Below are 123,082 nucleotides of genomic sequence, written 5' to 3'. Positions count from 1 at the left end.
GTTCGGAGGCGGAGGCGTCGTCGGTGGTGCTCATGCGGCTCTCGCTGGGCGTGGACCCATACATCTGGGAGCAGGCCTTGCGGTAGATGTTTCTCTCCTCGGCAGAGCCTGCAAGGAAAGGAAGGGAGCGGTCAGCCTCCAGTGCCTTGGCACACCTTCTAAGCCCCCCTGCCAAAATGCAGGCCTCCAGCTCACCTCCAGAGCTTTAGGTCTAGTCTGACACACTGCCCACCTGCTGTGCCCCTTTTCTGCCAGCGCACATGGAAGGAAGACCTGCAGGAATGGCGTTGCGGGAAATGGCCTGACTCGGCTGGTGCTTTCTGCTGCACACAGCCACCCTAGTCTAGCTGGGCGGGCGAGTGGGAGACAAATAGCACTGGCCCTTTGAGCAGTTGAAAGCAGTTGACCAATTGACTGGCCCAAAAATAAAAAGCTTGTTCATCCTATTGTGAGAGTATCTAGGTGGCCCCTCTTCTGATGCTTTTAAGATGGACTAGTGGTCTAACTCAGAACAGAGCACCTTCCAGAGCTCCTATATGGGCTGCTTTAGGATGTCCAACGGACACAGGTGAGGGTGGGAGTGATCATCTGGCAGAAGCCCAAGGAGCGCTGGCAGGTTTCCAGCACGTGGAGCTGGGCCAGGAGCCAAGGGCTGGGGCTCCTCATCCCAAGAGAATGTGCACGGAGCGCATTCCAGAGTCCAGGCAGCAGCTGCACCGCGGCAGGGAGGGCGGGTGTGCCTGAGGACGTATGGGGTGCTGTGAATGCAGAGAGGGCCGCACGGAGTCAGACGCAGAGCCCCAGAAGTCGCCTTCTGCAGAGTTAAAGCCCAGCACAGGGCGGTTGGCTCTGCTGGCACCCACAGGGGGCCTCGGGGAGGGGCGTGGGGGGCGCCTCAGGATCCCCAGCTGTTCTCTCCAGTGCCAAGGACCAGCAGCAGCACCTTCTGCGCACACAGCATGTGCTTCCTTCCTTCCCAAATGCTGCTTCCAGCCAGAAATCCTGAGACTGAGGGAAGGCAGGCAGAGCACAGGCAGGAAGGTTTCCATGTGGGACGGGGGAAGAGCCTCTGCCAGCGGGTGTCCCAAACACTCCCTGGCGTTCTGGCGGGGGGAGCAGCCAAGGGTGCAGGTGCCTCTGTGGGCTCTCCCAGCCCCTCATTCTGCCTCCAGCTGTGGCCAACCAAATGCACCTTCCCGGAAGGGCTGAACCCCCGTGTTGTTGCCTGACTATCTGGTACGCAGAAGTCTTCTCCCGCTGAGCATGGAGTCTCCATTTTGCGCCTCCTCGTCATGGCCACTGACAGGCCCCCTCCTCCCTGGGAGTTTCGCCGCCTTTGAGAAAGGATTCTCTTTTCTCTGTTCTAGAAGGGAAAGGGATGGCTGGGGGAGGGCGGTGGGCTGGCAGGAGGCAGACAGACTCCCCTCTCTTCTCTCTCTTGGCAGCTATTCATAATTTTACACACCTGCGGTGCATCTCCTGCTTGTCATTTGCTCCACGGTCAAGAAGTGGGGCCTCCTTCAGACCGGCAGGATCCAGCCCCTCCAGAAAGGTGGTCCTACTGGCCCTGATTGCCTTCTGAATACCAGCTGCTGGGAACCCCAGGGGGGGAGAGGTCAGGGCTCTTGTGCTCAGGTCCTGCTTGGGGGTTTCCCATGGGGCATCTGTTTGGCTGTTTGGACTAGGTGCCCCCCTTTTGGAGGGCTGCTTCATTCCCATATGGAGCAGGGTGTGTGTGTGTGTGTGTGTGTGTGTGTGGACAGACTAGATGTCCTTCAAGGTCCCTTCCAAATTTGTGATTCTGCAATGGAGTTTAAACACTGGCATTGTGATTTTGGTGGTTGTCCTTTTCCTCCCTTTCCTAGTTGATCATCTTTTGGTCTTGCTTTCTAGTACAATGGCAAAGTTTGCATCCTGGGGGGGGTCACAGCTGATGACAAGTTGTCCCACCCTGCATCGATTTGCCCTTATTGATACTCCATTGAACCTGCCATTCTGCCACCCAGTTTGGAGAGACCACCTGTATGCTAATTTGGTGGCCTCTGTGCTGGCCTGGCCAGTGGTGGCTTCTGCCTCTCCCCGCCTAGTGTGTCCCCTGAGATCAGAAATGGGGAAAGGGGGGAAGCCAGCCAGAAGGGGCTGGTCCAGGAGGGAAGGGGACTCACCTTCTGGGTACTTGTAGTTGTTGGTGATGTCCACCCGATAGTTGCTGCCCACGGCTTTGGTGCTGATGTGGCTGCCGATGGACGTCGTGTCGCAATAGACCCTGACTTGCCTCCCGTCGGGATAGATGACCCATCGATTGATATCGGCATTCACCTCGGAGAAGACAAATCCCGTGTCGTAGTTCAGCCGCACGTCTCCTTGCTTGACAGCCAGGACAGAGGCTGGTCCACATTGGTAGATCCCTGGAAGGAAAGCGGGATGCAGCAGCTGCTCTGGAAGGCGACCAGGGTGGGGTGGGGGCAGGAGAGGGCCTTACCTTGGCTTTTCTCCTGGGGGGTTCCGTCTACCACCTGCCACCCGCAGTAGGCATTCCCCAGATCCCTCCGAGTGAACCAGCATTCATTCCAGACATGGTAATCCCTGAAGGGGGGAAGGAACAGAGGAGGAGATAGGAAGCTGCCTCATACAGAGTCAGACCGCTGGCTCATCTAGCTCAGCACTGTCCACACTTCCTGGCAGCAGCTCTCCCGGGTTTCAGGCCAGGTTCTCTCCTGCCCGCCCTGGAGGTGCTGGGGATTGAACTGGCCACCTGCTGCATGTGAGGCAGATGCTTTGGCCCTGCTGAGCTGTGTCCCTTCCCCTGAAGGCGCTGGAGACTCGCCTGAAGAGGAGGCGGCAGGAGGCAGAGCCAGGGCTCTCCCCACACAGTTTCTATACAACACGAACCTCATGCACAGATGGTAAGCCAATGGGCTGAGCTCACAAGGAGGGGGGGGGTGGCAGGGGTGCCAACTTGAATAAAATATGGGGGGGGCAAGTAAGCCCTTCCCCACATTATCACATGAGGCGGTTCGTGGAGACCATTTGAATGGCAATGCCATATGTTCTAGGGTGGCTGAAGGGATCTGGGCCCCTGGGAGTTGGCTCCTCAAAGACGACGCTGCCCCAGAGCCCAGAGGCAGAAAGGCAGGCAGGGAGGTCCTCTCCGGGGGCTTCTGGCCAAATCCGCTCAAACTGGTCAGCAATGGGTCCTCTGGATCCTTTAGGGGGAATATTTCCTGGCTGGTTGGTGATTATTGGTAAACATGATGTTTATTCCCCCTCCCATGTTTTAATATTGCTTTATAATGGAGTCATATTTAGCTATCATAAGGGTCCCCCAAATAGACAAAGAAGCAGGGCAGAGACATGGGGATGAATGAAACCAATGGCTGCTCCTGGCATGATAACGGGTGACCTGGGCTCTGCCCTTGTTGATCTTGGATGAGCGAAGAGGTGCTCCCTGAGCCATAACTGCCTCTGCAAACAGGACGGTGAGCAGCATTGCCCAAGGGGCAGGTGTTTGCCTTGGCTCCCTCCACCTTCCAGCTCTCCTGGGAAAGTGACTCCTTTTCCCCGAAGAGCTGGGGAGGGAGAAATGGCCCCTGGGTCAGAACAGTCCCCGCTCCCCGGATGGGAGCCCAGGCTGAGGAGGGCCACGTTGGGCTTTGCCAGAATCCTGGCCCAAGATCTGGCATTCCTCTGACAGTTCCATTGCCTGTAGGGGGCTGATCCCCAGAGCCAAACACAGACATGAATAGACTCCTAGAAGTGTAGAGTTGGAAGGGATCGTAAGGGTCATCTAGACCAACCCACTCCCCAGCAATGCAGGAATCTCAGCTAAAGCATCTCTGACAGGTGGCTACCCAACCCCTCCTTTAAAACTTCCCATGAAGGTGGTGGAGAATTGAGTTTAAGATTGGAAATGTGAGAAATGGAGAGAAACCCCAGATATCCGTTGTCTGTCTCCAGGGCCTGGCAAGACTGGCCCCCGGTGGGGGGCGCTTTAGTTGAGATTCCTGCATTGCGGAGGGTTGGAACAGATGACCCTCGGGTCCCCTCTCACTCTACAGTTCTGTGATTCCATGAAGGGAATCCTGGGATCGAGCATCCGAAGGGCCCCCGCCGGACAGGCGCATTTACCAAACGGAGTCTTGTCCCCTCTTGATGCTCTTCCCAGAGGGATCGTAGTATTTGTCGATGCTGAAGTTCGTGTCTGCGTCGTGGGCGGAATTGAAGTTGGTGACCAAACGGGTCGGGATGCCCAGGCACCTCAGGACTGCGAAAGAGAGGAGAGAGGGTCCGGTGGGTCCGGGCTCTGCTCGGCACTCCGGACCCCCATTTCTTCCTCCGCTTTGCCGCCAGAAGCCTACCTGTGCCGCCCACCCCGGCGAAGACCCAGCACTGGCCGTACTGGACCGGCCGGAAGTTGTCCTGCGCCCACTTTCTGAGGATGGCCACGCTGCCGTCCCACCGAGAGGGGTTCTCGTGGTGGGCAAACTCCTCGCTCCACTTGCCCTCCAGCACCCCGTTGTCGTTGTCGTTCCCGTTGACCTAAAGCGCCAGGGAGGCGGAAGGGGAAGAGCAGGCGGGTGAGGGGGGCCTGGGAGCTGGGGGGGGGGGGCTTTCAGGCTCCCTGAAGGATCTCACCCCGCCTGGGATCAAGTGGCAGAGGGCTTGCGCTTACCATGGAGCTGATCACCCGGCCCACGTAGCGAGGGTCGCTCCTGCGCGACGTGTCCCCACCTGGGTCCTGGCGATGGTAGAGGCTCAGATCCAGCAGCATCAGGGCCAGGTTGAGCATGTTATCTTGGAACTGCAAGGCAGAAAGGAAGGTCCTCTAAAGCGCCAGGAAGCAGAGGAGCATCCACAGAGAGACAAATACGCGCAGTCACCCAGGGACCGATCAGCATCCAGCCAAGGTGCTCTCCAGTTGGGGCGAGAGGTGGAGAGGGAAACATGGGCCCTCAGATTGGGGCAAGTTAGAACCAGAGGGTCTTCTTACGCACATGAAGATGCAGAAGTACCAGCTGGTTCCAGGGCAAGTGGGGACCCCCAGCGCTCCGCCTCCAGCAGGAGCACCTGCCGCTCCCCTGCTCACTCTCTGTGATACAGATTATCTCAGGCCTCAGCCCAGCATCCTCTGAGCAGAACCATCTCCATGCCATGGGGCACAGATGGAGCTGGCCTCAGTGGCTGCCTCCCTCTTTTCTACCTTCAGCCCCTGACACTGGGAGGGAATACCCGAGAATGCTGACCCCAAGAGAGTCTTGTCTTGTTCTGCTCCTGGTGGTGGCAGGAACCATTCCCTTCCATCATGCAATGCCCTCTCTAGTTTGGGCTACACACGGTCACAGAACATGTGGACAACCTTCAGCATGTGTGAAATTGGCAGCCCAACCTAAAAAGTGCAGGTTCCTGCTAGCTAGCGGGAGAAGGGGCTAAGACTACAGAGCTCTATTGCTGACAGCTAAGGACCAAGACCATAGAAATGCAATTGGTAGAGAGGGCTTTGTGTGATGTCATTTCCCCTCCTCTCCCAGAGAAGAAGGAGCATATAGTACTCCCTGCTCCTCTCTCTCTCTTTCTTTGACCAGCAATGGGTGCAGACCTGCCTCCCTTGCTCCAGCTCAGAAAAGTAAATAGAAGTGACTTGCTTGCATAGTCTTTACTGCTCCTGTTGCTGTGAACCAATGCCTGTCTAAAGTACCGGTAAGTGAATCTTATTATTAAGCTTATCTTCCAAGCTGTTGCCTGGTTCTTTATTAAGCAGGGTAAGAAAGGGGAGCCAGCTTACTTCATAGCTGGACTTGCTCAAAACAAGGTTCTATAGCCTAATTGATTTGATTTATTATAATTCCTATGTTTTTAAATTTTCTGCCACGCATGGGGTGATTTTGCTTAAAAATGGAAAGCGTAATGTTGGTGGTCAACAAAAGAGGTTTAAAGACTCTCTCACTGCAAATCTTTAAAAAATGTAGTATAAACACTGACAACTGGGAAACACTGGCCCATGAGCGCTCCAGTTGGAGAACAGCCTTTACCAAAGGTGTCATGGGCTTTGAAGACACTTGAACTCAGGGCACAAGGGAGAAACATGCTAAGAAGAAGGCACGCTTGGCAAACCATCACCACGATCAACTCCCACCCAGAAACCTACGTCCCCACTGTGGAAGGACATGTGGATCCAGAATTGGCCTCCACAGTCACCTACGGACACACTGTTAAGACCGTGTTCATGGAAGACAATCTTACTTGGCTACTGCCAAAGAAGAAGAATATTTTGAAACCCTGTTCAACCCACACACGTGGGTGCCAAGATGGATAAATTACAATTAATATATCTTCTCCTACCTATTAAGGCCCATCCCACTCGACGGTGACTGTGCAGCCATACAGCAATGGCCTAGGAAGCTGCTCTCCTCAACCTCCCCATGACCCCATTTCCCAGGACTACTTGCCCTGCTTATCCTCCCATGAGTGTTTCCATCGCTCTGAGGATCCAGGCAGAGGAAAATGCTGCCTCCCCTCCCTTACCATCACTTCCTCTCCTGGCCACCTCTCCATCTTAAGGCTACAAGGGCACCGCTGCTGTTCCCCTTGCAGGGGCGGTGGAACCCCAACCCCAGAGATATAGGGCCACAGCCCCATAGCCCAGAGATATAGGGCCAGCAGCAGAGCTGGTGCTTTGAAGGCCAGGAGCAAGACCTTAACACTGACCTGCCCGTAGTACCATCCTCGCGCTTCGATATAGTTGGCGTTTCCCACGAAGATGATCCCATTTTCGTTCAGAACGTATTCTTGCCTCTCGCTTTCATCTGCCATGTAGACAAGGTCTCCTGTTGGGCGGAGGCAAGAGGTTGGCGGTGGGTGCTTCATGCAAAGCTGGATTGGACTTTGAACAACCAAATGGCAAGGGGTAAATGCCCCCCTCAAATGTCTTTGGGGGCCTCCAGCTTTGCTCTAAAATTAGAACTTGATCATATAAATCAGTTTCCCTCTGGTGCTTGCTGGGTAACAGTTGCTTGGAAAATAATTATTTTGCTGAAAAGAACATCCTTGCAAATGTAAGTTTATGAAAGAGCTGGATTGCAAGAGAGGAGATTCCAGAAAAAACATTAAGAAGAACTTTCTGGGGGTAAGAGCTATTCAAGAGTGGAACAGACTCCTTGGGAAGGTGGGAGTCGGATGCTCTGACTGTGCTCCTGCATTGCAGAGGGTTGGACCAGTAGACCCTTGCGGTCTGTTCCAACAATACAGTTTTATTATTTTGTGGTTCTTGCATAGACACTGCAGACCATGGCTGTGACCCTGAAGGTCAGAGACCCTCCCCAGGGGATGGGGACACTCGTCTTGACAACTGAGAGGGAGAGCTTTCCAGCTGCTTGGGCAGTGAGAGGGGAGCCCCCTCCCTGCCATGTCCCTGCCCCACAAGGAGCTTTTTTGCTGAGCCCCATCATTGCTCCTGCCTCCTTGGGCCAAAAGAAGGAGCTGCCCTGGAGCTTCCCAAGCCGGCCGTTTTGCAGCAAGGGATTTCCTAGCCCTTGGCTCCCTTCCAAGAAAAACCTGGCATCCTCTGGGGTCTCCCAGCCTGGCGTGGGCAAGTTCCAGGGCCCTCCAAGGGCCCCCCCAGCATCTGTCCTAGGAGGGGAGGGCTGTCAGCTAGGCCTTGCAAAGCCAGTGGGACCATGTTACCCCCTTCCCTATCCTTTGGGGGTGGGGTAGTGCAACCACTAGGCTGCTTGGTGGGGGGGCCTTGAAAGGGCCCATGGAAATGGGGGGGCTCCCCTGTGCAGCTGCTGCCGTAGCAAAGGGCTCTGGCTGCTGCTTGCTCTGCTGACGCATGGAAGGGGCAAGTCAGGACTCGGTCGGACGCAGCAGCAGTCAGATCTGCAGGTGCTTCTGGGAGGCTCACTGGGCCAACGTTCTTCTGGGCAAAGAGGGATCTGGCCTCCTTCCCAGCTGTGCTGGATCTTGCCCTTCTTCTTTCAGCCACGTTCCCATTTTTAGCTAGTCCTGAGTGCTGAGTTTCCACCGCCCAGCTGGATGATGGATGAGCAGCCCAGAGGCCCTGGGTGATGCAACCAGAAGAACAGGAGGAGAGTCCCTGGGAGGCAGGGAGGGAGGGAGGGAGAGGGGAGGCCTCCTCCTCCTCCTGCTGCTGCTGTTGTGAAGCACACTTGGCCCCATGTGCTGCGGGGGGGGGGGGCTCTGTCTCCAGGACCACCATTACAAACTCTTGCAGGCAGCATCAGCCCTTCCATCACCAGCCGGTCAGTAGAGCATTGCTGTGCCCCAGTCGGGCTTCTGGGTCAGGCATCTCATTGCCCAGATGCCAACATCTGGGGTGGGGAGGAGGTCTGTGCAAGGCTTCTGCTTTGAGCTACAAATAAGCCCAAAGCCCCCTACAATCCTCTGAGTCTATGATTGGATTCCCTGCCTGCTCGCTTGGGAAGCTGTCCTAAGGGACGAGTCCTAAACCGCAGAGCTGTGTTGCGGAAGGGAGTCACGTGGCACCAACTGCATTGTCTGCCTGTCAACCCTCAGCAGAAACACCCCTGTGGGGCAGAGGCCCATCCCAAGGGCGGCAGCAGGGCCTGCGCAGGCAGGCAGGAGGAGCATCTTACCTTGGCACCAAGGGTTAAAGAGCAGGACAAACTGCCCCAGGAAGCGGGCATAGGCCTGGTTGCCACACATCATCTGCAGGCTCAGCTTGTAGCGGCCGATGGCAGCGGTGGGGGGGCTGGCCAGGGTGAAGTTGGCGCAGTTGCCATTGATGGAGCTGAGCATGGCACTCCAGGACCCTCCAGTCAGGGCGCTGGAGACGGGGAAGACGGCCCGGGTGTGCTGGGACTCCGAAGGGGCTCTCCCTGCCAGAGGGAACAGAGGCAAAGGCAAGGCTGTCATTGGAGGCGACTCATACCTGTGAGAGGCTACCCAAGCGGCAACGTTCTCCCTGAAGGGTTTGGTCAGCATGAAGATCCAGCCAGCTGGCCACCTTATTCCAACCTCTGGACGCAGGCACTGCACAGACCTCGAACCCTAGGGGGACAGGAGTGTTGGTGCATGTGTGCGCCCGCACTGGACCCGGTCTCTTCCGCGCCACAGAACAGCACCTGTGGTGGTGGTGCCATCTTGGCTTCCCACCAGAGAGAACGCTGTGGAGGGCATAACGTTGCACAGGGCAAGTCTTTGGCAGCACCTTAAAGATGGACAAGCTTCTTGTGGGAGAGAGATGTTTGCATGCAGGAGTAGGATGGTGGGAAAGGGAAACCCCGCGGTCAAAAAGGTCTTGGCAGGCAAGAGGCCCAGGAGATCTGCCGCTTCCATGTGCAGAGGCCAAAGGTGCGCAAGGACCGAAGGGGAGCAGAGGTGCCATCCCGAAGGCGCCTTTTTGTCCTGCAGCCAGAGATCAGGCCAAGAGGTGCCCATGCGAGTGATGCCAGCTGGCCATGAAGGAGGACGGGGGGAAACAGTGGGGGGGGCAGCCTTACCTGTCTCTACAACGAAAGCAAAGTTGTCCCCGGACTGAAGGGGTCTATTGAAGTAGACGGTCAGCAAGAAGCCCTGCCCCCGGCGTACAGCCAGCTCCGAGGAGGCAAAGCGGCTGGTGTGGTGGGCTGGGCCATTGGCCGGGATTTGCCAGCTCAGCTGTGTTGGTGTCAGATCTGTGGAACAGCATAAGGTGAGTCTGGAAGGGGCCTGCCTGGGCCAGTGGAGCCTGGCCTGACTCTGCTCTCCTCCAGCCAGCCAGACGCAGCTGCTGCTCGTCCACCTTCACGTCTCCAAGCCTTCTCCTAAGCAGACTCTGCTTCTTGGGTGGCCGCGACAGGGTGCAATATCCATGCTGACCAGAGCAGCTATCGTCATTTTATTTAGTAACACACCTACATCCCATTCTCCAGGTAAGTTTCTTCAACCCACCTTACAATATCCAATTAAATCAATGTCACAAAATATGAAAACTACAACAGAAAAGGAAAAGGGGAGAGGGCAGCATCAAATGAAAAGTCAAGATTGTGTGTGAAAGTAATGAGGGAGGGGCGGGATGTATAACATCAATCAGTCATCACAGATTAGGAAGCAGCATGGGCGTGGGCACCAGCCAGGGAAGGAGCTGCATGTCTCCCGACAGGGACATCAAAGAGGAAGAGGCCTTGCCTTCATTAGACACACAAGGTGATTTGCAACAAGGACAAAACACCCTGACGGCGGGCAGCCCTTGCCACCCAAGTGCAGAGGAGCTCAGCAGAGCTGAGGGACTCCCTTTCCAAGGCAGCTCCCTGCAGTCCTCCTCAGGCACATCCTGACCACCCAGCCGAGGGGCTGGAGGGGGCTGCTGCTCCTGCGTCCTTGGGATTTCCAGCACCACCACCACCAGGACAGCACAGGGTAGAAGTCAGTGCCAAGACTGAGTCTCCATGCCCCAGTCCGGAGAGAGCCTTCTAGAGTTGCCCATAATCCAGCTGGGGCTTTGGGGATGGAGCGGGAAGCAGCTGCTTCCGGGGTTTTTGCTCTCTAGACTTGGCAAATCTGAACCTGAAGGATGAAGTGAGAAGGATGAGTCACCATTAAAGGGAGGGAGGGAGGGAAGGAGGGAGGGAGGGAGGGAGATCAAAGAGTCAGTTGCTCCCATTGTGGTGAGAGCAGGAAATGCTCTCAGGTGTTCCAGGCATTAAATGCCAGGCAGGCAGAACCTGCCCTAACATTGGGGATACGTGGCTGTTGGGTCTTCAGGTGCCACTTGCTGCACAGTTCTTTCACAGGGGTTAATGCCAATGGCGGGGGGTGCTGGGTACTCAGTTTTGCAGTTCCCACCTGGGTTAGACCAGATCAGGACAAAGATCGAAGCGGCAGGCGCACGTACACACACACACACACCACCCCATGACTGTTTGGTTAAGGAGCCTCAAGGAGGGTTGTAGTGGGAGGCCAACCAGAGCAGGACTCTGAGGGGTTTGGAAGGGCTACCTGCTGATGGGCTTTTGGTGGAGGATTGTTGCAAACCGCTCAGATGCTATTTATGAAGCGCAGTATATTAATATTTTCTACTCATAAATACATGAAGTGGAGAGATGGAAGAAGAGGCTGGTGCAGGAACTCCAGGATGCTCAGGAATGCGCTGCATCCGTCCACTCAGAGCAGATTGCCACCTTGAGAGGAAGAGCCATCACTTGGGACCTTCAAGGCCCTCTTGCACCCTGAGGGTAAAGCTGCTGGGGAAGAGGAGCACCCCTTTTCTCCTGGCACCCAGAAACTCACCATCTCTCCCTTGGAAGGCCCCAGGCAGCTGGGCTGGACCCCTTGGATGTGGGAGACAGCAAATGCACAGTTGCCTTGTGTTCTTCTGAGGACTCCAGTCTCAGCAGAGCAACAAGCCAAAGGCCACCAAAGAGAAAGCTCCCTCCCTCCCTAGCAAGGACCACAGCATGGAGGCTGCAGGGCAGAGAGCAGAGAGCAGGGCTGGCCGGGGCAGGTGCCACCATCCCAAACTCACCTCCCATCCTTGAGTCTTGTCTTCTTCAGCACGGCCAGGAGCTCCTACTGCACATTCCTCGCCGCTCTCCTGCTGTCCACTGAGCCAGGTGTGATGTGAGGATGTTTCCGCTGATCCCTAAAAACCACCCAGGTGCAATTAGCCAGTTCCTATAATCGGTGGCAGCGCAAGGGCAATTTTCCTCTCCAGTGGGAGGAGAAGGCATCCTTGTTTACTCAGAGGAAGTGCATTCACTTGCTTGCGCAGGGATGACATGCAGGACTTCCTACATGGAATTCCAAGGTGAGGAGTCACCCCCAGAGGCGAGGAAACAGGTGGGAAGGGAGAGAAACTGCAGGAGGAAGAGAGAGCCTCTCTGCCCACACCCTTCCATTAGGCAGAGCCCTGCGTCTCCCAGCCGCCTCCCATTTCCCAATGGGGTTCCTGCCTGTGTGCGGACATCCCTTTGGCCTCCTGCCCTTCCCCCAGGAAGCTGGCATGGCCCCATTTGCTCCTCACAAGGTAACTGTGCTTCCAGCATTGCAGGGGGTTGGACTAGACGACCCTTTGGGTCTCTCGCCAATCTACAGTTCTGCTCCAAGAGCCTCTTGAGGCAGCTTCAGCTGAGAGGGAGGGAAGGAGGGGCTGCTAGGCTGCGTTGGCAGTAGCCTTGCTTGACCAGAGAGAGACCGAAAGCCGCCAAGTGAGTTCCATGGCTGAGAAGGGGCTGACCATCCCCAGGGACTCTTGCAGAAACCCACCGCTGGTTCCCTTGGGCCTCTTGCACAATGCCCCATTGGCATCGACGTTCTCCCCTCCCCATTTTTGTTTCTCCTGGTGGTGGTACCTCACAACAGTGGAGGAGCCTTTCCTTCTCCTCAGATGAGCTTTACTGAGGTTTCTAGAAATTGTGTTTTGGCTGAGGAAAGTGAAGTACCTTTTGCCAGTGGAGTATTGATCTTCTCTGAAGGTCTCCAGGGGCCCTTGGTTGCTTTGCATCAAGAATGTCTTCCAGGCTTGGAATTCAAAAAGACTCAGTTAGGAAGATGTGAGACAAGAGCAACAGTCATCTTCTGGAGGGAAGATGTGGCTACGTCACCTCTCAGCAAGGCTTGTCTAACGGGTGACATGGCCATGGCCAACCTGGGGTCATACCTTCTCCCACCCCACTGGGTGCCCCAAGGGGTGCTGAGCTCCCCCCTTCTCTATCTGCTGGGGACCTTCTTGGGGTCCTTCCTGAGTGCCTTCCATCCTCTCAGGTCCTCTCCATCACTGGTTGTCCAACCAGACATCCCTTTTCCCTCATCTCTCAACAGATCTCTCACACCTTCCTTTGTCCTCTCAGGCTGACGCCTCCCCACCAGCAGGACCTGGAGCAACCTCCACACTGCAGAGCCATAGAAGACAAGGAGCTGCGCAGCCCCCCTGCCCCACAGACGCACCAGGGGAGCTTCACCTCCCCTACCCCATTTCACCTGAGAGCCTGAAAGAGCCCTGTGGCTGGATCTGGCCAAAGGCTCACTCCCACAATGCCCATCAGCCTGTTGGGCGTGAGGTGCCCCTGGGCCACCTCTCTCAGTCTGGCTTCCTCTGGGGGCAGCGGCTGCTTCCTACCGTGGCACCTACTCCTTGTGCTGCTGCTGCTGCGATGCCTTGGGAACCACCTGCCACTGCCTCCTCTTGCTGCTCAGGCAGTCTCAGGCGGTGGCGTTGCCTCGGTCGTGCTCCACTCACTCCACCCCTTCATTACAAGCCACGGCGCTGGGTGTTTGATCCCCGCTTCCTCCCAGCTCTGGGCTCCTGCAAACTACCTGCTCTGAGCCTTTTGCCTGCTCAAGAACTTGACCTCCACACCTTCACTGCTGGCAGCCATGCTTGTCCCAGCCCAGAATTCCCAGCCCAGGAATTCTCCCCGCTGTGTGCAGATCTGTATCTGCCTGGCTTGACTTTCCAGTTTGGAGATTCATCTGCTGAACTGCAACTTTGTCCTTGTTTGCTTCCTGGATTCTTCACCGGGAATCATCACAAGCCCAGCCTGAACTCCATGATGGCTTCTGGAAGTCTGCCACAGGGCTGGAGTTGAGCAATGCTGTTGCCACTTCCCCGCCCAACTTAATGGTCCTGATGTTGCTCAATGTCCTACTCAGGAGGAAGTAGCCTGCTCCAAAGCCGCCTTTGTGAATCACAGAATGCTGGGAAGATGTCTAAGGCTGTTGCTCTGCTTAATTTCCCCTCAGCATCCTCCTCCAGCCCAGCTGAGCACTTCCAGCTCCCTTCCTCTTCTTTGGAAGGCTTCTGCACCACCTGCAGTTACAGGGATCCGCCTTCTCCCCACCTTGCGCCCCTGCAGTGGGCAGATGCCTGACATGGTTGCCTTACTCTTCTCCTGCTGCTGCAAGTTCAGAGCATGTTCAGAGCAGGTACAGAGGGGATGTACAGCAAGCACACAGGTCCACAACAACACCCTCTTCCATTCGGAGCCTTATATCCAAAAAATCAGCTTTATACTACTACTGCTACTACTACTACTGTGTATCTGAAGAAGTGTGCATGCACACGAAAGCTCATACCAAGAACTAACTTAGTTGGTCTTTAAGGTGCTACTGGAAGGAATTTTTTTTGTTTTGACTATGGCAGACCACCACGGCTACCTATCTGGTACTAAAGACCCTGATGTTGTGAAAGATGGAGGGCACAAGGAGAAGGGAGCGACAGAGGACGAGATGGTGGGACAGTGTTCTCGAAGCTACAGACATGAGTTTGACCAAACTGTGGGAGGCAGTGGAAGACAGGAGGGCCTGGCGTGCTCTGGTCCAGGGGGTCACAAAGAGTCAGACATGACTGAAAGAGTAAACAACAACAACTACTACCACTACTACTAGTTATTTTTATTATTTTTATTTCATACCCAACCTTTCCCCCCTGCCAAGGACTTAAGGCTGCTTACAGATAAAATAAGAACAGCTAAAAATATAGGGGAAATCGTTTTTTTAAATAAGCATTAATAAAATTTTGTACACACACTCACATAACAAAAGATAATTACAATAAAAACAGCACGGTGCCAACCCGTTCATTAAAAGCAGTCTGTTCCCCAGAGCCTGTCGAAATGAGAAGCTCTCCACCTGCTGGTGGAAGAGCAACAAGAAGGGAGCCAGCCTGACTTCTCTAGGCGGGGAGTTCCAAAGTTGCCTCTCTTCCAAGCTAAGCAGATTTGTTTTCCCAAAGCTGCTGGTTTCAGCCATGTTTGTTGCAACTGCAAACTCTTGTTTTACTGTAACTTAGAAGTGTTTTCCTGTACGTAAACTTTTTTGTCTATCTTACTAAAAAAGCTGTGTGGTTTATTCTCTGCAATGGAAGGTCAGAAGACCACAAATAAAAGTGGTAAAAGGTATGATTGCCTTGTTTCTAAGCTTTATTAAGTGTTTTACTCTGTTACAGAGTCTTCACAGCCTCTTTACTTTTGCATTTTAGCCTGCAGATTCAACCCTCGATCCATCTCCCACAACCATCACTGAGAAAGCCCCCTCCCCCCCCCAGGGTGCCTGTGAAGGTGGCAGGACCAAGAGAAGGGCTGTTTTATGTGACGGGATATGACACTTCTGATAGCTTGCACCTAAACTGTGCAGGGCTTTTTATCTTATAGCCCTTTGAAAAGAGAAAAGAGATCTTTCATTAGTTGAAAATTGGATCTTATTTGTTTACCAGAAGCACGTATTAGGGAAAACAATATAAAATATTTGTTTCAAAAAAATTTAGCTGAGGAAATTGTCTGCAGAACTGAAGAAAAAAATGGGGTTATTCTACATGTCCATAGACATTCCAATTTTGCCCAAAACTGATGAGCAAGGTAGATATGTTTTTTTAAATATAATTTTTATTAACAAACCAATCAGATCACATTAATTCCAAATTACAAAACCAAATTTTTAAATTTTTGTTGGGGGTACCCATGCTTCGAGCTCCGAAAGGGATCCAAACATCTCTCTTGCTGCTGCTTTGATCTTCACAGTTCTGTCCAATCTTCTCTCTATTATTTTCTTCATCTTCTTGCTGTTATCATATATTCCTTTCTTTGTGACCTCTGATAGTCTCCACAAGCGGGTTAAAAACAAACGTTGTTATATCCTGTGTGGATTGTCCGTTCCTCCAAGAGCCATATTCAAACAGACAGAAGCCATTTCAACACTTTGATACAAAGCATTCTTAAAGTCTGCCCATTAATCCTCGCAAGCCTGTCACTCTCTCCTCAAACTTCTTAGGGGGTTCTGCCAGGTCAAACTCACATTCCGATATAATAACAAAGCCGTGGTCTCCTCCCCCTCGATCATAAATCCAGCCACCAGGCCTGCTTCCTAACAAGTCTCTTTTTATAGCTGCATCATTCCAAAGGCCTTTCATTCCTTTCCAAATATTTCACAAGCCATGTCTTTGATTCATTTCCACACAGTTCTTAATCATTCCTCTTATATTCAGTAATTGCAACGATTCTTCCTGGGGGGGGGGGAGTTAGGTAATCACATAAGATTAAAAAAAAAGACCCCCCCCTCATTCTGTCCCGTTCCAAAGCAAGGTAGATATGTTGGGGTGGAAGTTAGCATCCAAGGGAATAAAACTGGTTTGAGGCATTTATGCCCCAAATGAAGACAAATCCGTATTTTATGAATGATTTATGGAAAAGTTGGTGGGTTTTTCATATGAAAGTTGGTGTGTTATGGGAGATTGGAATGGAGTGGTCTGCACAATACAGGCTAGAGCTTCAGAGAAAAATATTTAAACTTCCTAGGGTAAGGTATCTAAACATTTTTTTAAAAAAATGATGGATAATTTGGAACTTGTTGATATCTGGCGAGATAAAATGGAGATGTAAAGCAATTTACATATTTCAGCAAAAGACACAGATCTTTCTCAAGAACAGACATGATATGGTGGACAGACACCGGTTACTTGGGTGCATAAAGCTGACATATAGTTAAAAAGGGAAATCCCGGGGTGCAGGCTGACTCTGCTGCCCAGCTCCTTGGGGTGCCACTCTGCCACTCCCCATGGGTCCCTCCAGTCAGTAAAGAAGGAATTTCCAGCCAAGTTTAAAAACCAAAACTGCGCCAGTAGACCCAATCTTTAGTGTTGCCTCAAGGTTCAAACACACAAAGGGTAGGAATCCCAAACATGGGTTGCATGTGTTCCCTCGTAGCCGAGTAAGATTGTCTTCCATGAACACAGTCTGAACAGTTAGTCCGTAAGTGACTATGGAGGCCAATTATGGATCCACACATCCTTCCACAGTGGGGACATTGGTTTCCGGGTGGGAGTTCATCATGGTGTGGATTTGCCAAGCGTGCCTTCCTCTTAGTGTGCTTCTCCCTTGTGTCCCGAGTTTGAGTGTCTCCAAAGCCCATGACACCTTTGGTAAAGGCTGTTCTCCAATTGGAGTGCTCACAGGCCAATGTTTCCCAGTTGTTGGTGTTTATACTACTTTTTAAAGATTTACCTTGAAAGAGTCTTTAAACTTCTTTTGTTCACCACCAGCATTACGTTTTCCATTCTTAAATTTGGAATAGAGTAGTTGCTTTGGAAGACGATAATCAGGCATCCGCACAACTTGACCAGTCCAACGAAGTTGATGTTAAAGAATCATTGTTGATTTTTCCTTCTTCCAGTATGCTGGTATTAGTTTGCCTGTCTTCCCAAGTGATGTGTAAATTTTTTGGGAGACACTGTTGATGGAATCTTTCAAAAAGTTGGAGATGGCGTTTATAAGTGGTCCATGTTTCACAAGCATACAGTAAGGTTCTAGTACAATAGCTTTGTAAACAAGCATTTTGGTTTCCCTGCGAATGTCCTGGTCCTCGAACACTCTGCATTTCAATCAGGAGAAAGTTGCACTTTCAGGCGATGCTGGATTTCGGCATCAATGCTGGCCCTTGTGGAAAGATAACTGCCCAGGTAAGAGAAGTGATTGACACTTTCCACCACTGAGGTCGCTTTGTGGTGGTGCAGAGGGATTGTTTTGTGCTTGTTGGTGCAGCACTTTGTTTTTTTGGATGTTGGGCGATAGGCCAAGTGTCAGAGCTGCCCGAGGTCCCAGCTCACAAAGGACCAACGCCAGTTCGTTACTATTTATAAAAGTCTTTATTGAAGTTCAGTTTCGCTTTCAAAGCCGCGGTGCGCAGCTCTATGTCTCAAACTCTAGACCGCTGAAGCTTCGTCTGAATCTCCTCCCCCCAGACACCAGTTTAAGACTCTAGCCTTGCTCCACCTCTTCCTTTGCTCTTTTCTCCTCTGGGCCCGCCTGTCCGCTGGGGTCTCACCCCTTCTAGACTCTTCTGACGCTGAGTCCCCTGAGTCTCCCCCCTCCCTCCGGCAGGCTTTAGGACCTGGTTCCCAATCCAGGTTTCCTGCTGTGCCGCGCGCCTGTACATTTGAACTTGGCGCGCGCGCCCAGCCGGCCACCTTCCTCCTGACCGTTACACTGCTCCTGTCACTGCTTCCCCCTTCGGGGAGGCTAGCTGAACCTGACTTCCCCTTTGTTTCCTCACTCTGCGATGGAGGCGTGGCCAGCCCTGACTCATCTTCTCTCCCTGCTGGAGGAGAAGCTGGCCCTGATACATGTGACTCTTCCCCCTCACTACACTCTGGTGGAGGAGCTGGTCATGATCTCCCGCTGCTGCTTTGGGAGTCCCTGCTGGCCCCTTGCTTCTGGTGTGTCCCCCCTGGGACCCCCCCTGCCCTGGCCATCGGCGCCCCCCTCTGGGAGTCTTCTGATTCGCTGGAGAGGCTCATGGAATCTCTCGGGCCACTTTCATACTCCCCTACGCTGCCCTCAGATTCTTCCCCTTCGCTCTCCATTTCCTCTCTCCCCTGTGCCTCTGCTCCTGAGCCCCTGACACCAAGCTTCTTGTAAGCTTCTGCGAATACATTTAGGATGGTTTGGTAGTCATCCTCTGAGTGTACACACATTACGTTGAACAAAAATTAGAATTAGAATAAAAGAGGAAGCTTTGGGGTTTGTTGCATTTGTGCAAACAGTGTAGGGGAACGCTCAGGCTCATCATCCTGACTCGAGGCCATGGTACCACTTCTGGGGTGTCACAATCCCCCCCCCTCCGGCTTTAACATTACCAAAGACTTTCTCAATCATAATCCATTTATTATGACTTTCAACAGGAAAAAAAAGTTTGTGTAGAGACTTATTACAACAAGAAAAGGTTGTACAAGACTGCAAACAGAAGTTAAAATATTTATTGGAGAATAATTTTATCTGCATCATAGAGATGCAAACAGTTTGGGATTCAATTAAGCTTTCATAAGAGGCTATTTCATACAACATACAGTTGAAATCAAAATTATTCAACTCTCTTTGCAAATCAGGTTTATTATCAAAAATTACAGACTTTCGGCTGTTTGCAATGAGCAAATCAAACAAAAGCAATTGAAATAGCTCAACACAATGGATGCTTCAAGTGGTTTCCCACCAATTCATCTGAAATTGCAACTTATACTGGCTTCTCCAGTCTCACTATCATTCAACCCCCTGAATAGAATCCCTCACAACAGCACAAATACAACTGGTGTTGATTAGTTGCACCAGGTGTGCTTGAGCTGGAACACCTGAGATACCTGAACTGGCTAGGGGCTTGCTGAGTATCAAATGTGGCTGCATAGTGAAATATCACTATGTCAAGAGAATACAAGAATGCAAGAGAATAGATCATCCCCCTTCCCATACAAGAAGATACCGAAGGCACTGAATGGGAGCTTGAGTTGAGAGTCTTGCATCGCAGGGGGTTGGACTAGATCAGCCTGGGGGAATCCCTTCCAACTCTATAATTCTATGATTCTAATTAGAAAAAGATTATGGAACTTTATTTCAATACATGATTGCAGCTGTGAGACTTTTATGCGCAGAAAGATGGGAAGATTCATCATTACCTACCATGGAGGAATGGTTGTTAAAATTATTGGATTTAGCTGAGATGGTGAAGTAGACATGTTTAATCAGAGAAAAATATTGTCAATATTTACTCAGGATTGGACATTCCTTATAGACTTTTTGCATTAAAAAGAAAGTGACCTTATAATATAATATTGAGGATTGAAAGTGATATTGGTGGAATTCTGGGAATTATTTTGGAATGGATTCTTTGAACAATTTTCTATATATAGCTGACAGACAAAGAATCAGAAATTATCATTTTCTTTACTTTATTTCTTTTCTTTTTTGTTTGTGCTTTTGTTTAGATTAGTTTTTTTATCTTTTAGGTTGAACTTTGAATTCATTTTCAGACTTTAATAACATCTATTTTTTAAAAAAGAAAAACTTGTTGCATTGAATTGCCCTTGCCTCTTTCCTCCCCATTCCCATCCAGGGCACTCCTACTTCATTTCCGAAGCTGCATCCATGCGCTGTTTGCCACAAGCTGTATCAATTCTGTAGGTTCCTGGCAAATCCTGCTCTTTGATGCATTTTCTCTCAAACCAGTTTCAGTCCACTTAGGAAACTGGATGAGGAGCAAGTGGTGACGTGAACAGCAGTGGCGCAGGCAAAGATGGAAGGGGATGGGGGGATCCAAAAGGGTCATGTGCTTCATTGGATAAAGACATCCCCACCACACCCCCTCTCTGCTGCAAACAACTGCTCTGTGCTTCAGTGTAGCCAGGAGGAGGGATGACCTCACTGCATGCCAAGCTGTTATTGTGAACATCCTCTCAGTTTGGAAAGTTCCTCACAGTCTTTGTTTCAACCACCCTAAGCAAGCTGTGGGAAATTGTAGTAAAGCTTATTAGTGCTCGTTAATGCATGAAATGGTTAAGACCACAGAATTGTATTCCTAGACTCATCTAGCTCACTCCCCTCACCTGGAAGGAAGTTTCCTCCTTTCTTCAGTCTCTTTCGTCATGAAAACTCACTGAGATAGAATGGGCCAAAGCCTGCTCACTGCTAGCTCAGACCATGTGCTTAGAGCTATTTCGCTATATTTTGTCACCCAAGATTTCTGCTGCATCTCCCACAGGGCATGTTTTCAGAAAGACTGGTCCAGCGCACCACTAGTGAAATGCTCAGTTTATCTAACATTCAACCACAAAGGGGTTCCAGCCTAAACACCCTTTCCACATTTGCAGTCCTGTCCCATCTCCTGTCTTCATTGTACTCCTATGAAATACAGCTTGGACTCAGAAACCCCTCCAGGAGAAAGCGGAATGAGGAATAACCTCTGCTTTCTGGCCTCACCAGGCATCTTGGAAAGCAGGGAGCCAGAGAGCAAGAAAATAAACTGGAAGGGGAGCATGAAGCTCAAACCACATTTGGGGCGCCTGCAAATTACAGGGACAGGCAGGTGTTTTGCCTTAGGCAACCTCGGTCTTGCACAGATCAATTCCATTAAGGATGGTAATTTGCAGCATAAGTAGTTTATGTATGAACCAGAACCACAACAAGGAGCATTGAGAAACTCTCATGCCAAGGGTTATCCCTCTGCAGCTTCTGTTTTCAGGGTTCTGTTATTCTCCTTCATTCTGCAATTTTTCTGGGGAAACTTAACTTTACTGCCAGCTTCCCAATGGGAGAAGTTTTGTCTTTTTTCTGCTTTTGGTCCTACTTTGGTGTTACCCTCTGGACTGCCAATCCCAGCGTCATAACTGCAGGTGAGGGGGAGGCAGGTGCCCCAGTGAGGATTTTTTTTTTAACATCACGAGAGCTGGAAGGCAAATCCTCAGAGATGCCCTTCCCCCAAAGCCATTGGGCCTCATTGAGAGGAAAGGGGAGAGGAGCTAACAAGGATTAGTCTTGGACGTCTTCCTTCTTGCACAGTCCCTGGGTTGGGGCTCGCCTCAGTGGGCTTGGGGCATTTCACCCCTGGCCTTTATTCCTCTGCAGGCAAAGGCAGAGGTGAGAGTCTTGGACTGGGGCAGTGGGACGCAGATCCATTGGGGCTCAGAGTGCCACAGAGGGGGTGGGGATGAGCCACCACGCATCTTTCCTTGGGGAGCTGCCCTGATGGAGGCCAGCACAGCCAAGGGGATCCAGTGGCGCTTCCCTGGCTGGGCCACCCACAGAGCAAATCTCCTTGCCACACCTGCCCAAGGCGGCTCATTGGGAAACTGCTGAACATGCAGGGGGCCAGCAGGACGCCTGCGGAGCCTGAGCAAGAAAGAGAACCCCACTGTAGCCTGCCTGGCCCAGCTGCGGATGGGGAACAGAACAGGGTGTGCTGGGGCACAGGTCTGCTTGCCTCAGCTGAAAAAGGGTGGGCGATTAGCAGCCAAACAAAACAAAAGCCTATTCTTGCTAGTTAGCATGAGAAGGGGCTAAGATCGCAGAGCAGTGCTGCTGACGGGCAGAGACTCAGACCATAGAAATACAATTAGTTAGAGAGGGCTCTCTCTGAGGCTTAGAATAAAAATTGCCAGTAGCACCTTAGAGGCCAACTAAGTTTGTTCTGGGTAGAAGTTTTTGTGTGCATGTACAAACTTAGTTGGTCACTAAGGTGCTACTGGACAATTTTTTAATTTATTTTGACTGCGTCAGACCAACACGACTACCTACCTGAATCTGAGGGTTAGGGTTAGGTTGGCAGTCTAACCTAAAAAGTGCAAGTTCTTGCTAGCTAGCAGGAGAAGGGGCTAAGACTACAGCTGACTGCTAAGGACCAAGACCATCAAAATGCAATTGGTAGAGAGGACTCTGTGTGATGTCATTTCCCCTCCTCTCCTGGGGGCCTCCTGGTACTTCCTGCTCCTCTCTCTCCCTTTGGCCAGCCAAGAGGGCAGACGTTCCCTTTGCCTCCTCCACTGCAGGCAGATGCCAGAAACTGGTTGTACAGCCAAGCTCGGCTCCCAAACACCTCCGTTTTGGAACATTTTGGCTCCCGAACACCGAAAACCCAGTATTCCGGTATTTGAACAATTTTTGGAAGCCGAACAGCTTCTGTGGAGTTTTTTTTTCTTTTATCTCCATTGACTTTGCTGGCCACCCTTTGATCCTTGATTGTTGAACGTTTCGGAAGTCAAACTGTCTTCCGGAATGGATTACGTTCGACAACCGAGGTTTGACTGTACTGGAAAGGTAAATATTGTTGGGGGATTGATCATTTGTTTTACAGACAACTGAGTGAGTTTCTGTTCTGTATGTGATGCAACTTTCAGATGCTGGCCAGAAAAACCAGAATGGTTACACTGCTGCAATATAAGAATGAGATCATTGTCAGCTTGCAGCATCTGGAAAAATAGCCTTGAAAAACTGTGCTTTTTATTATTTTATTATTTATTGAGTTTATATACCGCCCTATACCTGGAGTTTCTCCTTAGACTACTGCTGTGTGCCATAGTATGCTAAGTGAGATGTTCCACTGTTGGGACCAGCAGCCATAAATGGACTTTCTGTATATATTTCAACAATTACGCTTAATACGGGCAATAAAGAGCTTATTGCTTGGACTGCTCTTGCGTCTTGAGCTGTTTATCCATCAGGGCAAATCCGCTTGCAAAAGCTGCATGTTTACAACTCAGCTGGAAGTGTGCTGGGCGATTGGTTTAAGGCAGGAGTTTGAAGGCCATAAAATCTCAGAGGTATTTTGCCTGCATAATTTTTACTCCTGCCATTGCTGTGAACCAATGCATGATAATAAGTAAATTATATTTTAAACTTACTTCCCAGGTTGTTGCCTTTGTTAATCAGGGTAAGAAAGGGAGAGTCCGTTGAGTTGATAGCTGGACTTGCTCAAAACAAGGTTTCATAGCCTAATCCCTGTGCTTTTAATGTTGCAGCCAAGGATGGGACCCCCCCTTTGGTGTCCTCTGCTCTGGGCTGTTATTGGGGGTCCAAGGATTACACACACATGAAGGAGATGGATGGTTGGTGAAGGAATTGGCCGCTACGGCTTCAACCATGACGGTCCCTGGCAGGGCTTCGCTGCCCCACAGGGGACTTTCCTTGTCAGGTTCCAGCGCCCCCTTCCTGCATAGAGGCTGGAATCCCCCCCCCCCGAGTCCTGTTGATCGCATGGGGTCTGCTTTTCATCTCCTGTTTCTGCCGCTGGGTCGGCAGGCCGTGGTGTCCCAAGAGTCAAAATGTCATAGAATCAGAGAGCCACAGAGTTGGGAGAGACCAAAGAGGTTAAGGTCTCACAGCTAATGTGTCGGGTTTTGGGGGGTTCTCAAAGGCACGCACCAGCCAGAAGAAGAGGACGAGACACAGTGGAGATATAAGAAGAAAACTTGTATTAAAATGCACATGAAAACAATGGGGTGAGGCCCTGCTGTGCTCAGGCTCCCCATTCCACCGTTTGGCTGCCACATGGCTAGTCATGCTCAGGCAGAGACATTAATGGGCTCAAAGGCTTTGATGTCTTGAAATTTGTCACAGGAGAAATTAACCAGCAGCTGCTTCGTCCCACTCTTGCTGGGCTTGACCTCGAACTCGAGGCGGGTGCTCTGCTTGGCCTGCAGGGGTGGTGCGCTGCAAACAAGGAGCAAAAGGAGCCAGTCAGCTGATGCTCAGGAGGAGCTGTGGGCCTGGCATGGGGCTGCCTGGCCCTCCTCTGCCCTTCAGGACTCCAGGGCTAGCTCCAGCAGCAGCCGCCGCCAAGCCAGAGGCTCTCCCAGGCCCTGCCCACCAGGCGGGGTCTCCCTCTCGCTGCTGGGTTCCCATGCGCAGGCCAGGCTGCGGCTTCATTTGCTTTTCACTACTAATTACTGTAGATCAAGCACAATAACTCTGAGTTGGGGGGGGGAGCAGTGGCAGAAGCAGGTGCTTCCCCTGCAGAAGGACCCACGGCTGGGGGGGCAGCTGCCAAAGGGACCAGAGCAGGGGGGTTGGGGCTAACGGGGTCCAGGTTGGACATGCCATGATCATTCAGGTGGCCCAGAAGGTACAGCCTGATGTGCAGCCAGTGGGGGGACTCTGAGCCTGGAGAAACGATGGATGGCAGCCCTAGGCTGAGCATGATGGACCCACTCGGGGGGCGGGCAGTGGGTGCTGAGCAGTCTCCCATTACCCCTCACCTCCCTCTCAGACCACCCTAGGAAGAGCAGCTCTGGACGCCCCCTCCCTCGCCCCATCACCTTGTGGCAGTGGGTATTGGGGGGGGCGTATGCCTGGGAATTTATCCTTCTTCTGATTTGAGGGTCAAACTAAATGTTCCCCAGTTAAGCAGTTCAGGCTGAAGGTAGCCATGAGCTCCCACATCCACGCCAGCCAGGTGAGGAGCCAGCCTGGGCCCAGCTTAGCACACAAGTGGCTTGTGGGACCTTCAGTTTGGAGCACGGGTCCCTCTCCCCACAAAATACTTCCACATCCCATCAAAGCTTGCTCATTAGGAAGCAGGGACCCAGTGTCCCAATTCCTCTCTAGAAGGGTCCTCCTTGAAGTCTTTCTTCTAAGATCACTTTTCTTCCTCAGAGTAGTTTGTCCCCACTGGCTGCCCAGTCTCCTCCTGACTTGGGATGTGCCAAAGAAACAGCAGCCCAGCTCTGCCTTTGCCAGTTCCTGGCTGGAGTGTTGAAAGGCAGTGGGGACACCCAGCCCCACACAGCTGCCACCAGGTGGGGTGAGTGACAGCACCAGTGCTAAGCACTGGCTGGGGCGGTTGGCAAGCCGGGGGGGGGGGTACAAATGAGCAGTTTGAGCAGTGGGGTGCTGGGGGCAAAGATTTCTAAAGGGTGGCTGAAACTCATGTCTGCAGCAGAGGCTGCCTGTGCACAGCGCTCTCTCTCTCTCTCTCTCTCTCTCTCTCTCTCTCTCTCTCTCTCTCACACACACACACACACACACACACACTCGCGATTCCCTGAAGCAATTTCTCAACTATTAAATGACATCTCTGAGGCAAAAGGGGCCCCAGCCTCTGTCACTGACAATTCCTGGTACATGTAGAAAAGTTGCCTTGGAAGGTGATAGAAAAGTGGGCTGTGACTCTTTTGGGTAGTGAGCAAAGGAAGCCCCACATGGCCAAGAAGACACAGGAGTCCCTTCTGGGCACCCCTTTCCAGACCGCCCGCCCCCCCCCCGGAGACTGGAGCCCCGACTTTGCCTGCTCTGGAAGTGCAGCTGAGGAACTGGGAGGTGGGAGCACCACAAGGGAGCACCCCAGCAGCCACCCCCAGTCCTGGGGAGGGGACACGGCACCCCGCCTGTCTGGATGTCCCAGGCACTTACTCCAGCTTGAGCTTCTCTGCCAGCAAGTCACTGCCCTCTGCCTGCAGCACACAGTCCTTCACTTCTTCATTGAGAGGGTTGGTGAAGACCACCTCCACCTTCAGCGGCTGGTCCACTTTCGCCTGTCCCAGCACCTGCCCAGAGAAAAGCCCCCATTGAGTAGGAGGGCCACTCCCCTGGCCTCCCAGGGGGCAGGCCAGGGGGCACAGCCAGGAGGGCACAGGCCTCCAAAAGCATGCCTGGGAGGGCCATGCACCGCCCAGCAAGCAGAGAGAGAAACTTGAGAGGCAATTCTGTGGGCATCAAGGCAGGGAGGCACTCAGGAGCCTCTCCTGGGCACAGAGGCAGGTGAGGAAGACTTACTTTCAAGGTGACGGAGGGGTTGCTCAGCGTGATGTCTCCTTCCACCACGGCTTCGGTTCCCTCTGAGAGTTGGCACAAGGCTGTGGCTCGAATCATGTTGTCTGGCGTCAGGTGTTGCTGGTACTCAGCGTATGCGATCTTGAGAGGAAACTTTTTCTCTGAAAGTGACAAGTAACCAAAGGGCCTTCCATGAGATGTGGGTCACGCAAGCCGGCAGGGGCAGACTTTGGTCTTCCATAGTTCAGCAGCACCCATGGAAGACCTAATTTGGCACCCTATCTCATGCACAAGCACTGCATCATAGTTGCCACACCTTGTGGCTCAGCGGCCGGTGCAGAGGAACCTCTTGCGGTGCTCAAAATCCCCCTCGGGTGCCAGGAAGAACCCCAAAACGTTGCCCTTTCTTCAGGGGAAGGTGAGTCCCATAGCCCTTGGTGGAGAACAGTCAGGGGCTGCCAAGGCAGGAACTTGGCTAGCTGGGGGCAGATATGGGGAGCAATGATCCCCCTCTTCCATGTCCCTTGCCCCCCAACATTGCCCATGGATGCAAAAAGAGGAGCCCCCCATCTCTTGGGGTAGAGCAAGTGGAAAAAGGGGCAGGCCAGGCACAGAGGTCAGCACACACCAGCAGTGGGAGTTCTTTGTACCCTAAGATCTGAGGAGGTTGCTGGAACTCGCCATCCCCCACCCCAGCAAGCCAAGAGGGAGACCTATGGGAGGTGCCTCTGCCACCACCCCCACCTGAGTGGGGCTTCTCCAGAAGGCCCGACTGTGGCTTGTGGGCAAAGAAGGAGGAAGAGGGGGCATTGGAGGCTGCCCCCTTGCTGTGGGGAGCCCACAAAAGGCTTACCTTCTTGCGGGCCCAGAGTCACTGCGAGAGAGTCCTTCCAGACTTCATGGATGGGCTTCCCATTGTAGACGATGGACCAGGCGGTCATCTTGGCTGTCAGGCTCCTGGCCTCGGAGGCAAGGTTCTTCAGGGTGAAGACCAAGTCAACATCCTGACCAACCTTTGGCTCAGGGCTCTTGGACTTCAGAGTCCCTGAGAGATTTGGGTTCACAGCTTCCGGACCCTTGGCAGATATGGCATTGAACGTGTTCAGGTTCAGCTTCTCACTGGCCTTTTTGAAGACGGCTCTTTCCTTCTCTGAGCCTGGAAGAGAAACAGCAGGTGGCAAAGCCCAGCAGGGCTGTTAGGCCCCAGTGCAGGAGCCATAGGGACCAGCAGTTGCATGAAGGGCACTTTCCCTCTCCTTCCCCAGGCCAGGGGCTCTTGGGGCCTCAGCCTCGCAGCCATCCTAGCAGTGCAAGGCCTGGTGGCACAGGAGGGCTGGGGTCCTGAGGGCTGGCAGGCAGACCATGGGGCTCTTTGCTCAGGCCTGGCTTGGATGTGGCGCATGGACTGAAAATCTTTGCCTGCCCTCCCTCCCACTCATTGGTGGGCAATGCCATGCATGTTCCGCCCTCCCTGCCCTGGCCAATCTGCTGACAGGGCGCCCAAAGTAGCTTCTGGGAAATGCTCTGAGAAACACCTGAGCCTCCATGGGTGTAGCCAACGGGCAGCAGGGGAGCATCTCCCACCCCCCCCATCAAGTAAATCCATAAAAATATTTAACTGAGGTTCTGCCCCCAACAAAAATACTGGCTCCACCCATGTGAGCCTCCCTCTGCTTTGCTCTCCTGATGGGCCAGTCTTGTCCTCACAACTTCGGTAATTATTTCCTTGGCAATAATCCAGATCCCTCAACATTTCCAGTTTCTGTCTCAATTTGCATGCCTTACCTTCTGGGTATTTATAATTGTTGGTGACATCTTGGCGGGCATAGCTGCCCACAGCCTTGGTGCTTGTGTTCTGGCCAATTGTCTTGGTCTCAGAGTAGACCTTTGTTTTCTTTCCCGTGTCCGTGTCATACGTCCAGGTGACGCGGTCGGCATTGACCTCCGCATAGACAAACGGGCAATCGTAGTTCAGGTCGACATCTCCTTCCTTGATGGCCATCAGCGAAGCTGGACCGCACTGGAAGATGCCTGCAGGAAGGAAAGGGAGGGAGAACCAGTGGGCATTCTGTGCCTCAAGGCCACATGGGAGGGGGCAAACAAAACCCCAGCTAGCAGATACATTTAAAACAAAATGAAAAGCATACAAAATAAACTTTCATAGCAAAGACCCACTAAGTCAGCTGGGAAAGCCCGTCAGAACAAAAATGTCTTCAACTGCTTCCAGAAAGTGCAGATCACGGCTGCCTGTCATATCTCAACAGGGATGCTGCTCCACAGAAGAAGGGCAGCCACACTCAAAGCCCTCTTCTTTACAGGTCAGTTGCTTTTGGTGAGAGCCATTGTCTTCGTGGGCATTGTGAGTTTGGGAGGGAGAGAAGGGGCAGAGAGAGAGGCAGGGGAGATTTTTTTTAACTTGCAGGAGAAACCTCCTGCCAGCTGCAGCCACCTACTGGGCAGCCAGTGCCAGATTTACATAGCTTGGGCCCCCGAAAAAACATTTAAAGGAAAAAAACAACCTGGATGTACATTTCCAAAATATAAGATAAAAAACAAATAAAATAAAACCTACATACAGCAACAGTGTTGTGTGTTGTGTATGGACCTATTAAAATTAATCAATTTTATGTATATTGGTAATTCAAAATTATTTTTATGTGAATGGACAATTTGTTGTTGACAAAGGATAGCTGGGTATATAAAGGGCCCCATTCCCTTCTGTAACTTAGGGCCTCATCAAACCTAAATCCGGCCCTGTGGGCAGCAAAGGGATAAGATGGTCTCTCTTGCAAGGAACTTGGTCCCAAGCTGTATAGGGACCATATATGTAAGTACCAAGGCCTTGAACTTATAGCAGAATGGCAGCTGCTGCAAATTCCAAATGTTGCTGCTGGTTGGTCCCTACAATCAGCCTTGACGTTCTGCCCTCCACAAAATCTTTCCTTTCAAAAAATACATATTATTGTACACGGCACTCCAGCAGGTTTCATAATATGATGGGCAAAAGGTCCCCCTGCTGAAATTGCTTTAAAAATTAATTCCATTTTTCATTCATTTTCCTTCTGTCATTGACTGCTCCCACAAATCCCCCACCAGGATGACATTGCAGCAAAAGGTTTTGTTCACCCCTTTGCCAGGCTCCCTAAAGTCGATACATGTAAAACAAAACTATCAACATTTAATAGTGAATGAACAAAATTATATTTAAAAAGAGAATAGCTGGTGGGAAACCTTGAGAATCACTGTTCCTATAGCATTGACTCTTCCAGAAACACTGGGGGAAGAAAAATTGTGACTCCCCCCCTTTTTAGACAACAAAGGTAAGCTTCCCTAAAACGAGAGCCCCTGGACCTCTTTGTCTGAACTTTGGCAGGTTTCTTAGCCAAGGGCGGCTCCCAGTCTCAGGTTCCCAGTTGCCCACATAAGACTGGGAGAGGCAAGGGGGCTTCTCCCCACCTGCCCCAAATGCCAACGGCAGCCCCTGAGGAGGGACCACTGCCCTTCACAGAGACATCCTCCTCTCAGGAGGGGATGCCTCTTATTCCAATTCTGCCACAAAATAAACAAGCAACCTTCTTTTGCTGCCGTGAGAAAAATAGCCCTTAAAGGTCTTGTGGGATGTGCAACATTCCTTGTAATGCTAGAGTGGACATGCAAGGGAATGTTTGGTCCAGCCAGTTGAAACTTCCTGTTCCTCCTGGCCTGGAGCATCCTTCTTCTTGCATGAGACCAGAGGTGGGCATGACCTCACCTGTCCAGGTAACAAAAGGACGAGTCATGCAGCACTCCCTCCCTTTTTTTCTTTCTCCTTTTGTCTGCTTCCAGCTAGGACTGTTCTGTTGGTTTTCAGCCAACAGCAGCACAGGGATATGGGGTAAATCCACATGTTGCTATTTGTAACTTTAAGTCTTTAAGCCTTCAGGACTGATACTGTGCACTGCCTGAAAGTGAGTAAACTTACTTTTTGTTGACTATGAAGAGGATTGTGGTATCTTTATTCTTTTAAGAGGGATTTAAAAGGGGATCTTACCAGGAACATACTCACTCTGAGGCAGATTGAATTGCATAATAGTAAGAGGTTCTAACGAGCCTGCAACCAGTTTCTGCTGTGCAAGAGAAGGGGAACGTAACTCTGCTACATAAGGAACTTGCTAGCGCATGTTAAGAAGATTATTAATAAAACATATATCCTCTCCTGCCACCCTGAACATTCCCACAGGTCCCTTGGATGAAACTCCCCTGGACGAATCCACATGAAGCTTGGCAGGCTTTGGATTCCACGCTGGAGGAGATCCTTTGCCTGCAAATGTCATCCACCTCTGCAAAAATGCAGGTGGGGAATTATTGCTGATTTTAGATTTCCCATTATAGTCAAGGGGTAGGGGACAGAGCTTGGGATTTAGCAGATCAGAATTGGTCCCAAATAGTGAATTGAACTGGAACAACACAGAGCCTTTGGGTCGCTTCCAGTTCTTTGATTCTGCTGCCCGCCACTTAGCCCCTCGCCAAACCTGGGCATTTCTGCCATGGGGAACAGTGTGGCAAGAAGGCAAAGCACAAATCAGCCCCCCCCCCCCCAGTTCTCACCTGTGCTCCTCTCCTGGGGAGTTGCATCCAGAATTTGCCACCCATTGAACTGGGAGCCAAGGTCCGGCCGGACAAACCAACCTTCATTCCAGACATGGAAGTTCCTGGGCCAGAGAATAAACAAGCCTGATGTGAAGGTTTGCAGTGAGATGAGGGCAGATTGTGGCTCCCACCACGGCAACTTCCTCCTGCCAAGGGAGGCAAGGAAAGGACCAAGAGATCCCTTTCACCCACCCACCCACCCACCCAGGGCCCTGCCTCTCTGTGCAGAAATGCAACTGATGCTGGTGAGGTGGGGGAAGAGTCAGGCTGCGTTACCAGACACTGTCGGAGGCAATGTTCAGGGGGTTCCCAGAGCTGTCATAGTACTCATCCACAGTCAGGCTTCTGTCGGTGTCGTGGGCAGAATTGAAATTGGAGATCATGCGTGCTGCAATTCCCAGGCATCGGAGGACTGAGAGGGAATGAGAGAGAGAATATGAACTTTGTGAGGCTGTTCCTCAGGGCCAGAGGCAATGGCTGCAGAATACTCTTGATAGAAACATCAACTTCTCAGGCAGGTGCTCTTGGCTCTGGGGCCTGTGAGCACTCCTTGGGAGATGTTGCCATTGACCCTGTGGGCTGGCGCAAGAGCAAGCATGGAAAGGGGAGCAGTCACTGGAAGGAAGTAGAGCAGTGGCTGCCATTCCCACTCAGGAGTCTCCTGTGACGAGGACTGGTCTAAGGTGCTGGGTGCGAGAGGCAGGGGCAAAGTTGAAACTTCATCACAAGATAGATGGCTGCCTCAGGCCCCATTGCCCTCTTTGTCAGGGCCAGCACTTTTTCTGCCTCCTCACACATCTGAAAATGCCAGGGGGACCCAGCAGAGCGTATCAGACTACCGAGACCACCAGCCCGGAGAGAGCCCCACCAGGGGAGTTTGCAGACCCAGAGAGGGTGACGCTTTTCTCCCCAGTCACAACACACACAAACATACCCAGCCTAGTTCCATGCCCAGGATCCCAGGCAGAAAGGGCCACAAGTCTGAATCAAAGCTCAGACCAGAAGCACAAGTGCAGGTCGCTCTGAGCCATGAGGAAGAAGGGGAGCCGTGGAGCAAAGGGCTCTCTGGATCCAGCTATGGCTCCTTCTCCTTACTTCCGGATTTACTGGTGCAGCACATCCTTCTGTCCCACTCCTAGGCCTGTGTGTGATTGTGACCCCTGGACTGGACATTTCACTTGCCACAATTACATCAAATGATAGGAACATAATGAAATGTTGAAGCAGAAAAGCATGGAATCATGGTGCTGGCAGGGACCCAAGGATCATCTTTCTTGTGCAACCCCCTGCAATGCAGGAATCTCAGCTCAAGCATCCCTGACAGATGGCCATCCAACCTCTGCTTAGAAACCTCCAAGGAAGGAGAGTCCAGAACCTCCTTATAAAAAGTAAACACTTGTTTGACCTCAGTTATTTGACACAGAGGGGGATACCAACAGATATAGTCCAAAAGGCACACAGGGAGTTCTGCATGTGTGGGAGAAATTTAAAAAGCAAGTGGTCCTCACTGACCGGGTGCAAAAAGATATTGTCATCCGGAGGAGCCCTGGCTGCCTATATAAAACACTATAGTGTCCCCCTTACCTGAGAGTAAGGCCCACTGAAATCAGTGCAGCTTTCTTCTGAGTAGATAGTTCTTTGCTAGATGCAAGTCAGCTGCACCAAACGACCCCGTTCAGCTAGGCGTTGGGGTGGGTTTCACCTTGCGCCTTGCAAAGCTGAGCAGATGCTGCCAACAGGCCTTGTGCCCCTTGGCAACATCTGAAGACCCTGATCTATCTGATCCAGTGCTGGGTGGATTGGATCCTGTGCCTTGCAGAGTCAGGCCCAGGCTGCCACTGGGCCCAGCACTGGTGGCAGCTACAAGCAGCTCTGGTTCGCCCAGCCCTACCCACTGTCACCCCACCTGACCTGGGGGTTCTGGATCGGTAGCTCTACTGGTCAAAATAGGAGCATCAGCAATCGCCCTCTCCTATCAGAAACATCCCAAGACAGCTCTAAGAAAACACATGTGGCAAAAAGGAGTGCTAGGCCCTGGTGGGCCTCCCCCTTACCCACTTGCCATTGACCAAGCGCATAGCTAGCTAATCAGGATTCTATATGTGCCTATTTTTCTTCCCTTCTCACTTCCCCCTGTGGCTCCTGAGCCTCGTGCTATGCCCCCCGCCATTTATGTGATTTTCACCTGTGACCCCCTTGGAATATTCTAGAGAATTTTCTGTGACCCCTTGGTTGTGGGGGTTTGTTGTCAAAATAACAATGCATTATTCAGGTTGAGTAACTCTAGAGACTAGGGACGTGGGTGGCGCTGTGGGTTAAACCACAGAGCCTAGGGCTTGCTGATCTGAAGGTCGCAGTGAAGCGGCTTAGTCATGCTGGCCACATGACCCGGAAGCTGTACACCGGCTCCCTTGGCCAATAAAGCGAGATGAGCGCTGCAACCCCAGAGTCGTCCGTGACTGGACCTAATGGTCAGGGGTCCCTTTACCTTTACCCTTAACTCTAGAGACTAACAACCACAGTGCTGCAAATTTCTGGTTAGACAGATTGCAAATAAAAGCAATATAATTTGCAGACACAGAGCTCTGTTTGACAGCACTTCCCTTGAGTTCTCTAGCAGGAAAAAGACAAAGGGATTAAATTTTTTCTACTTCCTCCTGCTTCGGAACTCATTATCTTTTCCGCCATGCTTCTGAGGCAGATGGATGTCTGTCTGGTCTCTGCTCCAGTGGAGATTCCATTTTTGACCTCAACTATGCATTGTAATCTAGAAGCAGAATTTGCCTGTTTGTAACTGCTGGAATCAAGTGCAAGACTTTATGTAAGTACTGTTTTACATGTGATTCTTTTATTAAGAGGGAGAAAGGGGGAAATCATATATCCCACCCTTCCCACAAACTCCATCCAACAATGGTTCCCTGGGGACTCTGAATGTTCTGGGGGTGGGGGGGGGCAGCAGCAGAGAAGCTGTTTGCAGCAAAAGGCATTGGCACCCTTTGCACTCAGCCATCCGTTTTGCCCAGACTAAATGCTTGCTACATGTCTGCCACCTGTGGTTTGGCTGCTGACCAGAGGCAGCAGAGCCTGCCATGAAAACCCACAGCTGGGGCTTGAGCTAATTCCTCACCCCAGCGGCTTGGTGGTGCATGCCAGTGTTTCAGGCAGACCTACCTGTAGTCAGCACTCCAGCAAAGACCCAGCACTGCCCATACAGGACAGGTCTAAATCCCGAGTCCTTCCATTTTCTCAAGATGTCCACGCTTCCATTCCAGCTGCTTGGACTCTCCCCACCACTGTAATTCCCACTCCAGTTTCCTTGCAGGACTCCTCTGTCGTCATTGCTGTTGACCTGCAGCGGGGGAGGGGGGAATCAAGAGAGGCCAATGAGCTGCTCCCCCTTTTTTGCACAGGCTGGATTGGACCAGGGAGCAGCAGGAAGGGAGTGGCGGGCTGCCTGCCTGCCTGCCTTCCCCTTTCCACCCATGATCCCACCTCCACATCCTTTTGCAAAGTTAATAGAATCATAAAATTGTAGGCAGGCAGGTGAGAGCCCCCTCGTGGCTCCTCTCAGGGACACTCGCTCCTATCCATGGGGTGGGTGGGAGCCTGGCTCATGCTGGGCTTTCCTTACCATGGCGCTGAGCACCCGCCCAACGTATTTGGGGTCATTTCGTCTGCGCACGTCAGCAGTTGGGTCCTTGCGGTAGCTCAAGCTCCGGTCTAGAATGTCAAGGCAGATGTCCAAAATGCCGTCTTGAAACTGAACACAGAGAGGAAGACAAATGAAATGGTTCTTCATCCTGTGGCAGCATCACCCAGTGCTACACACATAACCTGGAGCTCCCCCTGCGTTTTGAGCGACTCCAACTATGAACTGGTTGAAGGAAGAGAGAGAGGACCAGGAGGTACTATTTGTTCCTTCCTCTGCAGGAGAGGAGGGGAAATGACATCACACAGAGCCCTCTCTATCAATTGCATTTCTATGCTCTGAGTCTGCCTCTCATCAATTCAGTTCTGTGGATTTAGCGCCTTCTCATGTGTTGAGGGAATTACTGGCTTGTTTTGCTTTTGATTTTCTTGCTTATTTTGTGTTTTCATTTTGTATTTTTCTGTATTTTTATGTTGGGAACTGTGATCTTTGGAAGAAGGCTGATATACAAACTTAATAAAATAAATAATTAATATAGATATGTGCTTGTGAGGTTTGGCTGCTAATCTCTCACGGGGCCTGGGTGGGCGAGAGGGGCCCACAGTGGCTCCGAAGGTTTCCTGCCCCTCTCCCTTCCTTGGGAAGAGGCTTGGGAGTAACCCAGACTGTCCCAGAGAATGTTCAGCTTGTTAAGACGTCCCAGGCCAGGGGCTCCTCCTTCTCCCTCTCTCCCCCCCTTCCCGGGATTGCCATATGTCCTCTTTTTCCAAGACACGTCCTCTTTTTCATGGGTAGAGCCATCATCTTCCCCCCAAAAAACTAAGTTTTGGGTCTTTGGGGGGATTTTTACAGCATTTTCCTCAAAAAGTGCCCTAAGTTGCCATACTTCCGGAGTTTTCTGGACATTTCGCCAATTTGGCGAAAAATCCTCCCAGACACCGTTTTGACAGTCCGATTCACGGACGTGTCTGGGGGAAAACCGAGATGTATGGCAGCCCTATCATGGTGATCCATAGCAATGGCGTAGCGTGGGTTGTCAGCACCCGGGGCAAAGCAAGTAATTTGCGCCCCCTAACCCATGGATTTGTGCCCCCTAACCCTAACCCCCAGATGTTGCGCCCGGTGAGGCCGCCCCCCCTGCACCCCCCACGCTAGGCCACTGATCCATAGCTAAAAGCAGAAGTCGACAAATGTGTCCTGTTTTTTGCTCTTCAAAATATGGCAACCCGAAGACCCCCAGGGACCGTCCAGCCAGCCTAGGAAGTGCGCTCTGGTCGCGGGGGAGGAGACACGAGGCATTGCCGTCCGCACCTGGAATTGAGGAGCTGGAAAGGTCCTTTGGCTTCACACCCAGGACCTATTTTTCTCTCTCTTCTTTTGAGAAAGGGTGGGGGACGGGATTTGGAGGGCGCGCGTGTGCGCGTAGCTGGGCTCCAGTTGCTCTGGGCATTTCTGGACGGGGCCGGTAGCGTCTCTCCTAGCCCCTCCCCACCCCGGTCTCCAGCCCCCGCCCAAAGGCTTCCCCCTACCTGGCCAAAGTTCCACCCGAAGCTGGAGATGCGGTTCGCGCTGCCCACGAAGACGACGCCGAACTCGGAAAGGACGTATTCCTTGCGCTCCGCGTCGTTGCCCATGAAGACGTCGTCTCCTGCAAGCGAAAGAACCGGCCGGTGCTGAGGGGCCATTTGGGTGGGGAAGAACTAGGAATCCCCAGTACCTCCTTGGGGCGCCCCCAGCCCTCCTCCCTGTAGCTGCAGGTGGCCCGTCCTGTCCCTGTGCGCCTTGGGGGCAGGAAGCCCCCGGCGCCGCCCTGAGGCCGCTTCGTGCAGCCGGAAGCACCTAGCCAGGAGGAGGAGGAGGAGCCTCGGGTCCCCACCAGAAAAGGCCGGGGGCCGAGGGGGGCAGTCGTGGGGGGGGAGGTCCGGTGGGGTCGGGGGCATCAGTCGCTGGGGGCCCCTGTGTTTTGGGTTTGTTTTCGCTCTTGTTTTTATTAAGTATTTCGTGTTTCTTATATTTTTATGTTGTGAACCACCTTGAGATCTACGGATGAAGGGCGGCATACAAATTTAATAAATAACTAAATACCTGTTGCCCAGGGGTTAAAGAGCAGCACGAAGGTGCCGAGGTGGGAGGCGCCGGCGGTCGTTTTGATCCCCAGCCGGTAGCGCCCGATGGCGGCACTCGCAGGGCTGGAAATGGCGATGTTCAGGGAGCCCGAAGCCGCCGGAGAGTCCTGGACGGCGCCCCAGGAGCCGCCGCTGGGTGCGGCGCTGGAGATGCCAAAAGCCACGCGGGTCTTCTCGTGCAGGGCAGAGGTCGATCCTGGCAGCAGGAGGAAGGCGGTGAGCTTTGGGCATAGTGGAGGTCACATCTTGGGCAGCCCGCCCTCCGGGGTGGGGGCCTTTACGCCAAGTGGCCCCCTCGACATGGAGAGCCAAGGAGTCACCCAGCTGGACTCTGCAATTCGGTGGCGGCTTACCTGTTTCGACGGTGAACGTGAGGCTGCCTGGAGCTGGCGCTGCTCCGCCGAAGGCCAGAGAGATATAGAAAAGTTGGGCCCGTCGCACCACCAGCTCGGTGCCGGGGTACTGCTCGGTGTGGTGCGCGCTGCCATTGGCTTTCCGCTTCCAGTCAATCTTCGGCACAGCTGCAAAAACGGGGACAAGACCACGAAGGTTGAGGCAGAGAGGCTCGCCTGCGCCTTTCCGAAACAGGTCATGCCCTCGCAGCGACCCAGAAGTCACCCTTCAGGCACAGGGCGCTCCTTTCCCTGAAGACCAAGAGCCAAGGGACCGCCTTTCCTAGCGCCCCTTTCCCTCAGACCGGCTGGAGAAACGCGCGTGAAACGGAGCTCTTGATGCTCGACTTCATCGCATTTGACACCAATGCAACTACTGTAGATCTCCCGAGAGGAGGAGGAGGAGATCTGTGGCAGCTGCGGAGTTGTGGGCAGGGCAGACCCTCCACGTGGCGCTGCGGCACTTCGGCAAGAGCAGCCGCTGCGGAGCAGGGCAGCGCAAGGGCACCAGCCCGCCTGTCCCGGCCTGGCGCCAGCTGTGCTCGGTCGCTTTCTGCGGATTCACGCGTGTTGGGTTGCGTATACAGAACAGAAACCGTCGTCCCCGGCGCTAAAGTAGGGATGTGCCAAAGTCGAGGGATGGATTGTGACTAAGCAAAAACCACTCACGAATCTGAGGGCTCAGCACTTGCTGGGCAGCTCCGGACCGACCTCTCTTAGCGCCTGGGACGGGACCGGGCGGGCAAGCAGTTCATCAGGGAAGGAGGGCAGGGGGGCACTCGCCCAGACTCTCGCCATGGCAGCCCGGCCACATTCTGGATGCGGCCAAGCCTGCGCGCGCTCTCTCTGTGCAACCGTCCCTCGTGCGTCCTGCATCGCCCTGGGAAGACTCCAGGCCCGGGGTGCGGAGCGCTTGGGCTGGGCTGCGGACCGAGGGAGCTGGGCCCCGAAGCCCAGAGCCCAGCCGCCTTCCGCAAGCGCCGGCTTGCCCTGCCCCCGCCTCTCGCTGTAATTACGGCTCTTCAAACGGGGCGGACAGCGCGCGGAGCGTGTCCCGGTGGGGAGAGGGCAGCCCCAGGGCCCAGCCCAGGAGGCAGCCGGGGACTAAAGATTTGCCTTTGGGAAGCTGCTGTTTGGCGGCGGACGCCCCATAACGGAACTGCCGGAGCCTCGCTGGTCCCCCGAGCTGGCGAGGCTCCTCGGAGAGAGCCGGCCCGCCTTGCGGAAGGCGCTGTCACTGGAAGTCCAATGGACGCCTGCTGAAAACTTTTCCGCGCTGCCCAGCTCATGCAGACAATTAAGACACCACCTTTCAAAGGCTCATAGAACCGTAGAGTTGGAAGGAACCCCAGGGTCATCTAGTCTACCCTCTGCATTGCAGGAATCTGTTGCCCGAGGTGGGGCTGAACCCATGACCCTGGGAATAAGAGCCTCATACTCTACGGACCGAGCGATCACTAGAGAGGGAGTTCCAAAGGTTGGAACAGACACCATAATACTGTAGTTAGTGGAGGATTCCTGTGTTTAGATTTTCATGTGCTTTTAACTGCACATAGATGTTGTAAGCACGGGTTCTTTTTGTGATGTAGTGGTATATGCATATTCCTTGGGGTCAGGATAGAGGTTAACTTTACCCCGTCAGGCGATCAGCCTCTCTGCTCCAGCCCTGCCCTGCCCAGGGTGGTCCCTTCCCCATCCATGTCCTTGATGAGCTGGCTCTGCTTTGCTGCCCGCCCAGGATGGGCCCTACAGGTCTTTATCCACTCTAGAAAGCAGACCACCCTCACCGGCCCCTCCAGGCTGTGCTCCCAGCAGCAACAGGGCTGGGGGAAATGGGCAGGGGGGCAGGTGTGCTGGGTCCCTCCGAGCAAGGTGGGGTGCATGGCTAGAGGAAGGCCCGCCCCCCAGAGAGATGCAAAGGCTCCCCCTGCAGAGGAAGAGGCAGGAGAACCCAGCTGGCTTGTATTCTATTAGCTGGTGCTGTGGAGGGGTAGAGGAGAGGGCAAAGGCAAAGCCTTGATTTGCTGGCATGCCCAACAGGTCCATGAAATGCTGGCCCAGCCTTCCTTATTCGCACCTGCCCAGCCCTGCAGGCAGCCCATACTGGGGCCTTGCCCAGGGCAGCTTGTACTCACCAGCCATGCTCTCTCTTGTTCTGCTGCTCTTTGGGTCCTCTAGAGAAGCTCCCAGGGATAGGATGAGTCTCTCAAGGGGCTTGGAAGCACCTTATATGCAGCACACTGGAGACTCCTCCTTTTTGTCCAAAGGTGGGCGAGGCTCACAAGCCACACCAACAGTGCTGCAACCTTCCCTGACAGAGTGCGCCTGCCATGGGAGGGGCAGGCAGGAGTGACTCTGGGTGGCTCTTAACTCCAGGAAGGCTGATGACAGAAAGGGTGCATGCAGCAGGGAGTCATTTCCAGGTCAGAAGAAAGGGGCCTGAATCAGCCACCAGTAACCTTTCCCCTAGTCTTTCTAGGAAGGCCCCGGCACAAAGCCCTCAAGTGGCCAGGCCTCTGGGTCAGGTACACGGGCCTCTCTACAACCAGGGCATCTCTTAACTCATGCAGCCATGCAGCCAGCATTTCCCACTGGGGAACAGCTCGGTGGTGCAACCTCATTAAGCTGCCCTCCTTCCTTAACGCTAATTCCTTGCTGCACCCCGCACTCCCTGCATGTCAGACACTTTGCCAGCTGCAGTTCTGCTGGGTGGGAGGTGGCGGATGGCTGCAGCTGCCTGTGTGCAGGTCAACTCTTCCCTGAACTTGTTACCAGAGAAGTCAAGGCCATTTCTGACCAAAGCAAGAAGGCACCACCTCCTCCCTCCAATACGCCCATCCCAGCACAGGACTGATGACAGGCCTGTGGCAACAAAGCACCCAAGGAAGGAGACCCTCCAAAGGCACCTCAGAAAGGGTCCCTTTCCCTCCCACCCTCTCTCCAGTATTCTTGGGCAACCCACATGCAGGAGAGGCTCAAAGCTTCTTATGTTAATAGGCTTCTTAAACAACTGGTGCATATTCACACACCAACTCATTTTTGCTGCCACACAGGAAACAGCCTGGCTGGAACCTCCAGAGCTGGCTCTTCCTGAGCATTTGTCCCTTGCTCTCTCAGCCAGTGCTGGGACCAAGCAGGCAGGGGAGCTGTGATGGGGCCTGCTGGCTTCCAGGATCCGGCCCTTTGCCCCAGTGACCGTCATGGCAGTGACTAAGAAGAGCTTCCTTATGTCAAAACCCTCCATGAAAGATTGTGTGGCAAGGAACAACTATCCATATGCATTTCTACTCATGAGACGGATGTGGCTCCCCTGAGTCACGAGCTGATACATCTACCAATTCTTCCAGGGTTGCAGTTTCACTCACAGGAAAAGCAGAGGGAACCCTCTTCCTGCTAATGGGCCTTCCCACTGAAACTGGACGTAGCTGTCTTTCTACAGGGAGTCAAGGCAGAGCCTTGGTGCCACTCGGGAGCACATGGCAGGCCAGCCTTCCCTGCTCTTCCTCTCCTTCTGATGCAGCGGTGCCATCCCTTTGCCCAACAAACATCTCAAGACAGCAAGTCCTCTGACCAGTTTGTGGGCTGGGCATCTGTTCAAGGAACTGCAGCCCATGGAGAAAGCCTCACTTGGGGAGGCACATGGCAGGATCTGAAGCAAGGGGCGCAGGAGCTGCCTTCTCTCAGGACAGCGCTCAGAAGCAAAGGTGGGCTCCGCTGTTGGCTCCACCGTCCTCCAGGCCATGGCAGAGGAAGCAATGCTGGCATTTCCCGGCTCACCTCACAGTGACTGATCCAGCCAGAATCTCCTTTATGTTGCTCCATTCAGGCTGCCTCAGCAATGAGTGGAAACAGAGGCCAACGGCAAGCAGATTATTATGAAGGGCCACACCCTGAGCTGATGGTTTTCCTGTCCAGGGAATCTTGTTACATCTAGTTCTGCATGTTCACCAGGGATAAAAGTGTGGAAAAGATCACTCCTCCCCAGGACTGTGGCTCACCTGCTTACCTGGAGGGAGGGGCAAGGAGGGGCTCAAGCAAGGGACGACATCACACACACACACACACACACACACACCCTCCAGTTGCCATCAGGTTAACTGGACAGGCTCAGTCCTGCCACAGAATCCCTGCATCTTCAGACCTTCCACCTGGGGTGGGGGGTGGCATGTGCTAGCCTGTGGCTACTGGCAGTGAGGTTGGCAAGCTTGGGGGTGGGGTAAGAGGAGAAAGATTGCCTTTGCCACCCTCTCAGTGCTCTGTCCCCCAACAGAGATTCTCCTAGACCTTATTGCAGGTAGTGAGTTTGCTCAGATCCTGGCCACCCTCCTCCCCTGGCAGTGCTCCAGGAGAAGGTACAGTTGTTCCCACCTGTTGATGGAGCCCCCCCCCCATAATCTTGGCTGCCCTGACACTGGCCTTGGTCCTGGGCTGGGCTTGCTCTCGCCCTCCACCTCCACCTGGGCTCAACTCCTTGTTTCCAAGCTACTCTTGGTCTTGTGCCTTGTGGAGGGGCAGCAGAAACCCCCTCCTAGCACCTCCCTCCCAAATGAAGAGGCTCGGGAGTTTGGGAGCCTTCCTGCCCCTTTGGCCAGAGATATTGCCCCACTTCAGGGTGACTCGCGTGACACAGTTATGAAAGTCGGATGGGGAGGAAATGCTGGAGCAATCTGGCCCCAAGTGAGCAAGAGCGAGGGAGGAAGAGCTGCTGGGGCAATCCTGCTGGGGAAGGGATGTGCCAACCCCGCAGTTCTTGGCTCCTGCTCAGCCCCTGCTGGGGTGGACAGGCTGACTGGCCCACGCTCCCCCAGGATGATGCTCACAAGGCCAGGAGCAGATTGGGTTGGCTGTGTGTGCATTAACCAATGTGAGGAAATCTTTAACCATCAAGTGGTTGCCGTTTGAATTGCGAAACAGCTGACCCAAAGAAATCCTGTTGCTTGTAAGGATCTGGCCACGGGTTCAAGGTGTGGGCCAGGACTGGCCACCCCCTGTTCAAAACTCACCTTAGCCACAACCTTGCTGCCCCCAGCTCTGATGGCCCACGGGCTTCGCTGGCTCTAAAGGGAGAGTAGACTGGAGTGGTTCTAACAGTAGTCATAGCAGCAGCAGGGACTCTCAGAATTATAGAGTGAGGCGGGGTCCCAAGGGTCATCTAGTCCAACCCGTGCTACTCAACCACGGCAGAGCTCAGTGGCAGGAGAGGCCAGCCGGCCAGCCGAGTCTCAGGGGGTACTTGCCTGGAGGCAGAGTCAGTCCAGTCCTAAGGTCAGAAGTATCTCAGTTCATGTAGTCAGACAGTCTGGGGTCAAGAAAGCAGAGAGTCCAAGGTCACAAGAGGCAAGAAGCAGCAAGGTCTGGCCAGAACGACAAATATTGTTTCTAGCAACTGACTGAGGCTGGAAACCCTGCTGAAGAAAGCTGGAGCCAGCTGGTTCTCATCAGGAGCAAGAAGGCTGATCAGTGGCAGGTGGCGTCACTCTGCATTTTGCTCCTTCAGGCTGCTGCTCAACAGGTGAAGCTGATTCCTGGCCCATGACAAAATCCCTGCAATGCAGGAATCACAACTAAAGCCTCCCCAATAGTTGGTGATCGAGTCTCTGCTTAAAACCCCCCAATGATGGAGCCCAGCACCTTCCAAGAGAGTCTGCTCCACTGTCCAACAGTTCTTACCCTCAGTGTGTTTTCTCCCAATATTCCCATGTTTGTAGGCAATTTTGCCTGATAAGACACTTCTTTGCAAAGTGCCCCCCCAAATAATGGATTTTTGTATGTTGTTTTCACCAATGCATGCACTTTTATGTACACTTGATTACTGTATGTGCATTTTAGTACACATTACTTGGCTGGAGAACTGCATTCCAAAATTTGGGGGGGGGGCGGATTTTAAAGGATAGCTGTGTTTGAATTCTTGCAAGGTTTGCTTCCCCTTTCAGTGGAAACTGAATGGAGTATCTCCATCTACAGAGCTAGGGGGCTCCTGCAGGTGGGAGAGGCGGCTCCTGCTGCACCCAGATACTCCACTGGACTTTCCTGGGTGCTGCCAGGGGAAGAAGGAAGTTTTTCTCCGTGGCAGCAGCAGGGCACACAAACAGCATTTCTGATGATGGTGAAATTTCAGCTCTGCTTGCTCACGGAAGGTGGCTGTTTGTGAGGGACGGCTCTCTCTCTCTCAATGCTGAGCCACAGTCAGGCCTCTGGCTGGCCCTTCCGCTTTTTCAGCCCAGCTGCTGGCCACACGCGGGGTACCTGAGAGCCTCTGCTGGTCTTGCTCCACTCTAGGTCATTTCATCCTCTTTTGAGCTGCCTGCCATCAGGAAGGTCTGGTCCAGAGGACATAACACATGTGGATTCTGAAATGATTTTGAAGACAACATCTCACACCAAAGCCTCCTGCCTTGAGATCACAGCGGATGGAAGCTTGGATAAGTACATAAGACAAACCTGCTGGATCAGGCCAATGGCTCATCTAGTCCAGCATCCATTTATTCATTGTATTGCTCTCTCACCTCGTTTCTCCAAGAAGCTCAAGGTGATATATGTACCTGGTTCTCCCCTTTCTCATTTAATCCCCGCAACCCCATGAGGTTGTTTAGGCTGAGAAGCCCCCAAGGTCACAGAAAGCTTAATGGCCAACTGGGGATTCAAACCCTGGTCTCCCAGTCTGACACTCCTAGTCTGACACTCTAACTAATATACCACACTGGTTCTCATTTCCCACTGGGGAAACTAAGAAATCTCTGCTCTGAGAAGAACTCTCAGGTAGACAAAATCTTTTGAGGTGCTTAAAAAAATCAGCCATGTGCTCCTCTTGCTGAAGCTTCTAGCATTGGAGCTGAGCACTTGGTCCCGGTGGCAAAAGAGCCAGCAGACCTCAGGCTCAGTGCAAGGCTGGCCCTGAGACCGGTATCAGCCGAGTGAGGCTGGGGTGTGCCTACAATGGTATTCCACGGGTAATTTAAACACTTTTTTGAAATTGTGTTTTTTAAAGGATGTGACCAGTTTTGCAACTTCAATAATTTATCTGTAACTTGGAGAAATATTTCTCTAAAAGTACTTGAACAATTAAAAAAAACTATCTGTGGCAAAAGGACAAAGAGCTAACGCTTCATCAGCAAATGCTGAACATATGGCAACATTTGTTGGAAACTATGGGGAAAAGCTTTTCTGGCAAAGAACCTGTGGCCAATGTAACATAACCGATGTGACGTGACAATTCAAGCCACGTAAATGTTTCCAAAGCAAAACCCTGTGTATATGACACTTCACTCTGCAGTCACAGGTTGAAGGGGAGCATCAGGTCTACGTGGAAGTTGTAATGTGGAGAAACAGACCCTTTGCTTTAGCAACACCCTAATGATTTGTGACTTTTCAACCCAACGTTTATTATCGTTTACAGGGAAGACAAATGTCAAGGAAGTTCTCTTTCTCAAGAAGAATAGAATTTCATACCAATAAATATTGTATTGTATCATCTGGCCAACCAATTTCCTTTTCAGTTTCCCAGTTTCAACAATGTCAGAGATGCTAGCGGACATCAGCACTCCAGGACCGCTTTCTGCTTTTGGAGGACAATCAGTTTCCATTGGGACATTATTCCGTGTTTTGGTGCCGCTTGTTTTAAATTATGTGCCAAATTCATGTACACTTTATGTATGAGACAGGCTTCAACCTGCCACGGGGTTGTACTTGTCCTCTGAGGCAAGGTAAGAGACTTTTGGCTCCCAAAAGGATCTCTCGATCCTCTCGATCTAGAGTATCTCCAGCCTGTGGGGCAGCCTGGGCCCACCAGTCTTCCTCCATTGGGACCGTGAGGCCATTATTCTAAGCATGTATGATCCTAATGCAACATTTCTTCTCAGTTCAGCAACTAAGAAAGCAAATCTATCAGTACAAAAAGGGGTCATTAACCTATTCTCTAATTTCTTGGAGTGATATCTAACTGAAGTTTAGAAAAAAAGAGAGAGAAATCCTGAGTCACATGTTGTTTTAATCAAATGTAAAATGCCCTTTGGAAAACTGTTGCCAGATAATGAAACTAGAAAATTATCTTTGAAAAGAGATAGAACACGTTAACAACGTGAAGATGAAAAAAGGGTTTGTAAGTTGAAATGTTAATGGAATTATCTAGTAGCTCAATTTATGCCTCAGTTTCCCTGTTGAAATTAAAAAAAAAAAATAGGAAAGAGTTTTAGGACACACTTTCAGAGTTAAAGATCAACAGCAATTAGAATATACGGTGCAGTTGTTCACAAGTCAGGATAATCTACCAATTTACCAGCTGAAATCACAGTAAAACACCTCAGGCTTTCTTGAGCATTTGAAGGCTGACTGGACAATGCCTCAAACTGAGATAAGCAACTCTTCATCAAGGATAATAAAATGTGAGAAAATGTTGTTTCTCCAGAATTTCAGGAAGGCAAGAAAAGGCTTGCTGCTGTTGCTGCAGTCATCCCCAGTCACTGACAAACTCATGGACAGCAGGACCGACTCCCTTTCTCAATATCTTCTCCCTGAAGAGCTGGCTGGACCCACATAGCTAAAGTTGCCCCACGGCTGGTCGCTCCTGAGACTGCAGCTGGCTTCCTATGGCGCAGAGGAGCCCCTGGCCAGAAAATTACTTGCTTCTCATCTTTGTGATGCGTCCAACAGTCTTGGCTCTGAAATGCCCCAGATTTCTGCCCCACGTGTCAACTGAGGAATAACCTCAACTTCAAAAACTCTCAGAGGCGGTACCACAATATCCCCACCCTTCACTCTGGGAAATGCAAACACTGACTGTGCCAAACTCCAACCATTCCAAAGACCATTCTGGGCAAAAGAAATCTCCGGTTAATTAAATCTATCAAATTGCTCCAACAGATGCCTGCTTGATTGCCATTTGTGCTTAACTGCTCAGTTGCCAAATACGTTTAAATTGGTCTTGGTGTAATTGACACATAACTGTTGCTTATTGCATACTTCCCCAAATGATTTCAGCAATCTCCTGCCAATTAGGGTCTGGGAAAACAGGTTCCTGTTGTCCGTGTGTAGCAGCCACAATGCCCGTGCCATGCTATTTGGCACCCTAGGCAAGGCCTACTACACACATACACACTAGTTAACTTCAATTTTCATAACAGATGTCTTGTAGAAAAAATTATAAGTGCAAAACTTGAAACTGCCTTGGTCTGACCACATCTGGAATACTGTGTCCAGTTCTGGGCACCACAATTCAAGAAGGATGTCCACATGTGGTAGATATGTAAAATAGTTTACAAGTATCGGGAAATGATATACAATGCTATATAACGATAATGATATATGATGAGATGAAAAAAAAAGTTTAAAAACCTTTTCCCAAATACCCATTTCTTTTGGGAATGGTACATATTAGGGACACTTGTGGTGCTGTGGGTTAAACCACAGAGCCTAGGACTTGCTGATCAAAAGGTCGGTGGTTCGAATCCCCACGACGGGGTGAGCTCCCGTTGCTCGGTCCCTGCTCCTGCCAACCTAGCAGTTCAAAAGCACATCAAAGTGCAAGTAAATAGGTATACCACTCTGGCGGGAAGGTAAACGGCGTTTCCGTGCACTGCTCTGGTTCACCAGAAGCGGCTTAGTCATGCTGGCCACATGACCTGGAAGCTGTAAGCCGGCTCCCTCGGCCAATAAAGCGAGTTGAGTGCCGCAATGCCAGAGTCGGCCATGACTGGACCTAATGGTCAGGGGTCCCTCTACCTTTACATATTTATGTACGCTACTACAGCAGCTAGGATTTTGTTAGCTCAGAAATGGCAGGTGAGTGAGGTCCCAAATAAGGAGGGTTGGCAATTAAAAGTGATGGAATATGCAGTTAGCTGGTCTAACAAGTAAAATAAGAGAACAAGAACAAGTATACAAAGAGGAATGGAATTTTTTTGTGTAGTATCTGGAAAACAACTGTAAACATGTGAACAAGTTAGTAGGATTAAGGTAAATTCAATAGTGTAACACATAACAAAGGAATAATAAAGGAATAAGGGAGTTAAATAGATATATGAGAATATGTGGGGTAGGTGGGAAAATTAAAGGAACCACGGAAGGGGAAGATGGGAAGTCGTAGATGACTGGTTGGTTTTAAAGAAACCTGGTGTTCATCTCTATGTATGTGGGCGATCTGACACTAAGTAAAAGCGAAACAAAACAAGTGTCATGGTCAGATCACTTCCTGGTGCAACTGGACTTCTCTGCGACCCTTCCCCTCTGCAGGGAGGTGGGACTGATTCAGATGGTCCGTCCCCACTGAATGGATCCAAATGGTTTCCAGAGAGTGGTAGGGGATGTTTTATCCCATGTTGATGGCCTTTCAGCTGATTTCCTGGTAGCCCGCTGGAATGCGGGGTTAACCAGGGCTATTGACTGTTTGGCCCCGAAGCACCCTCTCTGATTGCATGAGGCCCAGACAGCCCCATCGTTTTCACCAAAGCTGAGGGCAATGAAACAAGTCGTTAAGACGGCTAGAGAACCAGTGGCAGAAAACTCATTCTGAATCGGACCGGACATGGGTTAGAGCTCAACGTCGAGCCTACCAAGTGGCGATAGTGACAGTGAAGAGGACCTTCTTCACTGCCTCTATTGCATCTGCAGAAAACAGCAGCAGGAGACTCTTTCAGGTGGTTCGCAATCTAAAAGCCACCTTCGCCACTGGGGCCTGTCTAGTCAAGTTGCATGGGATCAATTCCAATCTGTTACCTCCCAGGATGTGGACAGGCTCTTGAACAACTGAAATCGACCACCTGTCTCTTTGATTCTTGCCCATGCGGGCTCATAAAAATGAGCCGGCAAGGGCTGGGTGATGGGCTCTGTGGGGTGGTGAATGCTTCCCTCTGTGAGCAAGCCTTCCCAGACCCACTGAAAGAGGCGGTTATTAAACAGCTACTTAAAAAAAATCTTTTGATTTGGCTAATATGGCCAACTATCACCCAGTTTAAAATCTTCCATTCTTGGGCAGGGTTTAGCCCAGACACTGAGGTCCACTGAGGGTCTTCTGGCAGCTCCCTCTGCAGGGTAGGACTCGAACCCATGGCTTCAAGTTACAAGACAGGAGATTACAACTCAACACCAGGAAGAACTTTCTGACACTAAGAGCTGTTTGACAGTGAAATGGATTCCTTCAGAAGGTGGAGGACTCTCCTTCCTTGGAGGCTTTTAAGCAGAGGTTGGATGGTCATGTCATGGGTGCTTTAGTTGAGTTTCCTGCATTGCAGGGGGCTGAACTTGGGGTCCCTTCCAACTCTTATGATTCCACGTTGCTTCTCACTTGCCTTTTTTCTATACCGGTAAGTTCCAAACGCTGCAGCCTTTCTTCATAGGGGTGTCACTCTATCCCCCCCACTTAATCATTTGGGTTGCCCTTTCTGAACCTTTTCCAACCCGACAATATCCTTTTACGTGCTCACTTCGGCAGCACATATACTAAAATTGGAACGATACAGAGAAGATGAGCAGGGCCCCTGCGCAAGGATGACATGCAAATTTGTGAAGCGTTCCATTTTTTAAAAAAAAAATCCTTTTACGAGGCGAGGGGAGAGGCTGGGGAAACCCAGCAAGATGGGCAAGGTATAAATAATAAAATTATCACTATTATTATTATTATTAGAGGTTATGATCAGATGGGCCAGAGATATAGGCCATACAATCCAGTTGGAACAATGGGAGAATTTATGGAGACACAACATTAAATTTACAGCATGCTCCATAATTAGAGAAAACTTAATGAAAATGATATACCAATGGTATTTAACCCCGGTTAAACTGGCTAGAATATATAAATAAAAAACCAGTGTGTGTTGGAGATGCAAGAAAGACATCGGAACAATGTATCATATGTGGTAGGAATGTGTACATATTTAAAAAATTTGGACCACCATACAAGAGGAACTTTAAAAAAGTACCGTGCAATAACTGTAAAAACCTGTAGCGTTCCTCTTGGGAATAACAACAAATGACATTCCTGCAACCAAGAGAAAAGTATTCTTATATGCAACAGCTGCTGCCAGAATACTAATAGCAAAAAAATGGAAGGGGGGAAAATCCCATCTGTTTGAGAGTGGCAAGTCAAATTTTGTGAATATATATAGTTTCGGCTAGCCTTACAGCAGCAATAAGAGGACAAACAGATCAAAAATTAATTGAATGGGATTGTGCAAGGGAGTATATGAAAAAACATTGTTCTGGGACAAATATATTAATATGCAATGAATAAAGTTTACAGGGTAGAAATATTGGGGAAATGGATGGAACTGGAATAAAAACAATGTAATATTAATAACACAACGAATAAAAGAAGTCAAACATGGGTGGAGGGAAGTTACGGTATGTTTTTATGCATTTTTTGGTCTGTTCTTTTTATTTTATTTTATTTTATCTTTTGTGTAATTTGTTATTTTTCCTTTTTTTGCTTCTGATATTGTTTGGTTTTTGTTACTGCAATTCAATAAAAGTATTTATTAAAAAATTTTTAAAAAATTATTATTATTAAAACTGAAAACAGTATTTTAAGTGTGGTCATTCTATAGATTTCTATTTTATAAATAAAACTCACGTATTCCTTACAGTTTATCAGCATCTGAGATCAGTTTTCATCACAAAACTGTATGACTTAATTGGGCCAGCAATTTCTTACCTGCATATATTTGAAAATGGGGTACTTGTTGTAGTTCGGTTTGCATGTTGAAAGCACACTTTTAAACGGATATGCCACCCCATTGCTGCTCTTGGTATCATGGTGAATTTAATAGCTGTTCACTATGATAAAGAAAATAAAAACTGTTGGTTCCATTTAGTTATTTGACAAAATGTAGATACTGCTTTATCAAGAACAAAATTGGGAAGCAGTGTATATAAAATATTCATTAAAAATAATAAAATCAAAAGATAAAATATAAATCAACCTAAAATTTATCAAAATACAAATAAAACGCATTTTGAAACAAACATCTGTAATAAAATCATACGCAGTGGTACCTTGGGTTACAGGTGCTTCAGGTTACAGACTCTGCTAACCCAGAAATAGTACCTCGGGTTAAGAACTTTGCTTCAGGATGAGAAAAGAAATCGTGCTTCGGCGGCGCGGCACCAGCGGGAGGCCCCATTAGCTAAAGTGAAGCTTCAGGTTAAGAACGGGCCTTTGGAACGAATTAAGTACTTAACCCGAGGTACCACTGTATTAGCATCTGGGAAAAGCAGTACAGCAAAGGTGCTTGCATAATGGGCGTTTAAAAGACGGTTCAGGAGGCAGAGGCCAAACTGCAGGGAGGGCAGTTGCCTTTGTGTGCTCCCTGGGGGCACCTGTTTGGCCCCTCCTGGTTGCTGGCCCTGGACAGAAAGAAGGCGCTTGGGGCTCTGATTCAGGAGAGCTGGGCTTAGAACATGGTCAGCAAGAGGCTCCACAACACAATCCAAGGTGAAATGAGGCTGTGAAGATGTCATAAAAGCACCTTCTGGGGAACTGGCATTAGTGCTACAAGACGAAAACAGCAGGACGGTTTCGCTGGCAAAGCACCAGAAACAGTCACCAATCCCTAATACTAGAACACCAGTGGCTAAGTGTGCACCATCACCCCAGAAATCACAATGGACTGGCATTTGCATGAAGGCGGTGCAGGAAATTAAGACGAGCAGGAGGAATTGCAATGCTGAACTGAGGGGAAACAGGAGTTTTCTGGGGTCTCTTGGAGATGCCTGAAGCAGAGCTTCTAGGTTGAACAACAATGTGAGACAGGACCAGGAGAGACCCACGGGATTAAGTGTAGAGAGGCAGTATATTAAAAGCTCCAAAAGAGATTCTTATGCTAATTCTGTTTAGTTTTGGAGCTTAAAAAAGGAATCTGGAAGAAAATGAAGGAAAATGAAGGCAAAGTAACAGGAAATTTGGCAGGTGGACTTCTGCCTACTCCTTGCTCCAGTCCGTGCATGTTTTTGTGTAACACGATCATGTCTGCCTTATTTTTTCTTCTTCCACAAACTCCTGAGCCAATTTTCCTCCCAGGGGACTCACTCCACCCCCTTCATGCTTTTGCTGGCCCTTGCCTGAAACTTCCCCGGCTCTCTCCTTTTTGAGGTGGGGCGACCAGGACAGGACAGGCTTCCAAGCGGGTAAAGCTGCCTTGACAAGAGTCAAGTGGACCTCGGGGTTTGGCTGAAGCGCCCACCGAGCAAGTCAGCCATGCAGTGGAGCGGCTGGCCAAGCGGACGCGGGGTTTGGTTGCCTGCCCCAAGGATCGCGTCCTCTGAATGGAGAGAAGCTATGGGAGGGCCTTGGATCCCCTTGGGGGTGGAAGCCTGCAGAGAAGGGCTGAGGAGGGCCGGCCCAAGGGGCCGAGGGCCAAGCTGGCCAGCAGAGAAGCTGTGTGGGCCTCCTCGAGAGCAGGCCTTTGCGGGGACCCCTTCCAGCAGGCGGGGGGGGGGGGACACTGCTGGGCTCCAGCGCTTTGCCAGAGAGATCATTCTTTCACTATTAATATACTTGCACGTCATTGTATTTCAGTCCAACAATTACTTTGATAAAATACATATTTTGTTATGTGCAAATGAGGTCCATAAATGACCATCTGGCATATATTCAACACAGCAAGCATTTCTTATGGGCCAAGGACAGCTGGCCATAGCAAGGGCCCCATTCCCTTCAGGAACCTCCCTCCCGCCCGGACTCCGCCCCCCGCCCCGCCCCCTCCGGGCCGCCGCCGCCGCCTCTGGGCGCCCCCTTGTGGCCGCGAGGAGAGCGGCGCCGGAGGCAGCCACCGCGGCCCGAGAGCGAGCGCAGGGGCTGGGCACGTGGGGCGCCTGCGCGGTGCCGCGGGAGCCGCGTGTCGGGCAGGCGAGCTGGGCGGGGCCGCGTTTCCCGCGCAGTTGCGCTGAGGGAGCCAGAGGGGCGGACGGCGAAGCAGCGGCCTCGGAGGAGGACGAGGCCTCGCTCCCGCCATGGCTTCCCCGGCCAGGGCCCTCCGGCCGCGCCGCTCGGCCCCCGCCGCGCCGTGAGTCCCCGAGGCCGGGCGAGGGAGGGCGGGCGGGCGGCGTGGGGCCGGGCCGGGCCGGGCTGAGCTCCCTCTTGGTCCGCAGGGCGACGGGCAGCGACGCCTCGGAGGACTCCGGCGACAGCGCCTTCGAGGAAGCCCCTGGCGGCAAGGCCGGCAAGCGGCAGCCGCGGCCCCGCAAGCCGCAGGTAGGCGCCGCCGCCCCGAGGGAGGCCGGGCCCGGCTGGGGCTGCGCTTGGGGGGGCGCCGCGAGGCCTGGCTGGGGCTCCCGCTTCCTCCCCTCTCTCCGTCCCCTCAGGCGGCGAGGCGAAGGGCGGCCCCGAAGGACCCTCGGCCGGCCCGCGCGGAGCCCAGCGGCGGCCTCTTCCAGGCGGTGAAGGCGGGCGGGAGCGCCGCGCAGGTGAGGGGCGGGGCGGGCGGGGCTCCTCCCCCTTGGCGGAGGGGGCGGGGCAGCCGAGGGTCGCCTCTGAGCGCAGGCGCCGCGCTGAGAAGGCCCTGCTCTGGGCTCCAGTCTGGGCAGAGAGCGGGGAGGGCGCAGCACGGAGAAGGCGCCACCTCCTGCTCAACCCGAAGCTGCTGCTTGATCTCCATGGGATGCAGTTTGGGAGCAGCCTGGGAGCGCCAGCAGCAGGAGCCGTCCCCAGGGGAGGGAAAGATGTGCCTCCACACCTGCCCTACGTGCTGGAATGGGATAGCTGGCATGGTGGGCTGCAGTGGAGCAAGGGTTGGGTTTTTGAAAGGAGACTTGGGGCAGGTGAGAGTGGCAGGGTTGGCTGGAGAAAGATAAGGAGCAGGGATATGCTGGAGGGAAAAGGCAGAGGAATGTGTCTTAGGGGGAACTCACATCCTCTAGTATGCTTGTGCTCTTGTGGGTCTCGCATCTCTCTCTTGTTTCTATGTGCGTGTCCTTGCCCTGCTCCCTTTGCCTACGGCCATCCTCTGTCAACTGCCACAGTCTATAGTTGATGACTGGCTTGAGAGTTACAAGAAAGACAGGGAATCTGGGTTTCTGGAGCTGTTCAACTTCATTGTCCACTCCTGTGGTTGCAAAGGTGAGTTTAGAGTGGAGAGTTGTGCTTCTGCGTACTCTTGCAAAAGCTCTTCTGTGCTCCATCCTCCTTCCAGTTGCATGCTTGTTCTGCAGTGATGTGAGGCTGGACTGGCGCTCTCTCCCCTCTCTCCTCTCCACGCCCTGCAGGGGTAGTGACCCTGGAGATGCTGAGAGGCCTTCAGAACTCGGAGATCATCCAGCAACTGACAGAATCATTTGATGAGGTGAGAACTAAGGAAGGGGATGTTTCTGGGGAGGTTAAATCCAAACAGTCACCTTGGAGGGAGGGTGGCAGAGACAAATGGTGGACTCAGACAAATCTTTTCCCAGGGCTCAGCAGAGTACCCACTGTTATTGAACACCCCAGTCTGGCGGCGGTTTCGGCAGGGGTTCTGTGAGCTGTTGGGAGTTCTTGTGCACCAAACACAACATGCTGTTCTCTATGATGAGTATTTGATGGGTAGCCTTGTCGCCCTGCTTACTGGCATGTCTGACTCCCAGGTGCGTGCTTTCCGCCACACGAGCACCTTGGCAGGTAGGAGGGTAGTCTGGGTTTGGGTGGGCAGATGCATGCCTTTCTGAGAGGAGCTGAGAAATGCCATGCTATGCTTCATCTTTTCCTGTAGCCATGAAACTAATGACAGGTTTGGTGCGTGTAGCTCTGAGTGTCAGCCTGCAGAAGGACAACAGTCAGCGGCAGTATGAGGCTGAGCAGGCCAAGGGATCGAGCTGCCGGGCTCTGGGGAAGCTGGAAGGGCTGCTGGAACAACGCAGAGAGGTGAAGGTGGAATAGGGTGGGGTGGGAGAGCAGGCAAATATGACTTCATGGAAATTACTGAAACCTCGTGGAATGAGACTTGCAGGCGCGCCGACTTATAAAAAATATGGGGGGGGCGGGGGCCCATACCAACTTATAAAAAATATTGGGGGGGCCCAAGACCTCCAAACAGCTGCTGCTGGGGGAACGAAAGGGGCGAGCCCCGGTCTGCCCCGACCTTAAGTGAACCTGTGAGGGCCCACCCTTTGCGGCAGCCAATTGGCTGCCGCCGTGGGCGGTGAATATTAATGAGCTAGGGGGAATCCCCGCTTCTCGCAGGGCTGACGCCAGCCCCGCGAGATTGTTGATGGGTCGAGAGCCCGCAACCCCACCCCCCTCTCTAGATCGGGAGTGGCTTTGTTTTAACTCATTACTGAATGTATTTTAAAAGGTAACTATCGTCAAACAAGGAAAATAAAAAATAATTTTCTTAAATTATTGGGGGGGCAGAGCCCCCCCAAACGAATTTTTGAGGGGGCTCGGGCCCCCTCAGGCCCCATGGAGTCGGCGCCTATGGAGACTTGTCTCGGGAGACAGTGGAAAAGGGCATATTTGGTGGTGGGGTAAACTGTTGGAAGGTTACAGCACCAGTTCTGGCTGTAGAGACCAATGCGAATGAGATGCGTTTTGTTGCAGCTGGGGCAGATGAAGGCATCTGGCTGTGCTGCTGCGGATGCACTATGGCATTTCTTCTCTCTCTGCTCCTTTCACCGGTCATCCCTCTTCTGGTCACTGTTATGGATGCAGGACCTGTCTGTCTCCAGGCATTGCAGTCATCTGCAAAGGATTCCCACACGGTGGGGTTGATGTTTCCAGCCTTTATGTCACATTTGCAGGCATCTTTGTAGCGCAGAGTTGGTCGGCCAATGGGTCTGGTGCCTGAAGCCAGCTCCCCCAGAGCACATCCTTGGGGATCCTACCATCTTCAATTTGTGGACAGGACCAAGCAAGCATAGGCATCGCTGAAACTGGAGTGTGAACATGCTGGGAATGTGGGCTTGAGAGAGCACATTTTTGGTTGGAATTCTGTCCTGCCATTTGATACCCAAACCCTTTATGATGCAGCGTATGTGGAAAGTGTTGAGGCATCGCTCCTGGCGGTTGCCCATGACTTGCTTCCATAAAGCATTGTGCGCAACACGCAAGCCTGGTAGACCTTCATCTTGGTATTGAATGTTTGTTGTTGTTGTTTAGTCGTTTAGTTCTGTCTGACTCTTTGTGACCCCATGGACCAGAGCACGCCAGGCACTCCTGTCTTCCACTGCCTCCCGCAGTTTGGTCAGACTCATGCTGGTAGCTTCCAACCATCTCGTCCTCTGTCGTCCCCTTCTCCTTGTGCCCTCCATCTTTCCCAGCATCAGCGTCTTTTCCAGGGAGTCTTCTCTTCTTATGAGGTGGCCAAAGTACTGGAGCCTCAGCTTCACGATCTGTCCTTCCAGTGAGCACTCAGGGCTGATTTCCTTCAGAATGGAGAGGTTTGATCTTCTTGCAGTCCATGGGACTCTCAAGAGTCTCCTCCAGCACCATAATTCAAAAGCATAAATTCTTTGGCGATCAGCCTTCTTTGTGGTCCAGCTCTCACTTCCATACATCACTACTGGGAAGACCATAGCTTTAACTATATGGACCTTTGTTGGCTAGGTGATGTCTCTGCTTTTAAATATGCTGTCTAGGTTTGTCATTGCTTTTCTTCTAAGAAGCAGGCGTCTTTTAATTTCGTGACTGCTGTCACCATCTGCAGTGATCATGGAACCCAAGAAAGTAAAATCTCTCACTGCCTCCATTTCTTCCTATTTGCCAGGAGTGATGGGCCCAGTGGCCATGATCTTTTTTTGATGTTGAGCTTCAGAGCATATTTTGCGCTCTTCTCTTTCACCCTCATTAAAAGGTTCTTTAATTCCTCCTCACTTTCTGCCATCAAGGTTGTGTCATCTGCATATCTGAGGTTGTTATTTCTTCCGGCAGTCTTAATTCCGGCTTGGGATTCATCCAGCCCAGCCTTTCGCATGATGAATTCTGCATATAAGTTAAATAAGCAGGGAGACAAATATACAGCCTTGTCGTACTCCTTTCCCAATTTTGAACCATTTAGTTGTTCCATATCCAGTTCTAACTGTAGCTTCTTGTCACACATAGAGATTTCTCAGGAGATAGATGAGGTGATCAGGCATTATATAAAAAAAATACAAAAAATTGTGCAGTAGCACCTTAGAGGCCAACTAAGTTTGTTAGTTGGTCTCTAAGGTGCTACTGGACATTGTTTATATTTATATATTTATATATTTCTACTGCATCAGACCAGCATGGCTACCTGCCTGAATCTTGAATGTTAGCATCACATTCTCCCATGCCCTTTTGAAGAGGTGAATCATTGCCATAGCTGCCTTGCCAATACATTTGTCCAGCTCAGTGTTACTAACGGTGGAACCAAAGTAGACAAAATCTACCACCTCAAGTGTGTGATCACCAGTGCTGATGTGTGGAGTGCTGGCAGCATCCTGACCCAGGATGATGGTATTTGTCAGGCAAATAGTAGGGCTAAACTCCTGCAGACATGGGCAAAAATGAATATATATATATATATATATATATATATGAATATAGAAATTGATGGGTATAAATTAATCAATGAAAAGGAGGAGACCCAACAGGAAGAGAGGAAGGTAAAGGATGTGTATACTTGTGAAGAGATTCATAACCTGGAGCATGGAAAGCAGATTGAGAATATATGGGTAAAAATTACAGGAGAGGGAAACTACAGTGACTTTATTCTGGGTGTCTGCTGTAGACTTCCAAGCCAGACTGAAGACTTGGCTGATGTCTTCCCAGAGCAGATTATCAAACATTTGTAGAGGAGAGCTATAGTAGTCATGGGAGACTTCAACTTCCCCAATATCTGCTGGAATTCAAGCTGCCAAGAAGGAGCAAAAAGGGTTTTCTTGTGTGTGTTTCTTGTGGCTGATTAGCTGCTCTCCCTGTTTGATCCATCTTTTAGATTTAGGGGAGCTAGTCTCAAACGTTTGTTGGGGGAGACCTAGGTTTTTTGGGGGGGATTTATTTGTCCTGTCTTCACGCTTTTTATGATGGAGGACCGCTGTAGTCACCCCCAACGACATGTTCTCAAGATGGAGGGTGAGGGAACAGCTGCAGTCGCCTGCGGTTCCTGCACAATGTTTGCCATCTTGCCAAAGGCTGCAGGCAGCTTTACCTGCAGCAATTTCATGTTGATTGCCCTCTTAAAAGACAAAGTCCAGCAACTGGAGGAACGTGTAGCTACGCTCCAAAGAATTAGAGAGCTAGAGCACACAGACCTAGTGGTGGGAGAAAAAAATCCTTAAATAAGAGACACGGGAGAATGATTAATGGACTTCAATGTCTGTACACTAATGCGCAAAGCATGGGAAATAAACAAGATGAGCTTGAGCTCTTGGTACAGCAAACTAAATATGACATAATAGGCATCACTGAAACCTGGTGATACAATCTATTTCAGAGAAACAGACCAGACAAGAAAGGAGGAGGAGTGGCGTTATATGTCAGGGATGTGTATACCTGTGAAGAGATCCAAGATTTAGAACCTCAAAGCCAAAGTGAGAGCATTTGGGTCAAAATTAAGGGAGAGAAGAATAACAGTGACCTCATTGTGGGAGTTTACTATAGATCCCCAAGCCAAACGGAGGACATAGATGATGCCTTCCTGGAACAGATGGCCAAGCATGCAAAAGGAAGGGAGATAGTAGTAATGGGGGACTTCAATTACCCGGATATTTGTTGGATGTCAAACTCAGCCAAGAGCATAAGGTCAAACAGATTCCTCACTGGCCTTGCAGAAAACTTCATTGTCCAGAAAGTGGGAGAAGCAACAAGAAGAACAGCCATTTTAGATCTGGTCCTAACCAATGTTGATGACCTGGTTAGTGGGGTAGAAGTGGAAGGATCATTAGGCGTGAGTGATCATGCTCTTCTGAAGTTTACTATACAGCGGAAAGGAGCAACCAAGCATACTAGGACTCAATTTCTTGACTTTAAGAAAACCGACTTCATAAAACTTAGGGAAGTGCTGGGTGAGATCCCATGGACAGTAATGCTAAAAGGAAAGGGAGTTCATGATGGCTGGGAGTTTGTTAAGAGGGAGATAGTAAAAGCACAACTTCAGGCAATACCAATGAGACGGAAACATGGAAGGTGCCTAAAGAAGCTAGGGTGGCTATCTAAAGAACATTTAACTGAGTTAAGATTAAAAAAGGATGTGTACAAAAAATAGAAAAGGGGGGAAACCACCAAAGAGGAATTCAAACAAATAGCCAGCACGTGTAGACACAAAGTCAGAAAAGCTAAAGCACAGAATGAACTCAGGCTTGCTAGAGAGGTTAAAAGCAACAAAAAAGGCTTTTATGGGTATGTTCGTAGCAAAAGGAAGAACAAAGAAACAGTGGGGTCACTCAGAGGAGAAGATGGTGAAATGCAAACAGGGGACACAGAAAGGGCTGAACTCCTCAATGCCTTCTTTGCCTCAGTCTTCTCCGATAAAGAAAACAATGCCCGACCTGAAGAATTTAGTGCAAATGATTCAGCAAAGGAAACACAGCCCAGAATAACTAAGGAGATAGTACAAGAATACTTGGCTAGTCTAGATGTATTCAAGTCTCCAGGGCCAGATGAACTGCATCCAAGAGTATTAAAAGAACTGGCAGATGTGATCTCAGAACCACTGGCAGTCATCTTTGAGAATTCCTGGAGAACAGGCGAAGTCCCGCAGACTGGAGGAGGGCAAATGTTGTTCCTATTTTCAAAAAGGGGAAAAGAGAGGACCCAAATAATTACCGCCCAGTCAGTCTGGCATCAATACCAGGGAAGATTCTGGAGCAGATCATTAAGCAAACAGTCTGTGAGCACCTAGAAAGGAATGCTGTGATCACCAATAGTCAGCATGGATTTCTGAAAAATAAGTCATGTCAGACGAACCTGATCTCGTTTTTTGACAGAATTACAAGCCTGGTAGATGAAGGGAACGCAGTGGATGTAGCCTACCTTGATTTCAGCAAGGCATTTGACAAGGTGCCCCATGATATTCTTGTAAAGAAGCTGGTAAAATGCGGTCTTGACTATGCTACCACTCAGTGGATTTGTAACTGGCTGACTGACCGAACCCAAAGGGTGCTCATCAATGGTTCCTCTTCATCCTGGAGAAGAGTGACTAGTGGGGTGCCACAGGGTTCTGTCTTGGGCCCGGTCTTATTCAACATCTTTATCAACGACTTGGATGATGGACTCAAGGGCATCCTGATCAAATTTGCAGATGACACCAAACTGGGAGGGGTGGCTAACACCCCAGAGGACAGGATCACACTTCAAAACGACCTTGACAGATTAGAGAACTGGGCCAAAACAAACAAGATGAATTTTAACAGGGAGAAATGTAAAGTATTGCACTTGGGCAAAAAAAATGAGAGGCACAAATACAAGATGGGTGACACCTGGCTTGAGAGCCGTACATGTGAAAAGGATCTAGGAGTCTTGGTTGACCACAAACTTGACATGAGCCAACAGTGTGACGCAGCAGCTAAAAAAGCCAATGCAATTCTGGGCTGCATCAATAGGAGTATAGCATCTAGATCAAGGGAAGTAATAGTGCCACTGTATTCTGCTCTGGTCAGACCTCACCTGGAGTACTGTGTCCAGTTCTGGGCACCACAGTTCAAGAAGGACACTGACAAACTGGAACATGTCCAGAGGAGGGCAACCAAAATGGTCAAAGGCCTGGAAACAATGCCTTATGAGGAACGGCTAAGGGAGCTGGGCATGTTTAGCCTGGAGAAGAGGAGGTTAAGGGGTGATATGATAGCCATGTTCAAATATATAAAAGGATGTCACATAAAGGAGGGAGAAAGGCTGTTTTCTACTGCTCCAGAGAAGCGGACACGGAGCAATGGATCCAAACTACAAGAATGAAGATTCCACCTAAACATTAGGAAGAACTTCCTGACAGTAAGAGCTGTTCGACAGTGGAATTTGCTGCCAAGGAGTGTGGTGGAGTCTCCTTCTTTGGAGGTCTTTAAGCAGAGGCTTGACAACCATATGTCAGGAGTGCTTTGATGGTGTTTCCTGCTTGGCAGGGGGTTGGACTCGATGGCCCTTGTGGTCTCATCCAACTCTAGGATTCTATTCTATGAATGTAGTGTCCAACACATTCCTCACTTGGTCCTTACCAAGAGGGATGAACTGATAACGAAGTAGAAGTCCTGAAAACATTGGGGGGAAGTGATCATGTCCTCTTGGGTTTCAGAATGTAGAGGCAAGGGAAATTGCTCTCAGGTGTGCACTCTAGACTTTAAGAAGGCTGATTTCAAAAAGTTGAAGGAACTACTGTGACATGCCATGGCTGGAAATAACTCAAAGAGAAAGGAGCTCAAGATGGATCAGAGTTTCTTAAAGGTGAAATATTAAAAGCTTAAATGCAGACAATTCCAACAAGAATTGGATGCAGAATGAGCTTACAGATGGGTTGAAATTTGAGAAGAGAAGAAAGGAAATCATGAAGGAGGAATATATATATACGAGTAGCCAACAGTTGCAGGGTGAATGTCAGATGGGCTAAAGCTCAGAATGAACTCAGGTTTGCAAGAGAGGTTAAAAAGGGTGTGGTTTTTTGGCTGTGTTCAAAGCAAGAGGAACAAGCAAGTGGCAGGTCCTCTGTGTGAAGAAGATGGAGAAGTGCTATTGTATGAGCGAGAAGGCAGATGTCAGAGAAGTTCCTTCACTGGCAGCAGAACTGCTCAACATCTCTCAGAACTGCCCAACCTAGTGATAGCATGATAAGTGAAGTGAGGGAGGAGTTGCAGCCCAAGATAGGAAAAGAGATGGTAAGGGAACACCTAGCAACGTTAAATGCCTTCAAATCTCCAGGGACTGATGAGCAGGGTTCTAATGGAGCTTGCAGATTTAATCTCAGAGCCTCTATCTATAATCTTTGAGAATTCTTTGGAGTTGTCATTCATGAATGTCTGGCATGCCACAGGTCTAAAGTGCAAATTTTAGGCAAAATACATCTTTGGATTTTGAGTTTCTTGGTAGCATTTTGGGGCTCACCATGTTGATCTAGTATTTCTTCAGGTGAAATTTCAGAACAGAAACATGCAGATTCAGCACAGAAACCACCAGGACCCAAGCAGGTCCTTCACAACACGTCATTTGGGAAGGTATCCCCATGTTCACACACCAGAGCTCCGCAAATCTCTCGGTGGACTTAAGGGAGCAGCTTCTGTTACACAAAGGCTCTCCACTGTGACTTCCCTAGATTCTTGGGCCAGTTAACATTTCTTATGGGTATCTGCTGGATCCCTTCTCCTGTCCCAGCTTTTCCTCGTGCTCTCTTGATAAAGGCTTCAGGGCATCCAGGTGACTGGGCTTGGGATCATGGAACTCAGGGGTTCTAATGCATCAATATAAGCCTTGGCTGGGTTCATTTCTCATAGACAGGAGGGAAAGGGTTCAATCTTCCTGTCACGGAACCCCTAGATTAAATATTAGAGCACTACAGCTGCTGAACTGATCATCTGTGGGCTGGTGTTTACTCATGGCCTCTAGATATTTATTCTAACTCATTAGGAGGCAATTTTGACTCAGTGTCATTTTTACATGCCAGAGACAGAAGATGTGACTGTGCTTCAAGCAGGGCAGACAGTCTGCTCCCTGTGAGAGTCCCTCTAACATGTCAGATGCAGGTGGCAGTGCACGCAAGTGCCTGGCTGGAGACTTAAACCACTTGTGCCCTGCTTTGTGTGTTGCCAGCTCCAGGAGAAACAGGAAGAGCTTGAGAATTTGATGAACGCTATCTTCAAGGGGGTCTTCATTCACCGCTATCGGTGAGTTGGGGTGAGGGCAAGTTCAGCTAGAGCAGGGACCAGTGAGCCACGCTGCCCATCTTAACACTTTCTTTGTTATTTGCTTGTCAAGGGACCTTATGCCTGAAATTCGTGCCATTTGCATTGAAGAGATGGGCCAGTGGATAGAGCATTACAGCAACTCCTTCCTGACTGACAGCTATCTCAAGTACATTGGCTGGACGCTACATGACAAGGTAGGTAGGTGGAAGAAGGTGGGTGTTGCATCCAGCAGGAGGTATCCATCTGCTCATAGGCAAACAGCTGTAGACATGTTCAGGGCTTCCATGGGACTGCGGTGGAGAATCTTTCTTAGCCTGAGAGTCAGATTTCCATATGGCCAACCTGCCAAGGGCCAGGGCACATGCATACACCTGGGCAGGCAGGGATGCCTCTGTGTGATCTCTAACAGGAAGAAACAGCATTCACACATCCAGCCACCTCTGTGCTGGGGTGGGAGGAAATGCTGCTGTTTCATTTTGAAAGGTTAGGCAGCATTTTTCTTGTTTCTGATCTTGGAGACATTTCAAATGCATTATTTCAGTAATAATAGCAACGCTGCAAGATAAGGTATATTATTCTCTTACCGAGAATTGAAGGGAGGGGGTACTGAACCGCAAGCACAAAGAGGTGCTGAGCGAGGGGTTTGATGTAAGTATACCAAAGGAGGATGTCAAAAACACCAGAATGGGCAGTTCTACTGCCTTATTTAGAGGTATAAACTTACACCACAGCATGCAGAGCCCCACTACCTGTACAGAAGGGACGGACACCACAAAAGCGAGAGGTCGTCATGATTTGTTTGCAGCTGAGGAAACATGTATGCATCCTTTATGCACAAAGTAGCATATGTTAGTTTCCCCTGGTCAGTGAGGCCAGAGGTAGCAGCTGTCCAGAGCTCTCTTCCTGGGCCCAGCATCCCAAGGCTTACAGATAAGCATAGCATCAAAGCCAGACAATTCGCATATATCAAAGCAAGTGAATATAAACATGAGGTTGTTCTTGCAACAACTAGCCGTTGTAGTTGTTGCTACAATTGGTCGTTGTTGGAACATTTCACCTTTGGTTCATCACGGTGATTGTCAGAATAGCTGCTTTTCTAGTCGATATGTTTTTGGAGGGAAAGGTTTGGAAGAGAGATTCTTACTCTCTCAGCAAAGTTAAGTACAATTGTGATTGCACATTAAAACTTGGTTAGATTTGCATCTTTAAACAAATGTTCTTCACAAAGATACTTTGGGTATAATAAATCACAGACACTTAGCTTTGCAAACAGGTGAATATTTTGCTAAGGAGTTATAGAAGTTACAGTCGACGTCAACATCTGCTGGTAGAGTGAGGACTTCCGGTCGGCGCCAGCGTTAATGGCGGTCCTTGCTTCGAGCTCCGAAGCAGGACTGCTCCGTGAGTTCGGGTCTGACCCGCTACGGCGAGCGGGGGACCCCTAAAATCACAGGCGCTGAAGCCTGTGGACAAGGAGATTCGGTGGGCACCTTTGCGCCCCCCGGTATCGTGAAAGAGCCTTTTTAAAGGCTCCGGAACGGCACCGGGTGTGAGCGCGGTGCTGAGGATCGCAACCCAGCTCACGGAGCGAAGCCGCGTCGCCATTGACGGAGAGCGCCGATTCCTTCCTGAAACTACCGATTGGCAACAAAACCCGTGAGTAAGAACGGCAAAAACAAAGTTAACGGGTCTATTAAATTAAGAAGATTTGACTGAAAACGGGAAGGCGAAAATTAAGGAAGTCAGCCTCCCGGAACTGCACGATTGAAGGAGCAATGAAAAAGATTAAGCTATATTTAAAGGGAACTTTTCTCCTGTCTTAAGATCTGTCAAGCCTGACATCGGAGGGGACCTCCCCCCCTTTAGAGCGGGAGAGGGGGGGAAGAAGATTGATTTAATTTAACCTGCTAAATGAAAAGAACTTAGAAAGGCAAACTCTCCGCTGCCGATACCCCTGACCGGTCTGCCTGAGCGGTGAGCGCCTGGAAGAGAACTGTCAAAAAACTGTGGCTACAAAGTAAGACTTTATTTGAAACAAAGTAATGGGACTTTAGAGGACAAAATCTGTAACTTTCTAAACAGCAACAAAGTAAGACTTTTGGTTAGATTCCTGTTTCTGGGACTTTGCATGGCTCTTGGCTCTCCTGTTTCTTTGTTATACCTACTTGGATACAACTTCTCCCTCTAGAGGACTAAAACAGAGATAGCTGAATCAAGGCAGGAAAGCGGGATTTTCCACTTGCAACTTTCCTGTGTGAATGACCTTGAGTTATGAGCACTCCACTGGAGGAGATATCAAGAAGAAGCAAAACAAAACAAGCCCAAAAGCAAGCTCAAAAAAGAGGCTCCTTAACAGGAGCTGCAGCTGCACAGGAAAAAGGTACAACAGCATCAATGGATTCTATGACACAGGCACTGCTCAGAATAAATCAATCGTTAGAAGCACTCACTAAGCAATCAACAGAGAACTCCAAGAAACTGACAGAGTTGACAACAAGACTTGACCTGAACACAACGGCAATATCCTCTAACACGGATTCTATAAATCGTTTAATTCAGGAAAGTACCGAAACAAGGAAAATAGCTGAGACTGCTAGGAGCACTGCCGAGGAAACCAAGGGAAAATTTGCGCCTATTGCAAAGAAAGTACATGAACATGATGCTGCTTTGGCACTTATGGAACTGGAGAGAAAAAGTAAGAACCTGAAATTAAGATTGGTACCAGAGGAGGAAGAGGACAATCTTGGGGAATTTCTCACAGACAAGTTTCAAGAATTTTGGACGGATGAGCTAGAAGGAGAGGAAGATGAATTTGCAATAACTACAGCCTTCCGGATTGGCAGGAAGCAAGGCAAGAAACCAAGGGATTGTTTAATTACGCTGAGATCCAAAGAAGAAAGGGATAAAATATTGAACCTCCATTTCCAGAAGGCATTGATTATCAAAAATTCTCAAATACAGATCTTCAAAGATATTCCTAAACACTTTTTGGAAGTTAGGGCCCAATTTAAAGTTTTAGTGGACCTACTGAAACAAAATAACATTCGATTCAGGTGGGAGTTCCCACAAGGGTTGTCCTTCAACTTCAAAGGGAAAAAAATTAAAATTAAAACAATCCAAGAGAAAGAACACTTTTTGGAAAGATACTTTGAGGATTTTCAAAAAGGAACTGTGACTGAGAGGGAGATACCGGATATAGCAAACCTCTCATTTGGACTGAACCCAGCACCGACTGACGAGGAACAAGCACTTGGAGCAGTCGGCGGATAAGAAGCCCAGTAACAAAATGTCTCTGCAACTTCTGAGTTGGAACTGCAATGGTCTGAACCATCCCCGAAAAAGGGGTCAAGTGTTTCATATATTAAAGAAAGAACATCTAGATGTAATATGTTTGCAAGAAACCCACATAGCCAGGATACACAGAAAATTGCTGATAAACAAGAGATTAGGATTGGAATTTATTTCGTCAGATAAAGTCAAGAAAAGAGGGGTAGTGATCTATGTTAAAGAAAAACTGGAACCAAAAATGATTTTTAAGGATGAACAAGGAAGATTTCTGGCAGTGGAAATCCAAATACAAGGAGAAAAGATCTTGATTGTAGGAGTTTATGCACCCAATGAGGGGAAGGCTGAGTTCTTTAAGAAGTTGCATGAGACTTTAATGGACTTCATGGACTTCAAAATCATAATGATGGGCGATATGAACGGAGTTGTCTCCACAAACATGGACAAAGCGCAAAGACAAATAATTTCCAAGGATGGGAGATTACCAAAGACCTTTTTCGAGCTGACTGACACCATGGACTTGATTGATATTTGGAGAACAAGGAACCCTCTGGAAAGAGAGGGGACTTTCTTCTCTGAAGCAAAAATGACGTGGACTAGGATTGACCAAATATGGATTTCTAGCAACCTGGCACCAAGGGTTAAAAAAACAGAAATCTGCCCAAAAACCTGCTCCGACCATAATGCAATAAGGATGGAGATGAAATTGACAACAGCTGGAAACTTCAGATGGAGAATGAATGACACCCTATTTGGAGATGAAGCAATTTATAAAAAGGCCCAAAAGACACTGAAAGACTACTTCGAGGTGAATTTGAGATCAGATGTGGAAAAAAGAATAGTATGGGACGCTAGTAAGGCCGTGATGCGTGGTTTCCTAATCCAGCAGAACTCTATAAAAAGGAAAAAACAGAATGAGAAGAAGGAAAAAATCTGGAACCAAATGAAAGAAGGAGAAAAGAAATTGAGATCTAAACCTAAGTCTCAAGAGATTTTAAGAGAAATAAAGTACTACCAGACTCAATTTATGGAACTGATAAATCAAGAAATAGAATGGAAAATAAAACAAATGAGGCAAAAGACTTTTGAGTCAGCAGACAAATGTGGAAAACTGCTGTCATGGCAATTGAAAAAGAGACAAAAGCTGAATACGGTGACATCTCTCGAGGTAGATGGGAAGTTTATTAGTAAACCAAATGAGATTAGTAACTGTTTTCAAAGTTTTTTTAAGAAATTGTATTCACAAGGGCCAAAGAATGAACAAGAGATAGAAGAATTTATTAAAAAATATGGACTGCCAAAGATTACTGAAAATAATAAAAGGATTTTGAATGAGAAAATTACAGACCAAGAAATAGAGGGTGCCATCCAGGGTATGCAACTGGGAAAATCACCAGGACCAGATGGGCTGACCGCGAGATACTACAAAGCATTGAAGGAATGGCTAATACAACCATTGAAAGAAGTGTGTAATCAAATTTTGGAGGGGAAAAAGGCTCCCGAATCGTGGAAGGAAGCATTCATCTCACTTATACCGAAAACAGAAACTGAGAAACATCAAGTTAAGAACTACCGCCCTATTTCACTTCTAAATGTGGATTATAAAATTTTTGCAGACATTTTAGCAAAAAGATTTAAAAAAGTGCTATTGGAGGAGATTCATAAAGACCAAACAGGCTTTCTCCCAGGGAGACATATGTCAGACAATGTGAGGAACATTATAGACATTTTGGAACTCCTAGAGACGAACATAAATAGAAAAGCAGTTCTGATTTTCGTGGACGCGGAGAAAGCCTTTGACAACATTTGTTGGAGTTTTATGAAAAAGAATCTCCAAGGGATGGGGGTAGGCCAAAAATTTGAAAATGGTATAGGTGCAATATATTCTGAGCAAAAGGCTAAATTAATTGTGAATGGTATGGTTATGGACGAGATCCCAATAGAAAAAGGGACACGACAGGGATGTCCAATATCCCCCCTATTGTTTATATCGGTCCTGGAGGTATTGTTAAATATGATTAGAAGAGACCAGCTGGTTGAAGGGATACAGCTCGGAGCTAAACATTATAAGTTAAGAGCATTCGCAGATGATTTAGTTTTGACCTTGCAAAAACCAGAAGCCAGTACAAAAAGGGTATTAGAGCTTATTGAAAAATTTGGTCAAGTGGCAGGTTTTAAATTAAACAAACAGAAGACAAAGGTGCTGGGAAAAAATCTAACGTTGGGGGAAAAAGACAGTTTTCAAAGGGAAACAGGTTTGGAAATAACAAAAAAAGTGAAATATCTGGGGGTGAATTTAACATCGAAAAATGTGAATCTGTTTAAAGATAATTATGAGAAATGTTGGTTGGAAGTGAAGAAAGATCTTGACATATGGACTAGGTTGAGACTCTCCTTGTTAGGCCGAATTGCTGTTATTAAGATGAACGTATTGCCGAGATTGTTGTTTTTGTTCCAGACATTGCAAATTTTGGACAAGATGGACTGTTTCAAGAAGTGGCAGAAAGATATATCTAATTTTGTCTGGCAGGGCAAAAAACCCAGAATAAAATTTAAGATTCTGACTGACTCAAAGGATAGAGGGGGCTTTGCCCTGCCGGACTTAAGACTTTATTATGAGGCAGCAGCTTTTTGCTGGCTGAAACAATGGCTACTTCTTGAGAATACAGATGTCTTAGATTTGGAGGGATATGATAATAACTTCGGCTGGCATGCATATTTGTGGTATGACAAGGTAAAGGTTCATAGAGGTTTTAAAAACCATATTGTCAGAAAAGCACTATATAATGTATGGAACCGTTATAAAGACTTGTTGGAAAATAAAACCCCCAGGTGGTTGTCACCCATGGAAGCCAAGGCGGTAAAAAAACTTAATATGGATTCAGATTGGCCAAAATATTCTGAAATTATAGAATATGACGGTGAAAAGCCCAAATTACAGAGTTTCGAGAAATTAAAACCTAAAGTTCAAGATTGGTTACATTATCATCAGATCAATGAGACGTTTAAGCAAGACAGGAAACTAGGATTTCAGAAGGAGAGGTCAAAGTTAGAAACAGAGCTATTGGAACCCAATACTAAGAACCTGTCTAGAATGTATAATTTGCTGCTGAAATGGAACACCCAAGATGAAACAGTAAAGTCAGCAATGATTAAGTGGGCACAAGATATCGGTCATGACATTATGTTTGCGGACTGGGAATGGTTATGGACCACAGGTATTAAATTTACGGCATGTAGTGCCTTAAAAGAGAACATAATGAAAATGATCTATAGGTGGTACATGACCCCAGCCAAGCTTGCAAAGATATATCATTTGCCCAATAACAAGTGCTGGAAATGTAATGAATGTGAAGGAACTTTTTATCATCTTTGGTGGACCTGCCCAAGAATCAAGGCCTACTGGGAAATGATCTATAATGAAATTAAGAAAGTCCTTAAGTGGACATTTGTAAAGAAGCCGGAGGCCTTTCTTCTGGGCATGGTCGACCAAATGATTCCAAAGAAAGACAGAACCTTTTTTATGTATGCAACCACGGCAGCAAGAATTCTTCTAGCAAAGTATTGGAAGACTCAAGAATTACCTACTCTGGAAGAATGGCAGACCAAGGTGATTGAATTTATGGGACTAGCAGAGATGACCGGCAGAATCCGTTAGCAGAGATGACCGGCAGAATCCGTGACCAGAGGAGTGAGACGGTGAAGAGGATTGGAAAAAAATTAAAGTTTATCTTAAGAACTATTGCAAAATTTCGGAATGTTAAGATGTCAAGGGTTATGAAATTAGAGAATTATAGCTGTCAAAGTTTAAACTTAAGAAAATTTAAAGAAAGTTGTCTTATTAAAACTGAAAGAAGGATTGCTAAAAGCTAATTTAAAAATAAGGGTGCAGTGAAGGGAAGGTTCGGGGAAGTCGTGCATGTTTGTTTGTATGTTTTTTCTTTTTCTTTTCTTGGTTATGTTGCTATTCTTTATGTTGTTAAAATCAATAAAAATTTATTTTAAAAAAAAAAAAACATCTGCTGGTAGTGAAATGAAGATGAAAAAGGTTCCAAACGACTTAAAAAGAAATGTACTTGGTTTCATTACAAAAAGGTTCATGCAATCTTTCGACTAACAAAAATGCAGGCAATGAAACCTCCTTATAGAGAGATTCTTCATTCACATGCAGCATTCTGGAGTTGGGATCAGTAAGCAGGAAGACTGAGAGCCTCAGGTTAACCCTTTCATGCGCACAAATGTGAGGCAGTAACTGTATTACAGCGTATAAGGCTGAGATGAGATTTGAGCCCAGGGACTTTTTAAGTCAAAGTCAGTTATGAGTGAATGTAGTTCAGAGGAAAAGACTTAACTTGCTGTTTGCGTTAGAAAGCTTTCAGGTAGAAGTTACTTGACCTAGGATAGCTGTCTTGTAGTCCTTTGAAGTCAAGGCTCCTTAAAACCCATTGAAACAAATTTTAACAGCAAGATTGCAGGCTTGTTTAGGTGACTATAAGAATCTGTGGTTATACTAGTTACTTGTTCATCAGTGTGGGTAGTGCAGGTAATATTCTCAGTTGATTCTGTGAAAGTAGAAACATGCCTGTGAACGTTGAGATTCTTCTGGGAAAATGTCCACCTTAGGGTCTGGCCATGCTGATCTCTCTTGAAGAAGCCCAAGGAGCTGGCCTGGCAGCTTCTAGTCTCTTGCTCCTAATCTCCTCTTGTCTGTCTTGCAGCAGGGGGAGGTCCGGCTCAAGTGCCTTCTTGCTCTGCAAGGACTGTATCACAGCCAGGAGAGGGCTGCTCGCATGGAGCTCTTCACCAGTCGCTTCAAGGTGAGGGTCTTGACCCAAGAATGCTGTCAGCTGGATGTCTTCCACACCTTCTTGGCCTTCCTCTGACAGGGGGAGTATGTTCCTGTACATTCTGCTGTGGGCTCCTTGCATCTGTGAAGACATGGTGGGGAGGTGCGTTGCTCTCCTGCCCAATGCCTGCGCTCTTCCCTGCAGGAGCGAATGGTGTCCATGGTCCTGGACAAGGAGCCCCAAGTGGCAGTGGAAGCTGTCAGGCTGCTCACCCTCATCTTTCAGTAAGTGTTGTCAGGGTGGGGGTGTTGCTAGGGCCTGAGCCCCTTGGATCCCCCCAAAATGTCCACAGTGTGCACACAGGAATCTTCATTGGTCCGTTCAATGCAGTGTTGTCTGCGCTGACAAGCAAGCTGCCTCCAGGGTTGGGACAAGGTGTTTCTCAGCCTGCCTGGGACCTTTGCATGCAGGGCATGTGCTCTGCCACTGAGCTCCAGCCTTGGCCCACTGATGAGTGGATGCTTGATCTCCATTCAGGAATATGGAGGATGTGCTCACAGACTCGGATTGTGCAAGCGTCTTTCCACTTGTGTATGCTTCTAACCGTCCCCTTGCAGCAGCCGCTGGTGAATTCTTGTATAACAAGTGAGTGTGTCCCCTCTCTACCCCCCCCCCCGGAACTGCAGCATCTCAAGCAGAAGACCAGCTTGTTTTTTCATTTATCTTGCAAATCATGCTTTGCTGCGATCAAGCGATTTGTAAATTTTATTAAACAAACAAGATTTGATCCTGCTCTGCTGCCTCTTACAAGCCTTCCTGCAGAATCCTTGATTCCATCTCCCCTTTCTTAACAATAGCAGTTTGGCCCCTAGGTTGTTGGCTCCCACCATGTGTGCCAGGGGGATGGCAGGGAAGCAGCGCACCCGAGCCGCCTTCCAGCTGCTGCTGGCCTTTTTCATTGAGAGTGAGGTGAGGCAGCAGGGAAGTGGGGGCAGGAGAGGCCTTCCCGGGCAGGGGCATGACATTGCTCTCCCCACACAGTTCCATGACCATGCCAGCTACCTGGTGGACAGCCTGTGGGACTGTGCGGCTGCCTTGCTGAAGGACTGGCAGCTGCTGACTGGGCTTCTGCTGGAGGATCCCCCTGTGGAAGGTGAGGAACAGGTGGGGTGTGTGTGAAGGGACACCTGGAAGCAGTGAAGAGCATGGACACCTCTGCCCAGCTTGCATGCGTGATGGGGGTGGAGGTTGGCTCTTGCTGGACACGTCTGCCAGTAAAGTGTCTAAGGTGAAAACTTTCAATCTGGTGTGGTCCAGGACCCACCCAGCTCTTCAGTGATCAGCTCACAACTGCAAGGTCTGAGTAGAATCATAGAAGGGGAGGGGTTACCTTGGATCGGGGACCTGCTTGTCATTTTTAGCATTGCCTGAACACATTCCTAGCAGGTACATGTCCCGCCCGCCCTCCTTTGGCTGCTTCCAAAGGTGCCAGGGGAGGAGGTGGACTGGTTTGCATGTTGGCAGTTTTAAGCAGTTTCTCTGGCTGTGAAGAGATGCAGGAGCAGGGTTCAGTCTAGATGCCTATTTTTGACCTTCACACAAGTTGAGATGGAGACATCATGGCTGCTGGTGAAATGAAGCCTCTCCTTTGAGACTTCTCCCAGGGTAGGCTAAAGTTGGAGTGGAGAACATACAAGGTGGTGAACTACAACTCCCATCCCTGGCAAATGACCAGGGATGATGGAAGCTGCAGTTCACCAACGTTGAGGTGGGTTTAAAGGGCAGTCCAGACACGGACAGTGTATGAGGTGTACAGCGTGGAACAACTGCATTGCGCTGGCCAGCAAAGGGCCTGCAGAACCGCTTGGGTGAGCCACCTCGCTCCCTGGCTCAGCTGCCGCCTTGCTCCACAGGCCTCGGAGACCGAGAGGAGAACAGCCTCATCATGTTCTTGGCAGCCAGTGTGCGGCAGGCCACAGAGGGGCAGCCACCTGTCGGTCGGATCTCTGGAAAGAAGGTAAAGGAAGGGTCAGGGTGGCCACCTGAGGTGTTCTTAGCCCAGCTCCTGCCCTCCACTAGGCTATGCTTCCCATCCTTTCTTCTCTACAAGGTGCTTTCTGCTCGGGAGCGCAAGGTGCAAGTGGAGGATCGCCTCAGACTCACTCAGCACCTCATCCCCCTGCTGCCCCTGCTGCTGGCTAAGGTGAGCCCTGTGAGGGATGGGGGCCTCCCTCTGTGTTACTGGGAGGGGGGCATGGAAGCATTCTGGGGTGACGTGTCCCACCCTGTTGGGGTCTGGGTTCATGGCACTTGACATTCTTGGCTTCAACAAATGCAGACAAGATGGTTTCCCTTGCCCTGGGCAGTGCCCTCCTGTTCATGCCTCCTCTTGGCTATGCGGGAGCCTGAATCTCCCTTCTCTCCACTCCCTTTGGCCAGTTCTCAGCTGATGCCGAAAAAGTGGTTTATCTGCTGGAGGTCCCGCGCTACTTTGACCTGACTCTTTACAGCAGCGGCCGTCTAGAAAAGGTGAGGGAGCCCTGCGCCTGCCCCCTTCCCTTTGCCAGACCAGGGCTTAGGTGTGGGGCTGGGCTTGCCTTCTCCCTCTAGTCCAGAGCTGCCATTCAACCAGGCTGCTGCACTTCCCCCAAGCATTTAGAGCTGCTGCTGGCCCAGCTGTGGGAGGTGATGGAAAAGCACACAGACTGTGAAGTGCTGGAGGCTACTTCCAGGACTCTGCACATGCTCTGCTCTCCAGAACTGGCTTTCTACAGCCGTGCAGATTTTGCCCGCAGTCGTCTGGTGGACCATCTGGCGGATAAATTCCAGCATGAGGAGACTGAACTGTTCCAGGTATAGAGCACTGGTGGCTTTGGCAGCTTGGAATGGTCAGTGGGAAGGTAGTGGCCAGACCACAGATGGGTGGGTGCAGTGGAGGTGCCTGGGAATGGGGTTGGTGGCTGGGTTAGGCAGTGCATGTGTGGAGCTTTTCCTTCATTCTCCCTCTTCCACATAGGAGACTGTAAGAGTGTTGAGGTACTGGGTTGCTTTCTTGCTTCACAGATAGACAGGGCATCTCTGTCATTGCAGTCCATGGAAGCCCAAAAGACTGCAATGATCACTGAGGAGGGGAAACAGGCATGGTCAATTAGGTTTTATTTATCTTGGTTCCTGTTCAGTCCCCCGGCTGTCTGGAGAATGAAGATGTGTACTGTGTGGCTACCACTCTCAAACGCATTGCCATCCTGCACAGGTGAGCACAGGGAGGAGGGAGAGAACCAGGCCGTCCTGTTGTTTTGCAGGCCCCATCCTGGCTAGCGTCCCAGCTCAAGGCTTTCAGACCCTCCCTCAGCTGCTCTGGAGCAGCCCCATGCTGCTTCTGTTGCATGGAAGGAAGAGGCGAGGAATGTCCTTTGCTTTTTTGTCTGCAGTGCTCATGACCTGACCCCGTGGAATTTCTTTGATCCCTGCATCCGACTCCTGCGCCACACGGTGGACACAGAGGAGATCCCCAAGCAGGTACTGCAGGGTTGCAGGGAGAGAGGGGCTTGAGCTGACGAGTGCCCTGGAAAAGTGGAGATGAACATGAGCATGTGCCCACAGTTGCATGCCTGTGTGTCGTCTCATTGTTGCTACCACATCCTGCTCCCTTCCCCCATTTTGGGGGGTGGGTGCAGTCTTGCAGCTGCAGAGTGGAAGGCTCCTCCCCACCCCAAAAATTCTTGATCTTGCTTTGGCTACTTCCATATCTGCCTGGCTTCCTTTCTTGCAGGTGGTCATCTCTGCCATATCCTGTTCATACTTCTCACTCTATTGGGAGCTGTCCCAACTCTGTGCCGCCACCGCAGCCTCTGACCCCCTTCCCAGACAGGTGAGCAGGGCTTTTAGAGAGGGTGGGTCTCCCTTTGCACCACCACACGCTCATGACACCACTCCTCCTTCCAGGAGCAGCTGCTCAGCCTGAAGCAAAAAGTGGCTTCCTTCTGCTCCCTCTGTCAGAACTACCTTGTGGACATGGACCCCGGTGTTCAGGAGCAGGTGAGAGCAGGAGACAGGGTTCCTGTGTTCCCCGTGGGAGTTGGGATTTTGACTCTTGCCTAATTCATGAAACACTCAAAAGAGCTGGGCTTCTTCTGCTGTTGGCCACAGGGATGCTTGCTCATCTCTTGTTCACATTCTCCCTTCACAACATGAGAGAGAAGTTGCCAAATCTTGCAAAGCCCACTGGCCACAACCCCTTCCTTCTTATTCATGTGGGTACAAGCAGTACTGCCACACAACCTTCAGCATCTAGCAAAGGACTCTGATACTCTGGGCAGGAAGCTGAAGGACCTTGGGGCAAGGGTGGTCTTTTCATCTACCCTGTTGAAGGTTGTGACCCAAAAAGAGAGGTTAATACTGGAGGTCAACCACTGGCTGTGCAGGTGATGTCAGGAAGGTTTGGCATCTTGGATCATGGTCTCCACTTCTTGAGGAAAGACTTCTGGGCAAGAGATGGGCTGCACCTCACAGCAGTTGGCAAGAATGTGTTTGCTAAGAGTCTCACAAACCTGATCAGGAGATCTTTAAACTAGATCCTGAGAGGGAGGGAGACAACATTACAGTTAGAACACCAGTTACTGGGGACAATAACTTCATTGATGCGCAGGAGACGGTGCTCCAGAAACCTGCTCAAGGGCAGGAAACTACAAGAAGGAAGCAGCTGGAGGAGTGACTCATGGTTTCATTTGTTGCATGGCTTGGCCTTGTGCAGCTGATTTGAGTGTCTGTGTGCAATGGTGTTTGGGGAGTTGGGAGGCAGCAGCCTCAGGAGTCATGGAGGAGGGGAGGCATTGATTTCTTGCCCCAGCCACAACTGCAATGCAGTGGGTGGGAGCTTCCTTGCCTGTTGCTGCTGGGACAAGGAAGAGGCTACTCCTCCCCTTTGCCTGCCCTGTTGATTCCGGGGGGGGGGGGTACAGAAAAGAGGCAGGGTGTCCCTGCTTGCTGCCCTTTTCCTGCCCTTCCCATTTTCTAGGACTTGCTCCTGAATCCTGTGATGTCCCTTCCTGCCCCCTCACTTTCACTCTCTGGTTTCCCTGCCAGGCCTTTGTGGTGCTGACTGACCTGCTTGTGATTTTTGGCCCTCAACTGCCATATGGGGGCCACCGCCTGCTCCAGGAGCTGGTGTACGAGCCAGATGTTGCTTTGCAGTCGCAGCTGGCTGGCTTCCTTGTGGACCACGTCTTCAACCACGACCAGGTCGAAGGTACTGGGCTGGGCCCATGGTGCCACTGGCTGCAGGAGGGCAGGGGGTCCCTGGGCAGAGCAGCCTCCCCCACTCTTCCTCTTGTTGGCCTCAGGCAGCCAGGATGAGATGCTCCAGATTGAGGAACTGCACCAGCGCCGCAAGCTGCTGGCCGGATTCTGCAAGCTCATTATCTACGGAGTCCTGGAGCTGAGTGCTGCCTCAGACATCTTCAAGCATTACTCCAAGGTTGGTGGGGGGCGGGCAGATGTGCCCAGGCTCTTGGCTCTGACATGGATCCCCTTCCTCTTGCTCAGCGATGTTGCTGGACAGCTGGTTGGGTGCCAGATTAGCTGTTCCTTCCCCAACAAGGCCCCAAGAGACCCACCACATCTGGTCCTCCATGTGCAGCTCTGGTGGGCTGCGGTGGGGGGGGGGGGGACTGTTGCTTTCGGCATTACCTGGAGCTGTAATGCGCAGCAGCTGCCTGGTGGTAGAGGATGGGGACCTTCTTCCTCCCAGGCTCCCAAGGGATTCATTCCCTGAGGATGGGGAATATGTGTTACAGTTCAAAAGATCACAGGCTTGGTGCAAGTGCAAAGCATTAGGCACGTAGCCAGAAGCGCACTGAACTCATGGATGATCAGGCAGCAGCAGATTTAAAAGACCCTGTTACCTCACCCGAAGTCTCACCACTACTCACCAGGCTGGTCGGGCCTGGCTAGGGGTGTTCTGTTGGCAGGGGTTCGATTCTGGCTACCTTTGTGCAGCATCCACCTGGGGACAAACCCTGGGATTCTCTGTTCTATGTGATGGTCAGCAGAGGATTGTAATAGCTGTCTTTGACCCGGTCTTTCTGGCATCCTAGCATGTCCCATGTGAAGCACTTTAGCTTGGCAAATAGCACCAACACAGATAGTCCTGCTTAGCTGCTCAAGTATCAACCATGCCTACCATGGCCTACATTTGCCTGCCTGCCTGTCCATTCATCTTTGCAATGCACTTACTCCAGCAAAGCAGTTGTCTCTTACTCTAGAGCAGCACGTTCCCAGGGAAGCTCCCCAGTACAATCTGAGCAGAAATTCACCATCCTGATTGGCACAAACTTCTTTGCAGGTCTGCAAGAAAAGAAATATTTTTGGTCACCTGACAATGTGATGTCAGGGGATTGAGGGATAGGCACATGGCTGGGAAAGGTTCCCTCTGCCTGTGCTACAGCCCAGCCCATTTGCAGAGCCCAGTCAGACTCATTTCAATGGCCATGAATGCTGTGCTAGCCGGGCCTGAGGTGTCTCCAGCGGGTTGCCAGCTGCTGTCCAGCTGCCTGACTTTGCAGTTAACCAAACTAGCCAGCCAGTGTATCGTTCACAGAAGCAAAACTTGAAATGCACAAGTCATGGCTCTTGGGCCCAAGAGGATGTTTGGAAGCCCATTTCTAGTTGGACCCTAGCCAAGGAGTGCTGCCTGCTAGGACTATTGCCCTTCCTTACCCATCCCATAATAGGGAATAGAACTTTCTGTGTGTTTCTCTATGGCTTGAGCCCTATGCCTTGGGAATGGAGTGACTTTAGTGTTCTGCCCCCACCAGGCCTACAATGACTACGGGGACATCATCAAGGCGACACTGAATGAGACCCGCCAGATTGACCGGACCGAATGGGCTCACACGCTGCTCCTCACTCTGCAGCAGGTAATGGGGGAAGGACCTTGAGCCAAGAGGTTGGGGAGAGGCCCTGGGTGACGCTCCCTTGCTCTTCCTCCTAGTTGCTGACTCAGCTGCTTCTGGAACAGGGACCTGTAGGCGTCCACTCTGCCGCCTTCCTGGAGATCCGGGATTTGGCACGGCGCTTCTCTCTGCTCTTCGGGCTGCACCAGCTGCAGAACCGCTCCGCCCTTGTCACTCTGCATAAGTGAGGATGCTGCTGCCAAGGCCTTCTCTTCCTGTCTTGCAGGGTGTGGGAAGTAGTGGGAGGGCAGGATCTGGTCCAAGAGCAGCCAATGCCTGACAGGAAGCCAGCTGAGCAGGTGGAAGGGTGGGCCTTGGGAAGCCAGAGATGGCTGCTCCAGGGGCTCAGTGCTCTCTGCAACAAATGGCACTGGCTTTCCAGGGTTCTGCCTGCAATGGACCTGGGCACAAAGTGGCTGCTTCTGCCCTGAAGCACAGCCTTGCCCAGTTCCTGGGTGTGGGAAGGGCAAGCCAAGAGGCTGGCTCCCCAGGCCCAGGAGGCATCCCTACTGCACTTTCATTTGCCGTAGGGATGGGATAAAGTTTGCCTTCCAGGAGCCGGTGGCCTCCGACTCCAGGCTGGACCTTGTCCACCTGCCCTTCTTGGAGCTGCTGAGCGAGTTTTCTCCGCGGCTGGTGCCTCCCGACAAAGCCTTGCTGTGAGTGACTTGCGAGGGAAGAGAGGAGGCTGGGAGGTCCCTGTGCCCCTCGACACCATTCTCTGCTGTTAAGCCTAATGCAGCTCCTCCCTCTGGCAGGCTGTCCTATCTCAAGAAGATCAGCCAGGCGCACCTGTCCTTCCGACGTGGAGAGGAGCACCTCTGGGCCTCACTCCTGGTCTACCAGCGCTCCCTGAGCCCCCAGGAGGCGGCAGCCCCCTCACCAGATGTACCTGCTCAGCAGAAGCCTGGACCACCTGCCAAGAGGCGGCACCTGGATGGTGGGAGGCGGAATGGAGGGGGGCAGGGTGGTGGTGGTTGTACTGCTGCAGACTTGGAAGTGGAAATGGCCATGTTTCTCCTGCCTTGCCAGAGTCCCTCAGGCATAGCGATGCCAGTTTCTCCTCCACTTCTGGCAGCCGCCTACAGAGCCCCTTGCTGACATCCACCACCTTGCGGAAAAAAGGCCACTTGGCTGCCCAGCTGCTGGGCCAGGAGGACTCTGGCTCCGAGTCGGAATTTGTGCAGAGGTGAGCTGGGCTGTGGGTGGGCTAGGGCTTGCTAGCACCCTCCCTGCAGGAGGCTTGACTTGCTTCTCTTCTGCCTTTTCAGCCAACCACAGCAAGGCCACAAAGCCTCTTGCAGCCAGCCGCAGCCCAAGAACCGTGGCAGCCTAGGCTGGCAGCTGGGGCGGTAAGTTTGTCTGGGCCCTTGAGTTGCTGCAAGCTGGAGATTGGGCAATAGGGTTTCACCACGAGGCCTCTGCCAATTTAAATAAGTGGAAGTAATGTTTTCCATGAGAAAAGAACAAGTGATACAAGATTTTCTATACGCTGCTTTATGGGTTTGTGGTTATATTCATTAATATGAATAGTCATTATTACAATAAAGCCAAGATGCTTGGCGTCTGTGCATCCAGGGAGAGATTCCTGTGACCAGACGGTCTTTGCAGGGCAGCTGTGGAAAGGCAGAGACAGGGCAGGCACCAGGTTGGAGCCATCCAGACTGCCTCTCCCACCCCCAGAATAAGCTTTAATCCCCCCAACATGGCCAGGCTGCCAACGTCCCTTTGCTGTGCCAAGACATGCCTGTTTTTGCCTCACAGGCTGACCCTGATGGAAGTGGGAGAGGCGGTGGTGGAAGAGCCAGAGACCAGTGAGGAGGAGGTCGCCTTTGACAAGGTGAAAAGAAGCCCCTGGCAATGGGGGGGGGGGAGAGCTGCCTGTCCCCTGGGAGCCCCAGCCAGCCTGACCTGCTCCTCCTTGCACCCCCTCAGCTACTTTCTGGTTTCCCTCTTGGGGGCGGGAGGAAGGGCTGCGTTTGGCTTTGCTGGAGTGACTCCACTATGGGCAGCTGGCCCACCTGGCTTTTGTCCGCAGGCCTCTCCTTGCCTGCAGGATCTTACCTAATGGCTTCTTAAAGGAGAGATGAGTGGGGCAGAGCAAGATGGCTCCCCTTAACACCTGCCTTCCCTCTTCCTGCAGGATTCCTGAGGTAGGCTCCCCCCCTCGCAGTTTCTCAGGGGGCTCTATGCTGCGCTGCCCCTCCTGGGGTTGGAGGCTTCAGTTGCTTGTTGCCAGTGCTGTCTGTCTAATCGACGATCTGGTTTTGGTGCCTTGGAGGGCTCTCCTTGCCCTCATTTCTCAGGGACAGTTTTTGTTGTGTAGCATTTGAGGTTTTGCCTCGGCTCCTCTCACTTGTGGGACACTTTCCATTCTGCTATTTCTGTTCTGCTGTTCCTTTTTGATTGAGTTTTGTGGAGCTCTTGGCTGAGAAATAAAACTGTTTATGGAAAACTTCTGGTGCCTGCAAAGAGGCTGCTTTGAGGGGGGCCGGCGAGGGATGTTGCATGGTTGGGCCCTCATCTACCCTGCGCTGAGGCGGATGACGTAGGAATCGCTGTGGGTCACGTAGCGCACCCAGCGGTGAGGGAGGCTTGGCTGCGGCCCCACAAAGCGCAGGAAGCGGATCTGCAGACCAGAAGACGTGTGTGCTGGCACCTCAAAGGAGAGGTTGGCGGGGCCCAGCTCCAGCAGCCGCGCCCGGCTCAGCCCTGGCACCTCCAGCTGCAAAACACACACACATGATGAGGCGGGTGAGTGTGGCAGCAGAGATGGAGCAGCAGCTGGAGGGCCACCATTGTGGGGCTTCCCTCCATTGCTGCACCAACTGCTGGGGCCATCAGTTAACCCCTTACCTTGAAAAGGGCTGAGAGCTGGGAGCCACCTTGGACTCTGGGAATGACCCACTCAATGGACTTTGTGGAGGGCTGGAAGGTGGCGGACTGCTCTGGACTGCTCAGCTCCTGGGAGAGGCTGGGGGTGGGGGAACAGCCGTGAGAGGGGGAGGGGAGCACCAAGCAAGGGCACAAGATCACCTGCCATGTTGGAAGTGGCCTTGCAGCATCCGCCCTCCTCACCTTACCTTAGAGTGGCCTTAGGCACAGGCAGGTGGAGGTGGATGTTCACTGCGTGGCTGAAAGAGATGGGATCTGTAAGTGGGGCAGAGCAGGGTGAAGTGGGTGCCCCATTCCTAGTTTGCCCCCCCCCCCGAACTACAGGGAAGCACTCTACCTTTTTGGTGACAAGTCACAGCGAAGCTTGAGGTAGATCTGCACTCTGCAGGGGCGGAAAAGGTGCAGGGTGAGGCATGGCTGGGGGCCACCCCCTTCTCCTCCCTTGCCCAGGGCACTTTGAGGGCTGCTCGAGGTGGCAGCCAGGCCCCACTCACCGGCCGCTGGGGTCGTGGTTGATGGTGGGAAAAAGATGGAAGGGCAAGGCTGCAGGGGTGTCGTCCGCCAGCTGGTACTGCATCAGAGTCAGCTGCTCAAAGAAGGGCAGGGCTCAGCAGGTGGGCTTCTCCCAATCCCATTGGGCCAGCCCCCCGCTCGCTTGCCTTTACCTCTCCTTGGCTGGGGTTCACGCGAAGGATGCGGCTGCGCTCAAATTCGTCCAGCTTGACGGAGCTGTGGAAGGAGCACTCGTCCACGCGCACTGCAGTGCCATAGCCTGGGGGCAAAGCAAGAGAGGCTTTAGCGGGGGCAGGTCCTGAGGTTCTGTGGCGGGCAGGGGGCACACTCACCTCGCAGCTCAGTCTTGCCCACACAGAACTCTTCAGTGAGGCCAACCCGCATCTCTGCAGGGGAGAAAAGGGCACAGCCTCCATGAGCTCTCCTGGTTCCTCAAGGGGCATTTCCCCCCAGGGAGGAGGAGAGCCCTCACTACCTCGTGTCTCTAAGCAGTAGCCGCTTCTCTTCCTCACGGCTGCTGTGTTTTTATCCTTCAGCTTATTGGCAACTGAGGTCGCCCTGCCAAAGGTGATGGGGCAGTGGGTACACTTAACTTGCACAAGGCCTGCCTAGTGGGAAAGTGGGAGGGAGGAACCTCCATTCCCTTGCAAGAAATGAACCTTCACAGTAGGGCCAGGGTCACATCTCCCTGCAGCAGAACTCCCTATTTCTAGGCGCTACCCCCCCCAAACATGGCATGGATTCCTTGGTCACTTTGCACCATCCTTTGCAGGAGCCTCCAGAGCCCCTTGGGACAAACCTGCCCCTGCAAGTGGTGTCCAGACAAGCAGGAGGTCCTGGTTTGTCCTCTGAAAACCAGCCAGGCACTTTACTTTATGATGGGCAGAGAAAGGGAGGTGCAAGCAGAAGCTATCCGAATTGGCAGTTGCCCTCCTTGGTCAGGACATGTCTATGAGGGCATTTACTCACCGGAGCAGCCAGGAAAGAAACTCTTGAGGCGGATTTCTCCTTGGATGTCAGTCTTCATGGGGGTTCCCTGGAGGGAAGAGGCACAGGGCTCAGGGCCTCCACCTGGGCAGTGCTGTGGGTTCAGGGAAGGGCTGTGCAAGAGGGAATCTTTGGCACTGCTTTGACTTACGTTGGCTGCAATGATGACTGTGAGACGCTCCACTACGTCCAGGAAGACCTCTGGCCGCGAACTCTGGAGGAAGAGACAGGACAGCTCTGCTGGGGCTCTTGCATTGTAGGGCCCTTGGGGATCCCTTCCAACCCTACAGTTTTGCAATTCTGTTCCCACAGTGACCAGGCAAATGCTTCTCCAAAGCCCACAGGCAGGCAAAGCATGACAGCAAGTCCCCCTCTCATGCTCTCTGTGTTGGGGGCCAGGGGAGGGTTCTGGCCGGGTGAAGGTGCCCTGCTTGCCTGAATGAATCTTCCACCAGTTTCTGGGAGCCATTTGGGTTCTGATACCAGCAGAGCAAGAAAACCTCTTAGCCCCTTTCTCTGCACTTCTGCCTTTTTTTTCTGAGCTACCAAGCCCCAAACATAGCAACTTTCCTCACGGGGGAGTCGCTCCACCTGCTTCATAATTTTGGTTGATCTTTTCCTAATGTTTCCCAGCTCTGCAATATTTATCTTGCAGGAGGTTGACCTAGATGATTGTGGGGTAAACTACAGTTCTAGGATTCTAAGTGCAACAACCAGAACTGAAGTTGGTGTGTTGGGTGTGTTAATGCCATAGAATCGTAGGCTGATACCATGGCATTATGACAGTGGTGGTTTCAGATTACAGGTGGGAGACAGGCATTTGTTGCATCATAAATGTTTGTTGGCAGTCAGCACAACTCCAGCCCTGCCAGCACCTTTGGGGAGCTTTTGCTGAGTGACTCAAGATACGGGGCATCTTACCTGTTCCCCCCGCAGGGACAGGACAGGACGGGCAGCTGCGCAACTGGGAGCCACTTTGCTTTGCTGTGTATCTGCTCCAAACTGGATCCACAAGAAATAATAATTATTGGAAACGGATGTTAATCTGAGTCCTGTGAAGCTGAAAGAGTCCTCAACTCTGTGAACAGCAAAGCAGCTTATTGCTGACACTCAGTGACAGGTGTGTGAGATCTTGGAGAATGCCACAACATCCACATAGTAAGATGCCACAGAACACAAAGAGGAAAAGAGCAATGGCACCCCAACATTACTGTAACATAATAAATACTTGAAAAGCAGAGGTCACCAATATACTTTACCCAGAGCGCTTACGCAATGCCCGTTGTTTATTGGGGTTGGGACCATTTTTCAGCCAGTGGGCTGGATCCTTGGATCCTTAGCTCCTTCAACCACTGTCAGCCATTTTGACAGTGGCTGGGAGAAGCCCCTGTGCCAAATTCTAGATTATCACTGGCAGTCAGTGTAGACAATACTGCTTGAGGAATTAGCAGTGGGACTGGCATACCCAATGTGTTAGAAGCGGTGTTATGCATAGGCTTTGTTTCAACACTGAACCCACCACCCTCTTTCCTGCTTTTTCCTTGCAGCCTCACTTAGCCCATCTAGCTGGAGGCGGCTTTGGCTGCAGCGGCAGAGAGGCACCCAGAGCAGAGCCATTTCTTAGCATTTTCAGGCCAAGCATGACAAATCCAGCCCAAGGGATCCTGACAACTGGACAGAAGCACATGGCCACATACACAGCCTTGTGCTGTGCAAGCAAGTCTCCCTCATCTAGCAGCTGGGGCTTCTCATGAGGAGCAGGTCTTTAGAAGCTAAAAGGCATTAGGTGACCTCAATGCCAGGTGGCCATTCACTCCCATGGAGCCCATTTCTGGGTCTCGCACTACCAGCCCCACTCACCAGGCCCACCGTACTGAGGTCGAGAAGACTGAAGGGCTGGCTGAGCACAGGCTCCATCTGGATGAAGTTCTTCAGCACGTCGGGCGCTGTTGTCTGGATGTAGCCATAATCCTGAGGGGAGGGGAGAGTTGTGGGTGCAACCAGTTCCCTCCTCCCCTTCCCCTTTGTGCCCCAAGCGAGAAAACACCTGGAAGCATCTATGCAGCAGGATTACTAGCCATGCACAGATTTGATAAAAGGAAATCACTTAAGATGAAAAGCCAATAATGGCCGGGGGGGGGGGGGTTCAAGTGGTAGCCTCCTCACCCCAACTTCAGATAGAACCATATCCAATGCCAGGCCCTTTAAAATGGTTTGCATGAACGGACCCTTCTGCAATGGTCCTATTCTGGCTTGGGACCATGGTGCCCCCCTACCCAACTGTCCTGATGAGGTGCCACACATTTTGATCCTTGAAGCTGGGCGTGAGCCTGTTGGCACCTCTGGTGTCTTCTTCCGCTTACGCGGTGGATGTCATCCTGTGTTCTGTGTGGAAACTCTGCTATGAATTTGTCATGGCCTTGTTTGATATTGGAGCTTTTTGCACTGGTTGGCCTTCCTTGCAGGTGCCATTCCTTGCATGAGGCGGCTGGCTTGCTGTCAAAAGGGGCCTGGTGCACCCCCACCCCACCTACCAGGAGCTCATCCAGGAGCTCATAGATGAGCGCAAAGTTGAGGCTGACCGTCTTCTCACTCAGAGAGCCGCAATAGTCCCGCAGGAGAGTCACCAGCCTGGAGGCAGGAGGGAGTACAGGTGTCAAGGGGGGGGTCCCCACAGCACCCCGCCCTGCCCAACCTCGTGCACCGCAGGCAGCAGCCTCACCGGTTGAGGAACTCGACAGCTGCGAAAGGAGAGGCGTTGGGCAGCACCGTCACCACGAAGTACAGCCCGGCGTGGCGCACGTGCGCGAAGTGGAGTCCCTGGCGCGCCTGCTGGAGGGAAGGAAGGAGGAGAGGGGGGTCAGTCAGCGGCGACCCGCTTCCCCTTGCACGACACAGCCCCCGCCCGCCCGCTTCTCTACCATGAAAACGGGCGCCTGGTCCCCCGGCAGCGCGGCGATCTTCTGGCAAAAGGTGTCGACCAGCTCGGAGTCGCCGTCGCCGCGGACTGAGGGGGGTCAAGGAAAAGGGGGGGGATCAGAGCCCCCGAATCAGAGCCCGCCCCTGCGCCCCTCGGCCCTGCCCCCCCCCGAAGCTGCCGGGCGCAGCTTCCCTGCCTGGCCGGAGCGCGCGGAGGATACAGTCCTTGTAGAGGAGGCGGTCGCCCTTGGCGGAGAGCACGAAGACCTGAGGCAGCATCGTGGCGAGCCGGGCACTCTGCACATGCCCCGGAGAAGCCGGCGAAAGGAGCTTCCGGATCCGGGGCGGGGCAGGGCCGCCGTCAAGTGACAGCTTGCCGTAAAGGAGGAGAGGAGGGGCAAAGTCGGTGGGCGGGACTTCTGAACGTGGGGACTGATTGGGTGATATGGAGGGGGGAGGCGGGCGTTCCTTCCCGTGCGGGGATTGGGCTTCCTGACCGGGAGGAGGTGAGGAGGGCGGCCATAGGCGGAGTTGGCGCCACTTCCCGCGTCACTCAGTTCCGTGGCGGGAAAAAGGAGAAGGAGGCGAAGCGGCCAAGATGGCGGGAAAAGGCGGAGGTTGCGACTACGCGGAGGAGGCCGGTGAGCGCAGGGGCGGCGGGCGGGCGGGAGGGCGCGGGCGGGCGGAGCCGAGCTGACCGTGTCTCTCTCTCCGCAGCGAGGGCTTCGGCCTTCCTGGAGGGCTTCTACCGGCAGAGCGAGGCGGGGAAGGAGTTCCCTTACGTGGAGCAGCTGGTGAGGCGGCGCGCGAGGCGGGCGGGCGGGCGGCGGAGCGTGCGCAGAGTGCGGGGCGGGGGCGCCGGAGCGTGTGCAGAGTGCGAGAGTGTGAGGCGGGGGCGGCGGAGCGTGTGCAGAGTGCGGGGCGGGGGCGCCGGAGCGTGTGCAGAGTGCGAGAGTGCGGGGCGGAGGCGGCGGAGCGTGTGCAGAGTGCGGGGCGGGGGCGCCGGAGCGTGTGCAGAGTGCGGGGCGGGGGCGCCGGAGCGTGTGCAGAGTGCGGGGCGGGGGCGCCGGAGCGTGTGCAGAGTGCGAGAGTGTGGGGCGGGGGCGCCGGAGCGTGTGCAGAGTGCGAGAGTGCGGGGCGGGGGCGCCGGAGCGTGTGCAGAGTGCGAGAGTGTGGGGCGGGGGCGCCGGAGCGTGCGCAGAGTGCGGGGCGGGGGCGCCGGAGCGTGTGCAGAGTGCGAGAGTGCGGGGCGGAGGCGGCGGAGCGTGTGCAGAGTGCGGGGCGGGGGCGCCGGAGCGTGTGCAGAGTGCGAGAGTGTGGGGCGGGGGCGCCGGAGCGTGTGCAGAGTGCGAGAGTGCGGGGCGGGGGCGCCGGAGCGTGTGCAGAGTGCGGGGCGGGGGCGCCGGAGCGTGTGCAGAGTGCGGGGCGGGGGCGCCGGAGCGTGTGCAGAGTGCGAGAGTGTGGGGCGGGGGCGCCGGAGCGTGTGCAGAGTGCGAGAGTGCGGGGCGGGGGCGCCGGAGCGTGTGCAGAGTGCGAGAGTGTGGGGCGGGGGCGCCGGAGCGTGCGCAGAGTGCGGGGCGGGGGCGCCGGAGCGTGTGCAGAGTGCGAGAGTGCGGGGCGGAGGCGGCGGAGCGTGTGCAGAGTGCGGGGCGGGGGCGCCGGAGCGTGTGCAGAGTGCGAGAGTGTGGGGCGGGGGCGCCGGAGCGTGTGCAGAGTGCGAGAGTGCGGGGCGGGGGCGCCGGAGCGTGTGCAGAGTGCGGGGCGGGGGCGCCGGAGCGTGTGCAGAGTGCGGGGCGGGGGCGCCGGAGCGTGTGCAGAGTGCGAGAGTGTGGGGCGGGGGCGCCGGAGCGTGTGCAGAGTGCGAGAGTGCGGGGTGGGGGCGCCGGAGCGTGTGCAGAGTGCGAGAGTGTGGGGCGGGGGCGCCGGAGCGTGCGCAGAGTGCGGGGCGGGGGCGCCGGAGCGTGTGCAGAGTGCGAGAGTGTGGGGCGGGGGCGCCGGAGCGTGTGCAGAGTGCGAGAGTGTGGGGCGGGGGCGCCGGAGCGTGCGCAGAGTGCGGGGCGGGGGCGCCGGAGCGTGCGCAGAGTGCGGGGCGGGGGCGCCGGAGCGTGTGCAGAGTGCGAGAGTGTGGGGCGGGGGCGCCGGAGCGTGCGCAGAGTGCGGGGCGGGGGCGCCGGAGCGTGTGCAGAGTGCGAGAGTGTGGGGCGGGGGCGCCGGAGCGTGTGCAGAGTGCGAGAGTGTGGGGCGGGGGCGCCGGAGCGTGTGCAGAGTGCGAGAGTGTGGGGCGGGGGCGCCGGAGCGTGTGCAGAGTGCGAGAGTGTGGGGCGGGGGCGCCGGAGCGTGTGCAGAGTGCGAGAGTGTGGGGCGGGGGCGCCGGAGCGTGTGCAGAGTGCGAGAGTGTGGGGCGGGGGCGCCGGAGCGTGTGCAGAGTGCGAGAGTGTGGGGCGGGGGCGCCGGAGCGTGTGCAGAGTGCGAGAGTGTGGGGCGGGGGCGCCGGAGCGTGTGCAGAGTGCGAGAGTGTGGGGCGGGGGCGCCAGAGCGTGCGCAGAGTGCGGGGCGGGGGCGCCGGAGCGTGTGCAGAGTGCGAGAGTGCGGGGCGGAGGCGGCGGAGCGTGTGCAGAGTGCGGGGCGGGGGCGCCGGAGCGTGTGCAGAGTGCGAGAGTGCGGGGCGGGGGCGCCGGAGCGTGTGCAGAGTGCGAGAGTGTGGGGCGGGGGCGCCGGAGCGTGCGCAGAGTGCGGGGCGGGGGCGCCGGAGCGTGTGCAGAGTGCGAGAGTGCGGGGCGGGGGCGCCGGAGCGTGTGCAGAGTGCGAGAGTGTGGGGCGGGGGCGCCGGAGCGTGCGCAGAGTGCGGGGCGGGGGCGCCGGAGCGTGTGCAGAGTGCGAGAGTGCGGGGCGGGGGCGCCGGAGCGTGCGCAGAGTGCGGGGCGGGGGCGCCGGAGCGTGTGCAGAGTGCGAGAGTGCGGGGCGGGGGCGCCGGAGCGTGTGCAGAGTGCGAGAGTGTGGGGCGGGGGCGCCGGAGCGTGCGCAGAGTGCGGGGCGGGGGCGCCGGAGCGTGTGCAGAGTGCGAGAGTGTGGGGCGGGGGCGCCGGAGCGTGCGCAGAGTGCGGGGCGGGGGCGCCGGAGCGTGTGCAGAGTGCGAGAGTGCGGGGCGGGGGCGCCGGAGCGTGCGCAGAGTGCGGGGCGGGGGCGCCGGAGCGTGTGCAGAGTGCGAGAGTGCGGGGCGGGGGCGCCGGAGCGTGTGCAGAGTGCGAGAGTGTGGGGCGGGGGCGCCGGAGCGTGCGCAGAGTGCGGGGCGGGGGCGCCGGAGCGTGTGCAGAGTGCGAGAGTGCGGGGCGGAGGCGGCGGAGCGTGTGCAGAGTGCGGGGCGGGGGCGCCGGAGCGTGTGCAGAGTGCGAGAGTGCGGGGCGGGGGCGCCGGAGCGTGTGCAGAGTGCGAGAGTGCGGGGCGGAGGCGGCGGAGCGTGTGCAGAGTGCGGGGCGGGGGCGCCGGAGCGTGTGCAGAGTGCGGGGCGGGGGCGCCGGAGCGTGTGCAGAGTGCGAGAGTGCGGGGCGGGGGCGGCGGAGCGTGTGCAGAGTGCGGGGCGGGGGCGCCGGAGCGTGTGCAGAGTGCGAGAGTGCGGGGCGGGGGCGGCGGAGCGTGTGCAGAGTGCGAGAGTGTGAGGCGGGGGCGGCGGAGCGTGTGCAGAGTGCGGGGCGGAGCGGGGGCCCCCCCTCGCCCCTCCGCCGCCGCCGCGCTCACGCCCTTCCCTCCCTGGCTCCTTCCCGGCAGCGGCGGGTGGCGCAGCGGGACCAGGTGGCGCTGCGCGTGGATCTGGACGACGTGGCCGAGGAGGACCCGGCGCTGGTGGACTCGGTGTGCGAGAACGCGAAGCGCTACGAGAAGGTCTTCGCCGATGCCGTCGCGGAGCTGCTGCCCCGGTACCGGCAGCGGGAGGTGAGCCTCGGCCCCGCTCCCCGCTCCCTTCGCCGGGCTGCGGCCTTCCTGCCGCGGGGAGTTCCCCGGTGAGCGCCGCCTTGCCTCTCTCCTCTCGCCCAGCAGGTCGCCCACAAGGATGCGCTGGACTTCTACATCGAGCACCGGCTGCTGCTGGAGGGGCGCGGGCGGGAGCCCGGCCAGCCCCACGACCCCCAGAACCAGTTCCCGCCAGAGCTCATGCGCCGCTTGTGAGTGCTGCCCCCTTTTGCCAGGCCTGGCCGGGAATCCTGCTGCCTCTGCAGCCGCCCCTGCAAGCAGAGGGGGCATTTGCTGCGTTTCTCTTCTTCCGGTAGAAATGGAAGCTGAGGGGGGCAGGGGATGGGGGTGTCCTTTCCCCCACCTCCAGATGTTGCTGCAAGGCCTCATGGCCCACCGTGGTCTCACTGTCTCCCTCTGCCCCGTTTCATAGTGAGCTGTACTTCAAGGCGCCATCGAGCACCAAGGCCCAGGTGATCCGGGAGGTGAAGGCTGATGCCATTGGGAAGCTTGTGGCCATCCGGGGCATTGTCACCCGCGTCTCTGAGGTGAAGCCTCGCATGGTGGTCGCCACCTACAGCTGTGACCAGTGTGGTGCAGAGACCTATCAGCCGGTGAGGAGACAGCCTTCCAGTGGGAAAGGGAAATGCGCAAGGGGGTGATAGCCCAGCCGAGGCTCCTTGCACCTGACCCCCCTTCCTTCTCCTCTTGCCTCCTCCCAGATACAGGCCCCCAACTTCACCCCTCTGCTGATGTGCCCCAGCCGGGAGTGCCAGACCAACCAGGCTGGTGGCCGACTCTACCTGCAGAGCCGTGGCTCCAAGTTCATCAAGTATCAGGAGCTGAAGATCCAGGAACATGTGAGCCTCTGTGTGCTTCTGTCAGAACAACGGGCCCCTCGGCTGCTGCAGCCATTTCCCCACTAGCCACCCACGGCGTTCCAGGGGTGGGGTGGAGAGCCACTATCTAGCTGCTCAGCCACCAGGGGAAGCAGTGTGGGCCAGTGGTTGCAGAGAGCATGTTTCACAGGCAAAAGGTCCACAGCATCTCAAAGCAAAGGTTGTTGGGTTACTATGACGGGGAAAGGTACAATTTTACTTTAAGTGTTCCTGTCTTCCTCCTCAATTCCCAAAGTATTTTAGAGTGGCTTACGATAAAAGAGTAAAAGGCAATGTTAGCTGGGTGGTTAACATGCAGAACTGGTCATTGTGCACATTCACTGGACCTCCTGGAGAATGTATACATAATCTAGTTATAAGGAAGGAATGCTGCACGTTTCCCAGTCAATGTGCACCTGTCAGCTGGCCCAAAGTGGTTCTAGTCCTTGGGCCCCAAGGAAGGGCGTCTTTTGGAGCAGCCATGTGATTGGCTGCCTCCTTCACAGCAGGTGGGCCTGTTCCCTCCCTCAAGGAGGCACTCATCACTTGTGGAGGCTGAGCCACTCCATGTCCACATCCTTGGGGCACAGCAAGTGACATTCAGACATAACCCAAGACTGGATGCTACACTGGAAACACAAAGCACCCCAAAGCAATTTGCTTAACAAGACACAAGGAAGGGAGGAGCTGCTTTCCTGCCATCTCTGCCGCAGAGCAGGCTTGACAATGGGCTAGATCCTGCAGGGGCCAGTGTGGTGGCTGTGCAGCTGCTGCCTCTACAAGCACCTCCAGGTGGGGGGCAGGGACTCTTTGCAGTCTCTGGGTGCGTGGTGGGGAGGTCTTGGGCAGGTGCTGGGGTCAGAGTAGGCAGTGCTGTTCTGGGCTAGGGCAGGTGGGTGGGTGATTGGATGTTCAGAAACCTCCAAGGAAGGTGATGGGCTCTCTTCATTGAATGTTTTTCAACAGAGGTTGGACGGCCAGGGATTCTTTATGTATGACCCCTGCATTGCAGGGGATTGGAGCAGGTGGCCTGTCTGGTGCCGGGGCAGAGGGTCTGGGTGCACTGGAAGGGCGAGGAGGGGGCCCTGCTCTCACCTCCCCCTCCCTCCCTCCCTCATAGAGCGACCAGGTGCCGGTGGGGAACTTACCGCGTTCCATCAGCGTCAGCGTGCAAGGGGAGAATACGCGCCTTGTGCAGCCAGGGGACCACGTCAGCATTACTGGCATCTTCCTCCCTGTGCGGCAGACGGGATTCCGGCAGGTCCTGCAGGTGGGAGAGCAGTAGGTGAAGCTGGGAGGGGTCTGGGGTGGTGCTGGGGCTCTGGACTGAGCACATGTCTTGCTGCATTGTAGGGCCTTCTGTCTGACACATACCTGGAGGCCCACCACATCGTCTGCATGAGCAAGAGCGAGCAGGAGGAGCTGGGTGGAGGGGGGCTCACGGAGGAGGAGCTGCGCCAGATCACAGGTGAGGGGTGGCTTCATCCTCCCTGCCCCTCTGGCCCCGTGGGGCTTGGAAAGGGCTTCCAGGAAGCTGGTTGTGGTGTGGAAGTGGTGCTCCGGCCTGCCTTGTCTAGTCTGGTTCCAAGATGCTTTGGGCAAAATCCCTTCTCAGAAGAGGTGCCTCAGAGCTGGCAGCGAAACAGAGAAAGCAGCTGCCTTATACGGACTTAGACCCAGGGTATGAGGCAGAGAGTCTTTCCCAGCCCTACCTGGCGATGCTGTTGGCAGGGATTGAACGGGGAAGTTTCTGCATGGCCCTTGGGCAATGGCTGTCCAGGAGGAGAACTTTGGGGTCATGGCAGAGATCTCACCCAAAGTGCTGCCTCCTTGTTCCTGGCCGAAGTGAAGCCAGTCTTGGCTTGCTGGCCCCTCCTGTAGGCATCTCCTCCTCTCAGCTGGAATCTAAATCATAACCACCTCTTTCACACCCTGATTTGGAGAGTTTCTCTGGAGGTCGGCTGGCTTCTGTCCCTCAAGCAAGATTACTGGCAAACTCGCTTGTGCAGGGGGTGGGGCATCTGTCCGTCACCATCCCACGCAGTGCCTCCCAGCCCCTTCTTGCCCCCAGGATCCTGAATTGCCCAAGGGGCTGGTGTGGTCTGGTTGGGTGCCTGGAAGGTGCAGGGCGGGGGCCCCTGCCCCTCACTCACACCTCCCTCCTGCTGATTCCCTTGCAGAGGAGGATTTCTATGACAAGCTGGCGGCCTCCATCGCCCCCGAGATCTATGGCCATGAGGATGTCAAAAAGGCCCTCCTCCTCCTGCTGGTGGGGGGCGTGGACCAGAACCCCCGGGGCATGAAGATTCGGGGTAAGGCCCCCATGGCTGCAAGCAGCTGCTCCCCTGCGCCTCCTTTCTCCCTCTGCTGCCATCTCTGCTCTGGGGCCTTTTCTGCAAAGTGCTGCCTTTGCTCTCAAGGGTGGGGCAATGTTTTCTCCAGAGGCCAGAGGCACCCCTGGATAAGCTGCCCTCTTCTTCCCACTCCCGGACCTTGTAGGGAACATCAACATCTGCCTCATGGGGGACCCTGGTGTGGCCAAGTCCCAGCTGCTGTCATACATCACTCGCCTGGCGCCACGCAGTGAGTACCACTTCAGGGTCCACTGACTGGGATACTGCATGGGATCAGCCTGGGACCTTCTTCCTGCAAGGCAGATGCTCTGTCCCTGAGCAGTGCCTGTCTGGCTGATGTTGCAGCTGCTTAGTTGGCTCCCTATGGAAGTTACCCAGCTCCCGCTAAGGAGACCTACAGGCTGCCATGGTGGGGGGAGCAGGGAACCTGAGGTCTCCGCTTCAGAAGAAGCTGCAAGGGGGTGGGCAGAGGGGTCTGCCCAGGGTCTTCCTTCCCACGGCTCTCAGCCAGATGGGCAGGTGTCTATGGAAAGGTAATGCTGCTTAGGCCCTGAAGGCACACCTGAGCAGCCCCTGGTCTCGGAGGCCACTTCCACCCCTGGGCTCCTTGCTTTCAGCTTCCTGCCCTGTGCATGTGTGTGTGTGTTGGGGGAGAGTGCACAAGGCTTTCTCTGTGGTGGTCCCCTTGCCTTTAGAAAGGCCTCGCCTCTGAGGTGCATCTCGCCATGATACTGATTTCATTTTGTCAGTTGGACAAGACACTCCTTTTGCCCAGGTTTTGGGGGAGGGCCGAGGCTTATGAGGCCCATGGATTTTTTGTGCAGCCGGGGGCCTTATTTTGTGTCACCCAGTCCTTGAAGCTTAGCTCTGAGGGTGGATGTTTCCTGCCCTGAGCCCAGGAGCGTTGGGTGAGGGCGGAGGAGAGCTGCTTTAGTGATGGGCCCATCTTCCCTCCCGTTCTCCAGGCCAGTACACCACGGGGCGCGGCTCCTCTGGGGTAGGGCTGACAGCTGCTGTGCTACGTGACCCACTGACGGGGGAACTGACCCTGGAGGGGGGCGCGCTGGTGCTGGCTGACCAAGGCGTCTGCTGCATCGACGAGTTTGACAAGATGCTGGAAGCAGACCGGACGGCCATCCATGAGGTGATGGAGCAGCAGACCCTCTCCATTGCCAAGGCTGGCATCCTGACCACGCTGAACGCCCGCTGCGCCATCCTGGCGGCTGCCAACCCCACCTATGGCCGCTACAACCCCAAGCGCAGCCTGGAGCAGAACATCCAGCTCCCGGCTGCCCTCCTCTCCCGCTTCGACTTGCTGTGGCTCATCCAGGACAGGCCAGACCGTGACAACGACCTCCGGTGAGCAGGGGCCACCAGGCGCTGCTGATGAGGCCCTTCTCCCCCCCCCCCCCCCGGGTTTTGCTGCTTTTTCTAAATGGTTGCCTGTTTTTCACAGTCTTGCCCAGCACATCACCTACGTGCACCAGCACAACCGCCAGCCCCCCTGCCAGTTCCAGGAGCTTGACATGGGCCTCATGAGGTGAGGGGGAAGGGCTTTCCAGCCCCAGGGCCATACAGTGCCTGGGCATTGGAGCATGGTGCAGGGAGGGCGGCTCCCATGCAGCGGAGGCCTTAGGTCAGGGCTCGTCTCCTTGCGTCCCCTGCCAGGCGGTACATTGCCATGTGCAAGCAGAAGCAGCCAGCGGTGCCTGAGGCTCTGGCAGACTACATCACGGCCGCTTATGTGGAGATGCGGAAGGAGGCCTTGTCCAACAAGGACACCACCTACACCTCGGCCCGCACCTTGCTGGGGATCCTGCGCCTGGCCACTGCCCTGGTGAGTAGAGCGCAACAACAACAATAATAATAATAATTAATAATAATAATAATAATAATTTATTTATATCTAACCCTTCCCAGCCGAAGCCGGGCTCAGATCGGCTAACAACATTAAAATGATACAACATTCTAAAATCATTTCATTCTAAAATCAATTCAAATCAGATTAATGGCAACCATTGGGCTAGAGTTCTGTGAGGATTGCCAAAGGAAGGGGTCAGGCTGTGCCCTGGCCAAAGGCCTGGTGGAACAGCTCTGTCTTGCAGGCCCTGTGGAAAGATGTCAAGTCCCGCAGGGCCCTAGTCTCTTGTGACAGAGCGTTCCAAGAGTCCTGCAGCAGCTGACCAAGCCAGGAGGAGCTACCGTAACCCCATGTCTGGGAGCCCAGCTGGCTGCCTTTTCTGGGAAGCCCACCAGCAGAGCCTCAGGGCAGCAGTTCTCCCCACTCACAGTTGCCAACAGCTGCTACCCATCTCTGATGGTGGAGCTGGAATATAGCCATTGCAGCTAGTGGCTGCCGGTAGCCTTTTGCTCCCCCCTGGTTGTCTCATCCTCTTCTAAAACCATCTGAGCCAGAGGCCACCAGCACTGCATTTGTCTGCTCTAATTCTTCCAATGTTCAGCTCTCCCCTCCCCCCACCCCAAAATAAAAGAATTAATTGTAGTTCTGTCATATCTAGTTTCCTCCCAGCAACTGTACTTGTAGTCTCCATGCTGTCCTCTGGCCAATACTTCAGAGGGAAACAGGTTAATCCATCCTGCTCCACCTTCTCACTTCTAGAAATTTGTGTGGATGCAGCAGAAATTGCAGTGGGCCAAACATCTTTTTAGAATACCCTGCTTTCCTATTTTTCTTTTTTTAATCCTAAGAAGCCTGCTTAGAGTTGACCCCTGCAATTCTGGTGCCTGCACTGAAAGGGTTTCAATGCAGCCGCAGGACCTTGGAGGGCATCGCTTGGTGGTTTGGAGCAGGAAGGGAACTGTTTCTTCTGTGTGGTGGTAGAGGGACCGTGGGTGAGCCGGCTGACATTGTGGGGCTCCTCTTTAGGCTCGTCTGCGGCGTGTGGACTTGGTTGAGAAGGAGGATGTGAATGAAGCCATGCGCCTCATGGAGATGTCCAAAGACTCCCTTCTGGCAGACAAGGGGCAGACAAGCAGGTATTGTATTGTCATAACCTCATGCTATGGAGCGGGGTCATCAGACTTCTCTTGGGCTACTGGATTGACCTTCCCCCTCCCCCCTCCTACTGCAGGACACAGCGCCCCTCTGAACTGATCTTTGCAGCCATCAGGGAATTGGTTCCGGCTGGGGGACCTCGCTCTGTGCACCTAGCAGCAGCTGAGCAGCGCTGCGTCTCCAAGGGCTTCACTCCTGCCCAGTTCCAGGCTGCGCTCTCCGAGTATGAGGAGCTCAATGTCTGGCAGGTGAACCAGAAAAAGACCCGCCTCACTTTTGTCTGAGCCCTGCTAGCCTGCAGGAGGTCTTGGTGCCTGCTCTCTCCCACCTTGGCTTGGACCTGAGCTGGGGGACTGCTTGCAGGGTGTCTCCTGCTATTGCTTTTATTAAGACTGGCATTTTTCCCCAATAAAGCAATTGATTTGTATATCTTGTGATCTAAATAATGCCAATGGCTGAAGGCTGACTCCTACCAGCTCTCTGCTTCCAGGGCTCTTTCTGCCTGGGGGTGGGGGGCGGGATGGGCAGCCCGCTCAAGGTTGCAATGTCCATTGAGGAGGAGAAGCAAGGGGGTGTTGTAAGACCTCCTACACACAGTACCACCCCAAAGAGGCCAAAGACATGAACCACACACAAAGTGTCTGCCGTCAAAACTGCTTTATTAGAAAGAGCCAGCATCTCAAAAGAAGAGCCCCCGCATTCGCCGGCCAATGCCCTGGCGGTCATATAGAATGTTAAACTTGTTCACAAACTGGTTCATGGTGTTGCAGGTCTTGGTGATGGTGCCAAGGTATGTCATGAGGCCCACGTCATTGCATTGCTGAGAGGGAGACAAAAGGAGGCCGGCTGATCACAGAGGGGACAACCTGCGTCCTGCAGAGCTCCTGGAAGCACTTCTTCCTCCCACCTTCCCATGCACCAGAGCTCTTCTCCAGCTGCCCTCAGATCAGGCTGTTGCAAGCTTTGCCATAACCTTAGCATTGGAAGAGACACTGAGGATCATCTAGTCTAACCCCTTGCAATGCCAGAAAAGCTCAAGTTGGCAGGTGCATTTCCAACCTTTTCCTTTTGTGGAGGTCTCTGTGAGATGCAGGAACCCCCCAGGCCAGAGGGAAGCACTTTAGCCGGGGAAGTAGAAGCAAATGGCAACATTCCTGCTCCATCCCTACCCCCCATTAACAAGGGATTCCTCTCCCCCGCTCCAGTTTGACATGTCTTCCCACACTCGGCAAGAAGCAGACAAGTTTTCCTTGCCAGGACACTCACATCATAGAAATCTGTTTTGAACTTGTCAGTGCTCAGCACAGGCAGGCAGTGGCAAAGAGCATAGGCCTCACGCAAGATCTCGTGGTTGAAGGGCACCTCCCCTGGCGAGGGTGGGAAAAGAAGCAACAGGTTAGAGAGGAGGCTGAGGTGCTTCCCACCTGCAGGAAAGAGGAACAGAGACAAAGGTGGACACTGTTGCTTCACCCACAGACCTCACCTGCTTCCGAGGCTTTAACATACTCCAAGATGAGCTTGACACGGCTGTGAAGCATCTTTATGGCACTGTGCTGGGCAATGAGATGCTCGGCCACTACAGTGACAAGTGGGGGAGGGGGAAGAGTCAGGGGGAAGCTGCCTGAAAATAGCCCTAACACCTCTCTCCCCTGAGGCATGAAGCAGGCCAGGAACAGCTTCCACCATCCTCTCTCATGGGAGACCTTGCAGCTCCAGCCCAAAGTTAGCACTAACTGGCTAACAGCCCCACTGCCCATTGCCCCCCCTTGCCTGTGGAGTTCTCGCCGCTACCCGTCGCTGTCATCCGTGCCACATGATCAACCCCAATGCGCTCGGCCTCCTCTGTGGCCAGAGTGTACATCAGTTCAGCAAACAGCATTGTAGCCTTGATAGAAAGGGGAAAAGAGACAATAAGGCCGCAGATAGGCCTCTCCCCCTGCACAGGCAGCAAGCGGGGCTCCCTCCAAAGGTGGCTGGCTCTCCTTCCTCGGAGATTTTTAAGCAGAGGTTGGATGACGAGGGATCCTTTAGCTGTGACTCCTGCACTGGGGATCTCTCCTCCCATACAGGAAAGATGGCCCGCTTCTACCCAAGTCCTTGCAATACATGCCTTTCTAAAAAGAGTGAGATGGCGCAAGAGTGGTGGGTATTACCTCTCCATTGATGATGTCAATCACCGACTCGAAGACACTGACAGGCAGCTGAGGGAGAGAGAGAGAGAGTGCACAGCAGCTCACTCAGATGTCCCTTGGTGCAGCTGTCTGAGGTTTCAGTCATGGAAGGGAGCAGGTACTCACATCCGTGTGTTTTGTCATGGGGTTCAGCTTGAGGAAGAGGGGGCTCTCGATGATCTCACACACCTGAGGAAAAAATGAAGGTGCTATCAGGAGCGGCAGAACTCCGGGCCTCTGTCCCTTGGCAATGTGGAACCGGAGGGCTGCTCAGAGACCTCTGCCCACCAGTCCCACAGGCAGCAAAGGGGGTGGGGGCAAGGCTCACCTGCTTATGGACATGGATGTCAGACTGGTCTGGGGGGCCGCCTGTTGTGTACCAGCCTAGGAACTCCAAATCTTTGAAGACTTGTTTAACTGCAGGATAGCGGAAGAAAAACAGCTATCACAACATAGAGCGATACTGGTCAACTACGATGGCTGCAAGAAGGCATTAAACTAAGTTATGGAGGATAAGACATTGCTTGTGAATATGACAACGGATCTGTATTACCTTTACTATTGGAGGCAGAATTCTTCTGAGTACCATTTGCCATGAATCACCTCAGGGAGGGGGAGGGGAGGAGTGCAGCTGCACTGGGGTCCTGATTGCCAGCTGGGGGGGCGGTGCCTCTGGTTTACCACGGTGCAGAAAGAGTGCTGGGCTCTGTGGGCCCCTCGGCCCCCTGCTACCAGCCAGGCTGCTCTGAGAGACCCTCTTTGGCTCATGCCTGTCCTGCGAGTCGCCCCCGCCAGCCCCCCTCGTCCTCCTGGCAGGCCCAATTGCCGACTCACACTGTTCCTCCTTGGTATAGTAATACTCCTTGTCGATGACCACGTTCTCCCCCACCGTATGCGAGAGCAGCTCGAAGGAGTTCATCACCTCGATGTTGCGCCCCTCCTGGCGGCCGATCAGGGCCCCGATTACTGCGGGAGGCAGAGGGGGGGGTCAGGGCGGCTCCTCCCAGCAGCCCCAGCGAGGGCGGCTTGTGCTCCAGGACGACGCGAGTTTGGCCAGAGATTGGGGGGGGGCTCTCTCCGCTCCCTTCCCGGAAGCCTTGGAAAGGCGGGCGGCCTGGGGTTGCAGAAGATGCATTCGCGCCCCGCCCCGGCCGCCGGGCTCGGTCCCTTCCCGGCTCGCAGGCAAAAGCCCACCGGGTGCAGCTCCCCCCCCCCGCTCACCTTGGACGGGGCGCCCCTCCTGCGAGCGCATCCGGATCCAGTGGTCGCTGATGTTGAGGATGACGAGCGGGTGCAGCGCCACCGACACGCTCCCCGTCACGCCCGACGCCATCACCGCCGGCGCCGCTGCGGAGACCGAGGGGGTCGTGAGGGCGGAGGGAGGCCCCGAGGGCGCCGCCGCCGCCGCTCTCTCCCGCCGCCCCAGCCAGGCCCCGCCCGCCGCCTCCCGGGCTTACCCGCCGCGTCCACCTCCATGCCGGCCCCGTTGCTGCTCCCGGCCGGGCAAGAACCGCCGCCGCTGGGAGCAGCCGCCATCTTGGCCGCGTATGTCCCGTCGCGCTCTCCGTAGAGCAAGCTCCCCGACGGACGAAGGGCGCATGAGCGTCGGGAGTGAGGCCAAAGAGATACGAAGAAAATAGAGGGATCCCGAGGTGGAACTTCCGGGCTCTTCTCAAAGCGGAGAAGGCGACTGCGCAGCTGCGAGGGGGGAGAGGGAGGACCCTTACAAGAGAAGAGGCACGGCGGGTTCCGGCTGCCCTTGCTGCGGGTGGCGCAGGCGGAGCAGCTCCCGTCCCAGCACCGCGGAGATTTTCATTTGTTGTCCGCCTAGAAAGACCCTTATGCAGCGGGGTGGGGGCCGCCGGGCTGGAGCTGGAGCTGCGCGCGGTCCCCCCCGCCCCCTAATAATTCCACATCTGAAATACCGTGTCCAGCTCTGGACGCCACAGTTTAAGATATTAAGGACATTGACAAGCCAGAAGGTGTGCAGAAGATGACCAAAGGTCTGGGAAACCAAGCCTTATGAGGAATAGTTGAAGGAGCTGGGGATGTTTAGCCTGGAAAAGAGGAAACTGAGAGGAGATATGCGAGCCATCTTCAAATACCTCAAGGGCAGGGAAGATGGAGCAAGCTTATTTTCTGCTGCTCTGAAGGGCAGGACTCGAACCCATGCCTTCTAGTTATAAGAAAGAGATTCAGACAACATCAGGAAAAGCCTTCTGACAATAAGAGCTGTTCGACAGTGGAACGGTCTCCCTCGAGAGGTGGTGAACTCTCCTTCCTTGGATGCTTTTAAACAGATGGCCATTCTCTGGTGAATGCTTTAGTAGATATTCTTGCATTGCAGGGGTGGACAATTCTATGAGTCTAACTTGTGCTCTGTGTTTCTGTGGATGTTCCTAAAGCTGCAGTCCTGTAGGTGCCAGGCAAAGCCTAGTCCGGCATTCTAACAACTACAAAATCTTGGCTTTTAAGCAGGCATTTAAGCTTCAGTGTTAGGTTCAGTACAGTACTGTACTTTTCAATTTCATTTCCTCTCCGCTGTTTTCTTTTCTCGCTCTCTGTACCCATACACGCACTTAGGTATGTGCACAAAGCGAACAAATATTCCTGCAAACTGCGGATCACCATTCAAGCACCTGATAAAGTGGAATATAATCCACTGTCGCAAGACAGTGGCAAATCCTCGTGTCGTGGTGCCCCAGGACTCCTTTCTCTTTATGTGGAGGGAGGATGGGGAACCCAGTGGCGTAGCGTGGGTTGTCAGCACCCGGGGCAAGGCAAGTAATTTGCGCCCCCTAACCCCCAGATGTGGCGCCCGGTGCGGCCGGCCCCCCCTGCACCCCCCACGCTACGCCACTGGGGGAACCTCTGCCTCTCCGAGTTCCTCTTTCTCGACAGCTGCGTCTGCTCTGGCGAGCGGGAAGAGGGCGCTGCCCCAGCCCGACTGAAACCTCAGTTCCTCCTCCTGGCTGCACGGAAAGGGGAATTCGCCCTCCAGGGCCAGCTCAGCAGGCGGGGAGGGAGCTGATTCAGCGAGGCTGGAGGGAGGCGCCCGCGCTGCTTTTAGCTGCCTCCTCCGGCGTTGGCAGCTGCTTTGGGGCGCGCCGGTCTCAGCAAACAGCGCCTTGCGCAACTCGGGCATTCCCGCCTCAAAAGCGGCCGTGGGGAGCGGCTTTTGCCGTGTGTTGCTAAGGAGCGCCCAGAGCGGCGGGCAGGGAGGCGCCTTCAGCATTCACAAGTGCAGACCAGCTCACGTGTGTAGGGGGAGAGCAGGTGCCTGAGACGCCTCTCTCTTTTAGGAATCATAGCATCATAGAAACTGTAGAGTTGAAAGGGATCTTGAGGTAACGTTACCAGATTTTTTTCAAAGAATCGGGGACACTTTTTTTTAAAAAAGTTATTACAAATATTTTTAAATATATATATTAAGAAGTAATTTCTTCTCTTCTGTGGTCTCCTCTGTCGCGTGGCCTTCCTCTGGGCCCCAGCCTGCTCTCTTGGAGCGCTAGCCGCCGTGGAGTAGGCTCAGGTCTGACCTGGGCTCGGCCATGTGTCCTTGCCCTCCCAGGGCTCTCCTACCTCTCTTCCTCAGAGGCAGCGGTGGCAGTGAGGCGGCAAGGTCGGGGTTCCCCTCTTTTTTCTCCTTCCTTTTTCTCGCTCTTCCTTCTCCTCTCCTCCTTCTCCCTGTGTCAGCTCCGGGGTTTTCCTGGCCCCGGAGTGCCACTGGGCGGCTGGCCGGGCACTCTCGCTCCTGGCTCGATTTGGGGGGGGGGGGTCAGCGGTTCCCCCAGTTGACGCGCCGGGCGTCCCGGTTCTCCCTTGGCAGTGACAGCAGCAGTGGCAGTCTCAGCAGCCTGGAGCCAGCCTGGTAGCGCAGTTGGTTCTGGCTGGCTTCAGGGGCTGCTCGCTGCTGTGGTGCCTGCTATTTTGCCTTGCTGGAAGTCGCCATATGATGTGTCTTGTGCCGTTGAACCAATCACACAACATTCATTCCCTACTAATAAATCTACAACACTTAAAATATAAATCCGGGGATGCTAAATGAAATCTGGGGACATTTCGGGGATGGATTTTGTCTGGAGACAAATTTGTAAATCTGGGGACTGTCCCTGGGAAATGAGGACATCTGGTAACCATATCCCGAGGGTCTTCTAAACACATCAGTCATAAGAACATCAGAAGAGGCCGGCGGCTGCATCAGGCCAAAAGGCCCATCTAGCCCAGCATCCGGTTCTCCTCCCATCCAGAGGCCTGCATGGAAAGCCCGCAAGCAAGATTCGAGCGCACCAGCCACTTGCCCCACTCTCGATCCCCAGCAACTGGGGTCCAGAAGCATTGCTGCCTCAAATTGTGGAGGCAGAGCTTAGGCATTGTGGCTAGCAGCTATAATAGCCTTAGCCTCCATGGTTTTCTCCAACATTCTTTTAAAGCCCATTTCTGACTTTTGGGGGAGCGAGTTCCATCGCTTGACTTTGGGCTACGTGAAGAAGGACTTTAGATTATTTGTCCTGAATCTCCCAACAATCAGCTTCATTGGACGGATGCCCCTGTATTCCAGGGTCACGAGAGAGAGCCCCCCCCCATTCTCAAATATTATTGAAAAGCATTATCCGAGGTTCTCCCCACCCCCAGCAGAAGCCTACCCGTCCCCCATCAAAAGCCTGGCTACGCCCATGTCTCCATGCCATGCATAACTTTATAAACTTCTGTCCTGTCGCCTCTTACTTGAATGTTCATTAGACTAAAACATCCCTATGCGGAGCTGGCGAAACTAACAGCAAAAATAAGAAACCAACATGAGGGACTAGTCATGAAGAATGGAAGCCCTTTTGGACATATCTGAAAAAATAAGCAGATGAAATCGCGAGCAGGATTTGAAATATGAGCAGCGATGGACGACTGATAATATACGAAATACGTTTTAGCAGAAATGTTTATTAGAATGCGTTATGTAAATGGGATGGGATTAAGAACAGCATGGAGGGAACGGCGGGAAGTCAAATTTTAAAGAGAAATGTAAAACAAATTTGGAATCTTGAATATACGTATACTGTATAAAGTTTAATTTAAAAAACTGACTTCAAAAAACTAAAAAGTCCCAGACGCTGCAACCTTTCTTCATAGAACCTTTCTTCATAGCCTTCCCCTCCACTTTATCATTTTGGTGGCCCTTTTCTGACCCTTTTCCAACTATGCAATACAGTATCTTTTCTGAGGTAAACCGACCGGACTGCACACAGCATTCCAGAAGCGGTGGCACCATATATTGGTACATGGACATGATAGCAGCAGTTTTATTTTCACTAAGTTCTTCACCTCCCAGAGACATACAAACACAACATAAACCGCAGAATCAATAGCAGTTATGGGGCTTCTCCCCCCATGCAGCGAACAGGGAAGGGGCTGGCGAGAGACGCGGCTTGTAGTTTTTCCCCAGCCGGAGACGCCGGAGGGCGGGGGGAGGAAGTGGGTCCGAGGCGAACCTTCCCGGAATGTGCCTCGAGGGGTTGAGGTTGCGCAAGGGGGCCTAGAGTTGCCGGGTAGCAGCAGCAGCAGCAGCCGCAGGGCAGGCAGGCGGATAGAGACCCACATGGAGGTCCTGGAGGTAGGAGGCAGTGGGACTGGGGGCGCCGGTTGCTTGGCTGTGTGCCAAGGTGAGGCAGGCAGACGGCGGCAGAACTCGTTTGGCCCCGACGGCAGGACTCCTGGGTCCCGTCGGGAGGAAGGAGTCAACTCTGCTCCTGGGGCTTGGGGGAGGGCGGCGGAGACGGCTTTCTAGGAAGCGAGAACCTCCGGGAGGGTCATCAGCACCCTGGACAGCCGGGAGTGGGGAAGAAAGGCAGTCCCACCCCGTCGACGGCCGGCGGTCACTCCCACCTGCCCACCTCTCGCCCCCTCCCCGCCTCCTTTCCAAGGGGCTCAGCCATAGCCCCAGGGAGGAAAAGCTCCACCAGCCTCCGCGGAGGGACTGCCTGTGAACCCCGAGAGAGAGAGCGCGTCCTCTGCAGAAAGAAGACCACGGCCTCCCCCCCCCCCAGTCTCAACTGGGCGAAATGCGGAGATGTCAGGATTTGAGGCTTCCTTTAAGTAGGGACAATCTAGGACAGAAGAGCCGCCAACCAGACACCCCAAAAGAAAACCTGCAAGCCGGATTCAGGCACAAGAGCATTCTCCTCTCTTGCGCTTTCCGGGAACTGGTATTCGGAAGCATTATTGCCTCAAGCTATTTAGGTAGAGCATGGCCATCATAGCCAAGCAGCCATTGATAAAGCAGCTCCAAGCACCGCAGAATCCTAAGAAAGGGGTTCAGGTTAAAAAGGAGAGTCAAGATTATCAAATATTTCGAAAGGGCTTGGAAGTTATCTAAATTTTTTTGGGGGGGAGAGCTAAGAACCAGGCAAAGCGGGGCTGAAAAACAAAGAGCCATCTAAAGGAGGAAAAAGTAGGTTGCAGCAGGCAAAATTTCAGGGCACCATCACCCCAGTGCACTACAAAAACAAAAGGAAAGAGCACTCTCTGCTGGCTCCCCGCAGCTGAAGGTTTTTCCAGATTGACGGGTACATTAGACAGACAGGGGACAAGAGGCAGTTGCTCTCTGGGTGGCTCCTTTCTTCGGAGCTGCTCAGTAGACAGTAGCTATAGGGTGGGAGGGAGAAGTGTTGGCCTAGGAGAGGAAGAAACACGCAGTAGCTGCGGAACAAGCACCGCGAACAGGGCGCCGAGTGCATGTTTGGCCTTTTCAATGTGTTGAGGGAGTGGGAGATTCTTGGTTTGTTTTTGTTCTAATTTTTATTATGTATTTTGTGTTTTTTATATTTCATTTTTATTTTGTGAACCGCCCTGAGCAAGACGGATGAAGGGTGAATAAATAAATAAATAAATAAATAAATAAATAGCGGTTTTCTTTCATTTTTTTCCAGCGGCCGCCGAAGAACCTCTCAGTGCCGCTTTCTGGTGGCTCCGCGTGGAACAGCAGCAACAGCACCTCCGGCTGCTTGGAGAGCGCCGACTTCCAGTACCTGCTCTTCCCCGTGGTCTACAGCCTGGTCTTCGCCTTGGGCCTGGTGGGGAACCTCTTCGTCCTGGGCTACTTCTTCCGCACCAAGTCCGCCACGGAGCCCGCCAACGTCTTCCTGGTGAACCTGGCCGCCATCGACCTGCTCTTCGTGCTAACGCTGCCCTTCCGCATTGCCTACCACGCGCTGCGCAACGACTGGGTCTTCGGCGAGGCGCTGTGCAAGGTCACCGGCTGCCTCTTCTTCGCCAACCTGTACGGCAGCTCCCTCTTCCTGGCCTGCATCTGCCTGGAGCGCTACGTGGCCGTCGTGCACCCGCTGCGCCACCTCCGGCTCCGGCAGCTGCGCTACCGGGTGGCGGCCGCCGTCGGGGTGTGGGCGGTGCTAGTGGCCGCCGTCCTGTACCTGGCGCTCCGCGGCCCGCTGACCAGCCGCTTCCCCGACGGCCGCACCGCTTGCCTGGAGAACTTCTCCTCGAGCTCCTGGCGGGGGCGCATCTCCTCCGTCAGCCTCTTCGCCGCTGCCGTGGGCTTCCTGCTGCCGCTCTTCCTCATCGGCGTCTGCTACCCGCTCATTGCCTGGCGGCTGCTGGCCACTCCGGGGATGCAGCCCGGCTCACGAGCGGTGCGGCGCAAGGCGCTGCGCACGGTGCTGGTGGTGCTGGGCGTCTTCCTGGTCTGCTTCGCGCCGTATCACCTGGTGCAAGTGGTGCACACGTTGGGTCGCGCCGGCGTGCTGGGCGGCTGCCCGCTCATTCGCGCCACCTACGTGGCCCGCCGGCTCACCATGGCCCTCACCAGCCTCAACGCCTGCCTCGACCCGCTCGTCTACTACTTCGCCGCCGAGCGCTTTGCCTGGCAGCCCGGCTGGTGGAAATGCTGCTGCTGCTGCCGCCGGCTAGAAACCGCCCAGCCGTCCCTGCTGAGACTTCGCGGGCTTGTGGCCAGTAAGCAGGGATCCTCCTCGTGGGGAGAAAGCTGCGCTCCCGGCACGGCGCAGTGAGCTCTGCAGCAGATCGCTGAACGTCGGAGGTGCGCGCGCCTGCCTCCTTGGGCTTCTGGCTGCGCATTCGTGTGAGCGAAGGAGTTCCTCAGCCTTAGACAAGCAGCCTTAGACAAGCGTCCAGCATATTGAGGACCAGTTAAACTGCCCTGGAGGAGGTTCCTTCGCCCTCTTCACGTTAAAGTGCGCATTTACACACCCACAGCCCGTTCGTCGCAAGCACGGTTTAAGAGATGAGAATTTGGAAGGCACACACAGAGAGAGAGAGACTTCCCCTCCCTTGAACGACGAAGACTTCGCCTCATCTTGGCCAGCAAAGTGGGTGGGTGCTTCTAGGGAACAGTGTTAGTGTCAGAGTAATGCAGTTCAGGCAAGACACAGTATTCACATATTGCAAAGAAGATGGGGAGAGGGTTACAACATACAATAGAGGTTGCTATAGGCATTGATTCTCTTGCTCCTGCCCAAATCTCTGTTTTTATTCTAGAGCCTTTCCATCACAATACCAAAACAACAACTAGCTAAACGGCAAAATATGTTAAATAACTTTATTTTGCTGTGGGGGGGGGGGCAGAGTAAGTGACAACACATTCTACTGAGCATGGAACATGTTGGTCTAGGAATCCCAAACCTGAAACTGTATTACAAGGCATTTTGGTTGAGACATGTTATACAGATCATTAGAAATGCAAAAGACCTTCCTCTGAGTTCAGCTTGATTCACCATCAAGGCATCAAGGCATTATTGTTTCCAAACCCATCAAGGTCATTGATTTGGAAAAGTAGCCACCTTTTCCTCGCTCTAGTGGTATGGGGGAAAATGGAATGCAGGCCTATCCCTGGCTCCCTTCCAAAATTGTATTGCCCAGATAAATACAAACAATGTGACAGATGGACTAGCAATAGTCTAAGGTACATAAAATATTTATTTGCTAGAGGAAGACCCACAAGAACCCTACAGGTGTGGGATAAATGGCAATATATTCCTATCATTTGGTTTCAGCATTGCATTGGAGGGTCTGCAGTTCTGTGATGACTGGGCTGCACATGTGGTGGGACTGCCCATCAGCAAAAGAATTTTGGGAAACATTTCCCAAGAGTTGGGGAAACTACCACCTCCCCTCCCTTTTTTTGTTCTTGTTAGATCTTTAACCTAATAAATCATAACAAGCTAGCATTATAATTTGGTGGTGGAAGCTGGTTGGGGGCAAGACACTCCTAAAATGTCTAAATTTAGTAAAGGGTTAGCATTTAAGCAAACCCCCATAATTCCTGAATTTAGTAAATTGCCTAGGGGATAAGTCATCTAAGAAACAAAGACAGAGTCATGGCCCATCAATGAAAACAATCAACGAGGGAAGCCCTGCCCTGAGTTCTGGGTATTTACATGGGCATAGCCAAGATCACTGACCAATCATGTTGGTTCTGCCCCCCCACCCCAAAGAAAAATCCTGCCCTCCCCTGACAAAAGTCCTGACTTTGCCTATGGTGGTTGTTTAGTTGTTTAGTCATTTAGTCATGTCCGCTTCCTCGTGACCCCCTGGACCAGAGCACGCCAGGCACTCCTGTTTTCCACTGCCTCCCGCAGTTTGGTCAAACTCATGCTGGTAGCTTCGAGGGGTGGTGAGTGGGAGTGGCCTCCCAAGGGGGGGGCTCCCTGCTCCTGATTGCTTCTGCTGCCAAGGCCAAGCCTCCCAGCCGACCAATAGGGTGGGCTGGTGGGCGGGGCTAAATGCGTTTAAACAGCCTGCAACCCTCTTTTCTCAGTCTGTCCCTGCTTTCTTCAGATGATGTGTGGTTGGCGGACATCATCAGAAGTATTAAGAATTGGTTGCACCTGTGAGGGTATTGGCGGCGAGCCTTTTGGCTCGGGTGGCGGTTAGGCATTGAAATATGTGTGCTGTGTTTGAGTATTGGGTATGCGCCATCATCTACCCCTCCTCTTTTGGGTATTCCATTAAAGGATGCCCTGCTAGTGGCTAGGGCCATGGCACGACACCCCCCCCCCCGTGACATCATGGGGGAGCTTCCAGTTGTATCTGGTCAGACCTCACCTGGAGTATTGTGTCCAATTCTGGGCACCACAGTTCAAGAAGGACACTGACAAACTGGAACATGTCCAGAGGAGGGCAACCAAAATGGTCAAAGGCCTGGAAACCTGGAAACGATGCCTTATGAGGAACGGCTAAGGGAGCTGGGCATGTTTAGCCTGGAGAAGAGGAGGTTAAGGGGTGATAGGATAGCCATGTTCAAATATATAAAAGGATGTCACATAGAGGAGGGAGAAAGGTTGTTTTCGGCTGCTCCAGAGAAGCGGACACAGAGCAATGGATCCAAACTACAAGAAAGAAGATTCCACCTAAACATTAGGAAGAACTTCCTTACAGTAAGAGCTATTTGACAGTGGAATTTGCTGCCAAGGAGTGTGGTGGAGTCTCCTTCTTTGGAGGTCTTTAAGCAGAGGCTTGACAACCATATGTCAGGAGTGCTCTGATGGTGTTTCCTGCTTGGCAGGGGGTTGGACTCGATGGCCCTTGTGGTCTCTTCCAACTCTATGATTCTATGATTTGCATCAGCAAGCTCCTCCCATTGGTTGTTAACCCTGATATGACTCCCAGCTGGGGTGGAGTCTTGCATTGCTGTTTCATCCAATGCCTAAGCCAATACTAGTCACATGCTGTAACCAATAAAAGTTGTGGCCTAATTTCGCCCATTAACATAAAATAACGTGTCTGTGTGTCTTATTATAATCCTATGTGGGTGAGTGTTGGACAACACTGATGTTGGACAGAACCATCTCATCCTTTGTCATCCCCTTCTCCTTGTGCCCTCTGTCTTTCCCAACATCAGGGTCTTTCCCAGGGAGTCTTCTCTTCTCATGAGGGGGCCAAAGTCTTGGAGCCTCAACTTCAGGATCTGTCCTTCCAGTGAGCACTCAGGGCTCATTTCCTTCAGAATGGATAGGTTCTTTGCCAGAAGACAATTCCAGAGTTGGGAGGGGGAAGTTTCCAGGATTACATTGGGAGATGATGTAAACCAGAGCTTTTCAACCTTTTTGATTCCATGGGTCCCTTGACCAACTACACTCTTTCTGCTGCACCCCTGTGGGGCTTAGGAGCTCACTTTGGTTACCCCTTACCTGCAGAGCTGGCAGCCTCTCACCTTTTTCTGACACCCTGCCTTGTGGAGTGTTCCCTCAGTCTCCTCTCCGCTCTCCTTGGGAATCCTCTGGGCAGCTGCAGCTGCTGCCCCTGGTCCTTGATCTGCCCCCCACTCTGCCCCAAAGGGAGGTGCCTCCTTACACTGCCCACAGGGGCTAGAGAAGCACCCCTTTGCCAATCACAGAGGCAGCATTTGCCTGGGGAGCCTGCTGCCAGGGCTGTTGCAACCAACAGCTGTGCAAGCCTTTGGGAGGCAGAGATGCAAGAGGGCATCAGAGAAGGAAAGGAAGGAAAGAGGGACTGAGGTCAGAGTAGCCCACAGCACCCCTGAGCACCATTCAAGGCACCCCAGAGTGCCATGGCACACTGGTTGAAAACCACTGATGTAAGCTAACAGGAAAAAAGATTAAGTTTTCAAGCTTGATGGGTGGTGGTGGTCAGAATATAATGTGGGCCAGATCAAAATGTGGATGGGGAGGAAAGCCCTCTTCATTTTGCGTGGCAATGCAGTGGAGAAGCTGAGGGAGAATGCTATGTGACAGGCTGTAGAAAGAGACAGAGCATGGCTTATTTCTGTCTTGCATAGAAGGCTGTTTACCCTATGGGAATAATAATAATAATAATAATAATAATAATAATAATAATAATAATAATAATAATAATAATAATTTATTATTTATACCCAACCTATCTGGCTGCCTTCAGATGTCTTTTAAAAATAGGATAGCTGCTTATTTCCTTGACATCTGTTGGGAGGGCATTCCACAGGATAGGCGTCACTACCAAGAAGGCCCTCTGTCTGGTTCCCTGTAACCTCACATCTCGCAATGAGGGTCCCACCAGAAGGCCTTTGGTGCTGGAGCTCAGTGTCCAGGCTGAATGATGGGGGTGGAGACGCTCCTTCAGGTATACAGGACCGAGGCCGTATAGGGCTTTAAAGGTCAGCACCAACACATTGAATTGTGCTCAGAAATGTTATGAGAGCCAATATAGGTCTTTCAGGACCGGTGTTATATGGTCCCAGTGGCCACTCCCAGTCACCAGTCTAGCTGCCACATTCTGTATTAATTGCAGTTTCCGGGTCACCTTCAAAGGTAGCCCCACGGAGAGCACATTGCAGTAGTCAAGCGGGAGATAACTAGAGCATGCACCACTCTGGTGAGACAGTCTGCGGGTAGGTAGTGTCTCAGCCTGCTTACCAGATGGAGCTGGTAGACAGCTGCCCTGGACACAGAATTAACCTGCACCTCCATGGACAGCTGTGAGTCCAAAATTACTCCCATGCTGTGCACCTGGTCCTTCAGGGACACAGTTACCCTATTCAGGACCAGGGAATCCCCCACACCCACCCGTCCCCTGTTCCCCCAAAACAGTACTTCTGTCTTGTCAGGATTCAACCTTAATCTGTTAGCCGCCATCCATCCTCCTACTGCCTCCAGGCACTTGTACAAGGGCAAGGGACCTCTTGAACTGTAATGCTTTGAACTCTTCCATCATAGGCTCGGGTTTTTATGAAAATAAAACAGAGTGAGTGAGAGAGAAGCATATACAAAAAAATATTGATGTGAGAGGTTGTAATTGTTGTAGAAATATGTTGGTGGTTTGGGAGACCCTATGAGGCTCTTCAGTAGTCGGAAGGATGGATGAACCCCAACCAAGCAAAACCACTTCAAGCAATGGTCCTTTATTCTGTTGTAACCAGGTTCCCTATACAAACAGCACCAGGAGCAGGCAGAGGAAGCCCCATGCAAGGCAAGTCTGGATTTCTTACACCCTCAGGATTGTGGGGGGTCCTAAACCTCATTGATCCATCATTTTTCAAGGTGAGGGGAGTTGTGTTGGTGTGGGGTGCAAGAAGGTGGAAGGGTTGTGGGCGAATTCATTTCCCCAACCCATGGAGATTGGAGATCCTGCAGAAGATGATCTTTAGCGACATGACCATCAGTTTCTTAGGATAACAATAGGGCTGCAGATGGGATGGGAGCGTCTCTAATCCGAGTTCTTTCTTCAGGGGAGGAAGCAGAGCTGTCTCATTAGGGCCTTCCAAGACAGAAGGAAGGAGACAAAGGTAAGAGCTAAGGGCAGGAATGTGTTTAAAGGGGGAATAGCATCTCGTTGCATTGCTTCAATATTGCATCCCAGGTACAAAGTTTCCATCCTCATTTCCATCGCTTCCACAATATTTACTCCAATTAGCAATTTCGTTAGCACCCCAGCCTTCCATGGCCTAACACAGTCAAAGCTCCATGAAAGAACCTACCACACCAGCACCCACCCAGAGCTGGCTCTGAAGTCCCCTTGTTTGTGAAGTGAGGCACTTGGGGTGCTCAGAGGCCCGACCCCTCCAATGGATGTAAGTTGCAGAGCTGCTGATTTCCTTACCCCCTAAGGTACCCATCTCCCACACCACTCTGCGTCTTCACTGTTTCTGCCAAGAAAGTGCCTGGTAGGCAGAGGCACAACCTCTTCAGTTCTTTGCTCTTCATCAAAACTGACTATCAGTTGTACTTAAGGAGGCCACCCAACAGTCCCTTGCCTGAGCTAAGCCGAGCCCCCTTGCCCACCTCACCAGCTTCTTACAGACATCTCAGTTCTGTTTTCCCATCACTACCAACCACAGAGATGCCAACTGAGAGTGCCCACAAATGGCAAGTTTAGTTGAGTGTGCTCATACGCTATGTCACTGCACTGAATGGTGCCCAAAGAAGCCTGAAACAAACACTAACCGATTATCAAAACACAGCATCCTTGGAGGTTGCTACTGCTGCTGAAAGCTCTTAACTCTGTCCCTTGACAAAAATAGGGTTATGACAGGAGGGATGCATTCCATTGTCTCTGCAGGCAGGGGCAGAGGAAGGGGGGTGCGGTGGGTGTGGGTCGCTCCAGGTGTCACCACTGGGGTGTGTGTCTGACAAAATGCTGGGCAGCACTCACCGCGTGGCCTGCAGCGTGGGAGAGAGGCGGTGGCTTGGGCGCACACAGGCTCCGAACTGCCCAAATGGTCTGCTCTCTCCCCCCCCCACCAGCTGTAGGGCAGCTAAGTGGGAGGAGGCAGGCAGACTCTGGAGGCCCCGCGGTGCGCCCCGCCCCTATGGGTGGTGTGCTCCGCCCTTGCCCCCCATGGGCGGCTCGCCCCACCCTTGGGCACGCTGCCCCATGCGCCCAAGCAGTTTTCTCCACTGCTATCTGCAGTTCAGAAGAAAGAACTGCACTTTCATGCTCCTAAATGTAATGTAGACCAAACAGCTTTATGAAGTGTGTGGGTTTTTCAAGTATGGGAAAGGCAGTTGCTTACTTTTAAATACAGCTTCCAAGCACAGCCGGTCAATTATAATTATAATTATAATTTTATTATTTATACCCTGCCCATCTGGCTGGGTTTACCCAGCCACTCCTGGCAGCACCCAGCAGAACAGTAAAACACAATAAAACATCAAACATTAAAAACTTCCCTAACCAGGGCTGTCTTCAGCTGTCTTTTAAAACTCAGATAGTTGTTCATTTCATTCACATTTGATGGGAGGGTGTTCCACTGAGCAGGTGCCACTACTGAGAAGGCCATCTGCCTCTATTGTACCCCCTGGCAATGTCATTGGGAGAGCAACATGGTCCAGCTTCCCCCTCCCTCCCTTACAGTTCACAGTGACTAAAGTGGCCTCCCTGGCCATTATATAGGTGACGCTGTAGCAGAGGGAAAATGAGGCCCACAGTATCCTTTGCCTTGATGGTGTGCAGCCAGAATCTCTGGCTTTTCCCTCTGTTGCCTTACAAACTGGCAACAGAGGGATTGGCACATATGTGCAAACTTGGTCTGACTTTGACTGGAGTTTGTTCTCTTCCTCACAGGCGATTCACTTTCTTATCATGCCTTTCTCAACCAAGGACAAACAGCAGGAGCCCAAGAACCTGAAATATGCAGAGGTGTATAAAGGAGTTGGTGGTATAACGACTGCCACCTCCACAATGCCCACACTTCCTTTGCTGATGGGGTGAACTGTGAAAGTGGCCAAGAGTACCACTATTCCTACAAGCACTCAGAAATGAAATTCAGGAGCATGTAATCCCCTGGCTCAATGTTTTCGTTTCCTCCAGAGGATCCATGTGTATTTCATCCCCTGATGGGATGGGATGGAGGTTTTACTTCAGAGTGATTTTTTAAGGCCTTTCCTTTCACCTCTCAGGAAAATAGATGATGGGTGATGGGAGTTCGACTGCCTTACAGAAGCCAGATACAGACATAAACAATTTTACTATTTTTACTACCCCACTCAGTGGTGTAGCTATAGGGGTGTGGGCAGGATGGATCACCCCGGGCAGCGTTGGGCTTGCATGGCGCCCAAGCTGCAGCCTTTCATCCTGGGCGCCCCCCAGCTGGTGGGTACTCCGGGGGGTTGCGGAGGTGAAAACTGAAAAATGAGAAATTGAGTCTAAGAGATGCATCCTTTCCTACCAGTGTGGTAGTCTGTAACACAACAAAGATAATATGCAGACTTTCCAGCTGAATTATTCAAAGGGGGCAGGCGGTGAGTCTAGATTAGTTATTGAAACCCATACAGCCAAAGAAGTGTGGTGCATCAGCTAAGATTTAGGGGAGCTAGTCTCAAACATTTGTTGGGGGAGACCTAGGTTTTTTTGAGGGGGGTTATTTGTCCTGTCTTCACGCTTCTTATGATGGAGGACTGCTGTAGCCACCCCCAACGACACGTTCTCAAGATGGAGGGTGAGGGAACAGCTGCAGTCGCCTGCGGTTCCTGCGCAATGTTTGCCATCTTGCCAAAGGTTGCAGGCAGCTTTACCTGCAGCAATTGCATGTTGATTGCCCTCTTAGAAGACAAAGTCCAGCAACTGGAGGAACGTGTAGCTACAAAGAATTAAGAGAGCTGGAGCTCTTCTTGGAAGCAACAGAGCACACCGTCTCCACCAAGGAGGAGACAGGAGACTTCCCTGAGGAGGCTAGTTCACCAACACAGGAGCCGGATATATGGAGAAACATGCCACTCCAGGCTAAATAGTGCCACTGTATTCTGCTCTGGTCAGACCTCACCTGGAGTACTGTGCCCAGTTCTGGGCACCACAGTTCAAGAAGGACACTGACAAACTGGAACGTGTCCAGAGGAGGGCAACCAAAATGGTCAAAGGCCTGAAAACAATGCCTTATGAGGAACGGCTAAGGGAGCTGGGCATGTTTAGCCTGGAGAAGAGGAGGTTAAGGGGTGATAGGATAGCCATGTTCAAATATATAAAAGGATGTCACATAGAGGAGGGAGAAAGGTTGTTTTCTACTGCTCCAGAGAAGCGGACACGGAGCAATGGATCCAAACTACAAGAATGAAGATTCCACCTAAACATTAGGAAGAACTTCCTGACAGTAAGAGCTGTTTGACAGTGGAATTTGCTGCCAAGGAGTGTGGTGGAGTCTCCTTCTTTGGAGGTCTTTAAGCAGAGGCTTGACAACCATATGTCAGGAGTGCTCTGATGGTGTTTCCTGCTTGGCAGGGGGTTGGACTCGATGGCCCTTGTGGTCTCTTCCAAGTCTATGATTCTATGATTCTAAGCAGGCATCTAATAACATTTTGATCTCTAATAAGCTAGCATTTTGAGTATCTTTATGGCCAATGGGGCCGATACACGTTCACACTCATGTCACAGTGGCTAAAATAACATAATTGTTATGTTGTTATGTTACGTTGGGTTCCTTCCAATTCTACATATCTATGATTCTAATTATTAGAGTCCTAAAATAAACAATTTTGGCCTCCGTCTTCATCAGCTGCATCCAATCCATCCCCCAAACCTGGCAAGACCCGGCTGGAATAGAGAGTGGCATGCAAAAGCTTTTTCAGAATACAAAAACAGAACAGTAGTTTGCTGCCACCATTTCCTTATCTCAGAACAGCCCCGAAAAGTAACCTAAGGAAGGAAATTAGTTTTCAGCTTTACCGGGCTGCCCCACACTGTGTCACTTTACCACTGTGTCACTTTACCGTGACACAGACAGAAATCCAACAGGCTCTGGTAGGCGACTAAAGGGTTAAGCACTGGTTCAGCTCCCCGGCAGAAAGGCACAAAAGACAGGAGCAGGAAAAAAATCCTTTTTACAGAATTTATTTAAAAAAGAAAGATTATTCAGAACATAAAAGTTGGCACATCTCTTACAAATCCCAAACAGAAAATAAAAACATTGTGTAATATAGCTAACTACAGAACATACTCACAAGGAGAACGAAAGTATAAAACAAAACCGTTCAAGGGCGCTCTTGATTGACTCCGCACCTCCGGCATCAGGGCAAGCCCTCTGCATGACCATGGTTTCTTTCACATGGCAAAGTGTGCCAGGAGAGGTGGGCTTCTGCTGGGCAAGATGGTCTGCCTAGCAAGATGGTCTGCTGCAAATTGCAAGTTAGTTTCCTAAGGTTTTATCCCCTTTGAACCCACATGGATTCAAAACTCAAAAGCCAATCAGTTCTTTAGATTAATTAGCAATTCGCCAATGGTTACATAGAAGAACAATAACTCAGGCTTGTTAGGAGGCTTGGCAGCTGAATCCTGTCTATGGAGATATGAAAGGAACATTTCGTACAAAGATTACCATAATAAAGGACAAAAGTGGTAAGAACCTAAGAGAAGCAGAAGACATCAAGAAGAGGTGGCAAGAATACACAGAGGAATTATACCAGAAAGATATGGATGTCTCGTACACCCCAGGTAGTGTGGTTGCTGACCTTGAGCCAGACATCCTGGAGAGTGAAGTCAAACAGGCCTTAGAAAGCACTGCTAATAACAAGACCAGTGGAAGTGATGATATTCCAGCTGAACTATTTAAAATTTTAAAAGATGATGCTGTTAAGGTGCTACACTCAGTATGCCAGCAAGTTTGGAAAACTCAGCAGTTGCCAGAGGATTGGAGAAGATCAGTCTACATCCCAATCCCAAAGAAGAGCAGTGCCAAAGAATGCTCCAACTACCGCACAATTGTACTCATTTCACACGCTAGCCCTGAGCTAGGAAACAGCAGGGCTTGAGCTGACCTCTTTGAATTCCGAGGTGCCGGAAGAGAGCCCAGCTTCCATCTGCCGTAAGGCCTATTATGGGCTGGCATTGAAGTCACAACGGCCCCTGCCAAAGCTGGCTTCTTCAAAGTACATTTACAAGCCATTCTGAGGCTACCTACCCAGAAGCTCAAAAGTGGTTACAACTTCTTCTTTTTTTACAATTATATTTTATTGTTTCAATATTTTAAAAATCATATTCAGTCAAAACACAATTTTGACTTTTCTCTTAATTTTTGTCAACTTCCCACCCTGTTTTCCATGGAGTTGTTCTCTCCTGCTGCACTACATCTTCTGTTTGTCAAATCATAACTCCAGTATTATAATCCAATTACTTATGTCGCTCATAGCTCAAATCCTGCTTACGAGTTCAGTGTACTTGTCAGGGGTTCAGGAGCAGAGGCACAGGGGAAAGAGGAAGCGGAGAGCGAAGGGGAACAATCCGAGGGCAGCGTAGGTGAGGATGACAGTGGGGCAAGAGATTCCATGAGCCTGTCCAGTGATTCGGAAGATTCCCAGAAGGGGGCACCGGTAGCCAGAGCAAGGGGGGTCCCGGGAGGGACGCACCAGAAGCAAGGGGCCAGCGGTGACTCCCAAAGCAGCAGCTGGAGATCGAGACCAGTTTCCCCACCAGAGCGTAGCGGGGGGGAAGAGTCCCATGTGTCAGGACCGGCTTCCCCTACAGGGGAAAGAGAAGATGAGTCAGGGCTGACCACGCCCCTATCGCTGAATGAGGGAATAGAGGGGAAGTCAGATCCAGCTAGCCCCCCCGAAGGGGGAAGCAGTGACAGGAGCAGTGTAACGGTCAGGAAGAAGGTTGCCGGCTGGGCGCGCGCGCCAAGTTCAAATGCACAGGCGCACGGGACAGCCGGGAGCGCGGATTGGGAGCCAGGTCCTAAAGCACGCCGGAGGCAGGGGGAAGAATCCGGGGACTCTTCAGCATCAGAAGAGTCCAGAAAGGGCAACACCCCAGCGGGCAGACGGACCCAGAGGAGAAAGGAGCAAAGGAGGAGGTGGAGCAAGGCTAGGGTCTTGAACTGGTGTCTGGGGGGAGGAGATTCAGACGGAGCTTCAGCGGTCTAGGGTTGGGATGTAGAGCTGCGCGCCGCGGCTTTGGAATCGAAACTGAACCTTAATAAAGACTTTTGTATATAACAAGAACTGGTGTTGGTCCTCTGTGAGCTGGGACCTTGGGCAGCTCTGACACATGGGAACTGTAGTTTACCTCTAAACACAGTGCTATAGGTCCCAGTGCAACACATGACTGGCTTATCCTAGAGATCACTGTGTGCAAAATTTGCGATGCCACTTGAGCCTAATATTTACCCTGGAATACCAACCACCTTTGCCCAGGACAATGTACGACACCCTGGACTCAGCTCTTCAAAAATTATTAGAATTTGGACTAAGAAACAGGAGTGTTCTGGAAAGAAGGATATTTTAAAAAGACCGGAAGATCAGAATTATGAAATTGGGGGAAAACTTGAAAAAATATTTTTAAAACTCTTCCAAAAATCCCTTTAAAAGAATCAAGTCTTTTTTAAAAAAAAGTCCTAAAAAAGTATTTAAAAGAATCCTTTCCAAAAAATAAAAAAATTGTACAGTAGCCCCTTAGAGGTAGGTAGTTGGTCTACCTAGCTGAATCTGGGGGGAAACAAGAGAGAAGAACGCAGGAACAATTGAAATGAAAGAAGCTTTCTCCCGACAGCGGGAACATGGAAAGGCCTCCCCAAAATCTTTAGTTTGGAATGTATAATTGGCTTTATTGTTTGTATTATGATGTGGCAAGAATTGATTTGATTTGTTATCATTGGAATGTTACTAATGGAGAATTAATTTTAAAAATATTTAAATATATATATATATTCAATCCATTAATAAGTTCTTAGTTCATCTTCAGTGAAGGTTTGCCAGATCATAAATCAGCAAATATAATGTAAATAGAAAAAGAGATGAGCAAGAGGTCTCCTTTCCACTGACATCATTTCATCATGTTGTCATGGTGCTGTGACCTCATGTCTCCAGGGGTTTGGGGGCCCTTAGCAACGCTGGTACACAGCGACCTTCAAAAGGAGTGAGTGTGTTTTCTCTCCCCCCCCCCCCAGTCAGTGTGGTATATTTAGTTTTAATTTGGCATTTGTGTTCCCTTTTAATAAGAATAAAATTTTTTTATTTGTATCCTGCCCTCCCCGGCTGAGGCTAACATCATAAAAGTGGCTAACATCATAAAAACACACAGGAAGGACCTTTTAGGCAGAATTTTGCTACAAAGCCAGAACCATTCAGCTCTTTCAGGGACTGGCCAGGGTAAAATGGAGAAATGGGAGACAGAGGCCTGTTCAGAGCTATTTGTGGTGGTATCATTACAACCCATGTAATTCCTTACTAATTAAACGTCTCCTTCCCTTTCCCCTCCTGATTTCACAAGAGGAATAACCATGCTCTATATAGCTCATGTCTGGGAAAAGGTGGTATTTTCCCAAAGTCTTACCATGAGGGTGCAGTAAATGAGAATTAGCACCTAACAGCTTGTTTGGTTCACTCCCCTGTATGTTTTAGGCTCACGTACCCTTTTCCTCTGGGATGCGGTGCAGGCCATGATTTGGGCTGACTTCCCAGAGAGCCATCACATTAGCGGTGTGAGTTGTTCAATCGCATTCTAAATGACATACAGCATTATCAAACCAATAAACAGAATATCCAGTCAATCTTCAGTACCTATAAAAGAACTTCAGGGATAGGACCAGAAGCATTAGCCTCATCCTTAGGATCAGAAGCTGAGGCTCCCACAGATGAGAGTTGTTGTTTTCAACACAACCAAAGGTATGGCGTTTCACTCCTGCATCTGCTGGAGAACCCCCCCTCCCAACTAACTGAAAGCACAACCTGGGAATATACACAGAAGCCAAAATGATTATTTGGAGGCGGAACAGGTACTGCTCGCAGCTGATGGGGTGCGGCTCTTCCCGTGCGCCGGCTTCTTTAGAGCGGATTGGTGTCCTGAAGCGGTCGGGGCAAGGCGACTGTCTGTTGTCCATGACTTCCCCTTTCTCCAGGGAGTTGTGGCGTCCTCAGGCACAGAGGTTTTCCAGGTAGCTAGTCACAGTGTCAACTTCTGTAGGCAGCGCGCCTCCACCCGCACACAAGACAAGCCACCTGCAGGAGTCGACTCCTGAAAAGTGGCACAGCAATGGGAGATACTTCCAGCAAGGTTTCAGGGCAGACCTTCAGCCAGACCTTGTCACGAGGTAGGAACAACCCTCAGGGATATAGGAGTCTGTCCTGGGATCCACCTATAATGAGAAAACTAAAACAAAACAAAACTGTGTAGCCTTATGAGGATTTGCCCTCAGGTGGGAAAAATATTGCGCCCGGGAAAGGGAGATGGGAGTCAACAGACACTCAAGGAATAGTTTCGGAGAAAAAGCTTTATTACCATCTGTCATACTCCCTGTCATACTATAACCATCCATGAACTGGTAGAAGGAGCAAGTGTGATAAAGTCTCAAAACAAGCACGAGTTCACAAAACAAGCACAGAGTATATATCCCCTTCCAGTTCCCTCCCCTTTCTCCTCCCATGTGTCTCCTGAGCATGAACAGAAAGTTCCTGTCTTGGGACCATTTTTGAAATTCTTCCCAGGAAAGGGGGTGAGAAACCAAGGGGGTTTCAGAGTGTTCCAGTTATGTTTCATTCTCGTGCTTTGGCATGGTTCCCAGAGAGAAAGTACCGTATTTTTTGCTCTATAAGACTCACTTTTTCCCTCCTAAAAAGTAAGGGGAAATGTGTGTGCGTCTTATGGAGCGAATGCAGGCTGCGCAGCTATCCCAGAAGCCAGAACAGCAAGAGGGATCGCTGCTTTCGCTGCACAGCGATCCCTCTTGTTGTTATGGCTTCTGGGATTCAGAATTTTTTTTTCTTGTTTTCCTCCTCCAAAAATTAGGTGCGTCTTATGGTCTGGTGCGTCTTATAGAGCGAAAAATACGGTAAGTTGCAATCTGATTTTAGCAAGGCCAAAGGCTCTGAGAAAACAATGGACTCTGTTCCCTACCTTTGTTGCAGTCTTTTAGTTATAGCAAGAGGAATATGCTTAGCTAATGCTTTTTGTCTTAGAGGAAATGCAGTTTTAAAAATGCTTGAGGCGAGGCTTTGAGGCCTGGCTGGGGGGGGGGGAGGATTCACAAAACAGTTTTTAGGGTTTTTTTGGGTAATCCTAACTGACTGTCTTTCTTCAACAAAAGGCAGGCCTTACATCCAGGCTTTTACTGACCGTACATTAAAAGACCTTTTCACAAGAGATATTGAAGATAATAAAACACAGCACCCAGAATTAGGAAGAGATAACCAGGCTGGAATAGTAGATCATGCCAGATCATTTTCCTCCACAGATTTCACAATATTCCTCCGCAGAATCCACTTCCTCCCCCCTTGGATCTACATGAGCTTGCTATTTCCAGGTCTGTCAAATATTTGGTCATCCTTCTCACTCTGAGTAAAAAGACTTCCTCATTTCAATGTTTACAAATAAAAATACAATACCAAATACTTTGAATCATTCCCAAATTCTGTCACTATCCAGGATAATATTTCCCAAATGCTAAATTTCCAGCAATCAAAACTGGAATATCATATTCCAGTCTTAATAGATTACCTTAAGATGACAATTTCTTATCCAGAGATTCTATTTATTTTTTAAAAATAAATTTTAATTGTATTGATTTTTCCATGTATACTACTTCTAACAATATATCTTTAACAATTTTTCATATTTCGACATTCCTCCCCTGGACTTCCCTCATACTCACATTTTGTTTTATTTCCCTTTTGTTCACCTTGCGTATCTGATGTTTCCCCAAAATTTCCTCAATACATATAGTCTTATTTTTTGTTGTAGACGGTTGTGATTGTTCAGTCAAACCCTGCCAATGAGTCCATTTCTTTATGCTGCCTCTTCATCTATGTTGTAAATGGTTCCCATTCTCTTTCCCTGCTAAAACCTGCTCTTTTAGGCCAGGAAGGTTTGAGGCCTAGTTCTCCAACTGTCACTCCTCAGACCAGGCAAGGAAGGCTGAAGTGGCTGAAACTTGGATTTGAGGCCTAGCCCTCCAACTATCTCTCCCCAGGCCAGGCCAGGAAGCATTGAAGAGGCTTAATTACTGACCTTCACACAACCTGAGGCCTTTATTGAGAATGCCTGAGGGAAGGAGAAAACGAGGTGCAAAGAGCCAGAAGAGCATAATTGGGACTCACAATTCCTCTAAAACAAAGAATCGGCAGAGAGCCACTGCCACCTTCCCTGGCTCAGAAACAGACTGGGTTGAGGAAGCCGAGAAAACGGGGCAAATAGAACAAACAGTGAGTAACAACGTTGGGGGAAGGAGGATGACAATGACCCGACCCCCCTCCTCCCAGAAAAAGCTAATCCGTCTGTCAGAGCTGCCTCTAGGTCCCAGCTCACAGAGGACCAACGCTAGTCTGTGATAATGTACAAAAGTCTTTATTGAAGTTCGGTGTCCATTTCCAAGCCGCAGCGTGCAGCTCTACGTCTAGAACCTAGACCGGCGAAGCTCCGTCTGAGTCCCCGCCCCCTGTACACCAGTTTAAGACTCTAGCCTTACTCCACCTCTTCCGTTGTTCTTTCCTCCTCTGGGTCCTTCTGCCCCCCGGGGTCTCCTCCTTTCTGGACTCTTCTGACGCTGACCCCCCTGACTCTTGTCCCTCCTTCCGGCGGGCTTTAGGACCTGGCTCCCTATCCGGGCTACCTGCTGTGCCGCTCGCCTGTACATTTGAACTTGGCGCGCGCGCCCAGCCTCCAACCTTCCTCTCGACCGTTTCCGCGCTCTCCGATGGAGGCGTGGTCAATCCTGACTCATCTCCTCTCGCTGGTGGTGAGCAGCCTGGTCCCGATACCTGGGACTCCTCCCCCCCACTGCGCTCTGGTGGGGAAGCTGGTCCTGATTTCCAACTGCTGCTCTGAGAGTCCCCGCTGGCCCCTTCCTTCTGGGGTATCCCCCTTGGCACCCCCCTTGCCCTGGCCATCGGCGCCCCCTTCTGTGAATCTTCCGATTCGCTGGAGAGACTCAGGGAATTCCTCGGACCACTGTCATTGCCTGCGCTCCCCTCGGATTCCTCCCCCTCGCTCTCCATTTCCTCCCTCTCCTGTGCCTCTGCTCCTGAGCCCCTGACATCCATCCCCCCCCTCGAAGCCCCCCCTTCCCCCTCCCCTTCTTCAGGTGTGGGTTCTGGGTGCTCCAGTGTTATGGGGGTGAGTGCAGGATACAATTCGTCCCCCTGTGGCGTGCATCCAGCCGGATAAGTCCGGATAGTCCTCCATGGTCTCGTCGACGGCGATCTCCTCTGTTTCCATCTCCTGGGCGGTGTGTTCGAACCCTGGATCTTCCCCCAACTCGCCCATGACCCCCTCTTCCCCTGTCGCCTGGGGTGACGCTGCGTGTAATGGCCCTCTCGGCAGTTCTCTGTGCCACCCCACCTCAGGTTGATCTTCCCACCAATAAGATCCGCCTGTGCCAAACCCTGAGAGGGATCCTGTGGTGTAGTGGTTAAGAGCGGTAGTCACGTAATCTGGGGAACCGGGTTCGCGTCTCCGCTCCTCCACATGCAGCTGCTGGGTGACCTTGGGCCAGTCACACTTCTCTGAAGTCTCTCAGCCCCACTCACCTCACAGAGTGTTTGTTGTGGGGGAGGAAGGGAAAGGAGATTGTTAGCCGCTTTGAGACTCCTGAAGGGGAGTGAAAGGCGGGATATCAAATCCAAACTCTTCTTCTTCTTCTTCATCCCTCTGGGGAGCTAGTCTCCGGCGCCATCTCCTCAGCTGAAGAGAAACCCTGAAACGTGCTGGCTGAGAGAGTGGGCGTGAAAAGATATTCGTCGAAATAATTTGCGGGCATGGGTCTGTGCGGGAAAAGTGTATGGAATTCGTCTTTGAGCAATTGCTCCTCCACTGCATAGTCCGGCACCCACCTGTTGGCGCTGGCCGGGGTGTCTTCCCTGGCAAGAAGATATTCAATCCCTTCCTCCCCCCATCTCGAGTCTAAAATCTCTGTGGCCTCATTGAGAGGCTCCCCCCTCGGTGACCCCCCCCTCCGTGGGCGCTTCCCCGAGCGGGTCTGGTGCCGTCCCTGGCGCCTGAAACCTGTGAGGTGCCTTGTAGGGCGTGAGCACTGATCTATGAAAGACCGGGTGCATTCTGGATTCCTCCGGGAGTGTCAACCGGAAGGCCACTGGATTGATCCGTGCCTCGACTTGGTAGGGCCCTAGCTGCTTATGTCTTAGCTTCTTCTTCGCTAACGATCTGGCCGGTAATGCCTGGGCTGCTAACCAGACCCAGTCTCCCACCTGTATGTCTTCCCCAACCCTTCTGTGTCTGTCATCCTGCAGCTTGTATGCGTGTTTCGCTAGTTCTAACTGCCTTCGGAGCTGTTCGTGGACCTCCTGCAACTCCGTTGCGAAGGCCTCTGCTGCCTGTGGCTCCCCCTCCCCCAATCTCTCTAATCCCGGGAAGGTTCTGGGATGCCTCCCATTGTTGGCGAAGAACGGCGTCACTCCCGTGGACACGTGCTTCGTGTTGTTGTAGCCGAACTCGGCCAGCGGCAGGTAGTCCACCCATGTCGCAGGCTGCTGAATCGCGTAGCATCTCAGGTACTGCTGCATGATGGCGTTGACCCTCTCCGCTTGTCCGTTGGTCTGCGGGTGTCTCGCCGACGCTAGGTTGATCTTGACGTTCAGGATGCCCATCAGCTTCTGCCAGAAGTTTGAGATGAACTGGCGCCCCCGGTCGGACAGGATAGACCGTGGTAGACCGTGAACCTTGAACACGTGGTCTATGAACAGCTTGGTGGTCTGTTCCGCTGTGGCCACCTTCGCGCACGGAATGAGGTGGGCCATTTTGGTGAACATGTCCACCACCACGAGAACTGCTGTTTTGCCCCGCGAGCTGGGCAGATCTGTGACAAAGTCCAGGGCCACCCTCTCCCACGGTTCGAGCGGGGTCTGCAGCGGTTCCAGCAGTCCCGCCGGCGGTCTGTGTACTGGCTTGGCCCTTTGGCATGTGTCGCACCTCGTGACGTAATCCGCGACTTCCCGCCGCATCTGGGCCACCAAAAGTCTCTGGCTACTAATTCTACAGTCTTCTCTTTGCCAAAGTGCCCGGCACTGGGTGCGTCGTGCAACTGCTGCAGTACCTTCGCGCGGAGGTCGTCTCCCGGTACATAGAGGGCCCCTTTGCGGATGAGCAGTCCGTCGCGTATCTGGAACTCGTCGTCCTTCGCTGTGCCACTGCGCACCTCCTCCATCTTGGCTCGTGCGAAGGAGTCCGTCTGCAGCGCGCGACGTATGGCGTCCAGGTCCACGGTGGCCGAAGCGCACGCCCACGCTTTCGGTGCGAAAATGTGTTTGGCCGCCACCGGTGCCACTTCCTCGAGATACTGCGGCTTCCTGGACAGTGCATCCGCCATGACGTTGTTGTCTCCCGGGATGTACTCTATCCTGAAGTCGAAATCCGCAAAGAACTCCGCCCAGCATATGTGCCTCTGGTTCAGGAACCTTGCCGTGCGCCAGTACTCCAGGTTCTTATGGTCCGTGCGGACTTGCACTGTGTGTTTGGCTCC

At 52.2% G+C, this 123,082-nt stretch overlaps 7 protein-coding genes and 2 long non-coding RNA genes across 16 annotated transcripts in view; 5 read left to right on the top strand and 4 right to left on the bottom strand.

Annotated features, from left to right (window-relative positions):
- Positions 1-13,511, bottom strand: part of LOC309372844 (protein-glutamine gamma-glutamyltransferase E-like) — a 17,164-nt gene extending 3,653 nt beyond the window's left edge. The window contains exons 1-12 of one of the 2 annotated variants that reach the window (XM_081916845.1): positions 13,088-13,511; positions 12,399-12,477; positions 11,483-11,599; positions 9,480-9,653; positions 8,613-8,855; positions 6,706-6,824; positions 4,673-4,801; positions 4,359-4,539; positions 4,129-4,264; positions 2,483-2,586; positions 2,166-2,408; positions 1-108 (exon numbers count right to left, since the gene is read on the bottom strand). The exon at positions 1-108 is cut by the window's left edge and continues 213 nt beyond it. In XM_081916845.1, the coding sequence (XP_081772971.1) occupies positions 1-108; positions 2,166-2,408; positions 2,483-2,586; positions 4,129-4,264; positions 4,359-4,539; positions 4,673-4,801; positions 6,706-6,824; positions 8,613-8,855; positions 9,480-9,653; positions 11,483-11,489 (1,444 nt within the window). In that variant the 5' untranslated portion in view covers positions 11,490-11,599; positions 12,399-12,477; positions 13,088-13,511. The other variant, XM_081916846.1, reaches the window with a different exon arrangement.
- Positions 13,512-23,736: 10,225 nt separating this feature from the next.
- LOC309372845 (protein-glutamine gamma-glutamyltransferase E-like) lies at positions 23,737-39,045 on the bottom strand. The gene is made up of 13 exons (XM_081916847.1): positions 38,908-39,045; positions 36,734-36,901; positions 36,340-36,576; positions 35,784-35,902; positions 34,237-34,365; positions 33,777-33,954; positions 30,882-31,017; positions 30,564-30,667; positions 27,762-28,007; positions 26,830-27,132; positions 25,980-26,137; positions 25,617-25,750; positions 23,737-23,918 (listed from the first exon to the last, which is right to left on the bottom strand). The coding sequence occupies exons 1-13, from the start codon at positions 38,912-38,914 to the stop codon at positions 23,771-23,773; spliced, it is 2,067 nt and encodes a 688-aa protein (XP_081772973.1). The 5' UTR covers positions 38,915-39,045; the 3' UTR covers positions 23,737-23,770.
- LOC309373231 lies at positions 23,944-28,553 on the top strand. The gene is made up of 2 exons (XR_014169880.1): positions 23,944-25,008; positions 27,899-28,553. It is a non-coding gene; the product is annotated as an uncharacterized lncRNA (long non-coding RNA).
- On the top strand, positions 29,688-45,630 carry LOC309373228. Of its 2 annotated transcripts, none has more exons than XR_014169873.1 (4): positions 29,688-29,923; positions 30,196-30,309; positions 33,377-33,426; positions 45,177-45,630. It is a non-coding gene; the product is annotated as an uncharacterized lncRNA (long non-coding RNA). The 2 variants fall into 2 exon arrangements; XR_014169874.1 differs by lacking the exon at positions 45,177-45,630 and adding an exon at positions 43,052-43,188.
- A 6,783-nt stretch (positions 45,631-52,413) lies between these two features.
- STAG3 (STAG3 cohesin complex component) lies at positions 52,414-78,999 on the top strand. Of its 3 annotated transcripts, none has more exons than XM_081916711.1 (29): positions 52,414-52,817; positions 52,964-53,040; positions 53,147-53,351; positions 53,443-53,594; positions 61,425-61,498; positions 61,590-61,713; positions 69,523-69,621; positions 69,796-69,875; positions 70,129-70,236; positions 70,464-70,560; positions 70,633-70,744; positions 71,505-71,608; positions 71,702-71,794; positions 72,031-72,120; positions 72,244-72,444; positions 72,771-72,844; positions 73,023-73,110; positions 73,364-73,462; positions 73,537-73,629; positions 74,677-74,839; positions 74,934-75,067; positions 76,407-76,508; positions 76,583-76,728; positions 77,075-77,203; positions 77,303-77,484; positions 77,577-77,733; positions 77,816-77,896; positions 78,309-78,384; positions 78,688-78,999. In XM_081916711.1, the coding sequence occupies exons 2-29, from the start codon at positions 52,981-52,983 to the stop codon at positions 78,694-78,696; spliced, it is 3,132 nt and encodes a 1,043-aa protein (XP_081772837.1). In that variant the 5' UTR covers positions 52,414-52,817; positions 52,964-52,980; the 3' UTR covers positions 78,697-78,999. The 3 variants fall into 3 exon arrangements, 2 of the variants coding, with proteins under 2 accessions (XP_081772837.1, XP_081772836.1); XM_081916710.1 differs by having other exon boundaries at positions 78,601-78,999; XR_014169685.1 differs by lacking the exon at positions 78,688-78,999 and having other exon boundaries at positions 77,577-77,745; positions 78,309-78,388.
- On the bottom strand, positions 78,926-84,193 carry AP4M1 (adaptor related protein complex 4 subunit mu 1). Of its 2 annotated transcripts, none has more exons than XM_081917075.1 (15): positions 84,080-84,193; positions 83,861-83,946; positions 83,662-83,771; positions 83,474-83,570; positions 82,800-82,910; positions 81,861-81,941; positions 81,091-81,153; positions 80,922-80,988; positions 80,285-80,338; positions 80,105-80,211; positions 79,934-80,025; positions 79,777-79,821; positions 79,628-79,678; positions 79,401-79,518; positions 78,926-79,269 (listed from the first exon to the last, which is right to left on the bottom strand). In XM_081917075.1, exons 1-15 carry the CDS (start codon positions 84,135-84,137, stop codon positions 79,069-79,071), a joined length of 1,341 nt encoding a protein of 446 aa, XP_081773201.1. In that variant the 5' UTR covers positions 84,138-84,193; the 3' UTR covers positions 78,926-79,068. The 2 variants fall into 2 exon arrangements, with proteins under 2 accessions (XP_081773201.1, XP_081773202.1); XM_081917076.1 differs by having other exon boundaries at positions 83,662-83,768.
- A 148-nt stretch (positions 84,194-84,341) lies between these two features.
- On the top strand, positions 84,342-94,481 carry MCM7 (minichromosome maintenance complex component 7). Of its 2 annotated transcripts, none has more exons than XM_081916141.1 (15): positions 84,342-84,499; positions 84,576-84,652; positions 87,624-87,788; positions 87,894-88,018; positions 88,240-88,420; positions 88,529-88,666; positions 89,805-89,954; positions 90,038-90,152; positions 90,865-90,996; positions 91,184-91,267; positions 92,004-92,397; positions 92,495-92,578; positions 92,707-92,875; positions 93,926-94,035; positions 94,131-94,481. In XM_081916141.1, exons 1-15 carry the CDS (start codon positions 84,457-84,459, stop codon positions 94,336-94,338), a joined length of 2,175 nt encoding a protein of 724 aa, XP_081772267.1. In that variant the 5' UTR covers positions 84,342-84,456; the 3' UTR covers positions 94,339-94,481. The 2 variants fall into 2 exon arrangements, with proteins under 2 accessions (XP_081772267.1, XP_081772266.1); XM_081916140.1 differs by having other exon boundaries at positions 87,891-88,018.
- A 215-nt stretch (positions 94,482-94,696) lies between these two features.
- On the bottom strand, positions 94,697-97,823 carry COPS6 (COP9 signalosome subunit 6). Of its 2 annotated transcripts, none has more exons than XM_081916144.1 (10): positions 97,683-97,823; positions 97,447-97,572; positions 97,060-97,191; positions 96,554-96,642; positions 96,352-96,414; positions 96,208-96,255; positions 95,825-95,939; positions 95,538-95,630; positions 95,321-95,421; positions 94,697-94,874 (listed from the first exon to the last, which is right to left on the bottom strand). In XM_081916144.1, the coding sequence occupies exons 1-10, from the start codon at positions 97,759-97,761 to the stop codon at positions 94,734-94,736; spliced, it is 987 nt and encodes a 328-aa protein (XP_081772270.1). In that variant the 5' UTR covers positions 97,762-97,823; the 3' UTR covers positions 94,697-94,733. The 2 variants fall into 2 exon arrangements, with proteins under 2 accessions (XP_081772270.1, XP_081772269.1); XM_081916143.1 differs by having other exon boundaries at positions 97,447-97,566; positions 97,686-97,811.
- A 3,548-nt stretch (positions 97,824-101,371) lies between these two features.
- Positions 101,372-104,525, top strand: LOC309372507 (lysophosphatidic acid receptor 6-like). Its single transcript, XM_081916142.1, has 2 exons — positions 101,372-101,833; positions 103,149-104,525. Exons 1-2 carry the CDS (start codon positions 101,594-101,596, stop codon positions 104,244-104,246), a joined length of 1,338 nt encoding a protein of 445 aa, XP_081772268.1. The 5' UTR covers positions 101,372-101,593; the 3' UTR covers positions 104,247-104,525.
- Positions 104,526-123,082: the final 18,557 nt, after the last annotated feature.

The sequence above is a fragment of the Podarcis melisellensis genome, assembly GCF_964234715.1.
Source record: "Podarcis melisellensis genome assembly, chromosome: 6".
NCBI classification, from domain to species: domain Eukaryota; kingdom Metazoa; phylum Chordata; class Lepidosauria; order Squamata; family Lacertidae; genus Podarcis; species Podarcis melisellensis.
The sequence above is the reverse complement of the archived record's forward strand: the minus strand, read 5'-3'. Positions and strand labels throughout refer to the sequence as shown.

Coding starts and splice junctions, on each gene's coding strand:
- LOC309372845 (XM_081916847.1), bottom strand. Junction 34,366..35,783: donor TCGGGTGGAACTTTGGCCAG/GTAGGGGGAAGC, acceptor CTCTGTGTTCAG/TTTCAAGACGGCATTTTGGA. Junction 30,668..30,881: donor ATTGCCTCCGACAGTGTCTG/GTAACGCAGCCT, acceptor TCTCTGGCCCAG/GAACTTCCATGTCTGGAATG.
- STAG3 (XM_081916710.1), top strand. CDS start 52,981: ATGCTGAGAGGCCTTCAGAACTCGGAGATCATCCAGCAACTGACAGAA. Junction 53,041..53,146: donor TGACAGAATCATTTGATGAG/GTGAGAACTAAG, acceptor ATCTTTTCCCAG/GGCTCAGCAGAGTACCCACT. Junction 74,840..74,933: donor CAACCACGACCAGGTCGAAG/GTACTGGGCTGG, acceptor TGTTGGCCTCAG/GCAGCCAGGATGAGATGCTC.
- AP4M1 (XM_081917075.1), bottom strand. CDS start 84,137: ATGCTGCCTCAGGTCTTCGTGCTCTCCGCCAAGGGCGACCGCCTCCTC. Junction 83,772..83,860: donor ACCAGGCGCCCGTTTTCATG/GTAGAGAAGCGG, acceptor CCTTCCCTCCAG/CAGGCGCGCCAGGGACTCCA. Junction 79,822..79,933: donor AACCACGACCCCAGCGGCCG/GTGAGTGGGGCC, acceptor CCGCCCCTGCAG/AGTGCAGATCTACCTCAAGC.
- MCM7 (XM_081916140.1), top strand. CDS start 84,457: ATGGCGGGAAAAGGCGGAGGTTGCGACTACGCGGAGGAGGCCG. Junction 90,997..91,183: donor CCGGGGCATGAAGATTCGGG/GTAAGGCCCCCA, acceptor CGGACCTTGTAG/GGAACATCAACATCTGCCTC. Junction 92,876..93,925: donor TGCGCCTGGCCACTGCCCTG/GTGAGTAGAGCG, acceptor GCTCCTCTTTAG/GCTCGTCTGCGGCGTGTGGA.
- COPS6 (XM_081916144.1), bottom strand. CDS start 97,761: ATGGCGGCTGCTCCCAGCGGCGGCGGTTCTTGCCCGGCCGGGAGCAGC. Junction 97,192..97,446: donor GGAGGGGCGCCCCGTCCAAG/GTGAGCGGGGGG, acceptor TGCCTCCCGCAG/TAATCGGGGCCCTGATCGGC. Junction 96,643..97,059: donor CTATACCAAGGAGGAACAGT/GTGAGTCGGCAA, acceptor GCTATCCTGCAG/TTAAACAAGTCTTCAAAGAT.
- LOC309372507 (XM_081916142.1), top strand. CDS start 101,594: ATGGGGCTTCTCCCCCCATGCAGCGAACAGGGAAGGGGCTGGCGAGAG. Junction 101,834..103,148: donor CCCACATGGAGGTCCTGGAG/GTAGGAGGCAGT, acceptor ATTTTTTTCCAG/CGGCCGCCGAAGAACCTCTC.